Source organism: Pogona vitticeps, chromosome 6 (assembly GCF_051106095.1).
Source record: "Pogona vitticeps strain Pit_001003342236 chromosome 6, PviZW2.1, whole genome shotgun sequence".
Classification (NCBI taxonomy): Eukaryota; Metazoa; Chordata; class Lepidosauria; order Squamata; family Agamidae; genus Pogona; species Pogona vitticeps.
In genome coordinates, this window is record NC_135788.1 from 102,858,026 (window position 1) to 102,979,921 (window position 121,896).

General features: G+C 40.6%; 4 protein-coding genes and 1 long non-coding RNA gene across 8 annotated transcripts in view; 2 read left to right on the top strand and 3 right to left on the bottom strand.

Annotated features, from left to right (window-relative positions):
- LOC110089939 (alpha-fetoprotein) overlaps positions 1 to 11,569 on the bottom strand; it is a 22,744-nt gene extending 11,175 nt beyond the window's left edge. Inside the window, exons 1-8 of the mRNA XM_020813336.3 lie at positions 11,433 to 11,569; positions 9,480 to 9,537; positions 8,836 to 8,971; positions 6,448 to 6,659; positions 5,507 to 5,639; positions 4,027 to 4,124; positions 1,384 to 1,513; positions 1 to 87 (exon numbers count right to left, since the gene is read on the bottom strand). The exon at positions 1 to 87 is cut by the window's left edge and continues 128 nt beyond it. Coding sequence (XP_020668995.3) covers positions 1 to 87; positions 1,384 to 1,513; positions 4,027 to 4,124; positions 5,507 to 5,639; positions 6,448 to 6,659; positions 8,836 to 8,971; positions 9,480 to 9,537; positions 11,433 to 11,517 — 939 coding nt within the window. The 5' untranslated portion in view covers positions 11,518 to 11,569. The remainder of the gene's footprint in view (positions 88 to 1,383; positions 1,514 to 4,026; positions 4,125 to 5,506; positions 5,640 to 6,447; positions 6,660 to 8,835; positions 8,972 to 9,479; positions 9,538 to 11,432) is intronic.
- Positions 11,570 to 18,529: 6,960 nt separating this feature from the next.
- On the bottom strand, positions 18,530 to 41,446 carry LOC110089918 (alpha-fetoprotein). The gene is made up of 15 exons (XM_020813318.3): positions 41,288 to 41,446; positions 39,908 to 39,965; positions 37,399 to 37,534; positions 35,899 to 36,110; positions 34,966 to 35,098; positions 33,369 to 33,466; positions 30,752 to 30,881; positions 28,025 to 28,239; positions 27,140 to 27,272; positions 25,293 to 25,390; positions 24,453 to 24,591; positions 22,723 to 22,946; positions 21,481 to 21,613; positions 20,163 to 20,219; positions 18,530 to 18,688 (listed from the first exon to the last, which is right to left on the bottom strand). Exons 1-14 carry the CDS (start codon positions 41,370 to 41,372, stop codon positions 20,172 to 20,174), a joined length of 1,842 nt encoding a protein of 613 aa, XP_020668977.3. The 5' UTR covers positions 41,373 to 41,446; the 3' UTR covers positions 18,530 to 18,688; positions 20,163 to 20,171.
- Positions 41,447 to 61,487: 20,041 nt separating this feature from the next.
- LOC110089940 (uncharacterized) lies at positions 61,488 to 67,728 on the bottom strand. Of its 3 annotated transcripts, none has more exons than XR_013537610.1 (5): positions 67,550 to 67,728; positions 66,519 to 66,680; positions 64,047 to 64,317; positions 63,365 to 63,437; positions 61,488 to 62,580 (listed from the first exon to the last, which is right to left on the bottom strand). It is a non-coding gene; the product is annotated as an uncharacterized LOC110089940 (long non-coding RNA). The 3 variants fall into 3 exon arrangements; XR_013537609.1 differs by having other exon boundaries at positions 61,488 to 63,221; positions 63,324 to 63,437; XR_012088685.2 differs by lacking the exon at positions 63,365 to 63,437.
- A 5,123-nt stretch (positions 67,729 to 72,851) lies between these two features.
- LOC110070265 (olfactory receptor 6B1) lies at positions 72,852 to 79,840 on the top strand. Of its 2 annotated transcripts, none has more exons than XM_078378041.1 (2): positions 72,852 to 72,925; positions 77,952 to 79,840. In XM_078378041.1, the coding sequence occupies exons 1-2, from the start codon at positions 72,911 to 72,913 to the stop codon at positions 78,948 to 78,950; spliced, it is 1,014 nt and encodes a 337-aa protein (XP_078234167.1). In that variant the 5' UTR covers positions 72,852 to 72,910; the 3' UTR covers positions 78,951 to 79,840. The 2 variants fall into 2 exon arrangements, with proteins under 2 accessions (XP_078234167.1, XP_078234166.1); XM_078378040.1 differs by having other exon boundaries at positions 72,858 to 72,925; positions 77,949 to 79,840.
- Positions 79,841 to 88,627: 8,787 nt separating this feature from the next.
- On the top strand, positions 88,628 to 120,425 carry LOC110070260 (cytosolic phospholipase A2 gamma). The gene is made up of 16 exons (XM_073003603.2): positions 88,628 to 88,677; positions 89,299 to 89,342; positions 90,315 to 90,426; positions 91,767 to 91,909; positions 93,008 to 93,206; positions 96,020 to 96,137; positions 98,186 to 98,326; positions 100,436 to 100,477; positions 101,442 to 101,477; positions 104,024 to 104,152; positions 104,545 to 104,670; positions 105,248 to 105,292; positions 106,584 to 106,676; positions 107,642 to 107,796; positions 108,706 to 108,877; positions 110,182 to 120,425. Exons 1-16 carry the CDS (start codon positions 88,675 to 88,677, stop codon positions 110,331 to 110,333), a joined length of 1,710 nt encoding a protein of 569 aa, XP_072859704.2. The 5' UTR covers positions 88,628 to 88,674; the 3' UTR covers positions 110,334 to 120,425.
- The last annotated feature ends 1,471 nt before the right edge of the window (positions 120,426 to 121,896 follow it).

A 121,896-nucleotide genomic window follows, 5' to 3' on the forward strand; every position in this document is an offset into this window, starting at 1 on the left:
TCGTTCCAATATGGGCCCTTCACAGCAATGCTTCAGTTTGGAAGAAATGGTATCCTGGTGGCTGCAGACATAATCTGTCAGCTTCTTCTGAAAAAAAAAAAAAGTGTCAGGGAATCACTACAACTGTAATGTGGAGAACCTGGAAGTTCCTTCACATGAAGATCAGTAACAGCAGTATCTTATCTTGGCATTTTGTCCAGCAGTGTCCAGATAGAGCATGTTCCACTTCTTACTAGCAGATTCCAGGAAGACTGTGTAAAGTCCTGCTTATAATGATGTGGGCTCTGGAACATAGCCATGAATCACACAAGACTTGACATTCAAAGCATATCCTGAAGGCAGAAGCTTTCAACTCCACTACATAAAAACATAAGAAGAGCCCTGCTGGATCAGGTCAAGGGCCCATCTAGTCCAGCTTCCTGTATCTCACAGTGGCCCCACCAGATGCCTCTGGAAGCACAGGAGAGAACTAGATGCCTGTCTCCCGACACCCCTCCTTGCATCTGGCATTCTGAGGTACCTTCCTTTTACGTCTGGAGATTATACATCTCCATCATGGCTTGTAACCTGCGATGGACCTTTCCTACAGGAATCTATCCAATCCCCTTTTAAAGGCATCTTTAAAAGGGGATTGGACTGGGTTGGCCAGATGCCCTCACCACATCCTGTGGCAAGGAGTTCCACAGACTAACAACACGCTGAGTTAAGAAATATTTTCTTTTGTCTGTTCTCACTCTCCCAGCACTCAATTTGAGTGAATGTTCCCTCGTTCTGGTAATTCGTGAGAGGGAAAAGAGCTTCCCTCTGTCTACTTTATCCATCCCCTGTATAATTTATATGTCCACCCCAGGCACTTTCTCTCTTGACTGAAGAGCCCCAAACGGTGTAGCCTTTCCTCATAAGGGAGGTGCCCCAGCCCAGCCATCATTTTAGTCACTGTCTTCTGCACCTTTTCCAGTGACAGGACATGACGTTTGGCACAGACATCCTCACCCTCTACTATGTCTGCTAAAGCTACAGAGAAAGCAACCTTGAGATGAGTTTATTGACCATTTTGGATTTCCTTTTGGTACCAATGCTCAGTTGGCTATAGGAGATAATAATAATATAAGAATCTTAGAACTGCAAAGCTGGGAGGGACCTATGGATCATGGAGTCCAGATCCTCTCAGGGAGGCACAGTGGGGAACTGAACTTCCAACCTCTGGCTCCACAACCAGGTGCCTAAGCAAAAACAGGGCTTATAGTTTTGAAAATACACAAACTCTTTTCTAACTTGTTGGAAAACGAATGGAAGGCTAAGCCCATGTGATGGAGGGGCTATTTTTCTTATAGTCAGTATGTTGTGTTTTCAATGTAATTGAATGAAATCGATAAATCTTACCCTATCAAGCATACAATCCAGGGTGTCACCTCTGCAACATTCTTCATAGATGTGCCCAATTTTTCCAGAAATATCCATAATTGTTTGAAAGTTAGTCTTTGGGAACTTCTGGCTCATCTGAGCAATTTTTCTGGGGAATTGAGAGTAACATGATTGTTTCAGCACTTACTCAGTTTCACACTTAAAATGGATTGAGTATATGCCTGGTAGAAAAAAAAAAACTCCCCAAATAATCAGAAATATAATCCTAATTACAAATTTCCAGCTCATGCCAGTTTTTCACATATCACTCAATTCTTTCTGATTTCCGCATCAGTCTACACATGTTTAAAAGAAACTAGATGCCATTCACAACTCATCATATAGCTTCTGAATACAGTTTCTCTAAATATATGCCATTTCCCTCTCATGCAGTGTTTTTGAGCTGCAACTGCATTGCACAGTGTGTAAGAAGGGACTACTTATCATGTGATTCTCAACTTATTTGGGAATTGAAATTTTGTCCATATACTAACATTCATTAAAAATAAAGAGGATATGATCTCAGGTGCCCTTTTTTCCATCCCTCTGTCTACTAAGAGAAGTGTGATAGAGATATCTATTTCAACTGTCACACACTTTTCCAAAAATGTATCCTTGGGGAAGCTCACTTAATACAGTGTTCATGTTATGTGAAGGCCAGATTTTAAAGATAAGAAGCTCTATATTTTTATTTATTAAGTATAATTTAGTGTTTATTTATTTAGATGGCTGTAAATTAATTTTCTTGGTTCAAGGGCTGGTGTCAAGAAATGAACTATTTTTAAAACACGATACCTTTTCCTCTAAAAGCAATATGACAAAGGAAATAATAGTAATAGGCAGAAGAAACTAAAATAAGAATTTGCCTTATTAAACACATTGTGTATTCATTACTAGAACAATGAAATTTCTGAGATAGTTCAGTGGATTTTTTAAAAAATTAGGAGCAACTTGGATAATGAGGATTTTGCTCATTTATCATTTTACTTTTATTCAAACTTACAGGACCAGCAGTTGTAAACTTTGCCTTTTTCTCTTTAACATTAATGATGGACACTGCATAGATGTCATCCTATTTATGTATCTTTTGGATTGCTGAGGGGGTCCTCAGAGAAAACAAAAACCAAGCCTCTTTCACAAAGTCTGGCTTTCACTTGGTCACCACCCTGAACAAACCTGTCTTGACAGATCTGGGGAGCTAAACAGTCAGGCCTGGTCAGTGCTTGGATGGAAGACCAAGAAAAAGAATCATCTGCTTGACGAAATTCTTCTTGTGAGTAAGAGGTTCAGAGGCCGTTCATCCTCACAATTTTTTACAATTAAAACATTGTAAATTTTTTATAATCATTACAGATTTTTAAAATGTCTTTTTCTTTAACCAGCGGCATTACAACTAGATCTTATGTTTATTAAGGTATATTCAATGGAAGGATTTTTTTTTCTCATTTAAGCCTGCTTCATGTATTCCCTTCAAAAATGTAGATTGGATTCCATTCATTATGCATGGCTGAGTTGCTTCCATTTCTTGGCAACCCTGAGAGGATTTGCAAGATATGTGAGATGTTCAAGGAGTAGTTATTCTCTGCCACCCCCAGTGAGTATCCAAAGCTGACCAGGATTTGAATCTAGGTCTTCTGGGTCCTCTTCTGACACTCATCAAAATGGTTCTCACTGGATTCTGCCTCTGCTTATTTGATATTCCGGAGGAGAAAGAAGCTCTTTTTTCAGCTGTGTTCAACTCTTCAACTAAATACCTTGCTTATTTCCTCTCAATGAAAAGACTAGGTGCTAAACGACAACAAGATGAATAAAAAGCTTGGGTCCAGGCTACCTGAAGAACCTTATCTCCTCATAGGAGCCTTCTCAACATTTAATATCATCAGAGGAGGCCTGGCTCTTAGTCCCACTGCCAGTGCAGACACAGTTGATGGGTTATGGAATGCTTTCTCTTAGGAGATCAAGCTGCCCCCCTCATTTCTGTCCTATTTTCAGATACCTTTCTGAGGTGCACATATCTGTTTTTTTTGCAGCACACAATTTTCTAAATGGAAGATCTGGTTATGTGACAGTACATGTGCCTAAAAATGCTAGGTGACGTGTTACTTTCTCACACAATCCATGTGATTTTTAAAGTAGCAGATGTAATGGACTGGGAGATATGTATCAGTCGCAGTTCACAAAGATCAGCATCCTGTTGTGTAGCCCCACCTGTACATGTGACTCATGCTCAACGAGATGAAGTCATGCATACCTCAAAATCAGAAAAGGAACTCTGAGCAGATGTCACTGATAGTGACATCAATCCTGTTGCCCAGGCAGAGGTATGCAATAGGACTCTGGCCAATATCTTTAACTGCTGCATAACCACAGTTATTTCTCTCTTTCTTTTCTATTTATTATTTATGATTTATTATGTTCTGTTAATCGATATTTTGGATTTATGTTATTATAATTGTATACTCTTCTGTGTTAGCCGCTCAGAGTGGTACCGACTTACCAGATGGGCGGGATATAAATCAAATAAATAAAATAAAATAAATAAATAAATAAATGCTCAAGAACACATCATACTTGCTGATCAACGTAGATTATAGATTATTTCTCAACTGTAACAACACTTACAATCCCTGTAGACTTTCCATACCAAACTTCCTTAGGACAGAGCACTGGTGTTTCTCCACTCCAATAGCTTTCAGCATTCTCTTTGTTGCAGCTGCTACCTGTAACAAAAAAGTTTTTTTAAAAAAAAATGGCAAACATGAGGTTAATGTTTAAATTCAAAGTTCCACGGACTTGAAAACAAGAAAAAGCACAACCAGCTCATCAGAATTTCCAGGGATTTGGTTAAAAGCTCAGGAATTTGTGGAGAAGTGTGTGTGTTGAGACAATGACCCAGTTAAATATGAACATCATTTTGCTCAAGAGAAATCCTAATCAATAAAACAATTCTGTTCGCCCAGCATGGATTCCACCTCACTACAACTTCCACTACAACACGTACTCTGCAAATTATTAAATCTGCTACTCTCCAACAGCTCATGTACATCAACACTTTTTTTGCCAGGTTGTGAGTTCAATTCCTCACGATGCCTCCTGCAAGTAGAGTCAGTCTGTGTGGCCTTGGGCAAGCTGCACAGTCCCACAGTGTCCCCAGAAGAAGGGAATGGTAAACTACTTCTCAATATTCTCTATCTGGAAAACTCTGAAAAAGGCTCACCATAAGTCAGAACTGATTTGACAACACATGTAACATGTTTATGTGGGGCTGCCTCTGGAAAGTATCAGGAAGCTTCAGCAGGTCCAAAACCTGGCAGTCTGACTGCTGATTGAGGCTAGCTACAGGGATCATATAACCCATCTGGCTGTCGATCCGTCTCTGGTCACAATTCAAAGTTTTGGTTCTCACCCATAAAGGTTGGGTCCAAGCTACCTCAAGGACGTGTCTCCCTTGATGAGGCTGCTTGTGTGTTAAGATAATCAGAAGGTTATCTTTCATTTGGATCCACCACCTTCACAGGTGCATTTGTTTGGGACACAGGACAGGGCCTTCTCAGTTACTGCTCCCAATCTTTGGAACTCCCTCCCACAGGAGGCCAGGCTGGCCCCAACTTTGCTGTCCTTTCGCAAATAGGCAAAGACCTTTCTCTTCAGGTGAACTTTTCCTCAGCGACTGCCTGAGTGGTGTTTTTAAATGGATGGTTGTCCCTGACTGCTTTGATTTTTTTTTTTTTACTATTGCTTTTGTCTACTGTTTCTTAGAGTGCTATCTGCTTGTTCCATTTAAGTGTTTATATACTTGTTTCTAGCTTTAAATACTGTCTTTTAAATATGTATACAGTTTTGGGTTCTTTTTAAGGAGAAAGGTGGGATAAACATATTTTAAATATATAAATAACATAAAATGATCATTGCTGCCAGGATTATGGAACATCTGAGAGGGGAAGACTTGTGCCTTTACACCAAGGGAGTGGAGAATCTTTAGGCAGCGGTGCCAAAGGATCGGACCTGCTATAAAGCAACTTCAATGGATTCTGTCAGCATGGAATTCTGTGGAGATGCCCTACCAGAACATCCAGGCATGATATAGATTGCAATGAAATACCTTGTCATCGAAGCAAGCATGCTTGTCCTCCACCTGGCAACACTCTGTCAGGACTTCTTCATACTCCTTTTCTCCATGCAAGAATGTGACAATCTTCGTGAATGGCTGCCTTCTGGCAGCCTCATAGATGTAACTATTTAAAGAGAGAGAGAGGAAGGAGGAGGTGAGGAAGCAGGGAAGAGAAAGTGCCACTGCATTAATCTAGGCACCAATTTCTTACAGTAAAGGACCTGCTACTCAAGGACTTTGTAAGGAAAACCGCTAACATCAAGGATAGGAAAGATCATTGTTCAGCCAGGTTTACTTTAATGAAGGAGATGGAAAGTAGATTCCTGTTCTTGCTCTCCCGGACTACTTAAATGTACTGCCACTAATGCAGCTAGACTAAACATTAGAGGCATTTATGGCATTCCATATTGCTACGTAATTCAGGCACTGAGTTCAGATCAAAAAGAGCCCAATGGGAGGTAAGGGGATGGGTAGCATGCTTGAAGGTGCTAAAGAGTTTGCAGGAAAGGGGAACAGAACAATGTAAACACATAGGTAAAACTCAACTTCTGCCATAACCTCCATGCAAAACAAAGTAATGGGATCATGTGTGATTTGGAAAAGAATAATGCAAAATGAGGTGGGATGGATTGCAATGTCCCAGAAGAAGATATGACTGATTTGATTTGATTGTCCTCAAAACAGCAGAAAATGGGAGGCTACAGGAAAAATGACTGTAGCTCTGAAAAGATTCCTGCTAGGAAGTGAGGATACACTGCAATATTTGTTGGAGGTTCCACTTGACACTTGTTAGCTGATATGAAACAGGAGTTAGAATGAGAATTTATTGGTGTTTGGTAGATTGCTTGCAACTGAAAGTCACTTATTTTGTAGTAACTTCATTCAACCCTTAAAGAAGCACCAAAGCACTACAATTATATCAATTTACTTACTGGTTTAAAGCCTCCACTTTTTTATCATGGAATTGTTTGCAGGTCGCCTCTGGGTCCAGTTTTGGGAAGGGTGAAATGTAATATCTAGATCCATTTTTATGGGCCAGAAAACATTCATGTCTTTCCGGGTCAGCTTGAGCACAGCAAGGAGCAAAGCCATATTTGGCAGCAATACCTTCTTCATGACAAATCTCATCAAGTAGAACAGTACTCTGATGAACAGATGCAAGATTTTGTTTTAAGGCATTAGATATACACCCACCAGTTTACACTTATTGCAACTGTTTGGTGTCAAGAAAAAAAAACAGTGACATCTCCAGCTACGACTCAAGTTCCTTCTGCAGCAATAAGAGTTGGAAGTCAAATAGTGAAAGGTTTCCAAGGGGGCTGAATCAATACAGTATTACCATTTCAACTATTTATAGCATTTGCTACAAAACAAACACATACTTCTTTCTTTTTGGGTCTATCTCACTTACCTTTCTTGCCTATATTTGTTTACTTTTACAATTAGAAAAAAGATAAAAGAAATCCATCCCACATATTGGCATCAGCTTTGGTATCAACTGGATTTTCAATTTCTGCTGGGAACTAAAAAGACACTGGAGGTATTCCAGAGAAAATTGGATCAATATCTATCAGATCTGCTTTGATTTGGATTCCTGTGTTGAGCAGGGGGTTGACCTTGCTGGCCTTATAGGCCTCTTCTAACTCCATTATTCTATGATTCTAAGAAATCTAAGAGGTTGGACAGTCTGTGATTTTTTTCCTGAATCTTTCCTCCTGTCTTTCTTGATTCTTGTGGAATCTGAAATAATAAGCCTGAATAAAGGTAGCAAATCTTATCCTGACAAAACTCATGGTTTATTAGTACCTTATTATAGTCCTTCAGATGGCCCAACAAGAAAGGTCTTGTTGTCTAAAAAGATGGGTTCGCGCGCTGGAGGGGCGAGGCAACGCCCTCGTAAGCGCAGCGTTTTTGCTTCCTCCGGTGCCGGAAGCGCAGGCAACAGGGGCCACGTCACTTTGCTGACGCAGGCCGGCGCTATTTAAGGGAGCGCCGGCCTGCTGCAAAGGGCTTTCGCTTCTGGCACCCGCCCGCCCAACCCCCTTTTGTTCTAGTGTGTTCTTGGTCGCCTGTGGTGGGGCCGGATAGGAATTTTTGACCTTCATCCTGATTGGCTTATGGATGGGGGGATTTTTCGCCTATCCCACACTGGAACGGAGGGGAGTTTGTTTTTAAGGCAGCAATGGCGGGTTTTCTTCTGTTCCCTATACAATTATGGTCACACTGGCGGGTAGTGCGGGAATAACTGGTCGTCACGGTGTTTCCCTTTTGGTAATATTTAAGTAACAGTGCGTCAATGCTGACAGTTCCTGCGGATCGTGCGATTACAGGGCTGAAGGCAACTGAGGCGCTGAAACACTTTCGGACCGAAAAGTCATTAAAGGAGATGGCTGGAGGTTCGGGGTGTTTTAATTAAGCCTTCCAGGTTCCACCGGTCGGTAGTACAGCTGGAACCTGGGGGCTGGGACTCGCCCATTGGCATATAAGGATTTATTTGGTGTTATTTCCCCGCACTACCGCAGGTCCCCTCAATATGGATTTGGTTTTATTCGATTTAAGGAAATCTAATTTGGCTAATAAAGTGTGGCCCATGTTTAATACCAAAATGTATGTTGTCTGCGTCTTCATTTCGGTACTTGGGGAAGCAAGTGTTCCATGTTCAGATGATTACATGTTCATATACATTGGCCAAATTTATAAATCACAACTAGAGTAGGCCCATTGAATCAATAGGATTTATGGAGGGGTTCATTCACCAAATCCCAACTGATTCAATGGGTCTCCTCTGGATATCAATAATTAACTTGTCTCCAAATAGTTTACTTTCTCTCTAATGCTTATCCGGTCCTTTTTATTTTTGCCATTTTATTTGTTAACAATGCTGATCTTGCTCTGCTGGACTACTTAAATGAGCTGCACCTAATGCAGCTAGACTGAACATTAGAGGCATTTATGGCATTCCATATTGCTACATAACTCAGGCATTGAGTTCAGATCAAAAAGGGTCCAATGGGAGGTAAGGGGATGGGTAGCATGCTTGAAGGTGCTAAAGAGTTTGCAGGGAAGGGGAACAGATGCTGACAGAATCTACAACTTACCAGGATTCCATACAATGTAGGGAGTATCAAGGTTCCCAGTGTGGTCTAGTTGATAGAATGATGGACTAGGCGCTGGAGGAGTGGAACTGGTAGAAACACTCCTTAAATATCTCACTTACCTGAAAAGCCCTGCTTGGGTCACTGTAAATTTTGACTTGATGGCACAGAACACACATATGGAGTATTAACGTTTGTTTTCTGAATTTAACTCCAAAAGCTTACCAAAGGCTTTGTGCATTCTACATCTGAATGCTCATCAGCAGTGCATTTCTTTGCAAGTGCTAATGTATCCTCCACCAGTTTATGCACTTCTTCATGTGTGCCTTTCTGTATGAACTGGGAGAACAGCACGAGACAACTGGAAAAAAGGGTAGAATAGACTAAAATATGATGCAGTTCTTTGTGGAATGATATGCTATAGAACTGTCTCAGGCAAAGGGTGATTTTATGGATGGTGGCAGAATACAGATGTGGGGTGTGCTCCTTGAAATTAGTCTGTCAGATCTGAAAACTAATTTGTTGCTGTTAAATATTAGAAGTAGACTCCACAAGTCACCGTAACTTACATTTGCTTGTTGGTTTGCTCCAAGTGCAAACTTCAAAAGAATTTCTAAAAGTGCACTATCTACAGGACACTGGAAAACCTGTTTTCCCCCCCTCTTCCATGCATATGTTAACATGTTCACCAATGCTTGATCGCACATGTTTCTCATTAATGTCTTTGTGAAAAGGTCCATTTTTGAACCACTGGAATTTGAATAAAACTAGGTTTGAAAATAGCTCAAAATCTTTATTCAGTGCCCTCTTTTATTTTGGGGTGACTGCACTAGAGGTAATTTCTAGAAAGAGATTCTGAATAGACTTACATCTTTTCCAAATGCTCATCTGATAGTACAGAGACATGTTTGATGGTCGTAGGAGGTTCTGTAAAGAAGGCAGTGATCAAAGCCCAAAAATATTGGAAAAGGGTTGAAATTAGAGATGGAAGTTGACGACTCATGAAGCATGACGTTGCCCCCATGAAGCAACAAATAATTAAGTTATTTCTTGATTCATGGGGGATTTATTTAAAAAACACCCCTGTCCCCCACTGCCCCCTGCTTCTGCCCCCCCTGCACCACTGCCACCACTCCCTCCACCCCCACGCCAACACCCCCTTCCTATTAAAAAACAAACAAACCGCCGATCAACTGATCGGTGGCTGATAGGCAGCCAACCACCCCCACAGCCTACCCCCACCCCCTTCCTCTCCCTATCTTGGCCCCCACCCCACCCCCTTACCTTAATCGCCGCTGCCAAGGGCTCCATCTGGCTTCCCAGTCACTGCGTGTAAAAAGGGAGACTAGTAGCCCTTTGCAAAGATGGTGGCTGCGGCTTCATTTAGGGTAGGGAAGCTGCAGCTGCCATCTTTGCAAAGGGCAGCCTGGATTCCCTTAGCCTGCTTGTGGAATGAGGCATTTAAATTCTGTCACATTGCATTTTCATTAATGTGGAAGATGTACAGTGCCTGAAACAATGAGCTTCTGCTAATGGGCCCATACAATTCAATGAGGAACATAGCTCTACATATACAGCTGTTATATTTCAGGCAAATTTGGCACAAAATCTAGGGACTGGCACAAAATACAATGTTTTGCTGAGAAAAAAATCCACTTTTACTTTTCGGGGGCAAAGAAGTCTCCAATTTAAAATTTTAATATATACTACATATATATCTTATGTAGTATAGACAAAACTTCTGAAATCTTGCCTCTACATATGTGAGAACGACATATGTGAGAACTTACCTCCTTACTCCAGAACAATTTCCAAATCAATACACTTTTAGTGATTAGTATCTAGTTCAATCAATTTGTATTAAAGCAGAATATTAAAAATACACTTATCTATATTTATCTCCTGCCACTCTTGCTTCTAGCAGGGTTTATCTGTTTCCTAACGTGACAGAGTGGTCTCTGCCGGCTAGATCCAGTGATACAGGAACACACAATAATGTTGTGACATCTGTACATGGGGTGAAAGAGGAGAGTGCAAAAAATGGTCTGAAGCTCAACATAAGACCATGGGGACTGGTCCCATCACCTCCTGGCAAATAGAAGGGGAAAACAAGGAGGCAGTGACAGATTTTATTTTCTTGGGCTCCATGATCAGTGCAGATGGTGACAGCAGCTATGAAATTAAAAGACACCTGCTTCTTTGGAGGAAAGCGATGACAAACCTAGGCAGCATCTTAAAAAAACAGAGACATCACCTTGCAAACAAAGGCCCACATAGTCAAAGCTATGGTTTTTCCAGTAGTGATGTATGGAACTGAGAGCTGGACCATAAAGAAGGCTGGCCATCGAAGAATTGGTGCTTTTGAATTGTGGTGCTGGAGGAGACTCTTGAGAGTCCCAAGGAATGTAAGAAGATCAAACCTATCCATTCTAAAGGAAATCAAGCCTGAGTGCTCACTGGAAGGACAGATCCTGAAACTGAGGCTCCAATACTTTGGCCATCTCATGAGAAGACTCCCTAGAAAAGACCCTGATGTTGGGAAAGTGTGAAGGCAAGAGAAGGGGATGACAGAGGATGAGATGGTTTGACAGTGTCATCAAAGCTACCAACATGAACTTGACCAAACTCCGGGAGGGAGTGGAAGCCAGGAGGGCCTGGCGTGCTCTGGTCCAGGGGGTTACAAAGAGTCAGACACAACTTAATGACTAAAGAACAACATCTGTACATGTGCACTATAGCAAAACATGATAGCTAGAACACATGAGGGAAATTATTGCTATTCTGGAGGTTGCTCTTTCTAGAACAGACAATTCCTTTCTTACCTGCTTCCCTGTAAGCTCTGCTCAGGTACTTCGATTCCGTAAAACTGAGCAAGAAAAGGCAAGAGATGAATGTCACCCACTTCATGGTTCCAAATTTTTAGGGGTTTGTGTGTGCAAGGCAGGATGAGCAAAGGAACAGGTGGAACTTATATACTCTAGTGCAGACATGTTTGGTTAATAACCAGCCATCGTATGTCTGATGCATGAGCAGAACACAAATAATTACATTGATGAAACATTTGCCCCTTTTGTTTGTTGAAGGGTATCTTGTCACAACAGGGATGGCCAAAGTCTTCATTATTTTTTTCAGGATCAAATAGACATCAGCCTTATCGCACTGTAAGTTCAGGGGTAGAGATGTGTGGTGTGACTGTCCAAGATTGTTTATAATATTTGATCTTTTGCAACAGGTCCTGAACATCTGAACTACAATCAGATAACAAAATAGAATTGTGATGTGTGACGTCCAGTATATTATGCACCTCATAATATTTTCCTAATTTGGAAAATGATAATTACGAAAACAACAGCAGTAGCAACTTAGTAAATTTTAGCATGAAAGATATTTCAGAGCAGTAATCCTAGTATTTTCAATCATTTCTCACTAAGAAAAAACAGTCTTGTTATCAGAAAGAATGAAAGATGAAACATCTGGGTTCAATGATAACCAATCAATTAAAAAAATGTTAACTGTTCCTCTTTTTCTGACAGCTTACTGTTAAAATCGTAAATTTAGCAGAAGCAGAAACATACAAACAAAAAAGCAAAAGTTGTGGCACCTGATAGGCTAATAGATTTATTTCAGTGTGAAGCTTTTAGGATTACAGTTTGATTCCTCAGATACATGGAACATACTAGTTGGATCACAGGTTTATGGATGCAAACTGTAAGCAGCCCCTTATCTCCAAAGAGATTTACGGGGGTGCTGGAGACTGGGATGAGTCCGAAGTCCAGACAAACCTCTGACTGCTGAGCAGAGCCCTTAGGTCTCAGCACTTCTTCCTCAAAAGCCAATCTCCTTTATTAAGAAAAGCAACACAGACAGACAAATCCATGAGTTATACTCAGAATAATCTGGCTCTAAATCTTTGGTAGCAAACACACATGGCCAATTAGACGTTCAGCTAGTCTGTACAAGAACCAATGCATGCAGATCAAATCATTACTGCTTTATTGAAAAGAATTGCTTTAGAAAAGGTTTCAGTTGATGGTAAAATAGTTCAGTAGGTACATTTTCATATCAAGACAAATGGAACACCCCCCTCCCCACTCCAGCTATAAAAATAAAGGAATGGAATTATGCTAACTAATAAAAAGCATAACACAGTCCATCTCACGTGTCTTGGGTCTTCACAGGCTGACGCTAGAAGAAATCCAGTTGACTTCCATCAGTCCATGGTAGGAAAAATAGTCCATAGCAAAGTTATCATCCATTATGGGAAAAAGCACGTGTCTGACCTTTCTCAGTCCAACTCCCTCTTTTTTCCAACTCCTTACCAACCTCCTTCTTCTTCCCAGAATTCTTCATAAGGAACCTCCCTCCTGGGTCTTGTTGTCCCACCTAACTTTCTCATGGAGCTTGAGAGTTGTTATCATATTTTGTGGCAGAATTATTTTGACTATGAAAGTCTCTGCTCTCTACTCATCTTAGCAACGAGATAACCAGAGAGCGAAGCTTCTCTGAAGCAGCATGAAAAACTTTCCTACTACAGAGCGGACCTTAAATCAAGATGGATGCTATTGGGACAATCTTAGAACTACATATCCCATTCTAAAACACATAAAAACACAAATCATCACACAAACTACATGGCAGTGTTGAAATTTTAGATCTATAAATGTATTAAATATATTGTAGTACTGTATAGTGAAAATGTAAAATGGCTGATATAACCTGAATCATGTACAAAGTGGATTCAGTTGTGTACCAAGGTTAAAGACTTAATGGCTATTGTGGGTATTCCAGGCTCTTTGGCCGTGTTCTGATAGTTGTTCTTCCTAACGTTTCACCAGTCTCTGTGGCCGGCATCTTCAGAGGACAGCACTTTGAAGATGCTGGCCACAAAGACTGGTGAAATGTTAGGAAGAACAACCTTCAGAACACGGCCAAAGAGCCCGAAAAATCCACAACAACCATTAGATCCTGGCCATGAAAGCCTTCGCAAATACATTAAAGACTTGAAGTTGTGCAGCTGGAGAAAATGATGTAATCTTATGTAATGTCTAAATGATGTAATGTACATTCTGATTGGTTCTTAGATGTATAAAAGGCATGTGTAAAGGGGACATGTTATCTGCTGTAAGTCAGATCGTTTATTTCTATATTATGTATTGTATCATGTCATGCTGCCAGTTGAATGACTGAAATTTATGCTCTCTGCATATTTTAAATAGATTATGTTGAATTTTACTCTCCCAGTGTTATAGTGTCTTTGTATCCTGATATCTCCTAACTTTGCTTTCGTCCAGAAATGTTAACAAATTCTCAAGAGTTAGATGGGTGGGGAATGAGTGAGATGCAAAAAAGAGGGTGATACTTCCTTTGGTAATAACCTTGTCACATGACCCTGGCATACCTGTAATAAACAAAATACTGTACTGATTTCTCTAATATTCTGGTATCAAGAATTAAATTATTGTGGTGAGTTGGGATTGCATCCACATGACTGACACTCAAACCCCATGGATTTATTGTACATGTTCTTTTAAAGCTACAGTACCTGCTCAATGTAGTGAAAAAAACAACAAATTGATAAAGCAAGCTGGGTGCCTAGGCCTCACACAGTGACTGGAGGAAAGCTCTACTCAGAGTGAAGTTCAGGTAACCGAGTACCACCTGAAGCTCCTTAAGAGTGATCCTCTTGCTTGCAACCAGACCACGGATCCTGTCTTTAAGCTTTACTAATTTATGTGCCAGCAGTCTACAAGACTGCTGTCACATGTCTAGTTTGATGCCTAAGAATGTCAATGTAGAAGCTGGGCCCTCTGTTTTTCCTTTGGCCAAAGGGACCTTGAAGTACTGGTCCAGTTCCTGAAAAGAAGCTAGGAGTGGGTGACACCACCCCAAGCCCTGCTTTCTAGAAAAAGAAAATCATCTAGGCCAGTGGTGTCGAACTGTGGCCCTCCAGATGTTCTTGGACTTCAACTCCCAGAAGCCTTCACCACCACCTCTGCTGGCCAGGATTTCTGGGAGTTGAAGGCCAGGAACATCTGGAGGGCCACAGTTCGACACCACTGATCTAGGCTTTGCTAGACAGCCCCCACCCTGTGTCTGGGCACCCACTCCAAAAATGAGCTAAAGTACTCAAGCACATTGCAGGAAATGGAGTACCCCATGAGCAGGGCCCTATCTGTATAGAAAGACCCTTCAAACACAAACCCAAGCAACTCAAAATCAGTGGGGTGGACTGCGAGAAGGTAAAAGGCAGACTTTATGTTGCCTTTAACCATTTCTGTAATGATGCCACAGGCATGCACACTGCTGTGTCAAAAAGAAGTATGCCCAATAAAACTCCTGGGGGATTCCATCATTGACAAGACTCCCTCTCTGAGTATGATAAATGATGAATTAAATGGAATTCACCTGGGGTTATCTTTGAAATGACTCCCAGTGGGGAAACTCTTCAGTGAGGTGCAGGGGTGAGACGGGTGGGACAAGAAAGGCCCCAACACCCAGCTTTCATGGACTTATTTCTCTATTTTTGCCTGCACAACGTGGAGTTGTGGAATGCAAGTTGTCAGCCTTAGCAGTGACACAGGCTCCCTCTACTGGAATCCAAAACCCAAACTGAAAATTGTCGCACAAATAACATGTTGACTCTCCATTGGGGCAGAAGCTGAGCTGGTAAGTAAGATGTCCCCATGTGCTGCCCCTCTGCTATGTGCACTGCTTAGAGACTAGTGGTACTTGACATTTGGAGACCCAGAGCTAATCCATAGCTGCCCTGACCCTTTCCAGTGCAGGTCATGGGGAGGGGGAGGAAAGGCCACTAAACTACACAAATCTTCCCAGCAAAAATTGGGGGACGGTGAGAGATGGTTTCACTGAAAAGTCTGCCCCACTAGCTCAAGTAGTGGGGTAGCCAATGTCAAGTACCCCTCCCCAAGGAGGAAAAAGGGGGTGGAAAATATACCCCTAGCACATACTTACTCTCGCTTTTATGCTCCCTCCTGTTCCTTTTTTCTCTCCTAAAGCCCACTACTGCCACCTTATAGTGCTGGATGTGTGTTTAACAAACACACACCCAGCACTATAAGGTGGCAGTAGTGGGCTTTAACTGTGGAACGAATTAAATTCGTCTTGTGAGGCACCACTGTATGTTTAACATGTTTAACATACAGTGGTGCCTCACAAGACGAATTTAATTCGTTCCACAGTTAATGTTGTGTTGCGAAAAATTCATCTTGCGAAACGCGTTTTCCCATAGGAATGTATTGAAATCTAATTAATGCATTCCTATGGGCAAAAAAAGTCAGAACAAAGTCAAATTTGGTTTAGAAAGGGTTTATTAAGTACTCCTTAAAGCCATACCTATTGTGCAGATAATTTAAAAAATTTCAATAAAAAACTTTAACTTTTTAAAGATCATAGAAAAACATTTAAAAATCAGCAAACATGAGGCAGGAACAAAAATAAAAAACATTTGTCTTGCGAAGCACGGCCATAGGAACATTTGTCTTGCGAGTTTTTATCCTGCGGGGGATTTGTCTCGCAAGGCACCACTGTATTCCCTACTAGCCAAAAGCGGCTCCTTTGGCCAAAGCCCTTCTGCAGGCTCCAAATCACGAAGCAGCTCTGATGCGCTGCCCAATCCCAGCCTACAAACAGCCGAACACCAGAGGTTCTCTTTCATGAAAGTGAAAGCTGCCATGCCACATGGCTGAAGAGGCCAAGTGCTGGCAGCCCGTCCTCCCAACTGCAAGCTTCAAAAGAGGCCAGGCAAGGGCAGGCTGCCTTAAAACAGGCACTTCAGCCCCACCTCCCACCCCTGTTCACGTAGAACCTGTGATATTCCCTGTGCCCACCATACTTCTGTGTGGGGGGGAGGGGTTGGGCAAAGATGCTCCACCCCTGCAACTTCATGTGACTGCCTTACAGTAATCAGTTAAGACCACCTGCCTAATATCTGTGAAGATTTTCAGTTGTCCAAGTGAGGTTATCTGGAAGTTGAATCATGGCAACTGGAGTTCTTCCTTATTAGGTTGCTACTCATCCAGGTAGCTTCTTCAGACTGAGGAGAGGTGGTTTGAGAGAGAGCTCAGGGAGGCCATACATGTGCATATAGAAAATCCCTCACTCGAGGGATGGAGGGTTTAGATATAATCGGTCTCCTATTTATCATGCTGCCCTTATTCAGCTTATTCAGACCAGCATTGAAACCAACATGGAGGATATATCAGGGATCTCCCACCAACTTTCCCCAGATTGAAGAAGCTACTTCAGGAGTAGTGAAATGTTTCAGCCTAATAAGGAAGAAGTCCAGTTGCCATGAGTCAACTTCCAGACACCAGCCTAATATAATGCAGTTAGATCAGTCCTGGAGCATCTAGGCATGGACTGCACAAAACTTCAGAATTTGTCATGTTGTATTTGGCACCAAGACATTAACAGCAGATCCTTTAAGTCTTGCAGGTTTCCAGGTGGGCCCCCCATGGATAGGATTTGATGTTCTAGCACATCCCTTAGATGCTCAATTGGATTGAGATTTGGGGAATTTGAACTTGTTGACATGTTCCTCAAACTATTCCTGAACAATTTTTGTGGTGTGGCAGGGTGCATTATCCTGCTGAAAGGCCATTCACATCAGGGAACACCATGCCATGAAGAGGTGTATGTGGTCTGTAAAAATCTTTAGGTAGGTAGCATGAGCAAAATTTAGCTGTGATTTCCAGTGACATTCTTTGCTAACTCTGTCTGCAGATTTTTTTTTATTTCAAAAGGCAGAGGGACAGCTTTTGGAAAACATACAACATGTCCGTAGAGCTTTTGGTCCAATATAGCATTTCTTCCTCAGCTTGCCTAAGTCAATGAAAGGGATTAGAAATTGGAGCATAGCTTTCTAGTCTGCATTTGGTGGAGTGGGCTTGGCAACATTAGTTTGGCCGATAGGTTAAATGTGTCCGGTTCTCCATTATATGTGTTTTATGTCCTCAGACATTTGCTTCACCATTTCATTAAGTTCAAAACAGCTCTTCAAAATATTTTGACACAGAGGGACTACAGTCATATCCTCACTTCTGTCTCCTCACAATATAGTACAAATCATAAGCTCATCTTGCGGAATCCTCTATCACTGGGTAATTCTATATGAGGGAAATTTCTGATTGGCTTTGTGGGTAGCATATGTATATTTAAACTCCAGAAAATTCAGCTCTTCAAAAATCCTCCAGTTTATGAATGTGGAATATTGTGCTTCTGTATGCCTGATTCCAAAAAGCCAGGAAATGGACCAGCATTGCAGCACAACATTGTCCCCACATTGCTAGCAGGAAAAAGGATGATAAGCTTTACATAGTAAAGGATAGCCTGAATGTTAAAAACAGCTATGGTAGCGGTCAAGATGGTCAACAGAATAACTTTTTCTGCTCACTGCATACACACTTATTGAAAAACAGGCATCTCAGTTACTTTATGTTTGGGTGAGAAGTGGTTAACTGATGAAAAAAAGGAGCCAGCTTCTGGGATTTTCCCATGTGTGGTCTCTCTATCTCAATGGTAGAGATCAGAAAAGGGTATCTTGTAGACCATCTTGACTGCTGCCCTTGGTGTCTAGCAACACAGATACTTCTTCTTCCTAACCACACCTTCCCAACTTTTTCCTGCATTTTCCATAGGCTAATAGTCTTCTTTCCCCTCACATCCCAGTGTCCTTAGCAACAGCTGTCTCCACATAGGAGATGACTCAGGTCAAGAATGCAAGTTGCTAGGAAGGAACCATGCCTAATTCCCATCTTGTCTCATGGTTCCAGAAATTGATGTCCTTCCTCTTTCTTTCTAGTCCATCACTTCTTACTCTCTTGCTGTTTCCCTCTTCATCCACGCCTTGCTTTTTCTTTTTCCGCAATCAACCAAATCAATAGACTGTGCCAGAGCAGGATCTTGTTGAAGGATTTTATTCATTTTCTGCATTTACACTGTCGTAACAGGAGAAAGTCACAGAAAAATCAATTCCTGGTTTCCATTTAATCAGAAAGCAAGCAAGCGAGGGCGTATCGGCGTACTGGGCCTTTGACTCCAACATTCTCCCATTGCTCAACTAGAGGAGGAAAAGAAAACCAAGCATTATTTTTAGCCCAAAGTATGAACCTCAGTGTTGATCAACCAAGGAAATCTTTTAGAGAACATATGCAGCATGTAAACTGCTAAACCATGATTCTTCTCTTCCTTAAGAAATTTAGGGAGCTAAGTTTAAGGATAAATGAGTAGGAAGAAACTCACAGTGGACGTGTGAGTGAGGAAGGTTAGTACTCAGGGGCTATACTGCAGTACCAAGAGTTCCTTCAGTATTTGTTTTGCATAGTCCCTTCTACAGTTGTAGGCAAAATTCTGGGCATTGGTTTGAGAGAGACTTTGTTGCCCACTACATGCAAAATATTTTGGCTGAAACTTTGTTAGTGTTTGCCTATGGTTTGTGTAACATTGCCATGGCCAATTGTGGCTGGTTAATAACATGCCCAAGGCTGAACAATCAGGGGCAGGACCCAACCAAGATGTGCACCAGCACCTCAACAATTAGCCATAGTTAGCTCTGACAAGTTAGGCAGACCTCATAGGAACATGAATAGGGTTCTGGGCATTAATTTTCTTGCAGTGTCACGTCTCATCCAATGAGTCCTGCACATTTTTGAAATCGCCATCAGTATCCCTGAAGATCTTGAAGACGAAATTAGATTGGATATAGCACACTCGGCAAACAGTGACCTTCCTTCAAGCTATGTTAGAACGACTGGGGGAAATATGTAGCACAGTTCTCTAGCCGATAAACATTTGTGTCCCAGAAGGGAGACAGTTTAAGTGGCTTGTGAGTGCTTTGGGACTAAAGTATTCATATGTTGCATCTTTATTGTGCTAATATAGCTGGTTGTAAATGTGAACCAGACTTCTAAAAATATTAGGACCTTCAACAGAGTCATTTCAGAAATGGTACAAGGAAACCCATGATTCCCTACTTGTTGAAAATACAAAAAGGATCATAGTGAACATGGGGGAAAATAATTTACAGACTTGTAAATTTTGCAAAATAGTGCAACATAGACAACAAAAGAGCAATGAGCTCTTCCATGCGGTGGTACCTTCGCAATAGTTGGCTATGGACGACATCCAGAGTTTCAAGTGTCAAATCGAAAATCAGTTTGTTTACTCTAATTAATTTTAGGAATCTGTTATAATTAATTTGTTACATCATTCATCTTTAACACATCAGTAACATACTAGTTTAAACTAAAAAAACTAATTTAAATTCATTTAAAGTTATTACTGAAAATTACTAAACATTTTCCCCAGAATAAACCTTAGAGGAACAAATTAAAATAATCTGAAACATCTGTTCAACCCATTAATCTTGTTGCTAGATATTGAATAGACTAGTAGCCTTTAAAATTGTGTTGTTGTTTTTTTAACATAGGGAATTGTTGCCAAATTTTCACTGATTTATTGCTTCTTTTTTCAGTATTGATAGTCTAAAACCACTAAAAACTTTTTACAGAAAGCATACTTCCACACTGGCTCACCTGAAATGCTTAGTGCTCTCCAAGGGCAGTTTTAATCCGTTCAATCATTTTTGGAATCTAAAAGAAAAGACATGTAATATTAGCTTTATTTGTTCAGACTCTCCCTCTGATCACCATCTGGTTGTATAAAAGTAACTCTGCTAATTCTTGTATTTTTAATTATGTAGATTACTATTTTATTTTCACATATCTAGGGAATTTTGCCCCCCCCCCCAGAAGACTACACACCAACAACAACAACAACAAACCCTCTTGCAACTCAACTTTAATTTTTGGGCCAATTTTGAGATTTTCTTCAAAATTACCCAATTCATCTATTCGCGAAGGCTTTCACAGCCAGGATCTAATGGCTGTTTGGGTTTTTCTAGGTCTTTGGTGTTCTGAAGGTTGTTCTTCTTGACGTTTCACCAGTCTCTGTGGTCGGCCTCTTCAGAGGACTGGAGTAGGAACTCAGAGCATGGACAGAGTTCCTACTCCAGTCCTCTGAAGATGCCGGCCACAGAGACTGACGAAACGTCAGGAAGATCAACCTTCAGAACACGGCCAAAGAGCCTTAAAAAACCCACAACAACCATTACCTAATTCATGTTTCACAAGTTTTACTGCAGTCAACATGTAGCTTGTCTCTTAAGATTTGTGTGTTTCTGAGGTTTGTGGTATGTTTTGGAGAAATAAAATATGCATGAAATCCTGGACATATTTTAAAAATTAGCAAGCCTTTTGATGCAGTGGTTACACTGCAGTCCTGCAGTCAAAACTCTGCTCATGACATGAGTGCAATCTTGATGGGTTCAGGTAGCCAGCTGAGCCTTCCATCCTTATGAGGTGGGTAAAATGAGCAATCAGCTCGCTGAGGGGCAGTGTTCCTCACTTAATTATGTTGCAAACAACCCAGAGCATCATCATCATCATCATCATCATCATCATCATCATCATCATCATCATCATCATCATCATCATCAACTAATTTTACAATTGAAATGCACACATAAATACACTGTTGTCTATGAGGGAAATGTGAAATGTTAGAAAAAGTGTATTAAAATGTGCCCATTATGGGAAATGCGTATGCAAAGTGCAGGTAAACATTCATTTGGGAAAGGAAAACACAAGGTTGTAACTTAATACAGACAAAAGATGGGAGTGAATGTAGGTGGGACTCAGAGAATGCACATGTTTAGAAACATAGGCACAAGAAACCCTAAAATCTGTCCTTAAGTAAATGGTTAAGGAGCCTGCTAAACCCCTGTCTGTAGCCATAGAAAACTTCCATTTCCAGAAATAAGGTAACAGATATTTATATTTTATAAAAGTTTACCTCTGTGTTAAAGCATTCTTCTTTAGTTTCTACGCTGCAACAGTTTGTCACCACACCGGTGAAGTCCACAATAGTAGTTGCCAGTTGCTCATCTGTGATGTCAGGTTTGTGTTGCATCATGTGGGCGAGCACACTGCAATGAGAACAATGGTTAGCCAGAGGATAAGTCAAAGGACATCTTTCTCTTTTGATTGAACGCCCAGGGCATCCTATCCTTATTGACTTCTGCAGGGTGAAGATCCCGTACTGTCAGTAATTTCAAACTATTAGGCCATTCAGTTCAGTACCGCTCCTAGTGATTGAAACCCTCAACTTTAGGAGGAAAAGAGAGGGAACTCAAGACAGCAATGTGTAAGCTGTTAGCAAGAAGTGTGTTGAAAAAGATTCTGCCAGTGGGGCTTATCCACTAATGAAGAAATGGATAGCTAAGGGAAGACATGGGGCTGAAATAATCTAGGAGGGACTGTGGCCAAGTAGACACACTAATTTTATTATTATTATTTTGACTTGGACACCATGTTTTTTAGATTTGGGTCTATAAATAGTGGCAGTCATGGAAATAAATCTAGGTTCCACTTTTTCTTTCATCATAGCAGAGCTGAACATATATTTCGATGAAGAACATGGTTAGATGCCTGCCTGGAATCTCTGGGGGCTCAAGAGGCCAAAGAAAAGAACAATTTCAGCTGGTCATCTCAGGCAGTTGATCAGGGAACCTTAAAATGCAAGTGGTGCCAGCAAGAAAGGGCATCAGGCTATGTTTCTCTCTCTCTCTCCCTCCCAAGAACTGCCATAAAAGGTAGGTACCCAAGCATTGAAGCCAACATGCAGAATAAAAGCAGCCTCTGACTTCCTCCAGTACTAACTGGCCTAAGCTTTGCCTCCCCACTTGGACAACCAGAGAGACACAGTCTGAGGTCTGATTGGGCACAGTAGGGATGACATCATCAGTAAACTGTCTTTAATCAGTGGCCGTTTGGCTTTAAACAACAATGACTTGCCACTATTGATGACATCATCCCCCTTGTGCATGCAGAGCTGTGCAACAGGATTTCAGCCATTGACCTTTTCTGGTGTATCAGACAATGCAGTGACACCTAGCGAACATAGTGAGTAAAACTTATGCATGTGTAACCAGAACAGGTACATGTGATGGAGAAGTGGGGACATGAGGCAGATTTAAGTTCCTATATTGACTGAGGTGAAATAAATGGCCCGCTCTTGGGTCAATAGGTTTCTTACGTTTGTTTCTTTTCCTGTTGCACTTCTGGTTTTGCTGTGCAATAATCGGCATGGAAGTGGACTATTTCAGTATTAAATGGTATAGGAACATAGTCTGGATCTACTCCCAATCCAGCGAAGCATTCCCGACGTTTAGTAAAGCTATCACTACAGCATTTGCACACTTGCTTGTTGATGGGATGTTCCTCATGCAGATGACAAAGATATCCTAGGCCTAGATCCACCTAGACACACAGAGTGAGTGAACATGAGTGCACAATTGAGCAGAAGGATGATGAAAAACGTTCTCCTGTTAATTGCAAAATGTTTCAAGTGGCATTGAATTCAAATGGCTGATCCATTGCGATTTGATTAATTCGGTAATCAGTGATTAATTTATTTGAGCCACAGTATTCTAAAAACATAATGCCAATGGCATAAAAATATAGGACATAGAGCGCGGACAAGTAATAGTTTGAAATCAAAATGATCCTAATGAAGAAATTTAATAGAACAGCACTGGGCAATTACAAAATAAATTTTATACTGAAGAAACTTGGACAGCAAATATCTTAATAGTAACTACTCGGACACTTGGTGCAGCTGCTTGGTCTACTCTGGGGATCGGCTGTTTTGTTTCTTTTGCTAGCAACCAAACAATGCAAGTGCCAGCATGAACCAGAGCTTGTTCAGAGCATTCCTATGCACACTCTTCTGGCTCTTTGTCGGAGGCTACTGTTTTTTAGGTGCAGGTAGGATGGCTCTGTTCTGGTTCATTTCTAGCATATGTGGCCACTGGGATCAAACCACTGTGCACCTTGCAGCATTAAATTTTCCATCAAGCTTCAATTTCCCAAGCTTAGTTACTAATAATATTGGGAAAACAAGAAGTTCAGGAGCAAAGGGAGGAAGCAAAGGCGGTTTTTAGGGCAGCACTGAGGCATTGTAATATTTAGCTTTTTTTTTAAAAAAAAAATAACCAAACATTAAAGCTTCATCTCAGAAATAGAAGCTAAAGAGGGAGATTTTTATTGTTATTTTCTTTCTTTTCTTAAGGGCGCCGAGCCAAATCGGGTCTCTTGAGGAGCATGAGTGGACGCAAAGATTGCACCATGTGGGATACTGGACCTCTATATCATTGGTTCTTAGCCTTGGGTTACTCAGGTGTTTTTGGACTGCAACTCCCAAAAGCCTTCACCACCAGCTGTGCTGGCTGGGGTTTCTGGGAGTTGCAGTTCAAAAACACCTGAGCAACCCAAGATTAAGAACCACTGCTCTATATGACTATTGAGCCTGATCCACTCCAGTCCAAATGAATCATGTAGTCAAGCCTTCAGGTGTCTTATCTTTAGATGAGTGCAACCATGCCAGGATGTACTCAAAGATCTAGTACATAGTTTGGTGTGACTTACAGCTGAAGTCCTCGTTTTTCTGTCACACAGTTTTTCCCCTTAGTAGGTCTGCTTTCCTTTTGTTTGGTAAAGCCTGATCTGACCACTGTCATGTCTATGTTGGCTCTCTCCAGCTAGGATGGTTGTAGCGCATTCTCTCTGCAGGGAGACTTTATCCGCCCATGACCTGGAAGTTAGTGTACCTCTCCCTAGCCTCATTTTCTATTCTGGTTTAAATTCAGAGTGGTTCTCATTGCATTTACAGTCTCAACTGATATAAGGCCAGAGTATTGAACAGAAGAGAAATATGGCTAAGAGTAGGAAAGTATTAAAAGCTAATGTTCAGGAGAAAATACTCACATGGTTTTCAGCACATGCTAGTCTGTGAGCATCGTCCAGATGGCAGCATTCCTCAGCAACGCCAACCATTTTCTTTGAGAACGTCCGGAGTTGGTCTGTGGATAGTTGGGGTGCCTTTCTGCCATAACGGACAATAAGCCTGCAGAAACAACAGCAGTGGTCCAGTAGATACTAGTCAGAGATATAAAATAGTTCCTGGGTAAGGCCAGTTTCCAATGGATTCTAAGGATGAGGGACGAGTCTTTAGGAACCAAGGGATTTGCTCAATGTGGTTTAGAAAAACTGAGTCCCTGTTCAGATTTGTGCAAATGGGGGTACGGGTGAGGCCTTCAAAGCTTCAATTTAAGAAATTTTCTTGCCTCTGCCTATTCAGATACGTGCTTCTGTTAGTACCCAGAGTTTTTGACACATCTTAAGTGATGTTGGAGAAATACTTGAGAAATGAATAGATTTTATATTTTCCCTGTACCCAAAACAGCCACTGCTGTGTTTCTTCAACTCTTTTTCACAAGTTTCTTTAGGAAATCCTAAAATGTTTTTGCCCCGTGAATAGATAGAAAAAACTGTAGTGTTCTTTTCCCATGTATTTTTCTATGGAGAACTGAAATTCTCCAGTATTTCATGAGGAACTACAAAAATAATATTTACATAAAATTGTCAGACAACAGTTTTCTTTCTTTAATTGAGAATAACAATTTGGGAAAAGTCTGCATGTATTAATTACTTTGGAACTCCCCCTTCCCTCCCGCCCTGCATTTTTTTATCCAATAAACCAACACAGCTACCCAAGATATATTGGGATAATTTATTTCTGCTATACACATTACACAAATAACATACTCATTCCCGAAGAGGTGGGATCCAATCTGCTTATACTGGTCACAGTTTGCTTTTACTGTCGCCAGAGAGTCGGCAATATATTTTTTTAGTAGTGTTTCCTGCAAGAAAACAGAATTACTCTCAATGGCCTGCAACAAAAATGAGCACAACTACAGGAAGTAAAACACATTGGATGTGGTCTGGGTTATCATGGAATGAGCCCCCTCCTCCATTTTGATTCTGAGCCACTTGTGAATTTCACCCATTTCAAACTTGTGTATATTTTTGAGAAAGATATTGGTTACTCATAGAAATACCTATTCCACCCATCCCATTTGAAACAGAATGGAGCATGTGGATCTTCCTTCTAATCAATGCATTTTGTAATAGCGATTAGCAGGAGGATACATCTAAACTAGTATGCTAGGTCAAGCTCAAGGAATGCTTCACTCATACAGGCTCCATATCTCTACCTCAGTGGACAGATGTACTATCTAGAGCTACTACTCTGCCACTGGTGAGCCTCCAAATTAAAGAGCTTTTGAAAGTTGAATTAAGCACACTGTATCATGCCATCCTGCTTTTATTGCTATAGCCAAGGGATAACTGAATTCCCACTAACACATTTGTCTTGGACATTTAACTGAGGGTCTTCACTTAGAAAAAAAAAAAGTCCTGTATGTTTTGATAGTTTTATGCCACCTAGAATGCTCTGCAGCTGTCCACACTGGGAAAAGAGAGAAATAAGGCACATCTGATCATGGCACATTTGACTGGCTTGAAAAATATGAGTTGGTAGAGTATTGAATACATTTTCTTCCCTGACTATTCATGGCCGTGAGTGATCTCTATGGAATACGTATCTTGAAACAGGATTGGGAAAAATGGCCCTTTTGATCATCTTCAAATTGAAGATTCCTATGAAGTTGGTGTTCGAAGAAAAGACAGTGCCCTGTATAGCAGGACCATCCTTGTTGTTGTTTCCTAGGTACATCCTGGTAGGTTTGGGAAAGACTGCTCTTGATCAGACTAGACAATACTGAGCTTGCTGAAATGGATCACTCAAATTCATGGAAATATCAAATATGTGTGAACTATAAGAGTGATTATGCTGGCAAGATTACATATATAGTTTTCTGTATATAAGAATGGAGATCATCGAGGAATGAATAGGCCTGTGTGGATATTATGGTGGATAAGTAATTTTTAAGAGGAAATGAGGAATGTTTATGATGAGACTTAGATGGATGGAAATGCAGATGAGGGAATTTACAAAATTTGTTATAAATTTAGGATGTTTAGATACCTAATTACGTAGATACACAAAATAGGGATGTGGGATATAACATGTGCGGATGCACACAGATATATTATTCCTGTAGTCAGAATTTATATAATAGATAAGCTGGTATGGGAAATACCTCCCAGCCTGTATGTTTTGTTAGTGTTATTGTTTTGTAGGTATTTCTGGTTTTTTTTTTTTTTGTAGGTATGTATGTTATAAAAATAATAAAATGTAAAAAGAAAAAAAAAGAAAAAAATTGTGCAGTGCTTCATATCTCTCTAACGTTACCGTGCTGGATATTTTCCTTTCCTAGTCCTATATCACTATCAATCTGCCCATGACAGTTGAAAGCAGGAACATGATGAGAACATGAGGATAGAAATCTTTTGACTTAGACATTGTTGGAATCCCACATATGCTTGCATTTTGGGAAGGCCAACATGTTTTGGTTTCATACTTTTTAAGAAAAACCTCCTTCCTCACCAAAAGTGTTCATAAATGGTTTCACAATATTCAGAAAAGAACAAATAAGAATGCAGACCACAATGACAGAAAATCAACACTGTGAGTAATCACAGCTTACCCCTTCTTGAAGGCATGTTACCGGATGCTCAGTTGCGCAGCATTTCTCCAGCATCTCCTCATACCCTTTGGCAAGCCTTAACAACATCACTGGAGCTAATTCATCATGTCTCCTAGAATACTCACACAAAAACCTGCAGCACAGGAAAGATTTCATCAACACACAGAAACTGCTATTACCTTATATGCAGCTAAATTTAAAGTGTTCAAATCTATCCAAGTATATTATGGACCCCAAAACTAGTTGTGATTTTCATCCCTCTAAAGGTTAAATGAACCAAGAACAGAAATTATAGGGAGATATTCAACACTCATTTTCTTTAAGAATGGATGAAACTGCATTGCTAATTCTTCAGAAAGTTTGCCACTCAGCTGTTCAAATTTATTCCACATGACAGTCATCAAATCAACTGCCATTTAGCTAAATATAATGCTGATATGTTCTGCTCTGAGCCAAGACTAAATGATTTAATATAACTAATAAAACTATATTGTTGTTGAGGTTTTACTCCTAGCACACCTATATTTTACAGTTAGTGATATACCACAAAGCCCCTTCATCTCATTGGGACTTGTGGCTGAGTTAAAAGTATTGAAAGCAGAGCATACACCTCAGCCACAGCAGACACCTTATCTTGCTTGCCTCTACTTCTCTCCTCTTTCCTCTCCTCAGCATGTTCTAAAATTATATTATTAGTTCAGACTGGAATATGGAAATAGGTGCCTCCTAATAGGCCTCCTTATAGACCTCTCTTGAAACTCCATCGAATCCTACTTCATTTAGTGGTGGGAAAATCAAAATTCACGTATTTCATGGTTGGCCACCTACAGCTCAAAACCTACAAATAGGAAAGATTAAGGATTATCTGAATGTTCTATTCCATACTTTGCCAGGTGAACACCTTTATTTTCAGCATAGTGTTGGCATACGGCTTGGTCATCGATAAACTCTCTGACTGTTGGAGACAGATCGGCAGGCTTGTCATCATTTTCTGCATGGGCAATGCATTCTCCTCGTTCCAATATGGGCCCTTCACAGCAGTGCTTCAGTTTGGAAGAAATGGTATCTTGGTGGCTACAAATGTGGTCTGCCAGCTTTTTCTGCAAGAAAAGGGGATCACAGTGATTGACAGGCCGTCACTATAACTGTAATGGGGAGAACCTGGAAGTTCCTTCACATGAAGATCAGTAACAGCAGTATTTTATCTTAGCAAAACATTTTGTCCTGCAGTGTCCATACAAGGATGGGGCATGTTCCACTTCTTAGTAGCAGATTCCAGGAAGTCTACCGGTATGTAAAGTCCTACTTTTAATCATGTGGGCTCTAAAACATACAGTAGATGTAAATCACCCAAGACCTGACATTCAAAGCATATTCTGAAGGCAGAAGCTTTCAACTCCACTGCACTTTGGAAGCTGTTTTGGTCTTAGATCAGTCTCTGTTGTCAGTAATGAACTGGATGATGGTGGATAAACTGTGATTTAAATCAGACAAGACAGAGGTCCTTCGAATCGAGCCAATTGAAAGACCAATCAAGGAATAAGGATCTCAGCCATAGATGAATGGGGTTACACTCCCTCTGTAAACACAAGTACAACTTGTGTGTGCTCCTGGATTTGTTTCTAAGCCTAGATGCCCAGATTTCAGTGGTGGCCAGGAGTGCCTTTACATAGTTAAAAATAGTGTGCTAGCTGTCCGCATTCTTGGAGAGGTCTGGTCTGACGTGCCTTAGTTACATCTCAGCTGAATTATTATAACACACACTACGTGAGGCTGCCTTTGGAAAGTGTTTAGAAATGTCAGTGGATCTAAAATGATGTAGCCAGTTTGTTAACTGGGGCTACTGCAGAACGGCTCTGTTACATCAGTTCCAGTGGCTGCCAGTTCCTGAGCACAGTTCAAAGTATCAAGCCCTATATGGCTTGGGTCCAAGCTATCTCAAAGACCACACCTCCTTTATGAGCTTGCTCAAATGTTAAGATAATCAAAGGAAGCCTTTCTCTTGGTGCCACTACCCTTACAGGTGTGTTTGATGGGGTCACGCGGGAGGGCTTCTCTGTTGCTGCCAGGCTGGCCCCATCTTTGCTCTCCTTCTGCAAGCAGGCAAAGGCTTTTCTCTTAAGGCAGGCTTTTCCTTTTTTTACTAGTTATATAAGAGGGTTTTTTTAAATGGGATGTTTTGTATTTTTTTACTCTGAAACCTATTTTAGTAATGTTTTTATCTAACATTTTAAACATAATGTTTATTTATTTTTTTAAAAAATATTTTAAAATATTTGAATGACTTACTGCATTTAGCATTCAAATATTGTCTTTCTTAATGATGCATGCCACCTTAGGTCCTTTTTTAGGGGAAACATGAGGTAAATGTGTTTTAAATAAAGAAATATCTCTTCACACTAGCATGGCACTACCCTTACTTCCTCTTGTTTTTCTAAAATTAACTGGGATTGACTTTTTTAAAAAATGTTTATTTTATTGTTGAAAAACACCCAGGGTAGTGACAAGGCCATTAGATGGTACAGTATAATAAGAATAACAACAATAATAAAATATCTAGCCCCATTCATGCATTTGCAGATAGAAAAGCATTGGGTAACTACATGATTTGATTACATTTCTCTAGGAACATTGTCAGTTCATCAAGTGGCAAGCCATAACACTTGCCACAAAAATCCTCACACTCTACTATGCCTATTAATGCTACACAGAAAGCTCCATGAATTTAGATGAAGTTATTGACTAGTATTTTCCTCATATGGATTTCCTTATGGTATCAATGCTTAGTTGGCTGTAGGAGATGATAATAATATAATAATCTTAGAACTGCAGAGCTGGCAGGGATCTATGGATTATTGGGGGATTGAACTCCCAACCTATGGTTCTGCAACTAGATACTTAAATAAAAAGGGGACTTGTATTTTTTAAAAATACACTAATTCATTTCCAGTTTGTTGAAAAACGAATACAGTGGTGCCTCGCTTAACGATTGCTTCGTACAACGAAAAATTCACTTAACGATGGATTTTTTGGAGTGATCTTGTGCTTCACTTAACGATTTTCCCTATGGGCAATTTTCGCTTAACGATTTTGGGACCATGCTTCACTTAACGATTACAGTTTTAGGTCCCCTTGTTTCGCTTAACGTTTTTTTTTACAGCCCCGTTTTTGCTATTTTTAAAATATTCTAAAATGTTTAAAAAATGTTTAAAATGCTTGGAATTGTTAGTGCACCTAATAAAACCTTCGTTAACTTAATTTGGCTTTGTTCCGAGTATTTTTGAATTTTTTGTGAATTTTTTTCCCCCATTGAAATAGGCTTCAATGCATTTCAATGGGTTTCGCTTAACGTTTTTTCCTATGGGGATTTTCTCTTAAGGATGGTAATCCGTTCCAATTGGAACGGATTATCCGGTTTTCAGTGCATCTCTATGGGAAATGGTGTTTCGCTTAACAATGTTTTCACATAGCGATTTTTTTTTGGAACCAATTAAAATCGTTAAGCGAGGCACCACTTATAAGGTTAATCCATGTTTGATGGAAGGAGCAATTTTTCTCAGAGTTAGTATGTTGTGTTTTCAATGTAATTGAAATGAAATGTATAACTCTTACTCTATCAAGCATACAATCCAGGGTGTCACCTCTGCAGCATTCTTCATAGATGTGCCCAACTTTTTCAGAAAGATCCATAATTGTTTGAAAGTCAGCCTTTGGGAACTTTTGGCACATATGAGCAATTTTGCTGAAAAAAAATCGAGATAACAGGTTTGTTTCAGTACTCGCTCAGTTTCACACCTCAAATACATTGAATGTATCCCCAGTAGATGTGTTCCCCAAATAATCGGAAATATAATTATAATTATAAATTTCCAGCTCGTGCCAGCTTTGTACATTTTCAAGATCACTCTTTCTTTCTGATTTCTGCATCAGTCTACACTTGCTTAAAGGAAACTAGATGCCATTCACATCTCATCATATACATTCTGAACACAGTTTCTCTAAATATATGCCATTTTCCCCTCACACAGTATATTTAGCTGCAATGATATAGCACATTGTGTAGGAATTGACTACTTACCCTGTATCCCCAAAAATAAGACCTAACTTGAAAATAAGCCCTAGTATGATTTTTCAGGGTGCTCATAATGTAAGGCCTACCCCAAAAATAAGCCCTAGTTGAGTGAAAGCCTGCCCTCCAGCATTGTGCAGCAACCAGAAGATGACATGACTGTGTTTGAATAAATGTAGATTGTTGTACATGAAAAAAATAAAACATCCCCTGATAATAATCCCTAATGCGTTTTTTTGGAGGAAAAATTAATATAAGACCCTGTCTTATTTTTGGGGAAACATGGTATCTTCTATAGTTGTGTTTCTAAACATGTATTTGTTTGAGAATGGAAATTTTGTTCATTTGCTAACTTACACTAAAAAAAAAAGATCTCAAATGGCCCGCTTTACATCCCTCTGCCTACTAAGTGAGATCCCTAATGAAGTGTGATAGAGGTATCTCAGCTGTCACACACATCTCGGAAAGTCTCTTCTCACAGAACCTCATTTAAAACAGTTTTCATTGCAAATGGAAGACAGCTTTGTATGGTTGAGTTCCTTCCAACTCTTGGCAAACCTGAGAAGGTTACCAAGGTATGTAAGATGATCAAGGAGTAGTTTTCCTCTGCCACACTCAGTGAGTTTCCAAGGCTGAGATAGGATCTGAATTCAGGTCTTCTGAGTACTCTTTTGACACTCATCAAATTGACTTTCACTGGATTCTGCCTCTCCTTATTTGAAATTCTTGACAAGAAAGGCATTATTTTCTAGTACAGTGGACCCTCGACTTACAGACGGCTCGACTTACAGACTTTTCAAGTTACAGACTTCTCTGGCTGCAAAATTTAGGTTCGACTTGCAGCTGGAGAATCGACCTACAGATCAGAAAAAACCAAAATGGAACAAAAACGGAACAAAAACGGCCGGTTACGGATTAATTGGTTTTCAATGTATTGTAGGTCAATAGAGACTCGACCTACAGACTTTTCGACCTGTAGCCACCGTTCCAATACGGATTAATTCCGAAAGTAGAGGATCCACTGTAGCATTCAACTATTCGACCAAATGCTTTGCCTATTTCCTCTCAATCAAAAGTTCCACACTAGTCTTTCTTCATAAATACTAATAACAACTACAACAGCACTATGATTACAGTGATAATAATGATAATGACTCCCACCTATTTAAAGAAATATATTTATTTATTTAACTTATATGCTGCCCACACTACCCAAAGGTCTCTGGGCTGCTTACAACAATTAAAATACAATAAAAAAGATAAAACAATTAAAATACAATTAAAATATATACTCTAAAAATTGTCATCAGGACCCACAGTTGATATTATTTCAATTAAAAGCCTTCTGGAACAGGAAGGTTTTGACCTGGCACCGAAATGTCATCAGCGTCAGCACCAGATGAATCTCAATTGGGATGGCGTTCCATAGTCTGGGGGCAGCTGGCAAAAAGGTCCTTTGTCTACAAGCCATCCCTCTTAACTCCTTGAAGGACTTCTCTTTCAAAAGGCCCCCCTGGCTAGATCTTAACTGCCAGGTAGGTATATGAACTCAGAAGCGATGTCTGTTCAACTCCAGTGTTCAAAGTTGAGTGATAATGTGAACAAATTTCTATTTCTAAAAATATTTAGTCTATAAGGTGTTGATTGGCTTTAATACTTGACTTGTTGGAACAACAGTTTGATCTCCAGATACCTTTACGAGGTACATGTGTCTGCTTCTTGCACATTATTATCTAAATGGAAGATCTAGCTAGGTGACAGTACATGTGTGCATAAAAAATACCAGGTGATTTGCTGCTCACACAATCCATGTGTTTTCAAAGAAGCTGCTACATTGCAGATGTAATGGGTTGGGAGATATGTATCAGTCTCAGTCCATAAGGACTGACATCTTGTTGTGCAGCTCCAACTGTACATGCAACTCATGTACACTGAGATGAAGTCATACATACCTTGAAATCAGAAAAGGAACTCTTTAATGAGCAACAAGCCACCACTGGCAATGACATCAGTTCCATTGCCCAGGCAGAGGTGTGCAATAGGATTCTGGCCAATGTCTCTAATTTCTGCATAACCTCAATTTTTTTCATGCTTAAGAACACATTATGCTTGATGATAAAGGTAGGTTTTAGATTATTTCTCAGCTGTAACCAGACTTACTATCCTCGCAGAATGTCCATTTTAAACTTCTTCAGGATAGAACAGTGGTGTTTCTCCACAGCTACAGCTTTCATGAATTTCTTTTTGGCAAGTGGTGCCTGTAAAAAAAAGAAATTTTAAAAAATAGAGAATGTGAGGATAAATGCTTTTGATTCAAAGCTGTTTAAGCTTAACAAGAGACAAAGCAAAGATCAGCTCATTAGAATTTCCAGGGATTTACTTAAAAGGTCAGGAATTTGTGGAGAGGTGTGTGTGTGTGGTGTGGCATTGATCCAGTTAAACACAGACACACTTTGCTCAAGGGAATTCTTAATTAATAAAGCAGAAATTCCATACCACTAACAGGGACTCCATATCACTGAACCAGAGATGGGAAAACTTTTTGAAAAACTTCCACTGCGTATTATACAAATGTTTAAAGCTGCTGCTCTTCAACAGCACACGTACCCCAGCAATTTTGCCATGTTTCAGAACTATTCCCCAAACTCAGAGATTTCAACCATTTGAGTTCTGTTTTGAAACACATGCTATGTTGGAACCTGAAAAGCTGAAGAAGGATTACTGGATGGCCTCCAGGTTTTCTAATGGCCCAAGGAGTTAGTTCATGAGGCCATAAACCAAAACTCATTTTAAAAGCACTTCTGGCTCAAGTATGTTGTCCTTCAGCTCTAATGTTTGTGATGGGCAAGGGCAAATATAATTTTGGGTGTAGGTCTGGGTGTTTTGCTTGATGCTTTCCTTGTCTTGCTGGCTCCCACTTCAGCCAGACAAAAGGGCAGCCACACCAACAACAGCTGCAACAAGGATAATGGCAGTGAGAGGTCTAGCAGCAGCCATATGTTCTGAGTTGCCAGCCATCAGTTTGCTAGCTGCTCAATAGAAAGTCCTAATCTTTGCTATTGCCAGACAACTCAGTGGTTTTAGGTCTCTGACTGCAGAGCCAGAGGTCGGGAGTTTGATTCCCCCACTGTGCCTCCAAAGAGAAAATCTAGCCTGTGTGACCTTGGGCAAGCTGCACAGTCCAGAAGTGCCCCAGAAGAAGGGATTGATAAATCCCTTCTGAGTACCCGAGGAACTCTGAAAAAAGCTTGCCATAAATAGTGATGGGCATGAACCACCAGTTCCATGGTTTAGGTTGGTTTGTCCTTCAGATGAACAGGTGTTGGGCCGTTCCCAGCCCTCTGGTGGGCACCCACTCAGAGCCAATGCCCCAGCTTCTCTGTCCCACCTCCTTTGGGCACTGCCTCTGAGTGGGCATCCCTGGAGGAGGCAGGGTTGGGAACTGCTGAACACCTGCTTATCCAAAGGATGAACTGACACCAACTCTGAACCAGTGGTTCATGCCTGACTCTAGCCATAAGTCTGAATTGACCTGAACGCACGTGGTTATTATTGCTAGACAAAAGGAATGTGGGACATTTGAAAGGGAAATACTTGCACCGTAACACCAGGAGAACCACTGTCTGAGTGGAGAATTCTTGGTTAAATGTGTCAAATGACCTGACCTGATAGAAATCAACTTTGAATGATTCCAGCATAATGGTTTTATGTTAAGATACCCTTCTGGAACATCCAGGCAAGATGTAGAATGAAATACCTTTTCCATGAAGCAGGCGGCCTTGTCCTCTGCCTCGCAACAGGCTGTTAGTACTTTTTCATACTCGTCCTCTGCATGCAGAATTGTGACAATCTTTATGTATGGAGACCTTCTGGAAATCTCATAGAGGTAACTATGTAAAGAGAGATTGAGGAAGAAGAAAGAAAGAGCCACTCTGCATTAATCCAGGCAGCAATTTCTTATAGCAAAGAACCTGGTAGTCAATGGATTTGTAAAGACAACTGCTAACATCAAGGACAGGAAGAAGAATTATTTATCTGGGTTTACTTAAAGCAGGGAGGTGGAAAATAGATTCAGGTTTGTACACCACTGGGCTGCTTAAATGTGTTGCCATTTATGCAAGAAACTGAACACAATCTGCATTTTTGACATTCCATATTGCTATATAATTCAGGTACTGAACTCAGACAACTTTATAACTAAAAGGGGCCCAATGGGAGGTAAGGGGATGGATAGCATGCTAAGAGGTACTAAAGGGTTCGCAGGGGAGGGAAGAGGACAATGGAAAAGTGATAGATGCAACTCTACTTATTCAATCTCCTCTATGCAAAACTAGGAAATGGGATCATGTATGATTTGGAAAAGAACAATGCAAAATTAGATGGGATGGAATGCAATGTCCTAGACAATGGCATGGCTGATAGCTTTGTTCTAAAATTACTAGAGGGTGAGGGGTATGCTAATTATGGCACTAGCTCTGAAAATAAGCACTCCTGCTAGAAAGTGAGAATGCACTGCAATATTTGTTGCAGATCTCACTTAACACTTAGGAGCTGATATGAAACTGGAGTCAGAATTAGACTTTATAGGCATTTGATAGATTGCTTGCAATAGAAAGTCATATGATTTGTAATAAGTCCATTTATCTCTGAGAGAAGCATCAAAGTAGTAGCATTATATCAATTTACTTACTGGTTTAAGACCTCCTTTTTGTTATCATGAAATTGTTTGCAGGCCTCCTCTGGCTCTGGTTTTTGGTAGGGTGGAACAAATCCTTTTGATGCATTTTTGTGGGTGAGAAAACATTCATGTCGTTCCGGGTCAGTCTGAGCACAGCAAGCAGCAAAGCCGTGTTTGGCAGCAATAGCTTCTTCATGACAAATCTCATCAAGTAGAACAGTACTCTGATGAACAGATGCAAGATTTTGTTTTAAGGCATTAGATATACACCCACCAGTTTACACTTATTGCAACTGTTTGTTGTCAAGAAAAAAACAAACTCCCAGTAACATCTCCAGCTACAACTCAAGTTCCATCAGCAGCAATAAGAGTTAGAAGTCAAATAGTGAAAGGTTTCTAAGGGGGCTGAATCAATATTACCATTTCAACTATAGCATTTGCTACAAAATAAATACATACCTCTTTCTTTTTGGGTCTATCTCACGTCTATTGCCTATACAGTATTTGTTTACTTTTACAATTAAAAAAAAGATAAAAGAAATCTGTCCCACATACTGGCAGCAGCCTTGGTATCAATTGGATTTCCGATTTCTGCTGGGGACTAAAAAAGGCACTGGAGGTATTCAAGAGAAAATCGGACCACCATTTGTCAGATCTGCTTTGATTTGGATCCCTGCATTGAACAGGGGGTTGGGTTTGATGGCCTGATAGGCCTCTTCCAACCCCATTATTATATGCTTCTAATGAACCTTACTAAGAAGTTAGACAGCTTGTGACAGGCACTATACTTTTCCCGAGGATATTGAGTTGGCACTAAAATTTTTAGTTGCTAGTGTAATTCAAAATAATTGATCCCTGAATCTTTAAATCAATTCTTTCCACATTCTGTGGTTATCAAAGGCTTTGATAGGATGAAGGGAATCCTTGGGGATCCCCAAAACCTTGGCAGAGAAGGTAGGAATTTGCAACAGATCTGAACTGCGGCTTTGCCAACTGGCATCCAATCAATGTAAAATTGATTAAAAGAATAGAGTAGTAATGAGTATCCGAGAGGATGATTTTCTCTGGATCTTCCCTGATGTCCTGCTTTATTCTAGTGGAACCTAAAATAATACTCCTGATTAGTGGCTGCATCTCTTCCTAATTAGTATGTTATTATAGTCTTTCAGATGGCCCAACAAGAAGGATCTTTCAGTCTGCAAAGACATGTCCCTTGTTCAGATGATTACATCCTCAGATACATTGACCAAAATCCAATTGTAAATCAATACTAGAGTAGGTCCATTGATGGAATTTCTGGAGGGATTGACACACCAAATCCAAACCAATTCAATTTGCAACTTACTCCTGGATTTCAGCCATTGGTTTGTCTCCAAATTGTTTACCTTCTCTCTGAAGTTGATAGGATCCTTTTTATTTTGGTTGTTTTATTTGTTAACTGACACAAATACTCTACAATTTATCAGGATTTCATACTATATACAGAGTATCAATGTAACAATTTAAGCTTACCACAGACTTTGTGCATTCTGCATCTGAATGCTCATCAGCAGTGCATTTCTTTGCAAGTGCGTCCATATCCTCCACCACTTTATGCACCTCTTCATATGTGCTCTGCTGTAAAAACTGAGCAACCAGCACCACAGAACTGGAAAAAAAAGAGTAGAAGAGAATAAAATACAGTGGTGCCTTGCAAGACGAATGTAATTCATTCCGTAAGTAGCACTGTCTTGCAAAAAAAAAATTTGTCTTGCAAAAAGTGGTTTCCCATAGGAATGCATTGAAAGCATTCCTATGGGAACCTTGCAAGACGAATAATTTTTTTTTCATCTTGTGAGGCATTGGTCTTGAAAAAAAATCATATTGCGAAGCATGGCCACAGTGATCGCAAAAACCATTCGTTTTGCAGGTTTTTCATCCTGCGAGGCGTTCGTCTTGCGAGGCACCACTGTATAATGCAATGCTTGCTTTGTTTGTTTCTTTACCAACTCTTAACTGCAATGCACCATTCTAGATGGTTTGAAGATGGAAAAAAGACACAACAAAGACCGGTCAAATCAAAACAGCATAAAAGACGCTCAAAAACAAAGCTAAGAAGTGGCAATTATAAAAAATAAAATAAAATTCAGTGCAGGGCATACCAGTGGACAAAGCAGCAAAGAAAATAAGTCAGCAGGAAAATGACTCTCTATAAAGCAAGTTTTTATCAAAAGTCTTTTGAATAATAAAAGGCACAGCTCTACTGGCAGTTGATTCCAAAGTGTTCATGCCACAGCAAAGAAGGCTCTACTTCTAGCTGATGATTTTCTGGTCCCCCATAAAGTGGAAACCTGGGGGTAGTGGAGTGTGTAAGAGGTCCTTGGGGTAAGACACTCCAACAGGTAGCATAGCCTGAAACCCTGATAGGCTTTACAGTTAATCACCAAAGCCTTAAGTTTGCTTATATGCCATAAAAATGCCTGAGGCAAAAGTGATCTAATGAAAGGTGGCAGAGATGTAGATGTGCGGAATGCTCCTTGAAGTTAGAATGTTAGATCTGAAAACTAACTGGTTGTTGTTAAATATTAGAAGTAGACTCCACAAGTCATCCCAGCTTGCATTTATTTGCTGGTTTGGTCCAAATGCAAACTTCAAAAACATTTCTCAAAGTACATTATCTGTGGGAGAGTGGAATCCCCCTTTTTTTTCTCCTAAATGCATGTGTTAACATACTCAACAGTGCTTGATCATATATAGGACATTGGAAATTTCCACTGCACCCACCCTGTTCATATGTCAACATGCATGTCAAGACTTGATTGCACATGTTTCTCTCCAATGTCTTTGTGAAAAGATTCTTCACAATCATTTTCAAGATCTGTAATTACCCACTAACAGTGGCCACTAAATCAGCCTTAACTACCATTGTCGAAACCAATACTATGCTCAGATCATTTGCATTTCTAGTACATTTCAGATCTCTCTAACACATGCATAAATTTTTTATCCTCTGAGGCTATGCCTTTACAGAACTAGCCTGCAGCCCATGAATATTATGCCATATAACACCTGATCTTAGAATAATAACCTTAGAACTGCAGACCTGGGAGAGGCCCTATGGATCATTGAGTCCAGCCCCTATCAGAGAGATACAGTGAGGAATCCAATTTCCAGCCTCTGACTCGTCAGCCAGATAGTTAAACCACTGAGCTATTCAGCATCTTAGTCTTTAAGTCACCATAAAACTCCTTTTTTTCTCTCCAGTAAAGGACACTGGAGAAAATATAGTGACTAAATAAATGAGCACTTGACCTTCTTTATATAGTCATAAGCATTGCAGTCAGTTACTAATGAGTAACTTTAAAATGAATGGAGTAGAACCAAATTTAACGGATTGCTAGAACTGTCACAATCACATGGGTGCTGAACTGACCACTGAACCAATTAAATTTGCATAAAACTAGGTTTAAAAGAAGCAATAATTGAGGTGTATGTGTGTGTGTTTAATCCATCATTTTAGATATTATAAATAACTTTCTTTTAGAGATGTACCACAGTTTTTCAAAACCTGGTTAATCTATCTCAGTGGTTCTTAACCTTGGGTTACTCAGGTGTTTTTGAACTGCAACTCCCAGAAATCCCAGCCAGCACAGCTGGTGGTGAAGGCTTCTAGGAGTTGCAGTCCAAAAACACCCGAGTAACCCAAGGTTAAGAACCACTGATCTATCTGATCTGATAGCTAAACATTAAGCTTTGATGTTTACCCATGTGTCTTTGTTGTTGTTATGCGCTGTCAAACCAGAGCTAATTGGTAGGAATCCCAACAGGTTTTTCAAGGTAAGTGAAATTGTTTTACCAGTTCTATATCTAGACATCTGAACAGCATTGTGCTGCATATTGATTGGTGACCAATGCTGTTCTGTCAGTCAAGTTAGGTTATTATTCCTTTATAGTGGCTCAAAATTTTTATTCAGTGCTCTTTTTTATTTTGTGATGACCCCACAAGAAGAAGTTTTCAAAAAGAGATTCTGAATACACTTACATTTCATCAAAATGCTCCCCTGTTAATTCAAAGGCAGTTTTGATGGTGTCAGGAAGTTCTGTAAAGAAGACAGTGATCAAATCTTTAGTCAGTACTTCTCATAGAATTTAAATAGTCAGGAACTGTTCTTATGCATCTGTCTAGCTATCTGGCTATCTATCTGCCCTTTTCTCTCTCTAGAAGTTAGCTCCATTAAACTGAATGGGTTTCAGTCTGATATTATAGGACTGAAACCATAGTGAATTTGAGAAAAGATGGCAACAGAGGATATAGAGTAAAGAAATTGCATATGTATGCTAATAAAGGGTTGGTAATTGAACTAACTTTACAAAAAATAGTAGGAAAAAAGTCAAAATACTGCCACAGGGATCACCTTGCAATTCCCTGTTCTGAGAATATGTATATAGTTGTCTGAAAAATAAGGTCTGTATGCAGGAAGATGTTTCTGAAGAGTCACTGTGGGTATGGATGACCATATGTATTTTCTATCATGTTAACCAACTGGTCTGTAATTCATTGACTAAAAACTTAAAGTCTTATAAATTTGCTAAATTAAGGTTGGACAGTTACACATGACTAGAAATGGCAAAAGAGATTGGTTAAAATTTTAACAGTTGTGACCAATCAAATCTTTTCTCTAAAAAGTTTTGCACTGTTTCACAATGATGAGGATAAAACACATATGGTGAGAGCACATTTGACTGATTTTTGGAGATCACATTGACTGGCACAAGGTAAATGCTGCTCCATAAATGCCCTGAGTCTTAAATTGAGTTACACGCTGAAATCTATCCAGTTGATTTCTAATACACTATAAAATGTAGCTAAATTCCCTGGTTGTGAAATAAGGCATTTACATTCTGTCAAAATACATTTTGCCTCAAAGAGGAACATAGCTCTGCATACACAGCTGTTACATTTCAGGCAAATTTGGCATAAAAACTAAAGACTGGCACAAAATAGAACATTTTGCTGAGAAAAAAAATCCACTGTTACTTTTTTGGAGGCAAAGAAGTCTCCAATTTAAAACTTAAAAAAGAGAGAGGATCTTGTCTTCTGTAGTGTAGACAAAAGTCTGAAATCTTACCTCTGCACCTATGAGAATGACATATGTGAGAACTTCCCTCCTTACCCCAGAACATTTCCCACAGCATGATTATTGTATTAAAGCAGAACATTACAATACACATATCTATATTTATCTCCTCCCACTCTTCCTTTGTGATGTTTAGCAAAGTTAGCCAGCTAGATTCAATGATATAAGAGCACACAATAATTCTGTGATATCTGGACATGTGCACGCTATAGTGAAACATGACAACTAGAACTAATTGCTATTTTGGAGGTCAGTCTCTCTAGAATAGACAATGCCTTTCTTACCTGCTTCCCTGGAAGCTCTGCTCAGGTACTTCGATTCTGTAAAACAGAGCAAGAAAAGGCACGAGATGAATGTTAACCACTTCATGGTTCCAAATTGTTAGGGGCTTGTGTGTGCAAGGCAGGATGAAGAAGGAGCAGACGGAATTTATATACTCTAGCCCAGACATGTTTAGTTAATAACCAGCCATCGTATGTCTGATGCGTGGGCAGAACACAAATAATTACATTGATAAAACATTTGCCCCTTATGTTTGTTGAAGGGGCATCTTGTCAAAACATGAGTTGCCAAAGTCTTCAATCCCCCCCCCCCTCGAATCAAACAGACATTAGCCTTATCGCACTTTAAGCAAACGGTCTTCTTCGTTATCCTGTAACTCATAGACAAATCTCTCAATTCTCAATATTTTGTACAAAGGTGAACTGAATTTATGTAAGTGATCCAGTGATTCTTTGTTGAGTGAAAGACCCCAAGTTCAGGGGTAGAGATGTGTGACGTGAGTGTCCAAGGCTAATTATAAGCAAACATTTGATCTTTTGCAACAGGTCCTGAACATCTGGACTGGAATCAGATAACAAAATAGAATTGTGATATGTATCTTCCAGTAGACTATATACCTCACAATATTTTCCCAATCTGGAATGTAATAATGTACTCTGTGTATAAGCACCTATGATTATTATACTTCATGTGCATGAGGAAGTGGGGAAATCTCAGGCACTCTTTGCCTGTGAATAAGACCCTAGCTTTTTCAGAACTAGCAATTCTGTAGAAAACATGTTTTCCAATTTTATTGTGAGCAGCTGGAGCTTGGATGTTTCACATGCAAGCCTACTCCTATATGCCCATTACATTCTCATCAAATGTGACCATGGCTGCTATAGCTACCTAGTGGTGAATGCACATCACTTATGCTGTTCTTCACCTTCATAATGGAACCTTAATGAAAAAGTACTGGTCCTTCAATCTAATTTGAAGGCCAGTTTAGGACTTTATTTCTTTGCATTGTTCATTTATAAAGAAATAAAGTCCTAAACGGGCCTTCAAATAAGATTTGAATAAAACCAGAGATCTGTTCAGGAAAATTGGAAATAATAGAGGAACATTTTGCACAAAGATGGACATGATAAAGGACAAAAATGGGAGGGACCTAACAGAAGCAGAAGACATCAAGAAGAGGTGGCAAGAATACACAGAGGAATTATATCAGAAACATTTGGATATCCCGGACAACCCAGACAATGTAGTTGCTGACCTTGAGCCAGACATCCTGGAGAGTGAAGTCTAGTGGGCCTTAGAAAGCCTGGCTAACAACAAGGCCAGTGGAGGTGATGGCATTCCAGTTGAACTATTTAAAATCTTGAAACATGATGCTGTTAAGGTGCTACATTCAATATGCCAGCAAGTTTGGAAAACCCAACAGTGGCCAGAGGATTGGAAAAGATCAGTCTACATCCCAATCCCAAAGAAAGGCAGTGCCAAAGAATGCTCCAACTACTGTACAATTGCACTCATTTCACACGCTAGCAAGGTTATGCTCAAAATCCTGCAAGGTAGGCTTCAGCAGTATGTGGACCGAGAACTCCCAGAAGTGCAAGCTGGATTCCGAAGAGGCAGAGGAACTAGAGACCAAATTGCTAACTTGCGCTGGATTATGGAGAAAGCCAGAGAGTTCCAGAAAAATATCTACTTCTGCTTCATTGACTATGCAAACTATGGTAAGTTCTTAAAGAAATGGGAGTGCCTGACCACCTTATCTATCTCCTGAGAAACCTATATGTGGGGCAGGAAGCAACAGTCAGAACTGGATATGGAACAACTGAGTGGTTCAAAATTGGGAAAGGAGTACGACAAGGCTGTATATTGTCCCCCAGCTTATTTAACTTATATGCAGAATACATCATACGGAAGGCTGGACTGGATGAATCCCAAGCCAGAATTAAGATTGCTGGAAGAAATACCAACAACCTCCGATATGCAGATGATACCACTCTGATGGCAGAAAGCGAGGAGGAACTAAAGAACCTTGTAATGAGGGTGAAAGAGGAGAGTGCAAAAAACGGTCTGAAACTCAACATCAAAAAAACTAAGATCATGGCCACTGATCCCATCACCTCCTGGGAAATAGAAGGGGAAGACATGGAGGCAGTGACAGATTTTATTTTCCTGGGCTCCATGATCAATGCAGATGGAGACAGCAGCCACGAAATTAAAAGACGCCTGCTTCTTGGGAGGAAAGTGATGACAAATCTTGACAGCATCTTAAAAAGCAGAGACATCACCTTGCCAACAAAAGTCCAAATAGTCAAAGCTATGGTTTTTCCTGTTGTGATGTATAGAAATTAGAGCTGGACCATAAAGAAAGCAGACCGCCGAAGAATTGATGCCTTTGAATTGTGGTGCTGGAGGAGGCTCTTGAGAATCCCCTGGACTGCAAGGAGAACAAACCTATCAGTTCTAAAGGAAATCAACCCTGAGTGCTCACTGGAAGGACAGATCCTGAAGCTGAGGCTCCAGTACTTTGGCCATCTCATGAGAAGAAAAGACTCCTTGGAAAAGACCTTGATGTTAGGAAAGTGTGATGGCATGAGGAGAAGGGGACGACCGAGGATGAGATGGCTGGACAGTGTCTGCGAAGCAACCAACATGAATTTGACACAACTCCGGGAGGCAGTGGAAGATAGGAGGGCCTGGCGTGCTCTGGTCCATGGGGTCACGAAGAGTTGGACACGACTAAACGATGTTAGGACTTTAGGATGTGCACCAATTTAGCCTGAAATGATTTGTACTTTTGATTTAATTTGCACCCTGAAATTGAATTAAATGGTAAAGTTGTAAATTCATTAACCTGCTTTGGAAAACAAAAATGTCTATAACTGTTAAACATTTTTGCACCAATTAATGTTAATTTTGAAGGCATTCTAGAGGCTGAAGTGAAGAGTAAAGCTGCCAAATTTTAGTTACAAGAGATTAACCTCTGCTTTAAAAACACTTTGATAAGCAAAGTTACTTTGTGCCCCTCCAATTCCACTAATCCTTTGGATCCTGTTTAGTTCATCAATTCACATTGCTTTACCTCAGAACTGAGTCTGGCTACTCTGCTGCAAGCTGGACCTCACACACATCAGTCTAAACCAGACTGATTTGGTTTGAAGTTTAGGATTTGTCCAGATCTGGTGTGGAGATTTCCTTGATAGAATTAAATTTTGGCAACCAGTCAATTTCCTATTAGCAGCTTTGGACCTTGCATTTAGGGGGATATTGCCTATCTAAAAGGCCAGCAGTGCTTCAGCATTTAGGATTACAGTAACACTCCTATAGTTGTTGGATTTCTGCTTGTTGATGTTTGGAAATATTATTCCTTTGTGTAGATCTTTTATGTCAGTGCTATAGACCACTTTTCCTGTTTGGCTGAGATGTAACCACTTGCAAATTAATACAACGCTGTGATGTAGTGGACAGCTCATTCCCTTCTTATTCATCAAGCTCAGAGGATAATCTAGATGACCTTGCAATTACACTTGGAAGTGGCGGGTCTCCAGCAGCTTGCCCAAGTATAAGAGCTGTTGAATTGGTCTTTCTTCTTGATACACCTGGTCAGTTATGTACTTGCAGAGTATGACGTCTGTATGGAGTAGACTGATCAGCACTATCAGGAAGATCTGGGTGGTCATCATGCTTTGCAAAAAGTCAGTTTTAAATAGATACTTGGCTAGGTTAATTTTCAGCCCATAAGTGTTCTCCTTGGTTGGCATCTCCACATAGTGCTCTAGTTTGCTTAGGCTCTTTGTGTCATACCTGTCACTACCCTTCATCCATTTCTACATGTTCCCTCCTCACCTTAAAAGTTCAGATTCGTTTAATTTGAGCAAATGTGGAAGGGAAACTGCTTAGCCAGCTGGCTGGATAGCTCAGTGAGTTGGGCAGGAGTTGAAAGTTCATTTCCCCAATGTGCCTTGCAGAAGAGCAAGCCTGTGTGGTTTTGGGCCGTCTACATTATCCCACAGAGCTCACAGAAGAAGGGAAGTGTAAATCACTTCTGAATGTCCTAAACCTAGAATATCTTAGAGAGAGTCACTATAAGGCAGAATCGAACTAACATCATGTTGTTGTTGTTGTTGTTGTTGTTGTTGTTGTTGTTGTTGTTGTTGTTGTTGTTGTTGTTGTTGTTGTTGTTGTTGTTGTTAATTTAGAAGATTACTGTGAATAGTAGACCCTTGGTCTAGATGGGCAGGATAGAAATACAGTGGTGCCTCGCTTAACGAGCGCACCGTTTAACGACGAATCCGCATAGCGATCTATTTTTTGGGATCGCTAATGCGATCGCATTGCGATGTTTTTAATGGTAAAACATCGCATTGTGATGATCGGTGTTTCACTTACCGATCTTCACATTGCGATTTTTTTAAACAGCTGATCGGCGGTTCCAAAATGGCCGCCGGGTGCCCAAAATGGCCACCGCAAGTGTTTTTGCGCCCTGCGAAAATGGCGGTGCAATGGAGGATCTCCGCATAGCGGTGAGTTTGGGGCCCATAGGAATGCATTAATGAAGTTTAATGCATTCCTATGGGTTTTTTAGTTCTGTTTAGCGACGATTCCGGATAGCGACGATTAATCCGGAACGAATTATCGTCGCTTTCCAGGGCACCACTGTATAATAGACAGACAGACAGACAGACAGGCAGGCAGGCAGGCAGGCAGGCAGGCAGGCAGGCAGGCAGATAGAGACAGACAGACAGACAGACAGACAGACAGACAGACAGACAGACAGACAGACAGACAGACAGACAGACAGACAGACAGACAGACAGACAGATAGATAGATAGATAGATAGATAGATAGATAGATAGATAGATAGATAGATAGATAGATAGATAGATAGATAGATAGATAGATAGATAGATAGATAGATAGATAGATAGATAGATAGAAGGATGTATGTGGTTGGACCTTTCAAAAATTGCTTTAAAAATTTAGCACCAGAGGTATAGTTAGAATGTAAATGCATGCAATGGACATATATCCTATACCAAGCAGTAGGTCAAGTGGTAATAGGCACCTTACCAAATGATTGGCCTTCCAGAGATTGCCCTCTGTCCTTTTCTAGTTTTTGGAAGTTCATTTGTGCCTGTTCATAGAGAACAATCAGTAATAATCAGCTTTCAGTTTAATCTCAGAGTCCAAAGCATTAGTATATGCTGATAATGTGGTTTTGACTTTAGCAAACCCAGAAAGGTTAATTTTACAAATTTTCTCAATACTAAGGGATTTTGTAACTCTAACTGGGTACAAAGTCATTTTTACTAAATTGGAGTGTATGGGTCTAAATGAATAGTCAAGTCCAAAATCAACAGGTAGACAAATGTAATGGTCAAGAAAACGTTTCTGAAATTAAAGATTTTGAAATTGGTTACTTTTGATAATATGGTTTATTTCAGTCATAAAAAGCTACCCAGCGGTTACAAAGAATCTTACTTAATGGATTAGGTTTAGTGTATAAAAGTATGCATATATCCAAAAGTAAGTGCTACAAAATCTGAACATGACTTTTTAAAATTAGGTTAAACGCCTGGCAAAGTCATGATAATGATTTTACAAATCGACATGTGCCCATGTGCCAAAATAAATGTTACAATGGCCAACGTGCTTAACATAGTACATTGCACTAGAACAGACTGATTGAATCAATGGGGATTTAATGAGTGAACTCCTTCCACTGATTCAACGGAGCCATATTCCAACAGTAATTTAGTAGGCGAAAGTAAGTCACAGAATTGGCTGACTTTTGTCTATAGAACATATGGAGGAGATAACTCACAAAACTCACAAAATCTCAATTGATTAAATAGGCCTGTTTTATTGTGTTTTACTGTGCTAAGCAATAGGATTTGGGCTACTATGCTGCATGGTGAAAGTAAATTTTCTTCCCTGGACACAGTCTCAAGAGAACTCTCTATGAAGCTATCATCCTTCTTTTTGAGTGAGCCACTGGTGGCACCAGGGAAGGTTCTCCACCAGTACAAATAGCACCTTCATAACATGGACATTTGTACCAGCAATAAGGAGACTCAAACCTCTGTCTCACCCCATCATGCAGTTCTGAGGCTTGTCTGTTTTCCCTTTAGATGTCATTTCTTGGAGGTTCACAGTATCACATGCTTGATACAGTGGGGTCTTGACTTGAGAACTTAATCTGTATTGGAAGGCGGTTCTCAAGTCAAAAAGTTCTCAGGTCAAATCTGCATTTCCCATAGGAATGCATTGAAAACCATTTGATCCGTATCTGCTCTTTTCCGTCCATAGAAACTAATGGGAAGCTGCTATTCTGCCTTCGACCACTAGAGGGGGATATTTTGTTTCTTTTTTCCTTAGGTCAAGAAAGGTTCAGGGAAGGCAGGGAAAATACAGTCCAGGCAGTACAGTATCAGGCAGTCTGAAGACTGTCTCCCAATCCACTCCCTAAACGCTGGGAGGAGTGAGGAAGCAGACAGGCACCCTTTTCACTGGCCAACAGTTAACTGAAAGTTCAAATTTTGCACTTTCCCTGCCTCCCACGTGGGTTTTTTTCAGTTCTTAACTCAAATCTAAGTATGTAAGTCAAGTCAATATTTTCGTATGAGAGAGGTTCTTAAGTCAAAATGTTCTTAACTCAAGCCGTTCTTAAGTCAAGACCCCACTGTATCACATTACTAGTCAATATACACATCTGTAAGCCACTGCTCATAGCAAGAGGAAGTCCAAACAAAGCACTATTTCAAACTGGTTCTTGAGTGCTGGTAGACAACTACTCTATACCAAATTTGGAGAAGTTTGGATGAGTGGTTTTAAGTTCTAGTTTTAAAAAAAGTCAGTTCCCTTCCCCTGAACAGGCTTTGCTGTCATATTTGGGCACCATGAGCCACTTCTGTAGTTATTTTTCAAATGCTTACCACTGCTTCTTGAAAGAATGATGTTTCTCCCTATTTGATTTGTTATCTGAAGCTCATCTGTTTGATTGTTTATAAGATACATGATCTTAAAATGATTGCTTTACATGGGAAATCTTTCATAAACTCTGGATCCTCATGTTTACTGAAGTATTCTGTAACAATTGCCCAAGCACCTTGCCTGAGGAAACTAATTGTTGGATTCTCCCGGGGATGAGTGAGGCATACAATTTTAGCATGATCAGGACTGCAATCCTACAGCTGAAAAACAGCCATGCAAGATGCTTTATATTTCAATGAGGTTATCTGATGAAGAAAAGAAGCAAGTTCTGGGATTTCCCCTCGTTTGTTGCCTTTGGGAATATAACGATCACAAGAGATGTTCTGGAAGTTGAGTCATGGCAATTGGACTTATTTCTTATTAGGCTTGTTAGATGGACAAAGGATGAGCCCATTCGGACCAGGAGGAAGTGAAACCAACATGGAGGATATATCAGGGGTCTCCTATCAACTCTACTCATACTGAAGAAGCTACTTGGATGAGTAGCGAAATGTTTCAACCTAGTAAGAAAGAAGTCCAGTTGTCATGACTCAGCTTCCAGATAACCTCATCTGAATTGACTGAGAATCTTCACAGATCACAACAGGAGATTCTATAAATCATCTAGACTGCTGATTTCAGCATTGTAAATATTTAGACTTGCCTTTGTTATGTAAACTTTTGCATTCTTTTTTTCCCCATTGGCAATATCAGACCATTTCCTCACATGTTGAATTATGGACATAATATCAATATTCCACATTCATAAACCACTCCTAATGCTGCGATTATGAGAAAATATCACACAATTCTTTGAGTTAGTATTAACATAGGAAGGGAGGTGTTCAGAGGTACTAGGAATTGATTAGCATTTTTAAAGCAGAGAACTCCAGTTTTGCAATCTGTACAGAATTTGTCTGTTCTTATTTTATTGTCAGTTGCATTTTTGGAGTAGTCTAATGGTCCTGCATTATGAAAGCCGTGTGTATGTGTGTTTGTGTGTGTGTGTGTGCGTGTGCGCATATGTGTGTGTCTGTTTCTATAACATCTGATGCATAAAGAATTTTGTGAGTTTATCAATGGCTTATTTTATTTCTACTTTTTTTAAAAAAGTGCATACATTCAGTATATATTGGCATGTGCCCTTCATGTCTGCACTTCTGCAATTTTAAGTAAGAGCGTGTTTATGCCACCAAATGGTTTTGTACAGCACATTATTTTGGGTGGGGAAGGGGCTGAAAGGGATGCAACAAATGCTTAGCAGAATTCTCTGTGGCAAATGAATGAATGAATGAATGAATGAATGAATACTTTATTACAGTCAAAGACCAGTAAAACCAAATCAATATAAAATAGATATATATAATTATAGTTTTGTAAAGTCAACCAGGGTAATAAAATTCCATTAAAACATGATAAAACAACCCCTTCTTTTCAGTTAATAACATCATATATCCTTAATATAAATAAATATTTGACTGTAATAAAGTAGTCATTCTGTGGCAAATGTGTTTAGAGAAATCTCATTTTGTCAGATGATAAAGCAGCTTAAGCTGTAGTCAGACAATGTAGGCTGGAACATCATGGACAGTCCCTCATTGCAATAGCACATAGTGTGCAATGGAAATGGAAAAGTACCATAGGTCCCATTTCAAAAGGTCCTGGCAAGCGAAGAGTAAAGGTCAAAGCAGCAATGGAAAAATCCTATTTGAAGGTACAAAGATCTGTGTGGGCATGTGTGCTAAGAGAGAGAGAAAGTGAGCCACAGGGACAGAACTATAAAGATACTAAAATCATTACTCTGAATCCTCACACTCTCTTAGAACCTTTGACAGAAAGTCTGTTCACTTTATAATAATTTTTAATCAACCTCCTGGAAATTTGTTATCAAGAGCACGGCTGAGAGGAATATTCCTCAAACTGGAGAAATTCTGTAGGAGAACATATTCACTATTATGGCCTTCTTTCACTATCTGAAAGCCCACTATCTTGTCCCGTTTTCAAGCTTCAAATGCCTGAAAACCAGGAGATACACTCAGTGAAGGGGCAGTTTTTGCAGAGATGACAAGGAAGTAAATACCAAACAAAAAACCAAGCTCAGTTGATAGACAGGGGAGATATTTAACCAGAACTAGGTAAAGGTAAAGGTTCCCCTTGACATTTAGTCCAGTTGTGTCCAACTCTAGGGCACGGTGCTCATCCACGTCTCCAAGCCGTAGAGCCAGGATTTGTCCATAGACAGTTTCCGTGGTCACTAGACATGGAATGCCATTACCTTCCCACTATGGTGGTACCTATTTATCTACTCACATTTACATGCTTTCGAACTGCTAGGTTGGCAGGAGCTGGGACAAGTGACGGGAGCTCACTCTGTCTCGTGGATTCAATCTTATGACTGCTGGTCTTCTGATCTTGCAGCACAGAGGCTTCTGAGGTTTAACCCACAGCACCACCACGTCCCTTTAACCAGAACTAGGGACTTGGTAAAAGAATAGTGAAAGTTCCAGCCAGATCAATTTGCAAATCAAGAATTTACTGTATTGATAACAGACAGGAAGCATGTACAGATGAGGTGAAGAAGCAGATTGGGTCTGGTTGAGTGGAGGTCTATGGATGAAGGAAACAAGAGATGTTAAGAACTGGGAGGAAGGATCAAGGAACGCTAAGTAAGAAAGATGTCATTGGTACTGAATTGGGTTTGGAATCTGTTTTTATATCAACAAGTGCGGCATCCTTGATGAAGATGCTCACTTTGTATTATGCTTTTTATTTTTGGTGGGTTCCCATTACACCTAGGGCTCCAGAACCTCCAAACCTTTCTAAAAAATATCATATAAATTTCTTATCTGCCCTCTAGGGGGTGTGGGGGCCATTTTTTTCACATGTATTTGAGGTCCAGTTCTCTCATCACCCCCATTCCATCAAATTGTATTTTTTTTAGTGGTCAGTAGTGGGCACAAGATGCTTTTTCAGTTAAACCCATTTTTCAGTAAGAAAGACTCAGTGTGGCAATTTTTACTAAAGACAAGCATGCAAGAACGCATTCAGTTTTTTGGCTAAATCTGTCATCTAGCCCTTGCCTCTTGGGAGCGTAGTCTTCTGACTCCTGGTCAATCTGAAACATGGCTCTTTCCTGCCTGGTTTAGCATTTAGGGCTCTTGAGATATGAATGGATATGCTGAAATTGTCATCAAAAGTATAGGGCATTTGAATTCATTATATCAAATCTTGCCTTTTTATTGGAACAACCTTGCCTTTTTATTGGAACTGAAATCTTATGAGATTATCAGAGTTGATATCAAGCTAACTTTTTTAAAAAAAACTGTTAAGTTTGTTTCTGCTTTTGTTTGCGCAGGGAAGCACTGTCTGAACTGCATCTGGAGTTTATCCAAGTAAAAACACTTGCATAGTAGAACAATGTGGAGTGCCATTTTGGACTGGAGATAAGTTTCTAAAAATAATACTCGGTGGTATCACTTTTCGATTATACAGCTGCAGGAAGCGAATAGGATTGATGATGGATCTGGTCATATCTTTAATTATGCCCACCCTTTATTATAGAAGCCTTATACAAAATAAAATGTACTTGATCACTGGTAACAGGAGAATATAAGAACATCTGTATGGATCCAGGCAAAGGTCTATGTAATCCTTGTTCATAAATGTGTATACAACATATACATTATGTTAGGAAAATACTGCAGAAAATGTACACATTGGAGAAATGATAAAGAAATTTCTTGCTTGCTTGCTTGATCCAATTTCTACACCACCCATCTGATCAATGGCCACTCTTGGCTGTTTACAACAGTGGCAATAACATAAATTACATTTACATTTTTATTCACTTGCTTAGAATCACAGAATCATGAAGTTGGAAGGGATCTATGAGGCCATTGAGTCCAACTCCCTGATGAGTGCAAGAATACAAAACAAAGGATATCTGCCCTGTGGTTGCCTAAATTTCTCTTGAATGCTTCCAGTGTTGGACCACTCACCACCTCTCGAGATAATTAGTTCACATTATTATTATGGCTGGCAAATATTTACCCATTTTTATTCATCTTTCGTATTCCAAAAAACAAACCAACAAACCATTCTGCCTACCAGCTGCCGATCAGCTAATTGGTGGCCGATAGGCTTTCACCCACCTCCACAGTCACCCACCCACACAGCATACCCCACCCCCTTCTTCTCCCTACCTTAGCCCCCACCCCACCCCAACCAACACCCCCTTACCTTCATTGCCACTGCCAAGGCTTCCATCTGGCCTCCTAGTCACAGCATGTAAAAAGGGAGACTGGCTGCCCTTTGCAAAGATGGTGGCTGCGGCTTCATTTAGGGTAGAGAAGCTGCAGCTGCCATCTTTGCAAAGGGCAGCCTGGATTCCCTAAAAGGCATCTCAGTTTTTGTCTTCCTTATGGCATCCCTGCAATTCCTTGCTGTTTGTCTTCCTTTATGGCCTGGCCTTCCTTCCACTTCCTATAAGTGTCCATTTTTTTTGGTTTTGGGTCCTCTCTGAGTTTTTATTTTTGTGAAGCCACACTGCCTTTTTTGCTGTCTCCCAACTTTTTTTTTCTTGTTGAAATTGTTTGTAGTTCTGCCTTTAGAATTTCCTTTTTTAGAAGCTCCCACCCTTCTTGGACTCCTTTTCTCGTTAGACTCTTCTGCCATGGGACCATTTTTATCCTTGTTCTGAGATTATTAAAATTGACTTTTTAAAAAATCCAGTATATATGTGTGGTTACACTCTGCTCCGGTTTCCTTTTAAATCACAGTCACTTTCGCTCAGAGTTCCCCTTACTGCCACGTCCTCCTCCAATAGTTAGAATCAAGTCAAGGATAACTAGCCCTCTAGTTTCTTTCTCTACTTCTTGTTGGAGAAAATTATCAACCAGGAATTTCTTAGAAGGATCATACTTGGCAGAATTTGCCTCCCAACAGGTATCAGAATAATTGAAATCTCCCATCACTACTACATCATGTTTCTTTGAAATCCTTGCAATTTGTTTTCCAAAAGTTTCATCTGCATCCTCTCCTTAACTGGGTGGTCGGTAGTAAACTCCAACTACCATATTCCTTTTGTTTTTCTCCCCAACTACATTGATCCAGATCCTCTCAATGGGACAGCCAATCTCCTCCTCCTGTATTTTTGCACAGGAATGTGCATTTTTTTTACACATACTGCAACTCCACCTCCCTTTTTACTCTTTCTGTGATTTTTGAACAATTTATATCATTCAATTGCTGTATTCCAGTCATGGGAGTCATTCCACCAAGTTTCAGTTATTCCTGTCAAGTCATATTTACCCTCTTGAGCTAAGATTTCCGGTACATTTTGTTTGTTTTCCATACTCCTGGCATTTGTATATAGACACCAGAAATTGTGTGATTTGTGACCTGCTTTTCTTTGTACATTTTTATGACTGTTATTATTAATGTTAATGTTATTATTGACCCCCATGAGAACTGTTTGGTTCTCTTATTGTGAGTGTTACATACAGCTATGACATCACCTGCCTGTCACTGCTGAAGCTGTGTGTCATCTGCCAATGGCGTGATGGAGGGTGGGACATAAGGGGTGGAGCTGTTGTATATAAGGGGAGTGAATGGTGTGAGTGATTCAGATAGGGCTTTGAGATAGGGCTTTGAGATAGGGACGACTAGGGCTGTGAGATAGGGAGATAGGGATTGGAGATACTGTGAGATAAGAACTGTGCTATATAGTGAGGGTCTGTGAGAGTGTGTGTGGGATTGTTATATTATTATAGTGATTGCTTTATTATTTATATTCAAGTGATTTACCATTCCTTTTTGTTTGTACACGATAAACCTAAGTTTTTATTTTGAAATCATACTTTGGCCTGAAGCTTTATTTGAGGGAATGGTTGGTATCAGTGGAAATGGAGAGTGATTGAGTATGACGTAATGGCCCCTTTGTGAGGTATAAGGAGGCTGTTACAGTGAGTAAGGCCTCATTTATGCTTACCTCTGTGCTTGTATCTCCCTCCCCCCTTCCAATTCAATTTAAAGCCCTCCTGATGACGTTCTTTATGCTGTGAGGCTTCTATACTTCCTTTATGTCCTTGATATTAAGTAAAAGTGCTTTAAAAAAGAGGACTTGATCATAATTGTTGGCAGAGAGTGGAAGGCATAATGGCGTTACCTCCCTTGTATACAGAGGGAGTAGCAAGGCATGAACAGAGGTGATATAGCTTCACATCATTCAATTCTTTTCAATTCCTGCACCCACCTATGTATTCAGCAGAGGCATAGCTGCTCACTGTAGTACTCTTTTTTTGTATGGGGGCAGTGATTTCCACTTTCTAGTGTGTTTATCCCTGCTCCATACTAAAATAGGTGTGATTATTTGTTTTTTGTTGGTGCTGATACCTTATGCTAATTTTCCCACATTAATATTAATTATATCGATCCAGTGTGGTGCAGTGGATAGATGGATAGATTAGGATTCAAGAATCCTGGGTTCAAATCTCCTCCCTGAACAATTCACACACCCCGGAAAAAAACTATTAGGGTCCCCATAACCCAAAAAGCAACTTGACAGTCCATAGCACACTTCTTGTCCATTGCATGCAGATGTAGTTCAGAACTTGGTGTTGTATATCTTATAGGCAGTAAGGCTTATTTCAACTGTCTGTAACATATTATATATAGTTGTGCCTCGCTTGACGATGTTAATTCGTTCCAGCGAAATCGCTGTAGAGCAAAAACGCCATCAAACGAAACAAAAAACCCAGTTGAAACGCATTGAAAACCCTTCAGTGCATTCCAATGGGCTGAATACCTGCTCGTTTTGCGAAGATCCTCCATACGGCGGCCATTTTCAGTGCCTGTAAAGTGAGGAATCCGTCCCTAGAAAACAGTGGGGGCCATTTTGAAAGCCGGTGGCCATTTTGAAGCCACCTACCAGCTATTCAAAAAACACCGTTTTGCGAAGAATTGGTTCCCGAAGCAGGGAACCGATCATCGCAAAGCGAAAAAAACCCATTTAAAACATCCTTTTTGTGATCGCAAAAAACTCATCGCAATGCGATTTCCTTGTTAAGCGAGGCAATCGTTAAGCGGGGCATGACTGTAAATCTATTATGTGTGTCTATTAGACATTGTTGAACCACAAATGACAAATTTTCTGCCCATGAACCAACAAAACATGAATCAGTGGGGGGACCTGTCTGGCTATGGACCTGCTGATCAGTTGTTCAGTGGGCCCATAGGCAGAATGGGAAAGCCATAAGCTAGCCTTTCCTCTCAGCCTATGGGGGATGAGTAAAAATGGAGAAATATTTGTCCCTTCATAATCATCAGGGTCTGAAATCGACAAATACAAAGGGATGAATATTAAATGAATCAGCAATTTTTAACAAATACCACATTTTCTACATTTGTCCCCATGTCTAGTATCTATTGTATCTGTATCTTACAGAGCAAATATATTCAGTGTCCTTTTCACTTGATTTTTTTTTTTAAATGTTCTGTTGCAGAATCAGTGAATACAACATAAGGAAGACTTTTGCTGTGTGTGTTGCAGAAGCTGCAGACACAGCAGTCAACCAAACAGAAGCAGTTGTGTGAAAAAAGTTGCCGAGTGTTGTCTACATAGGCATCCATTGTACAAGTAAGATGGATTAAAATATGAATGCAGGTGTTGTTTCCAGCTGTACAAATCCAAGCTGGTGACATTCTGTAAACAGATGAATGAAACATTTCTATTGATCTGGTTTTGCTTTGTAATACTCATTTCAACACTGTAGGCTGGTCTTGCGAGTTGTGAGATTTTGCAGATTGTAGTCCATACAAACTTCAAGCATTTCCTATCTTTGAGAAACCCCCCCCACACACATACTATTTTGCACCCCTTAAGCAAACTCAAAAACTGTTCTAGAAAGTCCTAAAAATCTTTGCTGCAGATTCTCACAGAACGGGTGGTGGGGGGAATGAATCAAAATTGCCTCCCTTCCTTCAAATACAGGAATCTTTTTTGACTGTGGAGCCAAAGGCTGGAAGTTCAATTCTCCAATGTGCCTCCTATGTGTCGAGCCTTTTTGTGTGGCCTTGGGCAAGCTGTTCAGTACCAGAATGCCCCCAGAGGAAGGGAATGGGTAAATCACTGCTATGTATTCTCTACCTGGAAAACACTGAAAAGGGTCACTGTAAGTCAGAACTGACTTGACAGCACATTATTATTATTATTTTGCTAGAACTGCATGCAAACAGAAGGGCAATGCTAAATGCAATCAATTATATTGTAGATAACATTAGAAACACTTAAGGGCAATCCTACTAAATCAAGTTAAGGCAGAACTCTACAAATACTAACCAGGGATTAAGTCTCATTGGACTCTGAATTTACACAGGTATGAGGCTGCAATCACATTAGAAAAATTCCCTCCTTTCTTGCATTTTCTGCTTCCTGTATAGCCATACGTTGTGGTCATGTGGCATATATCCTGTGATAGTGGTTCATACATATTTTTAATCATTCCACTTTTGGGGGTGAATTAGTTGCAGTACGTTTCTCTACACCCCTCAAGAGGGACATACCCCCTCCTTTTCTTGTGCCTTTCTCTGCCCCCTTCCCCTTTTTGGTTTTTAATTTGAGTGCATACATTGCTGTGTTAGCAAAATGTCCTTGCTGGCCACGTACTGATCTTGGCCATTTCTTTCTATTTACATGCTTCATTAACCTATATGGAGAAGAACCCACAGTGCTTGCAGTAGCAATCAAACGACAGTAGGGGGACTGATGCTGCATATTTGACAGAAGTATACCAATGTATTGACATTCCTATTTGAAAATTAATAAACAAAAATTAAGAAAGTCATATGACAGTGCTTGAGGTAAGTTGGACCACATGCCAGATGCATAGGAAATGAATCAGTTTTTGAGTACACACTCAATGGGATGACAGTGGTATAATGTGATGAAACACAAACAAGTACATTAGTAGCCTCCCAGTGGGCTGGATTTGATGTGGAGATAACACAGAGAGGAAAACAAAAGAATTGATAATGACCTTGCATCTTCTGAACCCCCCCCAAAAAAGGAGGGTCGAAATTTGCGAGGAGTAACTCAGTAACATTTTGCTGGTGTGACTACAGTCTGAGATTGTTCTACAGGGGTTTTTATAGCCCACAAAAATGCTTCTAATAGTATCAAGATAGATACTACTAGAAATTTGAAAAGGAAGATATTAAGACAACAATATTTCCCATTTTGTCCATAAACATCTAGTTTTCAGTAAACTGATAAATTCATTGCACTTAAATGAACATTTAGCAGTGGTTAATAAGGCTTGATAGATTTTGGCCTGAACCCGATTTCCAGTCCCACCAAGAGTAGACCCAATAGATCAATTGTTGAATGGTGAGTAGACACTTACATAAATCCTACTGTTTCAATTGGTCTATTCTAGTTCAGACTACCAATTAGATTAAGGCCCTCTACTTTCTTTAAACAATACCACATGTTGTAACACAGAAATAGAATTATGCCGTGTGTAAAGAAATATCAATCAGTGCTGAACATCTTGCCCATTGGTTTGATTCCATCATTCACATTCTAGACACGCAATTGTTGATTTTTTCCCTCTAATAATTCTTGTTACCAAGGGCTACTTTTCAATGGCGGATATGGTTTGCCATGAATTTTTTCTTCCCTAAATCCAGAATTGAGGAAAACAAAAATAAAATACAGCCATATTTAAACAGTTGGAAATTTGTCCTTGACAGTGACATCTCAGCAAGCTGTAGGAGAAAAGCTGCTTGTTGCAGTAAGCTTCCCAAATCCATGTGCTTCAAAAATGTATACTTAACAGAATTCTCCATGAAGTGTCCAGAGAGATTACGTTTTCTCAGAAGAAGAATGAATAGGCAAAAGATGTAGTCAGAGTGTACAAGTTGGAATGTCAAGCACCTTTTGGAGTCAGGTGTTTGATGAAAGAAATGGAAAATTACTAGCTCTCCTGAAGTGGTGAGAGAAGAGATCAAAGTTTTTTGAAGGTACGAAGACCTCTCTCTCTCTCTCTCTCTCTCTCTCTCTCTCTCTCTCTCTCTCTCTCTCTCTCTCTCTCTCTGTGTGTGTGTGTGTGTGTGAGAGAGAGAGAGAGAGAGAAATCTAGGAGTGTGGCAAATTCACTAGAGTGGGAGCATAAGCTCTCTGAGGGCCTATGGTAAATTGCTGGTTTCACAACTCATTGACGGACTTCTGTGTTGATGGGTAGAACCTTCATGAAACAGGTTAAATGCTCCAGAATATGTTCTTTCACTTACAGAGAGGACATGGAAATACCTTTACCGATATCCTTAAAAACTATAAACAATCAGACTAGGCTACATGGCTTCAGGCCTTAACAGCTCCCTGTATGACAGAGTAGGATAGCCAGTGCTGGGAGGTATTGCCATCAAATCACCTGGCCATTCCCTCTGAGTTATCCCCATCTTCCTGAGCAAGTATTCAGGTGGCGGAGTGATAGTTGCTTTTTGCTGGTCTAGGCTGACTTTGTGACTCATTGAACTTTTTCTCTAACCGCATCACAGTGGTGCCTCACTTACTTCAGTCTCAATTTTGGCAAATGGGGGGGGGGGAACCCTTCGCTACTTTTGGTATTTTGCCACAGGATTTTGGTCAATGAAATGAATATGCAGTCAGAACAGTCTAATTAAAGTTTGTTAAACTCTAACTATCTGTGCAGAATACCACCCATCTCTCAGCAACTCTGCATGAACTTTTTTTCAGCAGGATGGAAATGGTGAGAAATATGCTAAAGAAGAGGTCTCAAACCCAGGAGGGGAGGGGGAACGAGTGCCTTAAGGGCACTCCTTCCTGCTTTCAGCCTCTTTCGAGGCTTGCAACTCACCTGCCCACCTTGGGGGGGGGGTAGTGTGAGTTTTACTGGTTGCCTTTGGGGGCCAGATAGGAATTTTTAACCCACTTCATGATTGGTTGGTGGTTGTCTTTTTGTTTTTTTTGCCTATTCCACACAGGGAGGTGCTATCAGGGTGGTCAAACTGGCAGGTAGTACGTAGAGAATGAAGATCGATAGGTGAGTCCCCTTATGAGCACAGGGAAGGTTATAGCCCATCCAACCTCCTAGCACTGCAGATCATGAAATTATAGGGTGGGTGGGTGGATGAGTTGGGGCCACACATGGCTACCAATAGCATGGGGGCCCAAGGCCCAGAGGTGGTCAGATCCTGGCTAGCTGGGATCACACTGTCTTCAGGACCACACAAAATTGGGACATGGGGGCTCACTCATTTTTGTGAGAAAGGGGTCCAGTGAAAACACAGTTAGAAAAATGATTCCACACTATGGCAGGGCCTTCTCTTTTGATTGGATGTTGAAGTTAATATAATGGTTAATAACGAAGTGTGGCCCTTGGTTTAATCATCATTTTCGTTTTGCCTCATTATTCCGGGTGGGTGGGCAAAATGTTTTGAGGCTATAGTAGACTTCAGCGGAGCACAGCAGGAAAACTGAGGGAATGGCAGGGAGAAACTTTGAGTGTAGTTACCAGTCTTGAACTCTGAGCATTGGCCATTGTCTGAAGTTGTGTCGATGATGGGACCAGTGCCTAGCTGGAAAATGAAACAGCTCCTTTGGGAAAGGTGTTTTAATGATATTTTTAAAAGGATAACTTAGAGCAGTGGTTCTTAACCTTTGTTACTCAGATGCTTTTGAACTGCAACTCCCAGAAACCCCAGTCAGCACAGCAGGTGGTGAAGGCTTCTGGGAGTTGCAGTCCAAAACTCCTGAGTAACCCAAGGTTAAGAACCACTGACTTAGAGTTTCTTCATATTCAATTACCTTTCCAGGAATTTCTGTGTCTGTGGCATTCTTGAGAGGATATGGAAACAGACAGAGGAAAACATGGAGAATAATTAAACAATAACAACAACAAAAATCCCAATCTTTTTTTCTGGGGGAGGGGGAATTGAAAAACAAAAAGTCAATGTAATTTTTGGATGGAAAAGATGTGTGGAGAAATTTTAGCTCAGCTGCATACATGACACCATTCATTGTTAGGTTAAGGAGCTCTCTGTCAGTCACTATATTGATAGGATGGGTGGAATTCATGTGAACTGCTTTGAGTCTTCAGAAGAAACTGTGTGTGCCAAGGAAATGCAGAAACATACACTGTGTACAAAAAATGCTTGATAATTTAACAAACCAGAGTTGTGAGGGAAAACACACCCTCCTTGACTCTCAATGTGGCTTAGTCATGTGCACTTGCATCTAGAAATAAGTCAAACTGAATTTAGTTGTATTTATTTCTGAGTAAATGCACGTGCAAGGGCTATAGTTGTGGGCAGAAGTAATGACTAAGGAAGAGATTAATGGGTGGAATATATCAAATAGAAAAAATTCCATTCTGAGTCAGATCACTTGTATACCTACCTTTATATTATATACTTTAATTAATCACCAGCAATTATCTCTTGAACGGGGGGGTGGGGTGCATGGCAAGAATGTACTCAGAATCTTAAAGCAGTGGTTCTTAACCTTTGTTACTCGGATGTTTTTGAACTGCAACTCCCAGAAACCCCGGCCAGCACAGTTAGTGGTGAAGGCTTCTGGGAGTTGCAGTCCAAAACTCCTGAGTAACCCAAGGTTAAGAACCTGTATCTTAAAGAATGGGGAGCTCCATATGGGCACAGTGAGATATGCTATTTTTTGCAAGCATTACTCTTTTAGCTTGGAGAATATTTACCAAATAGGATGTTTGTATCCATCACATTTTCAGATTTCATCAAACAAATTTCTGGAAACCAAGCTTCAAGCCTTCAAAATCCCTTGATATTCCTGCAGGAATTCCTCCAAAACCACTATGTGATGTGTTGAGGAGTTTTGCAAAGCTCTGTGAACATGTTTGCTTTGGGTAGGAAAGAAAGTGGTTTTCTGTTCTGAGTAAAGGGTAAAAGATAGGAAGGTCAGCCTGTGACAAAGTGGCCTTGGTTCATATTTGTGTTGGGAAAATATTTGTTTATCAGAACTCTCTAGATAGGCTTCAAGATAAGTATGGAACAGAGATATAGGACTGTGAAAAAGTGCACTCCTTCTCACTGAGACTATGCCATGGACATAAGCTAAAAGTAGACTGGGAACTACTGGAAGATCTCTAGGAGATGCACAATAGTTCTGCAAAGAATTGCTACTAACAATAAAGGTCACCAAAAAAGCCTAGTTTTAGAAGCAGTAGCCATGTTAATTTGTGCTAGCGTGTCAGGCAAAACCAAAACATGAATGAAAAATATGACAAAAACATTCTGACACTTTAATAACTAACTGCTATATTTTAATATGAACTTCTGTAGATACATCCTTTTAAAAGAAAGCTTAGGCTTTCTTTTACAATGGATTATGAATTCAAGAAATCTCTGGTGAAAACAGGAGTATATCTCAGTGTGAAGATACATCTGCACACTCTAGTCTTGGTACTAAAAATAAATTCAAGAGCTGACTGTGTGTTCCTCAGAGATATCTTGTTCTACAATTGCATGTCTGCCTTCCTATACCATTGTTTTGAAGCTCACATATAGTATGTATATTAATTCTGTCATCTTTGGGTGAAGATGATGTAGACAGAGGCAGTGATTTACATATTTGCATCTCTCAAACTGATCAAGGGACATAAGACTGGTATGCCAGATTCTAGATCCAAGACAGAGAAAATAAGGTAGATTTAAGATGTAGCACAAAAACCAAATGTTTTCATAATCATGCAACTTATGTCACAATTTAGAAAGAAAGAGATGTTGAACACTTAGACCATGTGGGGTAGACATTCCCTCACAGAAGTCACAAAGTGAGTAAAGCATGAGTCAATATATTTTTTTATTTTCACAATCTCGGCATTTGGGATGCTTTAGTCACAGGCTTAAATCCCAAGTGATAATGTGAGATATGGGCATTAGAGACAGAAAGAATATACTGTAACTGAATTCTTCTTACTTACTTCCCCCAGAGTATCCATTACTTGCTTATAATATTTCTTTTCCCTTGGAAAATAGAAGCATGACCCACCCACACATATAGCAAGCATTGTTAGATTATTAAGAAACATGCAAACAACCCATCCCATGCTTCAGATTCTTAAACAAAGTAGGAATCACTCTACTTTGGACGAATTCACAGTTCCATGAATTGCACCATTTCACACAAAATGAGTAGAGTAATAGTTTTTTTTTTAAAAAAAAAAACCTAAACCACAAACAAAACAAAAAGCAAAGCAGATTGCATTTTCCTCATCCTTTGCAGGAATTTCTTTACCTCAAAAGTAAGAAAAAGAATGTTCCATATCGTTGCACCTGCATAAAAGAATGAGACACAAAAGCATTTATATCACTAATCCAGGGCAATCAGGCATGGGATGTCCTATTTTTATATTAGCCATGTAACTGGGATGAGAAGTACCACTCGGGTGTCAGGGACAAAAGTGTTCAGCTTATTTGGCACATGGCTTGATCTGCTCTGTAGGTGCAATGTTGGCACACAGTTCTTCTGAAGGTTCCATCACGTTTATTTGCTTGTTTGCTTGTTTGCTTGCTTGCTTCTTTGCTAGCTTACTTACTTACTTATTGAATGAAATGTTTAGTTTAGAATTCACATAGAGAGAGGTTCATAACTGGCCATTCCATTATATATAAAAAAGAATACATAGAATTAGCTACTTAAAGGAGATTGTCCAGGAGTATACAGGAGGTGCAGAGCTGCCGAGGGGAGGCAACCCCATGAGAATTTGGATCACTGGGTTGGGAAAAGAAGCCTTTAAAAGGCTGCCAAGCCCTGCGTCATCCTCTTCATTTGTCAGCGTTGGGAGAAGGAGGACTGTACAGAGCAGACCATTGTGGTTTCGATTTCTACTGTGTGTGACTGTGTGTGACCTCTGCCGCAGTGTTAGGTGCTGCTGTTTTGAAGCTCTCAGGGCTTCCCCGCTGCCATCGGAGACCTCCTGGGGGTCTGGTTGCGGTGGCGGAAAAGGGTGGGAAATTTAAAATGGTTCTCCCGCTGCCATGATCAGACCCCCAGGAGGTCTCCGATGTAACTGGACCTACCGGGGGAAGCCCTCCTGATAAGACAAAGTTTGCATACCTAGGGAAAAAGTTTCTTTCAGTGTGAAAGAAAATATTTAACTCCTTCCTGGACAAACATTTTTAACTCCAACCTGTGAAAAAAAGATATTTTAAAAATTAGGTAATAATATTCAGAAGATCACTCTGAAATTACTGCTTTTTTTTTTCCTTTGTGGAGGATCTTAAAGTGAATGACCTTAAAGTAAGGTTTACTCAGGAGTAATCTTACCCAGTTTATTCAGGAGTTAGGATACAGTAGCAACTGCAGCCAAGGACATCTGCAGCATGAGGGGAGAACATTGGGGGGAAGGTTGGGGAGACAGAAGGGTGGCCAATTAACTGTTTCCATCCACCTTTTTCACTCTATATGAGTTAGTGACTTCCAAGATGTCCTGTCACTAAGAGATCTGTTGAGATCTTGCAACTCAACAGTAACTCACATTAGATTGGTCTCTCTTCCTGTTGCCAGGCCCCTTCCAAGCAATATTGTCTTTTCCATTAAGTTCTGCTGAGATCTTGCAAACTAACAGCTGTGGCTTTCTTTATAGAATCAACTCATCTAATGTTAGATCTTCCTCTTTGTTTATTGGTCCACCCCATTTTCCTAGCAATAGGTCTGTTCTAGTCATTTCTGTATTTCCATTATATGTGCCTGGTACAATAGGTTCAGGTTACGCATTTTTGATTAAGCACCCACTTACCTGTTTGTCTGGCTGTCTTTAATATTATGATGTGAAAAAGAAAGTATGCCCTCTTTGAATTCTATGGTTTTACATATCAGGACATAGCAAAAATCTTTTCATCCTTAGCAAATCTGAAAATTAGGTCAATTCAACCTCAGATGAACAACAACACATGACATATTACACTGTGTGATGATTTACGTATGGCCACTGATGAGTTCTAGGCAAGTTAAGGCTCCTGGTCAGATTCGGAATCACCTTCCATTTCTTAGACATTAGACCTGAAATACTGGAGAACAGAAAATAGAAAGAGAGAATAGAAAGCTGTCAACTTGAATACCCTAGATTTCAGATTTCCTTTTTAGTGGCTGAAATTCTGTTTTGTCATTTATTCTACGTTTGTTTCCACATGAAACCAACATGAATTTGACCCAACTCCAGGAGGCAGTGGAAGACAGAAGGGCCTGGCATCCATGGGGTCACAAAGAGTCAGACACGACTAAATGACTAAACAACAATAACAATACCTGTGTAGCCCAGTGGTTTTTCCCATTTTCTTCAGTAATTGAATTCAAAAATTGAATTTTGCTATAAGAAACTGATGATCAGAGCCACAATCAGTTCCAGGTCATGTTTTTGTTGACTGTATAGAGCTTCTCCATCTTTGGCTGCGGAGAACATAATCAATCTGATTTTGGTACTACTTTAGTACTACATTTTTGGTACTACATTCCCCTATAATGACAAGAACATCTTTATTTGGTGTCAGTTCTAGAAGCAGTTGTAAGTCTTCATAGAATTGGTCAATTTCAGTCTCCTCAGCATCGGTGGTCTTGTTTTTGCTGACTGTATAGAGCTTCTCCATTTTTGGCTGCAGAGAACATAATCAATCTGATTTTGGTATTGCCCATCTGGTGATGTCCATGTGTAGAGTCGCCTCTTGTGTTGTTGGAAAAGAGTGTTTGTGATGACCAGCTTGTTCTCTTGACAAAACTCTATTATCCTTTGGCCTGCTTTGTTTTGAACTCCAAGGCCAAATTTACCTGTTCTTCCTTTTATCTCTTGACTCCTTACTTCAGCATTCCAGTTCCCTATAATGAGAAGAGCATCTTTCTTTGGTGTCAATTCTAGAAGGTGTTGTAAGTCTTCATAGAACTGGTCAATTTTGGCCTCTTCAGCATCAGTGGTTGGTGCATAAACTTGGCTTACTATGATGTTGAAAGGTCTGCCTCGGATTTGTATTGAAATAATTCTATCATTTTTGAGATTGTATTCCAGTACTGCTTTTCCCACTCTTTTGTTGACTATGAGGGCTACTCCATTTCTTCTATGGGATTCTTGCCCACAATAGTAGATATGATAGTTGTCTGAACTGAATTCACCCATTCCCATCCATTTTAGTTCCCTGACGCCCAGGATGTCAATGTTTATTCTTGCCATCTCCTGTTTGACCACATCCAGCTTCCCAAGGTTCATAGATCTTACATTCCAGGTTCCTATGCAGTCATTTTCTTTGCAGCATCGGTTTTTCTTTTCACCTCCAGATGCGTCCGCAGCTAAGCATCCTTTTGGCTTGGGCCCAACCACTTCATTAGCTCTGGAGCTACTTGTACTTGTCCTCCGCTCTTCCTCAGTAACATGTTGGACACCTTGCGACCTGAGGGGCTCATCTTCCAAGTGTCATATCTTTTATCCTTTTGTTTCTGTCCATGGAGTTTTCTTGGCAAAGAGACTGGAGTGGCTTGCCAGTTCCTGCTCCAGGTGGATTGCATTTAGTTGGAACTCTCCACTATGACCTGTCCTTCTTGGGTGTCCCTGCATGGCATAGCCCATAGCTTCTCTGAATTACTCAAGCCCCTTCAACACAACAAGGCAGCAATCTGTGAAGGGGTTATTCTACACAGGACTTTTTTAAAAAATCCAGATTCCTCCCCCATGCGGGGTGGGTGGGGTCTTTAATAGAGATGGAGGTATTCATATTTATATAAAAATACAAATATTCCCATCAAAGCTGGTCCTAATGAGGGCCTGGCTCCCGGGACTGACCATCTACTCACGTGTCTTCCCACAGCACTGGTCTCGTTTATTCTGCCAATGGCACCCAGAGCTCTGATCTCTTCCCACTGAGCTAGCCACTCCGGGCAAGGGGTGGGAGGATGAGTCTCCCCACATGCCTGCTGCATGGCCAGTTGAGTGGGAGAGAACGGAATTCGGGTTGCCATTGGCAAGATGGGTGGGACCAGCGCTGCAACAGGATGCGTGAATGGACGGTCTGGTCCTAGGGGCCAGACCTTTGTTAGGTCCAGCTGCATTGGGGATATATTCGTATTTGTATACAAATACGAATATCCCCATCTCTAGTCTTTAATTACCAAAATTACCACCTGGATAATTTTACTGCTCCAACTTGCATTCTTCTCGTTTGACACACATCACAAGAGCTAAGAATGGGAAATGTTAGGAGGCCACAGACTATGTGTGTTTTCTTACCTGAGGGGTGACAGTAAGTCCATCTGGGATCTACATCATAGTTGCTAGTGAGGGGGCACCAGAGCTTTCCACCTACTGTCCCAGCTGTTGTGCACGATGAGTAGGACTTTCCATTGTAGATGAAGGGGAAGACGCATGGTCCATGAGAATTTGTAGATAGCCCTGAAGAGCAGAGACAAATGGGTGGATTAGAAAAAATGGGAGAGAGGGAGAGAATGGGGATCTCAAACCATAGTGGTTCTCTGAGCCTGTCACTAGTATGTCCTATGTCAGAATCTTCTCTTTTCTCCTTCCCCGTGAGACACTAAAGGCTGCTACATCAAAGAGAGGAAGTTGGGTTATTACTAGCAGACACTGTCTACTCCCTAAACAGTAAGTAGTCAAGGGGTCCCACTCCCCTCTGTTGTTACATTGACTGTACCAGCTAAAGACACCCATCAATCACAGTGACAGATAATCTCTCCCCCTTATCACAACAATATATCCACAACAAAAACATGCTGATCACCATCATCACCATATCTCCTGAAAAGGACAATAGCTGTTCTCACATCTATAAATACTCAACTATCCAACAAACAGCAACAGAGCATGGACAGAGTTCCTACTCCAGTCCTCTGAAGATGCTGGCCACAGAGATTGGCGAAACATCAGGAAGAACAACCTTTAGAACACGGCCAAAGAGCCCACAAAACCTACAACAACTACTAATACCTATTTAAAAATTAGTTCTTTTGATTTCAAAGGCTTGTTCCCCAACAAATGGTTTAGAATTATTGTCTAATTGAGCTGAACATTGTTAAGGAACAACCTTACAGCTAAATTAGGCAATAAATGTGAAACCATTTATCTAGGAATAAGCCTTATTTTTAGCTTTATATATCTGGGTGGTCAGTTAAATGTGATTAACTTTTCATATTGACTTCAATGTGACCCATCTGCAATTGATTTAGGACCAAAATATACAACACAGATAATCCATCCCCCCCAAAAAAAAGATTTTTAAAAATTTAACAGGCGGTGTTTCTTACCTTCAGCTGTGGCAAGTAATGGTAAGAGGACACTGATGCACCACAGAAATATCTTCTTGAAGGCCATTTCTTTTCTAAAAGTGTCTGACTTTCATGGGGAGTGTGCTGTTTCATTCGTGCTATCAGACAAATTATTTCCACAACTGTGAATATTTGGTGTATGCACAATGACCAATAACTATATATGTACACACTAACACACCTGATGCAATCTTGTAAACTTGGGATTGCTCCAACTCCACTATCAGAAGTCCAAATTTCTGCCCCTAACAGTAAATAAAGAAGCAGACACAAGAGTTGAGTTCAAACCTGGGCCACAACTTTCTTCACTATTTAAATCCCTGATATTAGATGGTGCTTATGGTAGTGCAGCAAAACTAAGAACAGGGGGAGGTGTACCGACCAGGCCCCTCTCCAGTTTAGGCTAGGCAAGTCCCCTGCACTAGAGCATATGGTCAACCTTGCCATGGCCAGCTCAAAATTTGGGAAGAGTCTCATGAATCAAGGTTGGTCATCCCTGAGGCTGCCTCAGAAGGCCACCCATGCTTGTATGCCTGAATCACCCAATCTATGGTATACATTTACGTCCCCCCCAAGATGGTGGCAGGGTGGCATTGTGGGGACACATATCCTTCAGGTGACTCCATGTTCTGTAAGAGTAGAGATACACTACTGCTTTTACACAGTGGTGGGATTCAAATTAATTAACAACAGGTTCTATGTCCTAATGACCATTTTAACTATACCAAAAGATATACCGAAAGGTAGTTTAATAATTCACACATTAAATACTGCAATAAGAACAGTAAAAGAGGTACAGACAACTAGATGTTTAAAGGAAGATTTTTAATATTAAATACCTGACAAACAGTTATTGAAGATATTTCCATATTGTTGTTTGATTGGCATCCTCACTTGCAATTTTCTTTGCTTTTATCAAATATTTTCTATCCATGAACAGCGGACCAGAATGAAGAGGCCAACCAGTGGAATGGCCTAATCAACTCTAACTCTTTTTTAGCTGTGGTCCTTGAGGATGCTGAGGAAAGTGACACATGACTGAAGCAATGCCAGCCTTTTATCTTTCATGTGGTTCTTAACTCTGACATTTCCTGTGCTTAGTGAAGAAAATATCTCTATCAACTTTGAATTTTCTGGCACAACTCACCCTACTAGTACATTTAGATTAATATAGGAGGTTAGCTAAATAGGGCTGTAAATCAAACTCGGAATTTTAAAAATCCATATAAAAATATTTGGCAATTTTGTTCAAAGAGATACTGTAAATGTAATCTCCAGCCCTTTATCTTGTCAAAACTGGTTGGGCAACACTTCCTAGAGACATCTGGAACACATCAATCTGTGGGTTATAAACATCCCAATCATATCTCTCAGTTTACGCTGCAATGTCATTTTTGACAGCTGTCTGCCGTCTCTCATCTACATAAAAAGGCCACTCAGTGACTTGCAATATGTTCCCCTTCAAAACATGTATATACACCACTGAAAAGATGCACACAATCACCTTGCACATAGGCGCTGCACCAGGTGACTCAACTACTGTGTTGCAGCCAAAATCATCCCTTACCTTTTCTTTGGTTCTCAGGTACCTCTGGAGAGCCCAAAGTATTAAGTCTCTAACCTGGATCTGTCCATCCTTACAGGGAACCACCATCCCCGTCTTGCCAAAACTGTCACTTTCATTTCATCCAAATAAAAACAAATCCATATTTGGACTTTTTTTTTAGTGAGAATTTCAAAAGGGGGGGAAAAAGCGCTGAACACCCTTTTCAAGAAATGAGGATGGGTTGGGGTGGGGCTCAATTCTTGCAGGTCAAACTCTTAAAATAAACCTCAAATTTTGGGCTGGTGGGGCAGGGGATGAAGGCCTAGCAGCAGGTGTTTATGCGGGACAGGGTCGGGGGCGAAGAGGCAGGGGAGAGTGGAAAAGAATGGGAGAAAGCTACTTAACGCCTGATTCTGTGGCCAGGGTGCTTGATCGCTGTCAAGCCACCACCTCCTCCTTGGACCCTTGTCCAGCCTGGCTAATCAAAGCAGCCAGACCGATAACAACAGAATGGGCCACTGCAATAATAAATGGGTCTTTCCTTGAGGGCAGGTTTCCTTCTGCCCTCAAGGAGACACTCATTAGGCCCATAAGAAAGAAATCTAGTTTGGCGGCGGACGAAATTGGCAATTATAGGCCCGTCACCAATGTTTCTTTCATGAGCAAAGTGGTCGAGAGGGTGGTGGCTGACCAGCTTCAAGCATATTTGGATGAAACAGATGCCCTGGATCAGTCGGGCTTCAGGCTGCGCCACGGTACAGAGACGGCATTGGTCGCCCTGTATGATGACCTGTTGAGGGAGGCTGATAGGGGTAAAATGTCTCTGTTGGTCCTCCTCGACATCTCGGCGGCCTTCGATACCGTCGCCCACAATATCCTCCTGGGGAGGGTCTCCGAGTTGGGCATCGGTGGCCTGGCTCTTGCCTGGATCCGTTCCTTCTTGGGGGACCGCCCCCAGAGAGTACAGCTTGGGGAGAGTGTCTCGGCCCCGTGGAGTCTCAATTGTGGGGTTCCACAGGGGTCGATTATCTCCCCAATGCTGTTTAATATCTATATGAGGCCACTGGGTGGGGTCATCAGGGGGTGTGGAGCATCGTGTCATCAATATGCTGATGAAACTCAGCTCTACATCTCCTTTTCACTAACTGCAGGTGATGCCGTCCTGTCCCTCCAGCGCTGCCTGGAGGCCGTACTGCAATGGATGCGGGAGAATGGGCTGAGGCTGAACCCGGACAAGACGGAGGTCTGAGGGTGGGCGGCCCTGTGGATGGTGGCTTCGATGGCCCCCTCATGTTTTGGGGGGTGGCCCTGGCCGCAAAGAGTGGGGTCCGCAGCCTGGGGGTACACCTGGAGGAGCCTAACGCCAAGAGAGGCCCGGAAGGAAAGAACATGAAACCGGGCCTTCTCGGCCGTGGCTCCTCGCCTCTGGAATAGCCTTCCTCCAACAATTTGTGCGGCCCCTACACTGGGCACCTTTAAGAGCCAACTAAAGACATGGTTGTATGTTCAGGCCTTCCCTCCTGTCAATACTTAATTTCTTTTTCTTATTATTTATTTTTTGTTTTATTATTGTATGTGCCACAGTTTGTTTGTTAAATCTTTATGGTCTATTGTATTTTTTTGTATGTTCTATGGTTTATTGTATAATTTATTGTAAGCCGCTCAGAGTGGTTGACCAGACCAGATGGGAGAGATATAAATAAATAAATAAAGACCAGAAGAGCAGAACAGGCCTGAGGGAGGCAGGCAGGCATTAAAACAAACAGCCCTCATCTGGGAGCCCAGCAAAACGATAACAAAGGTCACATAGACCCATTCCCTGGGCGGAGTCTGCGCTGAGAGTTATACCGACTCTACTGCGGACAGGACATGACCCTAAATCGAACTAGATACCCCACAAGGGTGATGGGAACAGTTATTCTCAGGGGGGAGGTCAAACAGACCTCTTTCATGCACACCCACACTCACACAACTCAGTGGAAACTGAGAACCAGATCTGTGAGAGTTTGGAAGAAGGAAGGGGGTGGGGGAAGCGGGCAACACTCTCCTCTCCCCACAGCCACCCGCAACTTGGTGAAGAGGATGAACAGGTCTTTTCTCAGGGCTGCCATCCGCACCGCCCCAACCTCCACCGCAGGCAGTGTTCCCCTGAGGCGGCGGCAGCAAAAGCCAGAAGGAAGAGGAGGAAGCATCTGCTCCCCAGGGAGCAACGTAGGCCAAGCCTGGAGATATAGCAGGCGGCGGCTCTTACAGAAGCCTTGGCCGCCGCTCCTCGTGTCTGGGCTGAGGGCTGCAGCAGTGCTGGTCTCCTTCTCTTGCCATCCCACCTAGCCTACCCCAGTATCTGCCCCCTCCCTTCTTCTTTTTGGGACAGCTGGTGCCACTGAATACATGCCCTCCTCCTCCTCCTGCTGCTGCTGCTGCTGCTGCTGCCGCTGCTCCCGCCCCTTCTACAGTGCGTGTGAACACAGACATACATGTTGCCTGGGTCTTCCCTCCCCGCTCTCGCCGCTCAGCGCTCTGGAATCTCAGGGAGGGACCGAAGGAACCACTCCCAAGGTCTACGTTCAGTGGTGGAATTCAGGCCGCCAAATGGTTCTGCAGAACTGATAGTATGTTAGGTACCAGTTCTGTAGATCCGGTGCGAACCGGCTGAATCCCACCACTGCTTTTACATATCTTACCAGTCAGTTATAATAGCTGGAATTAAAGATATTGCTCAATTGCTTTGTAGCATCTAAAGGAAAAATAATGAGAAAAATAAGAGTTACCACAAATGCCTTGTCCAATAAGCATCGCTCACGTCCAATTAAATCAACTAATTCACTAAAAAGAAGGCCCAAGGGACTCCAAATAAAGAAGTGCCATGAGGTTTTTCTTCCAAATTACAGAGATAAGGAAAACAAAAATAAAACAGAACCACATTTAAAAGGTTGGAAGTCTCTGAGGAGACAAAACTGTTTGTTTCAGCAGGCTTTTCCCCCTACATGCTTTGAGACTGAATGCCTAATAGAATTCTCTACAGAGGAAATGTCCAGAGAAATTGTGTCTCCTCAGAAGAAGAATAAATACACAAAAGATGCAGACAGAGTATACAAGCTGGAATGCCAGGCATATTTTGGAGTCACATGTTTGGTGAAAGAAATGGGAAATTACCATAGGATTTATTCATATCTAATCTAGCTCTCCTGAAATGCTGAGGGAAGAAGTCAAAGCTTATTTGAAGGAACAAAGATATTTGTGAAAGATACTCAGAGAGGGGGAAAGAGAGAGAGAAATCTAGGAGTGTTACAAAATCATCAGATTGGGAGCTTGACTTCTCTCAGGACCTATTGTAAATATTCTGCTGGTTTCATAACCTACTGATGGGATTTTATGTTGATGAGTAGAACCATCATAAAACTGGTTAGGTGCTGCAGAATATGTTCCAGAAGCTCTCCCTATGGAGGGTCCATCACATTTCACATATAAAGAAGAAATGGAAATAGCTTTACTGAGACTCTTAAAAGCCATAAACAATCAGACTAGACTACATGGCTCAGACCTTTACAGCTCTCTGTATGCCAGAGTGAGACAGTCAATACTGGGAGGTACTACCATCAAATCACCTGGAGCCATTCCCTCTGAGTTATTCCCATCTTCCCACTCCACTTCGGTGTCAGAGTGATAGTTGCTTTTTGCTGGTCTAGGCTGACTTTGTGACTCATTGAACTCTTTCTCTAACTGCATCCCAGACAGCATTACTTGGGAAGACCCCTGACCACCATGTGAATAGAAAGAAGGGGGAGCAAACCATGACGGATATGCAAGTAAGTATCATGTGTTGTTATACTCACACTACAGACACTAGCCCTACTACTGTGTTAAAGTATCTGAGTGAGCACATGGTAAGCAGGTGTCAGGCAGAATGTGAGCAAGTGGCAGTGAAGAATAGGAAGACAGGGCTATAGTGTTTCTTGTGGGCTCCCCGTCATTCCTTGTTTCTTTGGGAGCCAGGGAGATTGGCGATTCTAATTATTCTGAATCTGTTTTGTTTTTACTCTTAACCTTTCAGAACCTATCCCCCCGAAAATTTCAGCACCTTGGATAATGCATTTAATATTTGGACTAAAAACCATCACTGCAAAATTGAAATCACCAGTGTTAAATTAAGATCTAGCTGTCAAGGCTGTTAGCTGTGTTGCATGAATTTGTGCTGGTGGTGGTGCAAGCAACCGTCTTTTTCTTCTGCAGCACAATGCCTTGTGTTGTCACAAAGTACTGCATATAAGGCTGCGGTGTAGAAAAACACCAACACTCTCTCACCCTGTGTTTAATTTTGCATTTGGGATAGGTGTTTTAATGCTAATTTTAAAAGGATAACGTAGAGTTTCTTCATATTTCAGTTACCTTTCCAAGAATTTCTTTGTCTGGACTCTGATCTCCTATTATTTATTCTGTGGTCTAATGCTTATTTAATTACTTACACGTTGAGGTACTGGATCTACAAATTGGATAATGACCAGGACTTAGTCTTCTAAGAGCATGTGACAGATGAGATTCTTGACAAATATTCCAGACCAACTAGGAGTAAGAGATCGTGTCAAGAGGTTTAGTTCCTCAAATGGTTGTGTTTCTTGTTCACTGCTGCATACTGAATACAGCAAGATAGGAGTTGTATGTTCAGGTTACAGAGTCAAAATATCACTCAAGAGCAGGAGTCAATAATTTGTCACCCTACAGATGTTGTTAGAATGCAACTCCTATCAACCTTCACCATTGGCTATTCTGGCTAGGGTTGATGTCCACTTACAAAATTTGAGAAGGCCACATATTGCCCATTAATGTCTGCTAGAGAAAACTTTTGGGCTATTCTGAATTCTGGAAGTCTTGCCAAAAAAGGTTGACTCCCTTTGCTTTATTTGTACCGATTAACATACCAAATGGCACTAGTGAGGTTAAATCATGGGAATGATGTTTGTTTTCATGTATAGTTTTGAGATAAGTTTCTATTCATTTGTTCTCATGTGCAGTTTTGAGAGTCTTTTCTGTTCATCTGCTCACTTGAACGACACTCTTTGAAAGGACATGAACGTGCTTTTATAGTTTTCACTCTTTTGTTTCCAAGTATTGAAAATCTGTCAGTGAATGTTGAGTGGCTATGTCTCACAGAGCCTGTTATTTTGCTTGTCTTATAATAATAACCTTACAACTGCAGAGCTGGAATGGATCCTATGCATCATCCAGGCTCTGTCACAGCAGGGAATCAAACTCCCAACCTCTGGCTTCACAGCCAGAAACCTAAACCACTGAGCTGTCTTGAAATATTATTTTATGTAATTGTTACTCCATAATAGAACTACGAGTAGCTTAACATTATTAACTGTAGGCCATCTGTTTAATACTTAAAGGTATTGGTACTTGTGTGTGTGATTAACTGGTGCATCAATTTCTAAATGTCTTGTCAGATTTACCTCAGTCTCAGTTTTGACTGACTGAAACCCTCCCCCCACTACTTTTGGTACTTTGCCACAGGATTTTGGCCAATGAAAATAATATACAGTCAGAACAGTCTATTTAAACTTTGTTAAACTGGATGTGTGCAGAATATCACCTACCTCTCAGCAACTCTGCATGAACCTTTTTCAGCAGAGTGGAAGCTGGAAGAAATATGCTCAAACCCTGTCCAGAAGAATGTGTATCCCAAAAGCAGAAAATGTTTTGGAGGCTGCAGTAGACTTGAACAGAGCACAACATGAAAACTGAGGGAACGGCAGGGAGAGACTTTGAGTGTAGTTACCAGTCTTGAACTCTGAGCATTGAACATTGTCTGAAACTGTGTGGATGATGAGATCAGTGCCTAGCTGGAACATGAAACAGCTCTTTTGGGAGACCTCTGGGTAGTGTGGGCGGCATATAAATTGAATAAATAAATAAATAAATAAATAAATAAATAAATAAATAAATAAATAAATAAATAATGCTAATTTTAAAAGGATAACGTAGAGTTTCTTCATATTTCAGTTACCTTTCCAAGAATTTCTGTGTCTGGACTCTGACCTCCTATTATTTATTCTGTGGTCTAATGCTTATTTAATTACTTATACGTTGAGGTACTGGATCTACAAATTGGATAATGACCAGGACTTAGTCTTAATAGACTCTTCAAATTTCTCTCACTGGTACCATCTGCTGAAAACAAAGCACTCAAGGGCGCAATACTTACATACACTTCCTTTTGCCTCCCTGAGAACCGCATTCACACAACCTCATTTCCAAACCATGCCAACTTCTGTCTTAGACATCAAGTACATGAATGTCCCTAAGCATCTAAGGCTGTGTGTTTGCGGAGCAGGTGAGATAGAGGATGTTGTTTGCTATTTACTTAACTGTTGGTTCTGTCAAAACCCTAGAGAAAAATTCCTGGGAAACATTTTTGCTGGCCTACAGGAGGAAATCCCTCAGATAAAGGTGGGCAGGTTACTTTCAGACTGTAACCCATATGTTACATACAGAACAGCGCTGCTTGCAAAAGCGATCAGAAACATCGCACTAATTTCCTGAGAGCCATCACAATCAATTGTGCGGGAGACTTCCAGATATGAAGGGTCACCCATGGGTGTTCCCCTGTTTTTCTCTCCCCCCCCCTTTTAAAAAAATCTTTCCTCCTGTAGATAGGCCTATTATTATTTTATATGTTTGTGATTTCATCATGATTTTACATGATCATATTTGTATCTCAATCAATTGTGATGGCTTTTAGCCAATACAATAAACTTAAACTTGGAACTTGGAGTTACTTATCTGGAAAAGGAAGTCACTTATGTTAACTTTGCTAATAGGATCATTAATTTCTTCTGAATGTAATTAACAGTGATTGAAATCCTCTTGCTTAGTGCAGTGAAGCATAACTAAAGTATGGTCATTGAATTAGTGGGAATTTGATGAGTGAATTCCTCTGTAAGTTCTATTGATTTAATGAGCAAATTCTAGTCATGACATAGTACACCAAGTAACAGGATTTCAGCCACAAGAGGTTAAGACCTCTTGGTCTGATTGACCTCTCTGTTTCAGGTTCTGCCTCACACTCAGTGATGGCATATATGCATTGCAAGTGAGTTTCTCATATTTCATGCAGTGCTACACCACTACTATTACAGGTTCTGATGGTAATACTCATCAGTATTTGTTACTAAAGCAGTAAATCCAGACTTAGTCCTATTTAAAATGTTGAAATCAATGAAACCTATATTAGTCTTCATGATTAATGTAACCCCCATTATACAGCACCAGTTGATATATAAGTATGGTCCAGTAGCCTTGCATGCTTCAGAGTCTCCTGGATTTTTGGAAATTCTTATTGAATTAGCCCAAGAAAAGAAATTATTTCTTTATAACTATTTGTTCTCAGTTAATAAATATGGAGGCAGACGGTGCATCTCCCAATTTGAAGAGACCCTTGTCCAGCAGACCCAGAACCAGCAAAATCAGGGAGCTGTACAGGGGACAGATTATATTTGTCTTCAGTGTGGAAGGGACTGTCACTCTCGAATTGGCCTCCTCAGCCACACTATATGTTGTTCCAAGTCCTCCATACAGAGCACGTTACCATAGTCTCTCAAGACTGAAGGATGCCTAATCTAATATAATAATCTAATAAATATGATGCACACAGTCTCAGACTTGAATGGAACAAGAAAACAGATCATGTTATTTTGCTTAATCATTGAAAGACAGCATGTACCAGCTTATCTGAGATATTTATAGATTTTAAGCTAAAACTCATTCAACAAAATATTTTATTTAGACGATATTGGGCACCACAATATCTGTTTAGGAAAGCTCTGAACCAATTGTCTAATGGTTGGCTCTGTCATTTTTTCGAGGTAGGCCTTGTTTAATGCTATGGCTATGTCTAGTCGTAAGCTCCTTTTGGAGAGGAGTTACTACTTGCATTTATTTTGTACTAAACCTTTCTTTGATCTTTGTTGATGTTTATGTACCTTTAACCTATATACCTGCTTTTGGGAGATTAACCACTCTCCAGCATAGATGGATTGTCCATGCTCTTACAATTGCAAAAGGATAGATTTTGCAACACTGGGAGAGTTAAATGCACACCACCAGTAATCCAGTGGCCAGATGACCCTACAAAATCATCAATATATTAATGTATGGAGTAATTTTGATATTTTGAAATCTTTCATAAAAGCCTGTGTATAGACACTACTGTATTGCATTTTGCTTTTTATTTTTCTCTGTTTCCCCTTTTTCTTTCCCCTTTTCCTTTGCTTTTTCAATATGATAATGTTATGTTTAAACCTATATTTAAAAAATCAAGGATGCTCTCTAGACTTCACTGTGAAAAAATAAAATCTAACTCCTATTGTATTCTCAAAGGCTTTCACAGCTGGGATCCAAAGGTTGTTGTAGGTTTTTCAGGCAGTTTGGCCGTGTCCTGAAGGTTTTTCCCCCCTAACGTTTCACCAGTCCCTGTGGTTGGCATCTTACTACATGACACCAGAATACAGACAGAGTTCTAATTCCTGTCCTCTGAAGATGCCAGCCACAGAGACTAGCGAAACATTAGGAAGAAAAACCTTCAGGACATGGCCAAACAGCCCGAAAAACCTACAACAACCATCTAACTCCTATTGATTGTTGCAGATCTACTCTAAGTATAACTAAGTCTAGACCCAGCCTAATACCTTCAATATGCTTTCATCAATACACCAGAGAAATTAAATATAGCTTACAGGCACTCTTCACACACATTTGGGGGGCCAGCCAGATTTTAAAGCTTATATTTAGGTATCACTCCATGCGCACCTATGACTGTGGTTTTTATCCTAGCAGCTGTTTGTTCACTGGATGAAGCAACTGATGACAAAAAGAGAAAAAGGCAATGACACCTTGGTGGAAGAATTCCTCCTCCTAGGCTTCAAGTCTGTTCCTGCACTGGAGAGTCTCCTCTTTTTAGTGTTTCTAGTAGTCTATATAATAACAATAGGTGGAAACATCCTTACAGCAACAATAGTTCTGATTACGCATCACCTGCACAAGCCAATGTACTTCTTCCTTGGGAACTTATCTGTTTTGGAGTCCTTCTACACGTCAACAATTCTCCCTAGGATTTTGGTCAGTTTCATTAGCCACTACCATGGGATTTCTTTCACTGGGTGTTTTCTCCAGTTCTATTTCTTTGGTTCTCTTGCATGTACTGAGTGTTATCTCTTGTCTGCGATGTCCTATGACCGGTATTTAGCCATATGCAGGCCACTACATTATGTGACCATTATGAATGGCAGGTTGTGTTTTCAACTATCCTTAGCTACTTGGATAACTGGCTTTGTGGCTTCAGCATTTACGACATTCTTTGCTTCACAACTAAAATTTTGTGGTCCCAATGAAATTGACAATTTCTTTTGTGATTACTCACCATTGTTACTGCTTTCCTGTAGTGACACTCAACAAACAGAAACATTGATGTCAGTTTTAGGCTCTGCATGCACAGTGCCACCACTGCTGTTGACCATGGTCTCCTATGTTTGCATCATCACCACTATTTTGAAAATCCCTTCAACTACAAGTAGGAGAAAAGCCTTCTCTACTTGCTCCTCTCATCTTACTGTGGTCACAATTTTCTATGGAACTCTGATCATTGTGTATATTTTACCAAAGACCAATGCACTGAGAGATATGAACAAAGTTTTCTCTGTTTTCTACACAATCCTGGCTCCCATGGTAAACCCCTTCATCTACAGCCTGCGAAACACAGAATTTAGGGTGGCCCTGAGAAAAGCAGTTTGCAAGCTTGTGACTTGGAGAAGAATTCAAAGAATCCAAGTTCCATAAAGAGTGCTTTTTTTATGTTCTGGGTTGCAACCCATAGAGTTCTTTTCTTGGAAGGAGAGTCAACCAAATCAATAAAGCCCTTTGGAATAAGTAACAGATTTGTAAATTTTTGAAGTTAATATGGTAATCAATGACACAGTTTACATTTTAGATTTCTTTCGTGATGATCTAAAGGGCATTCAGAAATCTGAACGTGCTTTCATTGCTTTCTTTTCCAGCCTTGGGAAATAATTGGAGACTTCTAGTGTTCCATGAAATGGTGGCTTCATTTCTAAGTCCATTCCAGTAGAAATTAAGCCACAATTTCATGCCACACTGAAAGTCTCTAAAAGCGACCTCTTGTTAAGAGACTGATCCAGTCTGCCAAATCAGATAGCTCATTTTAGAGGTGTTAACTCCATGTGGCACATTTAAACAACGGAGATAACCTCTACTCTATGAAGTATTAGTTTGAGCGTTAGGTGCAAGAAATCTTAAGAAAAAGAATGAGGATGAATCAAATAAATGGGAAAGAAATGCAGCCTCTTGAAAATATATGAGGTAAATCCACACTGTTCTATCAAGCTACATGGCAGTGAGAGCTAGAAACAAGCTCGAGAGTCCACATCTTGTGGCAGATCCCTGGTTCTCAACAGTGAAAGAAAACTGTTATGAGTTGCTAATTTTCAGCCAAGAGGTTTACCCCTTCCATACGGAAGAGGACAAGGTATTGTGTCAAAGAATTTCATGATCTCAAGTAAGGTTCCCTCTAACGTGTGTGCCTGTATGGGCACACATGACTTTGTCCCTCCTCTGTGCATCCACAGTGATTTCTTTCAGACCTTTTGGTTTCAGTCATGGCAGAACCCCACTCCGGGGGGGGGGAGGAGTCACATGCATGTGGGGGAGACGTCATGCATGCAAGGTTCAGAGTCCCACCTAGTGGGGCTGAAAATTGGGGGGGGGGGGAATGTTGATCTCAAGCCAGACACAACCACATCCGCACATTAGTGTGACAAACCCAGACCTACTGGGATATGTCACACAGTTACACTAAGCTGCCACCAACCATTCCCTACAAGAAGTCACACAGACCAGGGATGGATTTTTAAACAAATAAAGAATAAGGTTTATTTTAAATACACACAGGGAAAAATAAACAATCAGGTGTATAAAATAAAGTAACGTGGCTTATTTTCACACACACCAGCATACAGTTTGGTTCACCTAGAACCTTTAACTTAAAGCACAGACCCTGAACCCATCAGTTCTGGCTAACCAACAGACCCCTGAACCTTTCAGGTTGGTACTCTGACACACAGTAGTACCCTGTCAGACACACAGACTCCCACAACAGCTTCTTCTTCCCCAGCTGCTGCTTCGTCCCTCCCAGTGTCTCACAGTCTGTCTCAGCATCTCCTCTTCACCACACAGGCATCACATATTTATACAGTACAGCCCCTCCTCCTGATGTCCCGCCTTCCACTCCCCATAGGATGGAACTTTCCCTCCAAACCCATGACAGACAGGTAACATCAGTGCTGTTATGTAACACCTCCCCTCTTTAAAAGTTGTTTTGTAGGGGGAAAGCTAAAAGTGCTTTTCACCAAAAAAACAACCTGCATAAAATACACAACAACATTTATACATACCATATAATACTTACATATACTTACACTCCAAGTTAACCATAGCAAATATGCATTTAAACATTTTACCATATACAGTACATCAATTTACCTTTATTAATACCAACCAAATTCAAAACCAGGTACATTTTAACTTTTTGTTTTCATTATATACATATAGTCCATGTTCTTTCGCCGTCTTCAGTCTTCAGGTCTTCTTGATAAGGCGTCAGCAACACAGTTCACTGACCCTCTGACCACCTTCACTTCAAAGTCATAGTCCTGTAAGTTCAAAGCCCACCTCATAAGTTTGCTATTGTGGGTTTTCATCGTCTTTAACCATTGCAATGGTGAATGGTCAGTACACAGAATAAAATGTCTTCCCCAGATGTAAGGCTTGGCCTTCTGGATCGCGTAGACTATGGCCAGACACTCCTTCTCCACGGTTGCCAAATGTCTCTCACCTTTTTGAAGTTTCCTACTCAGGTAGGACACTGGATGCTGGTCACCATTCTCATCCTCCTGGCACAGAACTGCTCCTACCCCGCTGTTAGACGCATCGGTGTAGATGATGAACTCCCGGTCGAAGTCTGGAGCACGCAGGACAGGATAGTTGATTAACGCCTCCTTCAACCTCTGGAACGCCGCCTCACAGTCGCTGGTCCACGGGATGCGGTCATCAGCCTTCTTCCTCGTCAGATCGGTCAGCGGAGCCGCAATCTCGCTAAACCTCGGGATGAACTTTCTGTAGTAGCCCACCAACCCAAGAAATGATTTGACTTTTTTCTTGGTGTTGGGTCTGGGCCAATCACGAACAGCTTCTATTTTGGCCTCCAGGGGTTTTATCACTCCTCCCCCTACCATGTGACCCAAGTATTTTATTTCTGGGCTACCCAGCTGACACTTGCTGGCCTTTACTGTTAGCCCTGCTGCACTTAACCTCTGCAGCACTAACTCCAGGTGTAACAGGTGATCTTCCCAGGTATTACTGAAGATCCCTATGTCGTCAATGTAGGCCACTGTAAAGTCACTGAGCCCTGCCAAGGTCTGGTCCATCAGCCTTTGGAATGTGGCTGGTGCATTTCTGAGACCAAAGCTCAGGACTCGAAACTCATAGAGACCAAAAGGGCTGCAAAAAGCAGTCTTTTCTTGATCCCTGGGATCAATTCTTAATTGCCAATATCCCTTTACCAGGTCCAATGATGAGATGAACCGACAACCCCCTATGGTTTCAATCAGGTTGTCTAGCCTGGGCATTGGGTAGGCATCAGGAGTGGTTACACGGTTTAATGTCCTGTAATCAACACAAAACCTAATGCTCCCATCAGGCTTGTCCACAAGGACTATCGGAGAGGACCAAGGACTAGAAGAGGGGACGATTATGTTCTCCCTCAGCATTTCGTCCAGCTCCTTCCGCACCTTGTCCCTATAGGGTCCCGTTACTCGGTATGGGGATACTGCCTGCGGGGGTGCATCCCCTGTATGGATCCGATGCATCACTCCCTTCACTATCCCCGGCTTGTTAGAAAACACCTGCTGATATTTACTAAGCAGCATTTTTAGTTCTTGCTGCTGGTCTTGGGTGAGTGCAGGACTGATCTTTACCTCCTCTGGGTTGTATTTTACTTCCCCTCTACCCTCCCAGAAGGGTAATTCAGCTTCCTCACTCTCAGCTGCTTTTATCGCGAATAAAACCCTCTGTTCCCCTCTGTAGTAGGGTTTTAGGGCATTCACATGAACCACCTTCCTTGCTTGGTTCTCCTCCTGCTCTATTAGGTAGTTCAGGTCTGACATCTTGGAAATGACCCTATATGGTCCTGCCCATTTGAGCTGCAGCTTATTCTCTCTGCAGGGCCTAAGCCAAAGCACTTCCTCCCCTGGGTCAAAGTGCCTCTCTCTAGCTTTGCGGTCATACCATGTTTTCTGTTTGATCTTCTGCGCTTGCAGGTTTTCTGCTGCCAGCTCTAGATTTCGCTTTAGGTCATTCATCAAGGTGTCTATGTAAGTCACAACGTCTTGTGGGTCATCCTGGGTGATCTGCTCCCAATTTTGTTTGATCAAATCAAGGGGCCCTTTCACCCTTAAGTGTGCAGCAGACATGTCAGAGTGACCCCTTTGTAAGATCATGGGGCAATACTTTTCAGGTACCACCAGCTGACTTCTGATCCCATCTCCCCCTTTTGAGATATTCCTCAGGGTCTCTCTATATAAAATCCCCTTTTTCTCCAGAAATCTCACTGGGGTTTCAGGTGTTAGCTGGGCGTCAGTCACCTGTTCAAAACACTTTTGGAGAGTGGCGTCTGCCTTTTGCTCCTGTCCAAATCTGCTGTCTGTGGTCAAGGTTTCCACCACAGCTTCTGAACTCCCCTCTGCTACCGTCTCTGGCTCATCATTACCCCCCTGAACTGTCCCTGTGGTGGCTTGTGAGCGTGTAATCACTAGCACCCGTTTCACCTGTTCAGCCAGGTCATTTCCCACGAGCACGGCTGCTGGCAGAGTCGATGAAATCGCTATCCGCCAATCTCCCCTCCAGCCTTGAAAGTTGACAGGTACCTCTGCTACTGGCAGAGAGATTACCTGCCCCTCAATCCCTGCCACCTTTATGCTCTCATTTGGGATTATAAACTCCCTAGGGATGATATCTGGATGGCACAGGGTTACCTGGGAACAAGTGTCCCGCAGCCCCCTATACTGACGGTCAAGTATTCCTACGTCCACCCCTGCTGTCTCAAACAACTGAGAATCTGTTTTTATCAGCAAGCAGCGCTTTACCTCCACAAGAGGACCATTTTCCTCAGCCTGATCAGCAGAGGTAGCTGTTCCAGACTGAGTAGTCATGGCAACAGGCTCCCTCTGTGACAATGAGCTTTGCTCCTTCTGGACACAGAACACAGCTTTTGGCTTGGTTCCACTAGCATTCTGAGGCACCATTCCTTTTAGCTGCTTTAATTTCTCACACTCTGAGATCAGATGACCCTTTCCCTGACAGAAATAGCATTTTCTGGTGTATTTTGATTCTCTCTCCTCTTGTTTGGGTTTTCCCTCCAAATTCTGAGGGCTTGGTTTCATGCCTGAGGGCTTCCCTTCACCATGGGCCCCTCCCCCTTGCTGGCTTTTCCCTGGTCCCTGAGAGTACTTGCTGTAGGTTTCTTTGGGTTTACCTACAGATTTCCCCTCACCCAAGGGCTTTCTTATTTGGGAGATAAAATCCGCGATCTCTGCGGCTGCTGCCACAGATTTCGGTTTCCTTTCCCTCACCTGGAATTTCAATTCCCCATGCAGGACTGAATAGAACTGTTCCAGGGCTATCAAGTCTTTAAGCTGTTCATAGGTCTCTGTTCCCTCCTGCGACAGCCATTTCTCAAGCAGCCTCACCAATTGGGCCCCCACTTGGGTAAAAGTCTGTTCTGGCTTCTTGGTGAGGGACCTGAACCTTTGTCTCAGCTGCTCTGCATTTATCCCATGTCTTGCGAACACCAGTTTTTTAAACTCTGCAAAATCTTTCATCCGTTCCTCAGGCATCTCGGCATAAACCTCAGCCAGGCTACCACTGATTAAAGAACGCATGATGGTCATCTTCTCAGTTTCCCTCACTGAGAAGTCCACAAACGCTCTTTCCACTAAGGAAAAGAACACCTCAGGACAATCTCCCTTGTGGTACACAGGGAATTTCTTCAGGTCAGCCTTAGACAGTTGGCCTCCCTCAGAATCCCTATTATTATTATTGTTCTGGTTCTTCATTTCCAGTTTTCTTAATTCAAACGCCATTCTTTCTTTCTCCAGAGCAATTTTCTCTCTCTCTCTCTCTATTTCAAATTGCCGCTGTTTCTCTCTTTCCCTTTCCTCCATTTCCCTCACCCTCAGTTCATGCTGTTGGGCTAGGAGTAATTTTCTGAGTTCTGGGTCCTGCTCTCCTGTGCTGTCACCTTGCACTGAGCCAAATTCATCCTCAGAACCTTGGTCAATCTGGGGGTCTTTCACTTCACCCATGTCTGTTACTTGACTTCGAGTCAAGGGCATAATCCCCCCTCAGAACAGGCTGCTTTAAAAAGTCAAGCCTCAAAATAAAACGACCACTTTTTTCCTTCTTGCCTCAGAACCAGCTCTCCTAGAGATTGCTGCTGTTCTTCAGCACTAAATTTGCAACAGTATCGAGTCAGAGCCTACCCCCCTCTGCTGGGCCTCTCAGCTGGCAAGCTAGCTCACTGTTGCTACGCAGTTTTGCCTCAGCGTTTTCCCGCCAAAATCAGGCTGCCTCAGAGCACCTTAATCTAAGTCTCCCCAGTTGGCACGTTCTTCTACTAGTGCACCTCCCCGTGAGGTACACCTAGAAGATTACCTACGCGCCTCAGACTGTCCCTGACTAGACCCCCCTTGCTCTGGGCACACTTGCCAAGGCTTTGCTGGACCGCTGGACAACTGGACCAGTCGTATCCCACACGCTGGACACCAATCAATGTGACAAACCCAGACCTACTGGGATATGTCACACAGTTACACTAAGCTGCCACCAACCATTCCCTACAAGAAGTCACACAGACCAGGGATGGATTTTTAAACAAATAAAGAATAAGGTTTATTTTAAATACACACAGGGAAAAATAAACAATCAGGTGTATAAAATAAAGTAACGTGGCTTATTTTCACACACACCAGCATACAGTTTGGTTCACCTAGAACCTTTAACTTAAAGCACAGACCCTGAACCCATCAGTTCTGGCTAACCAACAGACCCCTGAACCTTTCAGGTTGGTACTCTGACACACAGTAGTACCCTGTCAGACACACAGACTCCCACAACAGCTTCTTCTTCCCCAGCTGCTGCTTCGTCCCTCCCAGTGTCTCACAGTCTGTCTCAGCATCTCCTCTTCACCACACAGGCATCACATATTTATACAGTACAGCCCCTCCTCCTGATGTCCCGCCTTCCACTCCCCATAGGATGGAACTTTCCCTCCAAACCCATGACAGACAGGTAACATCAGTGCTGTTATGTAACAATTAGTAGCTTGTCTCTTCCTAAATATCTATTCTTTTCATGTTGTTACTGTCCTTGGATTAGAAATTGAGACCTTGTTTTCAGTGTCCTCATTTCAAATTCTAATTTTGAAAGCAAATGGTTTGATCCGGTCTTCCTTACCAAGGGTACCCAGCTATCCAGACTCCTCATAAATCCTTGGCTTTTCAAATCAAATAATCTTTGAAAATATTAACATTTTGACTTCTCTTTGATAACTTGCTGCTCTGACTTATCTTCAGTAATTGCCCCATTCTGAATTTAGCCCAAAACTTTGGATGTCCAGGTCTGTTGGAGAATGCTATGCCAAAACAACCCTTTTCAGTATTTTGGGATGCATTTTATTTATCTGTCATTTGTATATTCCACACTTCCAGGACTGAGAAACTTCTTCAGTATGTTAAGATTTCTCTCTCTCTCTCTCTCACTTTCTCTGCTCCCAGCACATTGGCAACATCCCAGTCCTTAGAAATAAAACAGCATACACAACATTTCTCTTCAGACTATGTGCAGCAATGAAAAACAGGTCACATATTTGGCATGATACAAACAAAACAATGTGAAGTACATAACAGACAGAAAGCAAACTTCTCTTTTTGATGCTGACTAAGAAGAAAAGTGCTTGTTCAAGGGAATGAATAACAAGAGATTTTGTGTATGATAGAAATGTGTATGAACGGTATAGGTGGTGCTTCTGTATTCTGTCCTTATACTCTTATTCACAGAAAATACTATTGTAGGAGAACTTCATGCTCATGCAGAGCATCATAGCACAGACAAAGCATCAGTTTACCTAATCAATTGACCAAAGGATTGTTCCCAAAAAGGAGATGTCTCACATTAGAAAAAAAAGGACACAAGTCTGTCTGAATTTAAGTGGAAAATTATAAGTAATTACTATAATAATATAAGTGCATGGTTCTCACTATAGCAATATGTTTGCTGCCCATTGGTTAAATATTGACTGTTACAGCAATTGCCCAAGGACAATAATGGAATGAACCACAAATTATGTAGTCTAAACACACACACACACACTGTAGTCCCATGTACACCATTAATTAATGTGATTATTATTTAGAATGCACTGAAGTAGATAAATGGCAGACACTCCAGATTTCTGACAGAGTATCCACACCTGTAGTTTCTGATGCATATGTGGCATTTATCGACTGATATGCTGGGACCTGTAGTTCTTTACAGAAATGGATGCTCCGTGAAGACTTATGGAGCAACACAACCTCATGGTATAGCATCATTCTATGGGGGCTTCTGGTGGGTGGAGAAAATAGTGGGCAAAATGCTGTTCACACCAGTGTAGCATAAAGTTACACCAATATAAATCTGCCTAGTGTTACATCCAGCAACATGAAACAGTGCAATTCACTTGCACAATTAGTCAAGCTCCCCCAATGTGACTCATTGAACCATGTTCCAGCAGAAGTGCTTCACAGATAGCACTTCCACCTTGGTGCTGTCGAAATTCCCATGGGAGCAATGCTGAGTCACACATGTGCAATTATGCAGTAGGATTTTGCCCCATAACAACCAGTTCACATGCATCTGCAAGAACGATTCACAAGACAGGATGTCCTGATCCATGCAATTCTCAGGGATTTACTGTACCTTGAGGTTGAAGTCCATAAGCTGCGAGAAATTTTTTTTAAAGCACCCTGAGTGATAAAATAAGGACAAAAAAGAAACAGCACTCTACCAAACAATTATCAATTGGGACTGTCCCTAGTATACAATGGAATGCACATACAACTATTGCTTAACTCACAATTCCTTGTCTTACCTTATGTGTAAAGTAGCCACTGTCACTGATGGTATGAAATGACTCAGGTCTTTTGCAATCCGATATATATATTCCTTGCTCCTGAAACCTATCCAGGCAGAGTGGAGAATCTTCCCACAGAACATCTGCTGAATGTGATCTTCCTAAGGTAACAATATGAATATACTGTAGCTATTTTTGCCTCTTGCATTGTATCCATGTTGAGGTTGGGTGGCTTGCAGTGGGAACTGTTACAATGAAATTGTGATATTATAATTGCAGATTTTGTAGTTCATCTATGGTAATAGAGGTACAAGTGTAACTGCTGGAACAAAAGACAGGACATACAATTCCCTCCCTCCATATCCTCATGTGCTTATTTATGTGTCTACTAGGAAGATCAGGGTACCTCACATCATTTCTGAAAGACAACTTAATTTTTTTTAAAAAAAACCCTAATCTCATCATCAGAATAGGCAAGAGGGAGAAAGAGCCAATGCATCTAAGCTTTGTTTGGAAACTTCTCAGAGGCAAGTGGCTTACAACTAGGGGTAGCCAGATGCAGCAGTTCCTACACTACTGATCTGATCTATAGCCTTGATGGGCTGGTTAAGAATTTGACAAACTTCTTTGAGTCTACTTTTCAAAGAAATAGTATCCACACACTACACCAAAACAAAGACAGAGATCTAACTCCTGTCGTCTGAAGATGTCCTCTGAAGATGCCAGCCACAGAGACTGGTGAAACGTTAGGAAGAAAAACAGCGAAACAGCCCTAAAAAACCTGTGAGTAGAGCCATCCCGTGTGTCCTTGGACAAGCTGTACAGTCCCAGGGTGCCCCCAGAAGAAAGGAATAGTAAAGCACTTCTGAGTATTCTCTATCATTTTTTTTTGGACTTATATACCACCCCATAGCACTACTAGCACTCTCCGGGCGGTTTACAATTTAATTATGCAGGCTACACATTGACCCCCCCCCCCCCAGCGAGCTGGGTACTCATTTTACCGACCTCGGAAGGATAGAAGGCTGAGTCAACCCTGAGCCAGCTACCCGGGATTTGAACCCCAGGTCGTGAGCACAGTTTTAGCTGCAGTACAGCGTTTTAACCACTGCGCCACGAGGCTCATCATCATCACCATTTAACTGGGATTTTTTTTCTTAAATTGTGTAAGCCTTCCATCCTAAAGGGAACGCTTTAATGGTTCTTAAATTGTGTGAACCTTCTGTCATGAAGAAAAGTGTTCAAAGAGGCTCACTAGAACTGTTCTGTGTTGCAGAAATATCTGAAAACTTAAGGTTATTCAAGAGAAGAAGAAGAAAAATGGTAAGAAATCTGTTGCAGTTGCAGGACTGTTCCTCTCATATGCTGAGATTAATCCGTTTTGTTTTTTGCTACTTCAAAAACTGAAATTATTTTTCTCTCTCTCTCTCTCTCTCTCTGTGTGTGTGTGCGTGTGTGTGTGTGTGCGTGCGTGCGTGTGTGAGAGAGACCGTAAAACATATAGCAAAGAAGACAGCCATGAAATTTATTGGATAGTTTGCACTGTGAGTTAATTGTATGTAGTATCTGAAATCCTGTTCTGAAGCCTTGCATCGACAGTAGAGATGATTTGAGCAGCAGCATCAAACAATTGCTGCTTAATGGCAAATTGTTACTGATTAAATTTTGAGATGCACTTTACTGGCACACAAAGAAGTTATGTGTGCCCCAAAAATGCCAAAGGAAGTCTTCAATCAGTGACAATTTGCCACTGCTGCTGATACCATCCCCATTATGCATGCAGGATCATGCAACAGGATTTCAGCCACTTAAGTTTTTGTGACATGATTCCCACTCCACTGGACTTACTACAACAGTACAAGTTTGCACTGAAAGTTAGTGATGTGTGAGCAACATGTTAGAAAGTGACATAATTCTTTTTCTCATTCATGTTTCTTTAAACAGGACAACAGGATTGCTAACGGAGAAGCTTTGGATCTTAATAAAAGGTAAGATGCATAATACAAATGCATTGCATACCATCAGTTTGATTCACAAATGTATGGTAATGTATGATAAAATGGGCACAATTTGCAGTCATACGTTTGTATGTATCTGAGGCCAGAATGTGTTCCAAAGAAGAAGAAAAAAAGATGTGTGACAATATACACCCATTTGAAAAATGCATAAAAAGCAGTGTGTGTATTTTAAATTTCACTGAAAAAATGCTTCATTCCATCATGAAATGTGTACAAAAATACATTTGAAAAAATATGTATACAAATATACTGCTTTTTTGGTGGAGGGGAGCTTGGGGAGAACCAGGATAGAGCAGATTCGGACGTGGAAAAAGAAAAAGAACCTCAAGGATCTAGGTTGTTTCAGTCATGTTGGAGGTGTGTGGATTGGGCTTCATCCATATCAGCTTGCTATATCAAGGTGCCACTCCTATGTATACTCAACTTTAAATAAGTTGCACTGAAATCAATAGGACTTAATTCTGAGTAAATGTTCCCACTATTATTTGGTGAAAGACTAGGCATTTAGTCTGGTCATGTCTGACTCTAGGATGCGATGCTCATCCCCGTTTCCAAGCCATAGAGCCAGAGTTTGTCCGAAGGCAGTTTCCATGGTCACGTGACCAGCACGACTAGAAACAGAACACCGTTACCTTACCACCAAGTGGTACCTATTTATCTACTTGCATTTTTACATGCTTTCGAACTGCTAGATTGGCAGGAGCTGGGACAAGCGACAGGAGCTCACTCCGTCGCATGGATTCAATCTTATGACTGCTGGTCTTCTGACCCTGCAGCACAGACTTCTGCGGTTTAACCCACAGTGCCACCACATCCCCGGTGAAAGACTACAGGTCAATGATAGTCCTTCTTTTTGCAAATGATCCTAGGTACAATCCTGACAGAGATGATGAAGACCCATTTCTGATAATGTTGACCATTCTTCTCTTGTTTTTAAACCAGGGATATAATCCGGATTTCCAGAGATATATCTGACAAAGAAAAGGCAATCATTCGTACAAGACAAATCAAAGTGCATAGTTGTCTGCAGAAGCTTGGGGCCAATTTTCCTATGGTAAATGTCCATGATCTGCATTTAATATCTCACTGGATTTGGTGGTCTGACGCAGTGTCATTGATAATGACAAAAATCCATAGCAGTGATTGTGGGATAGGAAGGAGGATGTTGTTGGCTGTGTTGCTAAGATTCTTATAGTTGTCAATGCAGGGGGAAAGGGGAGGTGGGAAATGGCCTGAAAAACAAGCAAACCATAGGCTTAGTGAAGTGATATTGCAGGAAAAGGTTGAAGAATGAAAAGGCAGGAAAACTGGGAGGCAGAATAGATAAACTGACCAACTGCAGACCTTCCGAGCATCCATATTGTAACCTTCTGCAGAACTTTGAGTCTCATCATAAGTCTGAGGGGATGACTATAATGCATGGCCCTTGTAGTACAACATTCAGGAGCGAGGCTGTGATGTTCACAGCAATCTTCTATCTTTATAAAACAGTGCTGGAAAATGCCCATAGTTAATTAACACTTAAATCTGAAAAAAAGAGAAAGAAATGTGTGTGTGTGTGTTTCCAGTTGTTATTGGACATAGCTTCTATCATCCTCCCTCCTTGGCTTTGCTGGCTAGCACTGATAGGATGCCACAAGTTGCAAATCTTTTATTCAGAAAGTCCTGGTCTTCTCATTGAAGTTAAACAAACAAACAAACCAAGGAATGATCTAAAATCTAAATACAGATATTCAGTGGATTTAGTTCTAAACTGAGTTACAATAAGCTTTTATTTTCAGGGATTAGTCATATCTCTAAGGTTATGATTCCATTTTCACTTTTACTTCAGTGGGATCCAGTGATAATTACAACTGGGACGAGCCACAAAATATGTATTTTAGCATGTATTTGGTTCTATTGCTAATTTATTTAGCAGATTACCTATTTCTGAGGATATAAAAATGTTCAAGTAAAGTTTTACTGCAGTCACTATAACAATTGGTTCACGAGTGCTATTCAAACATTTAGCATCTTTTCAAAGCAAGATAATGCTACCTTTTGCCATAGAATTCATCTAATGCACTGGCCCAAATCCTGTTGTTTATTTACACCAGAGGAAAAACAATGGCATAACTAACAGCAGTAAATTGCTGCTAGTTAACGAGTCCCTGATTGGATTTTTAGTCACATGACAAGCCACTGGACTGGCACAATGCAGACTCCAAGCAAACAATCAATTAGCAGCAATTTGCCACTGCATGCTATGCCACTCCCTTTCCACCAAATGCAGCAGCATTTTGGCTGTAAAATGTTTATATGTCTACTGCAGAACAGAATGTTAGAAAGTTATTAGCTATGACCTATGAAAAGGTTTTTTAAAAATACAGTTTCTTCCTTCCTGCCCTCCTACAGAGCAATGTTCCCAATATTGCAGTCTTAGGATCAGGTGGAAGTCTAAGGGCCATGATTGCACTTCAAGGAGTTCTGGGAGAACTTCAGAAACAGGGCTTGTTGGATGCTGTCATGTATCTCTGTGGAGTGTCAGGCTCTACATGGTAAGTAGACATCACCTATGACTTTGGAGAAGTGCCATTGGCCATTGAAAATGTATCACTACCTGATTGTGAGGCTAATAATTTAATAAGAATGTAATCATGAGCAATAATGATTTTCAGAGAAAACTTTAGTCACTACTATATTTATGAGTACAGAGCTGAAGCTAATTTGTCTGAACACTGAATCCAACCAGATCTATTCATGGCAATTTATATTGTATTCAAACCAAATTCTTTGTGGATTGGGAGCTTTGAACTCACCAAAATCCAATCCAGGCAGGAGCCCAGCTAGCTTTTCCCCACCTCCTCAGGCAGCCAACCACTCTGCTGAGGAGGCAGAACGGGGAGTCTCTCTCCACAGCCAATGAGTGGTTGGCTGCCTGGGAGAAAGCTTGCTGGGCTTTATTAGTACATTATTAGTCTGGAGCGATGCTGCCAAAGAAGGACCCTGGCAGCATGTGAAGCCTGGTAAGTGGACCAGCCAATCTGCGGTGGAGAGATATAGAACTCAACACCTCCTGTGGTGCTGTGTTTCATGCTTCGTATGAAGCCGTACAGTGCACAAAGCGCCCATCTCTAGAAAGGACATTTATGAAGCAGCTTTATTGGGGTTTCGTTTTGTGTTTTATACAGCTTCTTTTCTCTTTTCTTCATACTTCCTCTGCCCAACCTTTAATCTTCTCATTTTATATTTTTATTTTTATTCTAATCCCTGCTCTGTTCTCAAAATGCAGCTCAAAGGAGACCCAGTAAAAATATTGTATGTTTTCAACAGTGTTCAGAATGGGTATGTATTTGCGGTCTGAGTTTATACAGTAACTTAACATTGTTATGCTATCTTGGCAATGGAGGACATCAGCAAGTGAGACTTTTCAGTCAAAAAAGATTGGAATTTTATATGCTGAATGAATGTAAGCACATGGCTTACATCTGTTCAACCAATAATCATGCAGGTACAGATCAAGTGATTTTGTACAAGTATTTACAAAGATTGATTCCTTAAATGACACTAAGTCGGTTTTGCATTTTGAAAATCTATACCAGTCCTCATTTGACCTTCAAGTCTTACTCCTGAGCCATGTTGTTTTGTTTTTCAAGGTGCATGTCGTATATCTATGAACATGAGGAATGGACAGAACATCTTCCCGTGTTAGAAGAAAAGTTGTGCAACAAGCTTGTAAGCACAGCTTGGGATCCTAAGAAAGCAGTGGATGCCCTTGTAGAATCAAGCAAAGATCATACATTCTCCTTGACTGATTTCTGGAGCAGTGTTGTTGTCTATGCAATGTTGCATGAGGTGAGTCTTGAGATCTATTTCAAGATATGGATTTGTTGCTACACAAAATATGGAAACAATGTCAAGATGCGCAAAAAGTGTGATATTTCTCTTAAAAGTCTGATAAACATATACCTCTGTTGTGAATGAGGGTCACAATTCAACCAACAGTACAATGATCTTTACATGTGCCTGGGATGACTTCTTTATCTCCCATGCAGCATCGGCAGCATGGCCACCAGGTTGCATGCCCAAGTGGAAAAGAAATAGAGGGAAATTCTTATAGGATTTCTGACACATGGGCCAAAGTCCTATTGCTTGGCCTAGTAAAGTGCACTCAAGTAGGACCACTGGAGCAGTGGGAGATTTGGTATGTCTGTTGATTAAATTGAGCCAACACTTGCTGTGGCTTTACTAAGTTAAAGTCAATTGCAATTAGAATAGGCCCGTTGAATCGATGGAACTTGTGAAGGAGTTAACACACTAAATCCCCATTGATTCAATGGACCTATTCTAGAGTCATTTACTAGACTAAGCAACAGAATTTCTGCCACTGTGTTGGGAGGACACTGACTGCAGGCAAACCTCAAGGAAGTCTATAATATTCCAAAACTGAAAGGAATATATCCATTACTATAAAAAAGGATACCAAGTTTTAAGACATGCCATGAAAATTTAATTACAAATATGGTTAGTATGTGTTTCTTTTGGCTTTTTTGTGGCAGTGGCGGTGTCTGAGCGCCGGGAGGCTGAGCCTGGCTGAGGTGATCCATCCGGCTGCTTGCCTCGGAGGGCATATTGAGTATAGCACCTTAACCGTGTCATCTTTAAAGATTTTAAATAGTTCCACTGGAATGCCATCACCTCCACTGGACTTGTTGTTAGACATGTTTTCTAAGGCCCACTTGACTTCACTCTCCAGGATGCCTGGCTCAAGGTCAGCAACCACAGTATCTGGGTTTTCTGGGGCATCTAGATCTTTTTGGTATAATTCCTCTGTGTATTCTTGCCACATCTTTTTGATGGTCTTCTGCTTCAGTGAGGTCTCTCCCATTCTTGTCTTTTATCATGTCCATCTTTGCACAAATGTTCCTTTCATATCTCCAATTATCTTGAACAGATTTCTGTTTTTTTCCTTTCTATTATTTTCCTCTATATCTTTGCACTCTTCATTTAAGAAGGCCCTCTTGTCTCTCCTTGCTATTCTTTGGAAGTCTGCATTCCATTTTCTGTAGCTTTCCCTATCTCTCTTACATTTTGTTTCCCTTCTCTTCTCTGCTAGTTGTAAGGCCTCATTGGACAGCCACTTTGCTTTCTTGCATTTCCTTTTCTTTGGGATAGTTTTTGTTTCTGCCTCCTCTACAATGTTATAAGCCTCCAGTCATAGTTCTTCAGGCACTCTTTCCACCAAATCTAGTTACTTAAATCTGTTCTTCACTTTCACTGCGTATTCATAAGGGATTTGGTTTAGATTATACCTTATTAGCCCAGTGGTTTTTCCTACTTTCTTCAGTTTAAGTTTGAATTTTGCTATAAGAAGCTGATCAATCTGATTTTGGTATTGCCCATCTGGTGATGTCCATGTGTACAGTCGCCTCTTGTGTTGTTGGAAAAGAGTGTTTGTGATGACCAGCTTGTTCTCTTGACAAAACTCTATTATCCTTTGGCCTGCTTTGTTTTGAACTCCAAGGCCAAATTTACCTGTTCTTCCTTTTATCTCTTGACTCCTTACTTCAGCATTCCAGTTCCCCATAATGAGAAAAGCATCTTTCTTTGGTGTCAATTCTAGAAGGTGTTGTAAGTCTTCATAGAATTGGTCAATTTTGGCCTCTTCAGCATCAATGGTTGGTGCATAAACTTGGATTACTGTGATGTTGAAAGGTCTGCCTTGGATTCATATTGAAATCATTCTATCATTTTTGAGATTGTATCCCAGTACAGCTTTTCCCACTCTTTTGTTGACTATGAGGGCTACTCCATTTCTTCTATGGATTTCTTGCCCCAAATTGTAGATATGATAATTGTCTAAATTGAATTCACGCATTGCCATCCATTTTAGTTCACTGACGCCCAGGATGTCGATGTTTATTCTTGCCATCTCCTGTTTGATCACATGCAGCTTACCAAGGTTCATAGGTCTTACATTCCAGGCTCCTATGCAGTATTTTTCTTCACAGCATTGGACTTTTCTTTCACTTCCAGGCACATCCACAGCTGAGTGTCCTTTCGGCTTTGGCCTAACCACTTCATTAGCTCTGGAGCTGCTCTGTACTTTTCCTCCTCTCTTCCTTAGTAGCACATTGGACGCCTTCTGACCTGAGGGACTCATCTTCCAGCGTCATATCTTTTAGCCATTTGTTTATGTCCATGGAGTTTTCTTGGCAAAGAGACTGGAGTGGCTTGCCAGTTCCTGCTTCAGGAGGATCGTGTTTAGTCAGAACTTTCCACTATGACCTGTCCGTCTTGGGTATCCCTGCACAGCCTAGCCCATAGCTTCTCTGAATTATTTAAGTCCCTTCGCCAGGAGAAGGCAGTAATCCGTGAAGGGGAAAGTAAACATACCTTTGCCATTTACCATATGCAAATAGTGATAGCTGGGAGGGGTGATGAACATCAATATCATAACAGATGAAAAAGGGATAATTAACCCATTCCTACCCTTTTGTGGTCCTGAGAAATTAGGCCACCTCATTATCTTTGTATTTGTACTTCAAGTAAGTTCTTCGTTACACTCATGCGACTTCCTTGTAAATAGGGGTTTTGGTTTGGTCTTAGGGATAAAAAGTTTGATGTTCTCCTCACAATATACTAATGGGTTCCTTTTTTTTAAACAGCTGGACCATCATTCTTTGTCTGAGCAAAGAAGAGTTTCTATTCAAGGCAAAGTGCCTTACCCCATCTATGCAGCCGTGGATTCAAAGAAGTTAGATGATGATACTAAAACTCGCCCTGGTAAAAACAACACTTAAAAATTTTTCACAGTACTTCATTTTCTTATTAAAATCAATGGGATTTTGAAGAATTTTGTGGCTGAGGCACAGATATATATTTTCAAGACAATTTTGAGAGTTAATGGGTTTGAGAAATCTTCAGCAATATTTCATAGACTTATTTTCTTTGTCCAACACTTCATAGCATTATAGAAATAAAGGGCTGGAAAGAAAGTGAATGTTCATAAAGTTCAACCATCCTTAAGCAGGAAATCCACTGCTAAAGTATCCATGACAGATGGCCACACAATGCTAATCCTTCAACGAAAGAGAGTCTACCATCTTCTGATGATGAAAGTGTCAAATAGATTGCGAGGAAGTTCATACTAATGTTTAAGGGAGTTTCTTTGCTCACAGTTGAAATCCATTGGCTTGGGTCTTACTCTCTGGAGCAGAATAGCTCAACGTTGTTACGTATTTTACATGACAACAACCTTTAAATTTGGACATTTCCTGGAATGGGACAGGAGAGATGTCTCATCCAAAAGTTTAGACAGTCTGTTCTCTCATTCAGTCATGAACAATCAATGCTTTCAAATATGGCTGTGTGTATCTGTAGAGGAGGTCGCTGTGTTAGTCTATGCAAGCATTATAGATAAAAAGAAAAGGGAAAAAAAGAAAGAAAAAAAGGGGTGGCACTTAAATACTATTTTTTAATGTGAGCTTTTGTGGAAAAATCCACTTCATCAGACATAAGAGAAAGAGACTTAATATGGCCAATATTGATATATAGCATCAGAATCTAGATATCAAAATACAGAGATCCTAGTTGGTTGGGTAAGAAGGTCACTGCATGTTTAACATTGTGATTGGAACATCTTTGTTATACAGGTCTTCCTCCGATGCTTGTGCTGTCAAGAGTGTGAGAACCTCTGTCATAAAATAACAGTGGTCAACATGTTAATCAGATTGTCTATCTGCAGTTGTTAATGAACTCCCCCCCCACAAGCTTTGTTTTGTAATCAGTTGCAATAGTGTGTGAATTATCCCTGGCAATAGATGGTCACTAGAGCAGAGCAAATAAGTTTCTAAGGTGGGAAATGTATTTGGAAGAGGCAGTATAGCACAATATTTTTAGTGTTTATATCTAGTGGTGCCCTAAAAAAACCTTGGCTCATTTCATAAATAAATAAATAAATAAATAAATAAATAAATAAATAAATAAATAAATAAATAAATAAATAAACTAATTAATTAATTAATTAATTAATTAATTATATTTTTATCCTGTCCTTCTAGACAGGAGTCTACTCAGGGCGGCTCACAATACATTGTGCACAAAACAGATTTGAAAACCAAAATTAAAATCTACAATAATAATATAATCAAGATGGGAAGATAAACAACAAAAAAACCAAGAAAAGTAAAAATCAGGTACAGGCAGGAGGGAAGGCCTGCCTAAAGAGCCAAGTTTTTAATTGGCTCTTGAAAACAACCAGCGAGGGTGCCAGGCGGATCTCTGGCAGCAAGCCATTCCAAAGTCGAGGGGCCACTGCCGATAAGGCCCGGTTTCTTGTTCTTTCTTTCCAGGCTCTCTCAGCATCAGGCCCCTCAGCCGTCTTTCCTGGCTATAGCAAGCGACTCAAGTAGATCTAAGTGGGAGAAGGCGTTCTGCCAGGTATCAAGGTCTTAAACCATTTAGGGCTTTGTATGTCATCATTAACACTTTGAAGTCAATGTGGAAGTGAATGGGCAGCCAATGCAAAGCCAGCCATATTAAGGCCATTGATGTGTGTGTCTAGCATGTAGATGCATATCTATATCTCCAACCATTATGTGAGAAGTGGCCCAGAAAGAATACCACATTTCAATAAAATCAGGGATGGTCCCTAAAGATAATGGAGAATTGTGGAGTGGAATGTACCTGCTAGGACCACAAGCTAACACTGAGTGAAATTCTGTAAACCTACGTAATAATGCAAAATCGTGATAGAGAAAAAAGTCACTCAGATACAGCAAAAGAAGCCATTTCTACTTTATTTAGCTTCTTCTTCTTTTCTTCCTCCTCAGATATCTGGTTTGAATTTACTCCTGATGAGGCTGGATTCTTTCATTCTGGTGCATTTGTGGATATGAGGTTGTTTGGAAGTATATTCGAGAATGGCAAGCTGAAAACAATGAAGGATGAAAAAAGCATTGCCTATTTGAGAGGTACTACTGGCTGCAGCAAGAGTGGGAAAAGAGAAATATGTATATGATAACAGGATAGATTTTATGGAACCTTATTCAGATGTATGGAGTGTTTAGTTTTCAGCCCATATCAGATTTTTGGTGACACCAATCAACACTAACAACTGTGGAAGCTCAAGACCTGGTTGTTGCCATATGGAAGTATTAATACTGTGAAGCATTATTACTACATAAGGGTTATACTCATGGCTACTACAATTTGGCTGGAATTGGTAATTCTGAAAAAAGGGGGAAATCTCTTGCAAGGAACTGAAAGCAGAACAACAAATCATCTGTGTGCCCTGAGCCATGGTAGCTGACACACAATGGCTGAAATCCTGTTGCTTAGTGCAGTAAGTTGCACTAGAGTTAGGATCATTGAATCAATGAGTCAACTACTCTGTAAGTTCCAGTGATTCAAATGGGCCTCCTGTTGTGATTTATTTAAGCCTAGTAAATTAGAACAAAGGTAAGCCTTGTTTGAATGACGGGAACTTACAGTGGTGTTGACTCACCAAATCCCTACTGATTCAATAGGTCTCTTTTAGTGTGACATACTAAGCAACTAAGCAACAAGATTTAAGTCAATGTCTTTCTAGAGGTCTGGAGCAAAACCTCTTATTATTACACAGTGAGTTAGGTTTTTTGTATAAGGTAAAATTCTGACATCCACATACGTACCTAGAGACAATCCTGCTGAACTCAGTGGGACTTACTTTTCATTAGATAGGCCTAGAATTTTAAGTATCCTAGAAATGCCACTTATGTCTTAAAGATGATAGTGGCTGAAAAATATTAAGCAATAGTACTATTTCATTTATGTTACTCTGTTTTCTCTCAATGTAAGAAAAACGTTTTGAAAAGATCTATCTATTTCTTTTACATCTCTCAACTGTTGAGGTTTAGTAACATCTTTATAATCATGTTTCTGAATATATTTGGCTGAAATCCAGTAGTAAGTTGCAATTAGAGTAGTCCCATTATCACAGTGAGCATTTGTTAAGTCAATACCTATGTAAGTTCTGCTGATTTAATGGGCATACTCTAGTTGTGACTTAACACAGCGGTGCCTCGCTTAACGGGCACTCCGTTTAGTGATGAAACCGCATAGTGATGAACTTTTTGCGATAGCAAAAGCGATTGCTTTGCGATGTTTCCTATGGGTTTTTTTTTGCTTTGCAATGATCGGTTCCCTGTTTCGCTTACCAATCATCGCACAGCGATGATTTTTTAATACCTGATTGGCGGTTCCAAAATGGCCGCCCGCTGTGTTTTCGCACGGATTCCTTGCTTAAGAGGCAGTGAAAATGCCGCCGTATGGAGGATCTTCGCTTTAAGGTCAGTTTTTAGCCCATAGGAATGCATTAAACAGGTTTTAATGGTTTCTATGGGCTTTTTAATATCACTTAGCAGCGATTTTTGCTGCATGGATTAACGTCGCTAAGCGAGGCACCACTGTACTGCATTTTAGCCAAGGAGGGAAAATCATCCATAAATTCCACTCCCATTGTGGAATATCTGGGTGGCTACTGCCCTCTTAAAATTTGACCAAAATCTGCTTTCATTACCTATGAGCATTACTTACCTGTTTGTTTCCAACACAGAAGCAGGTGAAAGCCTAGATCTTCAGCTTTATCTGCATAGAGAGTGGTCTGCAGAGGATATGTTCTTGTTTGCATGTAGCTTCTCCACACAATCCACAACCCTGGAAAGGTGGATCTCCTGCTTCTGTGGAGAGCTTATACACTAACAGCGCCATTCTTTTGCAGACATGTCATTCTCCATGTGGAGAAAGAGGAGACAAAGAAGGGAGGGGCTAGGTGTTCCTCTGGTTCCTTATTAGAGAGAATGGGAGTTTTACTCCTTCACTTTTTGTTCTGATTTCCATAAACAGATTGACTTTCTCTTTTTTAAAAATTAACCTCTTTTAATGCACATGTGAATCCCTAATGTTACGGATTCTGTTCATTCATTTATATATATTTTGAGCCCATAAAAACAAGCTATAACCAAATGGGTACCACCAAAGAAAAGATTTTCCTGCAAATTGTGCTACATTCCTACAGAATTCAGATTCTTCTTTTCTTTCAGGCTTATGGGGAAGTGCCTTTGCAGATTTCAAGGTGATAGAAGGTATCTTACATTTAGTACTTCCACTATTTCCACTAAAAGCTCTAATCAGGTAATAAAATGCAATTAGAAATGCTCATAGACCCTCAACCAGAGGTCTGAGGGTCTATGAGCAAAACTGCTCACAAACACTTTCCTGAAATAAACTGCTCTATTTGGTTGCAGAGAAATCAGGATGATCTTTTCACTGAACTTTCCTTGGAGAGAAGGAAGTTCCCAATTGTTTCTTGGGGGTTAGGGGTTGCACAGGGGTTGAGTGGGTTTGAACATGTTTATGAGTAATATGGTGAGAAAGGGGAGATTACGCATAAATGTATTTTAACTTGCTTTTGAGTCAAATGTAGGTTGCAGAGAAAATGTGAAATGTCTTAGAAATCCTCCCCCGAGTCATTATATCAACGGGGCGGATGGAATTCATGGGTGTTGCTCTGAGTCTTCCAAAGAAACAGTGCATGACAAGTAAATGCAGTGAAACACACTGTGTACAACAACATTTGATAATTTAACAGACCAGTCCTATGTCTATAGAGTCGGGGGTGGGGAGAACACACCCTATTTGAGTTTGAAGAGTTTGACTCCTAATATGTCTATAGTCATGTGCACATGCATCTAGAAATAAGTCGCACTGAACCTATGGTATTTAGTTCTGAGCAAATACACACGTAACAGTTATCATTGTGAGCAGGAGTAAACAGTAAGGAAGAGATTATGAATAGAAGACATCAAGCAAAGGAAACATCCCATTCTGAGTAAGATCACTTGTATACCTACCTTGATACTGTGTACTTTTATTAGTCACTGACAGTTATCTCTGGAGAAGGAGGGTGCATGGCAAGAAGTGACTCAAATGCTTAAAGAATGGGAAGCTCCATATGGGCAAAGCGAAATATGCTATTTTTGTAAGCATTGCTCTTTTAGCTTGGAGAATATTTACCAAATAGGATGTCTGTATCCATCATATTTTCAGATTTCATCAAACAGATTTCTGGAAACCAAGCTACAGGTAAGCCTTCAAAATTCCTTGGTATTCCTGCAGGAATTCCTCCCAAACCACTATTTGTTGTGTTGAGGAGTTTTACAAAGCTCTGTGAACATGTTTGCTTTGGGTAGCAAAGAAAGTAGTTTTCTGTTCTGAGTAAAGGGTAAAAGATAGGAAGGTCAGCCTATGACAAAGTGGCCTTGATTCATATTTGTGTTGGGAAAATATTTGTTTATCAGAACTCTCTAGATAGGCTTCAAGATATGTATGGAACAGAGATATAGGACTGTGAAATAGCGCACCCCTTCTCACTGAGACTATGCCACGGGCATAAGCTAAAAGTAGACTGGGAACTACTGGAAGATCTCCAGGAGATGCACAATAGTTCTGTAAAGAATTGCTACTAACAATAAAGGTCACCAAAAAGCCTAGTTTTAGAAGCAGTAGCCATGTTAATCTGTGCTAACATGTCAGGCAAAACCAAAACATGAATGAAAAATAAAAAGACAAAGCCATTGTGGCACATTAATGATAAACTGCTATATTTTAATGAGAGCTTAAGTGGATATGTCCATGTAAAGAAAGCCTAGGCATTCCCACAAAGAAGCCAAATGGAAAGCAAGGCATAAGTGAACATAATTTTTCACCTTCACAGTCTAGGCATTAGGGATGCTACAGTCACATGCTAAAATCCCCAGTGACAATGTAAGATGTGGACATTAGAGGTGGAATGAATTCTAGCTGAAGATTTTCTTTGCCTGTAACATTTCTAGTGTTGTTTCCGTTGGAGAACTGAAGCATGAACACACACATATAGCAAACCTAGAACAGTTGTCGGATTACTAAGAAACATGCAGACAACCCATCCTGTGCTTCAGATTCTTAAACAGAGGAGGAATCACCCTATTTTGGGGCAATTCACAGTTACATGAATTGCATTATTTCACACACAAAAATGGCCAGATATTTTTGCAAAGCACAAACCCACAAACAAAAAACAAAACAAACCACATTTTCATCATCAGTGAGAGAACTTTGTAGAAAACTGTTAACCGCACTGGTGAGAAAAAGAATGTTCCAGGTCCTTGCACTTACATGAAAGAATAAGAAGAATTGATTTACATCCCTCGTCTAGGGCATTCAGGAATGGATGTCCTATTTTTATGCTAGCCATGTAATTGGGAGGAGAAGCACTACTCTGTTGTCAGGAATAGCATTGCTCAGAGAATTTGGCACATGACCCAAATGGGATAATGGGAAGACTTGATCTACTCTGTAAGTGCAATGTTGGGGCAGTTTTTTAAAGGTTCCATCACTTTTACATATGCAAGGCATTGGACACAATCCACCCCTTTGCTACAGATAATGTTGCCCGAGACAATGCAACTGGTGCATCTGCCCAACCGAGCAAAAATTTGCACCTGTGCAATGGGTCTGGCAATGATTCAGGCAATATGCTTCTGCTATTTTATAAGAGTTGGTGAAACAATATGTCCCTTGTTGGGACATTGCTGTTAGTTGTTCTGAGTTTTTTGGGCTGTTTCGCCGTGTTCTGAAGGTTGTATTTCCTGATGTTTCACCAGTCTCTGTAGCCAGCATCTTCAGAGGACTGGAGTAGGAACTCTGCCCATGCTCTGTTTCTACTCCAGAGTTCCTACTCCAGTCCTGTGAAGATGCCAGCCACAAAGACTGATGAAACATTAGGAAGAACAACCTTCAGAACACAGCCAAAGAGCCCGAAAAACCCACAACAACAATCAGATCCCGGCCGTGAAAGCCTTCGAGAATCCTGTTAGTCTTTGGTATAAGAATGAAGAATTCTAAAACCTTCCAGGGAGGTGGAAGTTATGTTAGACAAATGTCAGATAGTTAATTTCCAATGTTTCTTCTTCTTTTTGTTGAAGAAAAATCCTTATTGACAGGTCAAGTATAGAAATTTCTTCCTGGCTAGAATGTCTTCTAGGGCAGCGGTCCCCAACCTTTTTCGGTCCGTGGACTGGCTGGGAAAGGCGGGGCACCCCCTGCGCTCATGCGCATGCATAAATGAGCGTGCTTGCATACATGTGCACACTTGTGCACATGCATGAACAGTGACACAGTGCTTGCACGGGCACTCGTGTACATGCTTGAATGGCAGCACCGCTGTTTGTGCATGCACATGAGAAAGCGCCCACCCACACAAGCACCGTGTTGCCATTCACACATGCGCACAAGCGAGCACGCAGGCGCAAACAGCCTTTGCAGGGGTGAGTGCATGTGGGGGTGGGGCGGGAGGTCTGTCTTCACAGGCTGGTCGGGCTCAGGCCGGGGACCGTCATCGGGCCGCGGACCGGGGGTTGACGACCTCTGTTCTAGGGTATGACAATGCTATGTCAAGGTTCTTATTCACTGTTATTCTTCAGGAACAAAGCTACTAAGTTGAGAGTGGGAGCACCCAGGCAAATAAAATAAATTATATGTGCTTTCTCCTGTTTCTTAATCTAAATTCTCTTGTTCATTTAAAAAATATGACAGTGTAGCTATAGGGATAATTCTGTAGCTTGTGCTTTTCCTTCCTTCCTTCTTTAAAGATTCTAGATGCCAACATTTGCCCTGTCAAGCTGCTTCATACATAATGCAACTCCTGAAACATGCCATAGAAGAGAAGTCACATGAATACTGTGAGAAACACCTCACAGGGCTGATGGAACTTCTAAAAGGCAAGTAGAAACTGTGAAATGAATGTTTATTTTACTGTTTTTCTTCTGCATTTATTGGGATGATTACATCATCATCATAGGAGGCAGTGATTTCTGTCCTATCTCCCCCTGTTCCATCTATATTGATAAGGCTGAATATAATTGGAGGAGTTCAGGCCTATAACTTAACATACTTATTTCACAGTGCCAGTTGTGTTCAACTGGGACATGTATCCTTAATTCAGGAATCCCCAAATTAACATAGAAATAATGTTTGACAGTGAAACATGAAACCAATTTTCAAAAAAATGACTATTGAAAAGATTATAGTTTGGGGCCACTTCATTTTAATTTGATTGGACCAGATGGATCTGTTTTCCATTGTCCCCACCTCATCTAATATTCTTCAACAGACCAAGATGTCAACAATACCTACAACCTTTGCAATTACCTGAAGGACAAATATGGTACTGTGGAGAAATCTGAAACAGTGACACATGTTTTGACAATGGCTGAGACTTTCTACTGGGAATTTGCAGGCAAGTATGACACATGGTCTGCAAGCTTTAGAAAACACACAGGCTCCCACACTGAGCAACCCTGTTCATGTCAGCTGAAAAGTTAAGTTCCAGTATGCCCTGGCATAGCTCAGTCAGTTCGAATGCTTGGTTAGAGCCAAGAGCCAGGATCTCATGGGGCATGCTAGGAGAGAGGTTCATTGAAATCACCCAAAATGTATGTGGCTGATGAAGTTAAGAGTCCGGCCACCAATGTGGCCTTGGACATGCTGCCTGGTTGCAGAGTGCCACCAGAAAGAGGGACGGGTAAACCACTTCTGAGAACTAAGCCCTGGGAGGGTCATTATCAGTAAAAATCAACTTGATGGCACACAATTATTATTGATGACCCCTCTTGTGTTGTAGTGGGGTTTCATCCTACATTAGTGTGTTTGGGACTGCAGCAAAAAAAAAAAAAAAAGCATTTCCCCTTAAATGAGTGGAATCATATCTCCAGGCGATTCCTGGTAACATGCAAATGCATTGCCACACAGAGCACACTTTTTAACTAGGAAAAAAGTGATCCTTTAAATGTAATGTGTTTCTTTGCTTTTGACAGCTGGGAAACCTCTATTCACCATCCATGAAGAAGAAGATGAGAGAAGTAAGTATGTGAATCCACATATCCTTCAGGTTCAAGGATCATGTTTGTCAGTCAATCAGAATGCCATAAAATTCAGTATTTGAAATATGAATTCACTCACAAAGAGACAAAACCTACTGATAGAAATGTGCAAAGGTCAGGTTCTGAGAGATTTTTTTTTCATCATAACTCCAATTCTCATATGAAGTTAAATTTCTGCTCATTGATCCAGTCACTATATGAGGTCCTTTGGGGGCTGTTCCATGTGCACAGTATGGTGGGGATGTGTAGAATACTTGCTAATAGCTTATTTGCCATTGAGACAGGCAATACCAACAAAACAAGACAGCTTAGTAAATAACTTCCAAACCCCATGAGTATGCTTGTGTCCAATGCAAGAGTAGGATAAGTCTCCTTCCTCCTTCATTGTGATTGCAGGATTAAGCCAAGAAAAGGTCACATACCACTGAAGGATACCATTTTGATAGCCATGTCAAATGGTACCCCATCATAACAGTGGCCTTACCTAAGCATAATGATGTATGTGTTTTAAAAGAGTTCAGAGTTTTACTCTTATGTGTTAAGCATCCAAAACTGGGGCATGATGATGCAAGAAAAAAATGGCATACTCCTTTTCTTTACACACTCACTATATGTATGGAAAACGTCTCAAGCTCCTGGAGATCTGGTCTATAAGGAAACTCCGATATATACAGCTACCTTCCATGAACTCTGTGCAGTGATTATCACCACATGGTACAATGAGCATGCATAGAAGCAGAGCCAACAGAGAAGCAAATATATATACCTTTAGTGTTTGTGAAGACTGGTATGTGTATCACTCTTACATATGAAGGCAACCACTTGCTTATCAACCTTGGAAAAACAGAACAATCCAGGTGCACATGGAAGGGTGTTTTGACATATCTCAAGGGATGCATGTAGATTGGGAACAAAACCTGGCAGTCTGATATCATACCACTGTTTAATGCACACAGTTGGAACATCAAAATAGGACAATGGTTCATCTGAGACTTCTAGGACTGGCGTGTGGAGAAGTTGCCATTAACATGCTAATAAATGTAAAATATACTTTTGAGCCATAGCCACCAGAAGTGGCGTAGTAGCATTTATGAATATGCAATCTATGTGACAAACTATGTTGACTTGCAAGAAGCAGTCGCCATGCATATTCTGTTTCTTCGTTGTGTACATTTTGGTCACACAGTGCTTTCTCAGAATCAATGATAATGCAACTCTCAGTTTCCTGAAGGTTGTTTCGCCCATTTTAAATCTCATTACTCTTTCTTAGGTGCTTGGGATACATTGAGAATTCTGAAAAAAACTATTTCTTGCCTCCGTGAATGGAAATGGGGGACCAACGCCAACTACCTTTACAAATGTGGTAAGAAACATGGAGGGACAAAATGCTATTTAAGTGCTGTAATAGAGGCCACAGCCATTTAAATAATTCACAAAGAACAAAAGGAAGGATTTCCCAGTTTCAATGGGTTGTCCACCAACTAAGGCAAGAAGTACAGAATTAGAATCAAGACCACATAATTAGGAAAATCTGAAACACGTGGCCCTGTTGAAAAGCATTGTGTTTTTACTGGACTTAGCACCTATGGAATGCTACAGTTTGTTGAATTATGAGTTTTATAAACTGCCCATCCTACACCCCATCCACATGCAAGAGGTGTGGGCATTTTAGAAGAGCTTAACTCATAGAGTCTAAGCACAATCAAGTATCAGACAGGAAAAGTCAGGGTCACTCAGCCTTGGAGAAATGATGGCCAAACAATATTTCCAAAGCAAACCTCTGCATGTTAAATTGAAGAGGTCTGTTGGGATCTTTGAATATGATTGGCAGAAAGCACCATGTTTGTCAAAATGAAACATTTAGGAGTGTTCTAGAGTTAACCTGTCTCCTCCTAAGTATCTATTAGGAATGTGTATTTCATATTTTTTGAATGACAAATAATTCTCCATACTGGCAGTCCCACCTGGAGGACCTTAAAAATATCTAAATTATGCTCATTTGGAGAAAAAGCCCAGCAGGCAGGCTTCATGTCTTTCATAAGCCTAACTTCCTGTTTGCAAAGGAAGCTGCCCCTATGATTACTGTCAGCTGGGCCTTCTCTCCAGGTGAGCTCCGTTTAGGCAGTTGCAATGATGGGTCTGGCAGGTGGGACTCCAAGAACGGAGAATTGTGGTATTCGTTTTTTAAAAACCCCAAATGCACATCTCTAGTATCTAGCATGTGAATTCTGACGTTCTTACCCTCCTATGAGGCGCCTGTCCCCTGTGACTGCCTTAATGTTTGAAATGATTTCTAGAAACACATTATACCTCCCTCTTTTGCTCCAGGTGGTATTAATGACAAGGGTCTAACAGGTACGGAAGAGCTTCAGTTGGCTGATGCTGGCTTAGCCATAAATTCTGCTTACCCACTTGTCCTGCGTCCAGAAAGGGAGGTGAAACTTATTCTTTCCTTTGACTTCAGTGAAGGGGATCCTTTTGAGGTAGGTTTATTATACCTTTCACTGTTTATTATTAAAGCACTTTTTTTTAATTTGAAGGTGCCAGCAAAAATCCCATGGCAGGAACATAATGATAATAAAGACCTCAAAAAGGTGCTGAGCGTTATGGGAAATCTTGCACTTTTCCTTCTTTCATTCATTCTGTCTCTCTTAAGTTAGAATGCAACTCAGTGAATAATTTTTGCCTTGTGCAATGTCAGCTTGTAGCCTCTGTTACTATCCTCTTCGTCAAAACAGAGTGGTCGGAAGACCAGATGGGCGGGGTATAAATCAAATAAATAAAATACATAAATAAACAAGATTTCAGGCCTCGTTCCCTGGCATAGGCCATGCAATTATTTCAAGGCTTTTAGACCTTTCACAAAATATCTTAGAATTTGATAAGAACTGCATCAAGATGTCTAACTACCATTCAGAACACTGCCAAAGAGCCCAAAAAACCCACAACAGCCATTAGATCCCGGCCGTGAAAGCCTTCACGAATATACCATTAGACAGTTTAAATATGCAACTGCATCAGGGTATTCCCCTCTGTTGGAAGGTAAAACTATGTGTCTTATGCAGTCAGTTCTTGGGTGCTATGGGGAAGTTGTGAAAGTGTATTTTAACTGTTGTTTGGCATGCAGAATGTGATGGTATCCACTTGTCCTTTCCCTCAGATAGCAAAAGTGTGTGTCCTGCAGCTCAACCAAGCAATTGTATGTTGTTTACTTTCCTTATCTAAGGATATCTATGATACCTGATTGATACAATAGTGGGAATAGAAGGAGGGATCTTTCATTCCCCAGTGGAGGTACAATCTCCTTAGAAAGCCATCTCATCTGAAGTGTGAAACCCTGAAAAGATAGGTATTTTCATAATGGCTTCTACACCTTTCCCTCTTTTTCACAGACTGTTAAACAGGCAGCCATTTACTGCAAGAAAAGCCAGATTCCCTTTCCTGATATTGATGTATCAGAGCTGGACAAGAGTAAAGACAGCCCTTCTGACTGCTACATCTTTCAAGGCAGCAACACTCCAATTGTCATGCACTTCCCACTCTTCAACATAGTGAACTGCAGAGGTACATCATCTCTTGTATTCGATGTTCTTAAGAAGGGACCAAAATCACATGACATTGAATCTAGAGATAGTCACAAGTACAGTAAGCCCAGTCTTGAACCATGAGACTGAATGCAGTCATAGCTAACTTGATGACACTAGGTAAAGGTAAAGGTTCCCCTCGACATTTTTAGTCCAGTCGTGTCCAACTCTAGGGGGCGGTGCTCATCCCACTTTTCAAGCTGTAGAGCCAGTGCTTGTCCAAATACAAGTTTCCATTGTCACGTGGCCAGCATGACTAGGGAACACAATTTTACCTTCCCACCAAGGTGATACCTATTTATCTACTTTCATTTACATCAGGCTTGTCCAACCTGCGGCCCGAGGGCCGCAGGCGGCCCAGGTCGGCTCATAATGCGGCCCAGTGCAATTTTTTATTTTTTAAAAAATTCCAAAGATTCAAGTTACACTGCCGGCACTTGCGGCCGGAATGCGGCTGGGGCACGTCACAACGGTAGAGGGGGAGAGGGAAGGAAGGAAGGAGCAGGAGGGGAGGAGAGGGGGGGCTGTGTGACTGCATTGTGCCATCGCCGTCAATAGGTGGACCCTCTCCCGGCCCCATAATGCCACCGGAGTTGAAGCTGGCAGCCTCTGCTGTCTGAGATTGCAGCTGCCGATAAGTGCGCTTGGACAGGGCTGCGTCGGATGGCTAGGGCTGCCCTCCCATGCAGCCCAAAACAAATTTATGTGCGGCCCAAACCAAATTTTCATCTTCTAATGTGGCCTAGGGAAGGTGAAAGGTTGGACACCCCTGATTTACATGCTTTCGAACTGCTAGGTAGGCAAGGAGCTGGGACAAAGCAACGGGAGCTCACTCCGTCGCGTGGATTCAATCTTATGACTGCTGGTCTTCTGACCCTGCAGCACACAAAGGCTTGTGCGGTTTAGCCCACAGTGCCGCCACCATCCTTTAATGACTCTAAGTGACATTAATTTTAATATATTTGTTCTAAGCAGGAGTAACTCTACATTTAGTATATTAATTAGTATAGACCATTTGAATTTTGCAGAGGCAGGATAAAATCCCTGCTTACGTATAAGACATATTTGGTGGTCTTGACAAATGGTTGCTTAGGAAATTAAATCACTGACTGACATCCTGTTGCACAGCTATGCCTGTGTAAGTCACAGTTGTGCAAGCAGTAGCTCAAGCCATTAAATTATAATAAGAATATTCTTCATATGTTAAATATGTGAAGTTGTACGAGATATTTCAAAATGAATCACATGATGTTTCTTACTTATCCTCTTTCTTTTGTTTTAAAGATAAGGTAGCTAACTGGAGAGACAAATACTCCACCATTAATCTTTCTTATGAGGAGCAGGAAATCAAAGATCTTCTAGAAGTGGCAAAAGGAAATGTGAGAAACAACGCAGGAAGAATTTGTCAGACCATGAAAAACATACTACCGTTTTAACAGATGTTCATCTCTTGATTGAATTTTGGGATTCTGTTCCCCTGCTTGGGAGAATGGATAGTATCCAGCCCTACTCAGTTTTATGTCACAGACGTGTGGTGTCTGCTGCTGGAAATATCAGCTCAATGCAGTTGGATGAAGATGTGATCATACTTAGAGGGGACACATTAACATCTATGGGGCTTAAGCTCATCATGACTAACCTAAGTCCCATTAATTTCAATGGGCCTGTTCTAAGCATGACTATAGTGGGATCCACCATTCTAAACCTTTCTCAGCTATATATTCCTTAAAGGAATATACATCTTTTCTACAGCAAAACACAATCCCCAAATTTTTATTTGCTTCTGTCCTGTACATCTTTTTTTCCCCCTGTTTAGTTGCTTCACATTTCATCGCATATAGATTACTACCTGGATTTTTTTTTTAGAATACTTTAGAATTAACATTTCTGGGCATTTTTAAAAGTGCATAGCAAATATTTAAAAGCAGATATTAATATTTATGACTTTGAAATATTCCATCATATGAATCAGCATGAATTTCAAATTAAACACTGGGGCAAATAATGTATGCTTTATTTTTCTTCTTAGACAAAACAATATTTTATATGAATTCTTAGAAATAAGTCAGATTAATTGTATAGGATTTGCTATCCAACAAAATAGCTATGGGATTGCATCCTATATATTTTTAAAAAGATTGTTTTCTACATGATAAATACTACTTAATCAGACTCTGTTAGCAGAGTAATTGTTCACTGACATAATATTGTCCAAAATGATCAAATATATTTGTATTCTGGATAATCATTAATAAACAGAGTATCAGTCATTTAGTGTTATGGATATTGCTCGGCCATTAAAAAAGGGAAATAAAAGAAACACATTTACAGAATAGACACCATTTACCAACAAAGAAACTCACATGGTGTTACATGCATGAAGCAGACACATGTCCTCATTATATGTACAGTATTTATAATTTCTGGCATGGTGTGCCAAACTATCATCAAGCTTCACACGAATGCAATTTTTTTTAAAAAAATGGCAAAAATCCTGCATGTCACACCTGTTGGCACCACACGGTCAGCAAAAATGTCACTGGTGAATTACTGCAAGTTAAGAAATCAATGTCAGCATTTGCTGTTTTGTGCTGTTGTGTGACTTGATGTAGAACAGCAAATGCCTACTGTTAACTTGTAATAATTCACCAATGAAAGGAAAAGGTTCTCCTTGACAAATAAGTCCAGTCATGCCCGACTCTAGGAACCGGTGCTCATCTCTGTAAGCCAAAAAGTTGATGTTTGTCCGTAGACACTTTCCGTGGTCACGTCACTGGCATGACTAGACATGGAACACCATTACCTTCCCACCGAGGTGGTATCTGTTCATCTACTCACATTTGCATGCTTTCGAACTGCTTAGCAGGAGCTAGGACAAGCAACCGGACATTACCCCATTGCACGGATTCAAACTGCCAGACTTTCAATCAGTTTAACCTGCAGCGCCAGCCTTGTCCCAGGATAATTCCCCAATGAGATGTATGCCAATTGTGTAATGACAGCAGGTGTAACAAATAGGATTTTGGTCAATGTTTCAAGAGTTGACAATGTAATTTAGTTCAAACAGGCCAATTTGATTTAGCAAGTTTCCCCCCCCCCCATCAAACAGGAAGGACAGTCACCTACCCGTTCTCTCAACTCATAGCATCTATTGCTGAACAAAACCAGATGAGGTGCATGCCAGAGAAATGGAGCTCACTAGAAATACTCAATGTTTACTTATTTCTTGGTGTATAGCAAATTGTCCACAAGATGGCAGGACAGTAAAACACAGATTAGGTAATTTCCTCACTATAAAGGCAGGACAGAAATGTGTATTTCTGAACAACTGTCAGTGTTATGGGCTTGCAGGAGATAAAACATGAATAATAATGTAGCTGTAGTATGATAGAGAATCATCAAATAATAGAGTTGGAAGGGGGCTGTTAAGGCCATCAAGTCCAACTCCCTGCTCAGTGTTGTTCTTCTGAAATCCTTTAATGGCATTTACAAACTACAACAAAACAAGCAAAATAGGAGAAGCAAAATTACACAAATTTTACAAATTAGGAGCGAGAAGCAGGAGACAATTTCAGAATTGCAGATAAGAAACCTGCTCAGTGCAGGAATCCAAATCAAAGCAGATCTGACCGATGGTTGTTCAATTTTCTCTTGAATGCCTCCAGCGTTAGAGCACTCGTTAGAGGTCTTGAACCTCTTTGAACTTGCTATTTGTCTATTCCCCCCCCCCAAAAAAAACATACTTAAAAGACAAGTGGTGTTAGTGAGAGTAAATGTCCATTTCCAAGTTGAAGGACTTATAAATGGAAACTGATAGCCATTAGTTCTCTGAGGTAAATAATAATTGAATTATTAATCCAATTAATAATAAACAATATGTAAGATTTCCAGGCTCAAGCATATTGTATCCCATTCTTAAAACATAATTTAAAAATATTCTATCATTATCATTATCATCATAGAATTGCAGAACCGGAAGAGACCCTAGGGACCATAAGTCCAGCCTTGATCAAGGAGGCACAGTGGAGAATCAGACTCCCAACCTCTGGCTCCACAGCCAGAGACTTAAACCACTGAGTTATCTAGGAGTTGTTTTCTTCTTCATCATTTTCCTCAGGGCCTTTTTCACCTCTGTGTTCCTCAAACTATAGATGATGGGATTTAGCATGGATGTCATCACCATAGAAGAAAGACAAAAATTTGTCTTGCTCCAAAGAATAACTGGATTTAGGTTGCAAGTACATGAAGGTGGCCATAGAAAAGGGTCACCATGGTGAGGTGTGAAGAACATGTGGAGGATACTTTTTGCTTTCCTTTAGCTGAGGGCATCCTTAATATGGTGCCAAGAATACAAATATAGGGCGCAAGTATGAAAATGAAAGGAATCAAAATTGACAGAGTGTGGTAGCGTGCCAGGGGTGACAACTAGTAGATTTCCCAGAGAATTGAAGTTGCTCCATGAGTTATCAGGCAAAGAGACAATATTGATTGGAAAATTATATTGAATCAAGATTGCAGCAAGGTTCATACATACAGTACAGTCCTTATTCAGTCCTTTGGTCATACACTGCAATATCAATAGGTTCAGTCCATAAATCAGTCTAGTGAAACTTTGTCCTTGTTAAATCCATCTGACAGCCTTACTCCTCCAACCCACACCATGAGGTAAAATGCTGGAACTGCTGGCTTTATTCCACCTTCAGCCAATCGTTGGTTTCCTTACACAGCTGTTACAAGTTTTACTACATATCTTATTCCTTCACAGCTGTCTAAATCAGTATTTTATAGTATTTCTTTACAGTGATTCTTACAAATACTTACAGCATTTATAAGTTCTTACATATAGTTTTACAAAACTGTATTAACAATTCTACTCAGGTTCTAGTCAGACCTGTCAAAAGTGATAATCAAACTGCTCACTAGTATTGCCACCTTGTTCAGGGAAGTGTCACCACAGGCTAGCTTCAAAACTGGTGGGAAATCACAGAAGAAATGGTTGATCTTATTACAGCTGTGGGCACACAGCTCTCTTATTGACTCTGGCCAAGCTTGCTACATGGAAAATTCCAACTAGCTCTAAGAGAAAATAGCTTCTCGAAGCATCTAGTTACATGACACACAGACTAAGATGGATTCCTTCTACACAATTTCATGACTACAAATCCCATTTAGAAATTACATTCTAGCTTCAATAACTTAATCATGACAACAGCTGCAGTATGCCGAGCTAAAGGCCCAACAGGTGTTCACCAGTGAAAGAAGACTGATGCATAGCCACGGAAACAAAGCGAGATGCATGCAGACTTGTTTTGACATCATCACTGTATAATGCAAGAGAAGGCATACTGTAATGTAATGATCATAAGCCATGGAAGCTAATAGGAAACAGCTGTCCCCAGGAATACATTTGAGCTGCACAGACACTGAATGAGATGGATTTCTCTCCTGAGAGAAGACTGCACAGCATCTTAGGGTGAACGAAATATAGCAGATCTCTAGGAATGACAGGACTCTCAGGAAGAAATACATGGGGTAATGAAGGGTTACGTCTGCCCATTTGATGAAGATGATAAGACAGTTACCACTTACAGTGACTAGATACACAATGGAAAGGAGAATAAGCATGGACATCTGTGTCCCCAAATGACTGGGAAATCCAAGGAAAATAAAATAGGTGATGGAAGTTTCATTCATTTTCATGGTAGCACCAAAACATTCCATCTGAGGAGTAAAGAAAGAGCAACACTATATCCATTAGATGCTTTGTTTGCCCTCCATGTACCTTGTATATCAGACAGCAGTTATGGATTACAGGATGCATTGCAGATAAAATGGATATTTTCTAAATTACTTTTTCAAATGGGTTTCATTGCCTTGATAGGTTAGTTAAGGTGCCTGTAATTTACCCTAAATACCTCCATGTAAAACTAGAATCCTTCTCCTTTGAGAAGCAAAGCATGTACACATATAGCAAGCATGGAGGGACTGGGTGAACATTCAGATCAAAAAGATGCAAACAACTTATCCAGTACTTCTAACTCATAAAAATGGAACAAAAGAACAGTGATCATTTGTTGTTGCTGTTTAGTCATTAACTCATGTCTGACTCTTCGTGACCCCATGGACCAGAGCATGCCAGGCCCTCCTGTCTTCCACTGCCTCCTGGAGTTTGGTCAAATTCATGTTGGTAGCTTTGATGACACTGTCCAACCATCTCGTCCTCTGATGTCCCCATCTCCTCTTGCCTTCACACTTTCCCAACAGGGAGTCTTCTCTTCTCATGAGATGGCCGAAGTATTGGAGCCTCAGCTTCAGGATCTGTCCTTCCACTGAGCATTCAGGGTTGATTTCCTTCAAAATGGATAGGTTTGTTCTCCTTGCAGTCCAGGGGACTCTCAAGAGTCTCCTCCAGCACCACAATTCAAAAGCATCAATTCTTCGGCAGTGAGGCCAAATTGGAGACTGTACCAATAGCATTTGTTGTTTGCTTCCCCTTATGTTTGCTATGGGAAAAGTTCTCCAGGCCTTAACAGTTTTTTGTTCTTTGAGTTGTTGTATGGGCAGTGTCAGCAGGAGACTCATAGACCTCAAGGAGAGGTGGAAGGAAACACAGGATAATCCTGTTCTCTAGTGCAAAAAAAGACTGAAATGAGAGAACATTTGTGGCTAGCCAGTGGGTTAGGAAACGAGGTTGTGGAGAACCTAAAGAAAACGTATGACTTGTAGGTGTAACCCCACATATTCATGCACGGCCAGAAAAGGCGTGCTTCTTCTGATCTTGATCACAGTCAAGCCATTTTCCCAGTGGCAACACCCCTTTGAAGTGGTACAATGGATGAAGTCTGAGGTTTATGAGATCCACATTTATAACTGCTGGAAGCCATTACAAATATTCTATATAAAACCTTCTCAAGAAGTGGAAAGATTGGGAGGCCTTGTATGGCGGATGCTGACAAGGCAGCCCTGGGACCTGAGGCAGGCTTAGTGGTACAAGGCAAAGGGGGCTGAACTTTGCCCACTCCTGCTTTAGAACATCTTTACGGAGCCTCATACAAATTCTAAAACTCTTTGCCTTTAGCTGATAGTGACCAATCATAAAATGTTAACTGTTTCTTCAGGGCATATGTACCATATTTTTCCATATATAATACTTTTGTCTAAAATCTTTAGATTACAAATTGAGGATTGTCTTATACACGGAAGTAAGGAGGTGGGAAGGGATCAAAGTGCTTTGATTCTTGCTTTCCCCCTCCACTTTCTTCACAAGAAAGTGCAGGGGGAAAGCAGGGACTTTCTTGGAAAGAAAGTGGAGGGGAAAGCTTTGATCCTTGCTTTTCCCCTTCACTTGCTAAGCACCGTTTAGATTTCTTAATTTTGAGTTCAAAAAGTGTGGGGGGCTTCTTATACATGGGGCATCTTATGCACAGAAAAATATGGTATGTATGTTTGGATCTATGCTGATTCACAAGTAGCTTTAAAATCCTTAGACACAGCAAAAATTGTGCCTTGTATTTTAAAGTCATTCATGGCAGAATTATGTGTCTCATGCGAATTTCTGCATGTTACATTTGTCTTTGCAAAGTGTATATGTATTCCTAATTGGTTAAATCCCACCGAGGCACCTAGGTTCATAACACCTTTTAGTTCTAGAGTTCATAAACATCAGAGAGCATTGCTTCAGGAGGCTGGATGTTGCATCATGGAGCAGCCAGCATTTCTTCATGGTATTCAGATATGTTTATCTTTTAGCTATCAATAGTATTGTAGAATGGAGAGTGGGGAAAAGAGAGTGGGAAAAAGACTCAGATCAATGCATAATTAAAAACATATTGAAGAAATTGAAATGAAGAATAGCCAGTGTTTATATATGACACATATCTGATACATACTCAAGCTGACCTTTTAATTTTTAATATTATCATAAAATGGGGAGTAAGGAAAAGGAGGAGTGAGATGAAGGTCAATGCATGATTAGAATGTATCAGAGGAACTGAGGTGAAGAATGAAGGAAGAACATTAAAAGTTCAAAATATTACCAACAAAGCGTAGTGAGCAACAAATAATTAGTTATGGATGTTTAGTTGGTTTCAGTTAGTGATGGGTAAGAATTTTGTTTCAGTTGATTTTAATTATTTTTTAAATCTTGATATTTGAGATGGAGGGAAGTAGAGATTTCACAAAATAAAAAAACTGGGAAATAGGATTCTAAATGCTTTACATTTTTTCTCTCAATTTGAACTTATGTATAGTCTTCATGGTGGTGTGTTTGTTCTGTGCTATCAAGGTTACCGACTCATTCCCCCCCCTCATAAGCACCTTAACACCTATATGGCACACAGACAAATATGATTGTCCCCATACTGTGAGTACCTGGACTCACTGAATTTGGATGGGGCTGATGGGAACAAATATAATTTTAGTATATTTTTATAGAATTATCTACTAGCCTGGACACATATCTAACAAAGTAGTTGGTGGGCTCACTCCTCAAAGCGACTTGTCTACTTCATCAGACTAAAGAACCCTAAATTAATCCATCAAAACTGGGCAAACATTTGCCTTTCTTTCTTCCCAGAATCGATGCCCACTGTAGAGTCCAGATCAGAATAGATATGAGTAATTTTTCTCAAGGTTTTTTTTTTTTGGCAAACTAAGTAAAAGGGGTTTCTGAGAAATTCCAGTCAGTACTCCAAAGTGTGAAATCTAATGTTTGTATGTGACAAATTTCTTTATTTGGATGACCCCTAAAAACTTCTAGTGATTTCTAAGGGCCATCTGAGACAGCCCTTTTCATGGCAATTTGATGTCCTTTTTGTTACTGCATCCCTGGTTACCACCACTAAGAAGAACCTTTCCCAAATATGCACCAACAGAAGACGGCAAAATAATGGAGCAGGGCCTCCTTTGAAAGCTGAAACATATGGACAGGGTTGTATAAATGGAATTTGATCCTTCAGATATACCAGGATGAGATTATTTATGTCTTTAATTGTAAAAAAATTACTTTCTATTAACTAGGAGCCAGAGAAATTGAAACATGTCAATAGAAAGATCCTATTCACAGTTCTACATCTAATTATGGGACTTAAGTATAACTGAGTTTAAGAACAGTTAACTCTGTGAAGAATTATGGCTGGTGTCACTTATATGATTCTTTCTCTCTCTCTCCCTCAATTTCTCTCTCTCTCTCTCTCTCTCTCTGTGTCTGTGTCTGTTTGTTTTACTCCTTCTGATACAATATGAAAGAAGACAACGAGACCTTTTTACCTGAGGAATTCATCTTAACAGGACTTACAGACCATGCAGTTTTAAAACTGATACTTTTTGTTATATTTCTCTTTATATATTTGGCAGCTGTGTTTGGCAACCTGCTTAGTTTTGCTCTCATCAAAACAGATCCTTGCCTTCACACACCTATGTATTTCTTCCTCTCCAACTTGTCCATTTTGGAGGTTTGTTCTGCCTCGACCGTGGTGCCCCAGATGTTGTCTCACCTCCTAGCAGAGAAAAGGGTCATGCCTCAAATTTGCTGTGCCTTGCAGCTCTTCTTCTTCCTCACGTTTGCAATTGCAGAGATTTTTCTTCTCACTGTGATGTCTTATGATCGTTATGTTGCCATTTGCTTTCCACTGCATTACCTCCATCTGGTAACCAAGCAGGTGTGTACATTAATGGCTGCTGCTTGTTGGATGGGTGCCCTATTATTTTCTGTGATCAACACCGCCTTCACTTTGAAATTATCCTTTGGTGGCCACAACAAAATAGACCATTTTCTCTGTGAAATGCCAGCCATGGTGAGAAGTGCTTGCGGAGGAATATACTACGCCCAGATGTGTATGTTCATTTCCTGTGTTTTTACTTTGATCTTACCTATTTCACTGATACTTGTATCTTATGCTCGTATTCTTTACACCGTCTTGGGTAACCATTGTAGCATTAGCAAGCGAAAAGCCATCTCCACTTGCTCTTCCCACTTGACTGTTGTTATACTCTTCTTTGGATCAGCCATTTCAGTTTACCTGGGACCACATTCCGGCAGTTCAAAGGAGCATCTCAAAATGGCTTCTGTGTTTTACATAGTCATCACTCCTGCACTCAACCCCATCATATATAGTCTACGAAACAAGGAAGTGATGCAGGCCTTCAAGAGGGTGAGATACAAAGTCACAGAGATTAATTAATCTGTCAATATGTGGATGATGGATTCTTCTGTATGTTTCTGCAATAAATTTATCTTGCTTTTATCTATGAGTTGATCTGTGGAAAAACCAATCTCATTATTTGGTATGAAATGTACAGTAAGGATGGAATCTTATTCTTAGTGTGTATGGTTGTGCCCTTGAGCATCTGTTTACCTCAGGATTGATAGAGAGTGAGAAAGAGAATGAGAGAGAGAGAGTGAAGCGAGCCATATTAATCTGGATTTTTAACTAAGAACATATATAAATATCACCTTATTTCATCTGTGATTTCACAATATGTAGAACTGAACGGAAGTTACTCTGGCCGAGTCATTACCTATGAAACTGACCAGCACATCAGGGCTGTTGTTGTGTGTATATATGAGCAGTATATAAGAGCAATATATGCTTCCTTGAGTTGAAAGGATGGAAAGATGGAGGATGTTAACATTTAACAACTGTTCCAATTAGTGCAATAATACATGTCATTCTTTCTAGCGATGTGCATTTGGAAATACTGCTAGAAAGAAAAGAGACAAGGTTTTAATTTATAGATACTTATGTAGCTTTCTGACTGACAGCCTCTAAAACCTGATGATTTTTGGCTCCCTTAAATAGAGGGTCCCCCCCAAACATCAGGTTTTTATCGCGTTTTCTGTATATGGTTAAATCTGTTTGATATGTATGTAAAATCTCTCTTTCTCACCTTGCTGCCTCTGTGCCCTGATCTCTGGTATTCTTCCCTCACCTTCCACACCACTACTTTTTACAAGGTCCTGTTCTCCTTTCCTGTCTTCTCTCCTTGCCTCCCTGCTTGAGCTTCTGATCTCCAAACCACAGTCTTCCCCCTACAATCATGCCATTGTATCCCTGTCACTACCCTTCTCTTAGCCCTTGATTTTGTTTTCACCTGCCTCCTGGGGCTTTTGCTGAGCCTGGACCACAAATGGAAATCCTGAAATAAAAATTACAGAGCTGGTCTGTTTCAGATTCCCAAAACAATGGGCATCCAAAACATGAGGACCCTCCCTCTGGAAAGAACCAGAAATCAATGAATGCTGAAAGTATTCCCCACACACATTCCAATTTCTATTTGTGTTTAGAGACATCCTTCAGTGTGGGCTTTTAAATTTTTAACAGAAAGTTCAACATGAGTGGAATCTTCATTAGAGAAGTGACATGAACATTAAAATTCCACGTAAGTGAAAGCCACAGTACAGCTGTGGCCCTAAGAAATGATGAAATTCACACTTACCCAGTTTTTACAATTCTTTAACGAGGTAGAGTTGTTTTATCTGTTTATTTATTTAAACATAGTTTTACCCCACTTAATCCCTGAAAAAGAAACAAGGCAGCTTAAATCATTATATTTAATATTTAAAGCATCAAAAAATGAATATACAAATAATTAAAAAGAATCAAACAATTACCACACAGACAAAAAAATCCCAAAAACGAAAGCTGCCCCCAAAACACACTGAAAGCAGTAAGGCACAACAATTCATTTAAGAACCCCACTCTGGCAGCTAGTCACTGAGAGGAAGCTTGCCTGAATGCTGGACATTCCTAGAGGGAATAAGCTCACTGGAGTCAGGCTGGCTTACTTATGAGGGGACATTATAGACAAAACCCTGTAAAGTTGCTTAAGCACAATGGCATAGCAGTCATGAATCAATTAAGACTGTTTAGTAAAGAGCTTAGTCATGAATTGATTTATCATTCTTTAGCCTCTCTGGTAGAGTGGCACTTCCTCCCAGATCTTTTCCTGCATCTTTAATAGTGGTCCTTCCACACAGAAACTCGGCACAGGACTTTTCTCCATGTTACTTCCATGCTACTTACTTACTGTGTAAAATAAATGAAATGTTTTATTTCATGAATAAATGTATTTCCTTTTGGTTGAATTGGTCATTCCATATTTTCCCTCCCTCAAGAAAATGATTATCAACACAAATACATAACAGGATCTATGTATATGTAGTGGGCCAAGTAAATCATTCATTCATTCATTCATTCATTCATTCATTCATTCATTCAACTTATATGCCGCCCACACTACCCGAAGTTCTCTTTTGTGTAAACACCATCCCCTGATTAAATTATTTTATCCAGGACATTAATTTCTGTATTTAAGTCCAACACAAAATGCTGAATAAATTGATTATTAGGTTTATTGGATTAATTTCCACTTTGCATTAGCTTGAATCTGGAGATAAAGTAGTTTAAGCAATTTCATGGAAGGATCAATTTTCATCCTGCCTGCATTCATTTGTGATTCATAGAACAAATCCATGAATAGCAGGGCAACCTGGATATTGACAGGATGAAATAATGACAACCTTTCCTTTCCTGAAATACCAATAATTAATCCATTTTAAAGTTAAAATCATATTTGGGGCTATAGCTGTCTCCAACTGCAGAATTATGTGCTGAATCCCATAGTGGTTAGTAATGATTTCTCTAAGGATTTGAGGAGATCTGATGGACCAGAAGATGGAAATCATTTCTTCTTTGAACATTAGTAATCTATGCAATCCCAGTATCCGTGCTGAAATAAATTACCTGGGAACTAACAGGCAATACTCATCTTGCCTAATCTGACAATTATTTCAAAGTCCCACACAATCTTTCATCACACAAAAGCTTTCCTCTCCTAGTCTCACAAAGGCATTTTTCACCTCTTTATTCTTCAAACTGTAGATGATAGGGTTTAAAATGGGACCCAAAACAGTGTAATAACATTCACAAAAATGCAATACTATGCAAATCAACGAACCACGATTATAAAGAGGTAAACAAACCAGCATGCTTCATCGTC

What these genes read in the sequence shown, in the direction of transcription:
- LOC110089918 (XM_020813318.3), bottom strand. Translation starts at nt 41,372, where the DNA reads ATGAAGTGGTTAACATTCATCTCGTGCCTTTTCTTGCTCTGTTTTACA. An exon ending in CAGAGCTTCCAGGGAAGCAG is followed by an intron (nt 39,966 to 41,287) that starts GTAAGAAAGGCA and finishes TCTTCTTTACAG; the next exon opens with AACTTCCTGACACCATCAAA. An exon ending in AAAAAGGAGGTCTTAAACCA is followed by an intron (nt 35,099 to 35,898) that starts GTAAGTAAATTG and finishes CTCTTTACATAG; the next exon opens with TTACCTCTATGAGATTTCCA.
- LOC110070260 (XM_073003603.2), top strand. An exon ending in AAGCATTGCCTATTTGAGAG is followed by an intron (nt 98,327 to 100,435) that starts GTACTACTGGCT and finishes CTTTTCTTTCAG; the next exon opens with GCTTATGGGGAAGTGCCTTT. An exon ending in CAACTACCTTTACAAATGTG is followed by an intron (nt 106,677 to 107,641) that starts GTAAGAAACATG and finishes CTTTTGCTCCAG; the next exon opens with GTGGTATTAATGACAAGGGT.